The sequence below is a fragment of the Amblyomma americanum genome, chromosome 3, assembly GCF_052857255.1.
Source record: "Amblyomma americanum isolate KBUSLIRL-KWMA chromosome 3, ASM5285725v1, whole genome shotgun sequence".
In the NCBI taxonomy this organism is placed as follows: Eukaryota; Metazoa; Arthropoda; class Arachnida; order Ixodida; family Ixodidae; genus Amblyomma; species Amblyomma americanum.
The window spans coordinates 170939074-171082632 of NC_135499.1; the positions used below are offsets into that span (position 1 = coordinate 170939074).

Genomic DNA, 143559 nt, shown 5'->3' on the forward strand with positions numbered 1-143559 from the left:
GGCTGGTGCACCACTTGTCGGACTGACCTAGAGGCCATCGGTCTACCGCTTAACGTTGACGGTATTATGACGCTCGACAACGTTGACGGAGGTACGTTGCGGAGTAGGCTGTCAAGCGTGCAAGCCAGGCGTCACGCTGGCCCCTATGAACGGAACGATAGCGGAGCGAACTGACAGAATGCGTGTCGTGGGCATTACCTGACGGTTCAAGTGTGGTTTCTAGGGTATGCAGTACTCTGTATAAGGTTTTGTTTGTCAAGGCGCTGTCTGCACGGAAATGCAACCAAATCTGAGCGGCCAGCGCATCCATCTTCGTGGCCCGCGAAGGAAGCAGTCCCCGGTTGTGGGGGATAATGGATGTTCTCTCAGTAGTGTCAAGCACTCTCTTGGATATTTTGCTAAATATTTAATAACAATGTAAGTTTGCATTTCAGATAAACATTGCATTATATTGCCGGTGCGATATACACCGACGGATGCCGACACGTAAAATATTTAGAGAGTGAAAGCTGTGATTTGTTAAGTCGTATTAAAGACTCGTGTTGTCTGAAAAGTATTAGTGACAGTCCTTATACTTGCTTCTCTGTCGGATGATTGAAAAGTCGTGCATGCGCTGAAAAAATAAACTTGGTATAATTTACCGGCATTGTCTATATACAATTACCTGGACTGCTTTCGAACGCTTCTCGGATTTGATCATGGTACACTTCAAATCAGCGTTAAGCTGTGCTCAAAAAACTCACGTTCGACAGGTGATATTCATACCTAATGCATGCAATGAAGCCTGTTCCCAACATACGTCATTATTATTTCATGCAAGCACCGCACTTTGCACATACGGGGCTTAGCTAAGGATGCACTTGTGCATGAGCGAGCATTACCCACGCATGGCAGCGTATGTTGTTCTATAGCTGTGTCGCTTATACAGGTTGTTTGTTCTGATTTGCCCAAGGCAAATAGGCAGCTATATCTCTACATAGTGCTCCTTCATCTGTTCACTTGTACCCGACATGTTCTCGTTCCAACTCACGCCGTAAGTTGATCAACATATATATATATATATATATATATATATATATATATATATATATATATATATATATATATATATATATATATATATATATATATATATATATATATATATATATATATATATATATATATATATATATATATATATATATATATATATATATATTTACTTTGCACAGCGCACTGGCCTTTTTTGTGGCTCTGTCATGCGCAACGTTCCTCGTTTTACCTATGTAAAGAGGAGGGGGGGGATTGAACTTCAATTAATGGCCGTGATATGCTTCACAAACAAATACTATGTTTCAACAACCTCTGTGTCGCCGCAGTTATCGACATCCCTCACTCTCTTCCCAAAGAGGCTTGCCGGCACCAGTTCACGTTTTATAACAGCCGGAACTGCATGCATGATGCATGATTAAAAAGCAAGCGAGGCATAATAGACGTTTGCGACCAGTCCAAGCAAATAGAATGGCTGTGAACGTGATGACGTGATCTTCCGAGCGAGGTTGTTTGTCGGCGCGTCGGTGCCCGAGTTGCTTTTGTGCCAGAGTGCTAGAGGTGTAAAATTTCACTAAATATTGAAAGTTCGTATAAATACCGTTTTTTTCCTACTTTAGTTCAAAAAAATATGAAACTGGGGAAAACCTGAGAACGCACACTTTCATTAATAACGTTTATTTTGTATTTCAAAAATAAGCAAAAAAATCCTTTTCGCACCAAAATGAAAACGCCGCAAAGCCTTTATTTAGGAAAAGATGGTATCGTATTGCACACAATACAATCGATGAAAGGGTTGCATCTGTCTGACTCGCCACTGCTTGCTTGTGCGTCTTTTCGCAAAGTCAAGGTTCTAATGAACGTACACCAGTTTTGCACGCTCTCTGCCACAAGGCGGTTGCGCGGCTTCGTGCACACATAGCCAAACTGCGGTAAGTTTCTTTCACATGACACAGATGGTAGGGGAATTCGGAATGGCCGACATAAGACTGACGTCAACGGCAGGTTGCTATGAAGAATTGTCCATCATGTGGGCGGTTCCTTTTGCTTAGCAGATTCCCAAACAGCTCATTTAAACAAAAATTGTAGAATGCATAGTGAGCTGACACTGTGCAGCCAGACTGCACTCGGAAATTTTGGCGTTCTTCTTTGTTCTTTGATAAATAACATTCATCGCAATGTCACGGCAATCATTATTAATATGTCTAGTTTTTTTTGTAGTTCCCGCTCGTACAATCTTCCTTTATAATCCACCTGTCTCTAACCACCTACTCTCTCTCCCTCTCTCTCTGAGCAAGACGAGACTGCTTCTCGGGTTAAGATGAACACCAAAAGTGTCCAGAGTTCGCTCAAGGGAGTAACATGAACAGGAACACCTTCTGAGCCGAAAGGATCGAGTGAGCGGTTTATGCCATTGCTACAATAGTCCTGCCAATCATCTTGCAGATGGCAACGCTGTGAGGTGTTGCACGGAAGTTACCAAACGTCTCGTTTTTTCGCACCCACGTTTCTGTAACTCATAGTGCGCCCGCGCGGCTAAGCTCCCGAAACAGACTCTGGCACGTGTCGCTGTCTAAGCCGCTAGGATGACAAGCGAGATGACAGATGGGGCCACTCATCAGGGCTCCGAGCCGAGATGAACGGAGGGGGAAGAGGAACGAGTGAATTAATGCCTGCTGTGGGGAGGGAAAGCACGGAAGGCAGAGGGCACGGCGCCTTACTGCGGATGTGGCGGAAGCTCGGCATCGCGCCAGCATGAGGGAGCCGAGCAAATTGGCGAGTTGCAGAGTCGGCATTCCTGCCTATAGCTTAATCCATTGAGCGCCAAGAAATCCACCGGTATATAATGTTGCTTAATTTCCGCTCGCTCCTGCACCACTCCTTCTGCACACGCTGATTTGTTGCCTGCCTTCCCTAGGTTCTACCTGGCTTCGCCTTGAATTGCGTGAAAAAAACAAGAAAAAACAGGAGAGATCCACCTCGTTAAATCGAGCAAAAATAATCACCCTGCATAAGGGCTCCTTTGTACTGAATTTAGCTCGGAATCAAAGGGTTTGAAACGAAGACATAGACAGAGGCTATAATCACTGTCCCGCTTATCAATTTGGGTATACTTTTGCCGCTACATTTACCATATGAGGCTTTTTCTACCTTGCAGCGCCGTCTTGGGAGATAGGTACGTACTGGAATGCGTGGCAAGTGTTTCACTTCGGGTGGATGCCTGAACTACGCAGTATGGAAGAGTAGTAAGGCGGGAAAACAGGGAGAAACTTGGGTACACACTTTTCATGTACCACGAACCTGACATACTTGCAACGTGCTAAAGAATACAGTGTGAGAAGTGACGCTTCGTTTCCTGACCACGGTGTAAATGTCTTCAGCAGAGAATTATCTACGTTCTCAAAAATGATTTTCTGCTGCGCTTCAATCACTGCATGTTACAAACCGCTGTTATGAAATGATAAAGTTAATGGCACCACCTGCCTGGTATTTTCCTGTTCAAGGTACAAGGACATACTGCCAGTTGCTCGCATTCTCAAATAACATCTCGTGAGTAATAAAATAAAACGCATTTAACTTCTTTCTGTGCACACTGTTATGAGAAATAAATACTTCTCCTCTCATCATTCTCATCTTATAATACTATAGCACTTGGCGCCCCCCCCCCCCCCCCCCCTTAGTGCAGGGTAGCCAACCGAAACATTCTTCAAGTTAACCTCCCTGCCTTTCCTCTACCACTTTTCTCTCTACAGCACCTGCTAAGAAAATATAGAAAACGACAGGGTTAGCACGGAACGTGAGAAAATTTTCTTGCCTATACGGAAGGCATCGTAACATTTTGTGCCATTTTATTCCCCACTAGTTATGTATTTGACCGTTGTTTTTCTTTTTCCTTCGTGCAGTTTACGTATGTCTTAAGTTTTATGCGACCAACACTAGCGCATCATTGGAGCCTATTGAATACATCGTAACAATCGTACCATCCGTTTTATTTCTACTTTACAAGATTATTAATCATTTTGTATGCATCCTTGTCCCACTATATTAGGTCTGCATGGGCACAGTAAACTTGATTACTAAATCACCTGATCTTGACTGGGGTTTCACTCATCACATGTCCAGGTTTCTCGGACAAATATTTTGAAAATTGGAAAATTGTAAGACACTCTTATGGAAATGTTGAAGGTAATGGTCTATTCTTCTGATATGTAGCAAAATATTTCTTTTAAAGTGTTTCTATCGATCGCATCGAACAGTTAAGACTGCCATAGAACACCAATGGGGAACGCTTTTGACGGTAGTAAAAACGTGAATGGAAAAAGAAATACAAGAGTGCCGTCGGGTGATCTGCGGATATATTGATTGTTATAGTGAAATCTTATATTATATGGAAAAATTGCGTTCATAAACGGTTTCCCGCTTAAAAATGTTTTTGTACAGAATAGCTGGGTATGCGGGACTTGATTACTGATTTCAGAGACACACAAAAACATCCTTTTTGTCTCGAAAGTAACTCATCATGAGCCTTTGTTTTTCATCCCCTATCCTAGCCTCTTCGAAGACAGTAAGATACGAGCGAAGCATGCTTAAATCCAAACTCTCCGCCTTTTCCTTTATAAAGTTTTCATTGTTTTGTTTTCTCGCTTCCAAATGCAGATGTTTGTTAAAGCAAGTTCACTTATATTTCGTATAAAAGGGTTAAATTTAGTCCAGAACCACATAACTGCCTCTTGAGTTGCAGTTGGAACAATACTGGGTTGCTTCATATTTTATGACCAGGGAGGTCACACGCGCACTGAAACTGCACCCTCCGAATAAAGTTCAAGAGCGTGAAAACTACGTATATGGCTCCCGTCACACTACATCAATATTACCATGGACAATTTTTTTAGGCCTCAAAGCGGGAGAAAAGAGGTCTTCTGTAGACATGGGACTGTTTTTACTGCAAATATTTTCTCACTGAAGCGAGCAATCTTTTTGATTCAATTATTCAGCAGCTTCCTCATATATGAAGCCCGTACGGAATAGGAACACCTCACTGTCGACTTTGCACAGAACTCTTCCGCATCTGTGCCTGCGCTGTAAATTGGCATGCAGGAAAACACTGTCTTAATGCTTCCGGCATCGTGTCTCGCACGTCCGCGCGGGCCGGCCCGCCCAGTCAAAACACAAGTAGGGCCGGCGCACCATAGCGTGACAGACAACCGCTAAAGCGACACACAGCGAGACCTTGAGAAACGTGCGCGAGGCGTTTGCACAACTGGTTATACTCTGTATCAGCAGTCCCTGCTCGCTGCTCTTGACAGCTGCCGGTCGCGCCCGCTGGTCAAACATGGGAGGAAAACATGCCAAATGTTTCTGCCGGTCTGCGGCCTCTGTACTCAAGCTTGGTATCCGCGTGTCCTACTGCATACGGGCGCTCTTTTTTCTTATTAGAGTGCGGCAGATTTTAAGATTCTGCGGCTGGCATTGTGCGAACACAACTACACGACCGACGTACCACTTAAGAGTCCTCTTGCATGCGGCACAACTTCATTACGTCCCGCTGCTTCATTTGAAACGCTTTTAACTCTACGTCGTACATAATATCGGCGAGGCAGGCTCTGCCGTAAGAACGAAGCTGCAGTGCCGAAGTTTATTTCTACATTCTCACTCAGCGCAAGGACGCGCGCTTTGTGCTACCACGCTGTCGATGTTCGTGTGTAGTCATCCGTAAAGAAGTTTTATTGTGAAGTCTGTCGTTTTCTTTCTTGCTTGCATAAATCTTCGACGTTCTGTCGAAAGAGGGCGAGTATTCGCGGAGACATTGCCTCAGCCGAGGACCATTCCAGTTTGGAGTCTGATCTGAGCCACAGCCGAGTCAGCTGAACAAGGTAAGGAGAAGAATATGATTTTATAAGAGCGAGGAATCGTGTCTACAGAGAGCTTCATACACTTATAATATTGCACGACCGAGGAGACCGTGCATCAGTGCTCTTGCAAGCCACAAAGTGAACTACGAATTGCCTGACTATAGGGCCCTTATGGAGCGCCTGCGTCCTAAACTTGCGCCAAGTGTAGCCCGTAAGTGCATGAGCGGCCATTGTACCAACACAACGACATTGACTGTATAATCGTGCCTTCTCAAGAACATGGCTAGACTCAAACGATGAGAATATGTCCAAGTGGGTTTTATCTCTTGCATGTCTGAGGCTTAAAAGCACGCTCCGTCCCGTCTTTCTACCTTGTGTTGTGTCTGTTTTCGCGCCTGTAACCAAAAAGATGTCTGAGGCATACGTGCCGAGTCTGCATGTCTGGCGCGCTGAAAACTGACTAGCAAGATGAAGTGCAGGAGCACGTAAGAATGTATGGTCAAACGAATCTTCGAATTACGCAGGTACGCACGGCTCAAGAGCGAATGACTGAAGAGACGGCGATGAAGAAATTCCTGGCGATCGCAGCCCTTCTGGTTGTCAGTTTGGCCGGCGGTAAGCGACGCAGCTCTTCAGCGTTTAGTGCAGTGTAGTGGCGCTTTCTGCAGTGGCTTAGAACAGTCACGTTCGCGGATGTAAAGAGGGGAGCTGTGTTCACAATAACTATGTTCAACATTTTGGGACAAAAATTTTGAAAGATAAAAGATCATAAGACACTATTATGAAACATTGAAAGTAGTCGTCCGTTATTGTGATATGAAGCAAAATCTTTCTTTTGAAGTGTTTCCATCGATCACATCGAATAGTTAATACTGCCATAGAAAACCAATGGGGAACGCTTTTGACGATAGCAAAAACGTTAATAGAAAAAATAACTGGCCGCTGTCGGGTGATCTGTGGATTCATTGATTTTTATAGTGATATCTTCCATTATATGAAAAAACTGCGTTCATGAATGGTCTCCCACTCAGAAATGTTTTTGCCAAGAAATGTGGGTATGGGCCAGTTTCTTGTGCTTGTACTTCCTGGAATACATCCTTATAAGTTAGTTTGCATCTATGATCTGGCGGATATAAACATTATTTATTTTATTTCAACCACAGTTCGAGCAAGCTCACTCTGCACTCACTACTGAGAAACGTTGGTGACAAAAGGAGTTGATATTTTGCTGAAGTTTAAAATCCGCAAGAAATAAGCAGAAGAAGGTACTTTACAAAGTATGTTTTTCTCCGTATTTATCAGCATAGGAGTGATCACCTCGTCTCCTTAGATGAAATAGGAGGCGTAACTTAAGTATTTTAAGATGCAAGTAAAGGAGACAGACTTCTTATATACTGCGCAATGGCAACATGAATTTATGAATGCAATCTCACACGCCGCATAGGCTTTACTCGTTAGACTTAATGTCAATACAGAACTGCGTCACGCGCTTTCGTACAACAACTAGTCTACATATAATCAGAAAAATGAAAGCCTGTGGGAGCTGAGAACATGACAAGAAGAAAACAAATCGTCTAGATGACAGAGTCACTCGTGTACTTTGGGTAGGCTGGATTGTATGCTTCCCTGCTATCTGTTTGTCATATTTGATCAGCATGCTGAAATAAGTATACAGCCTGCCCGTAAGTGGTGCTTCAGTATGCCGAATTAGCTCTTCTCGCTGGAGTTGTTACTGGAGTTTTCACTGGATGGAGTTTTCAAACAGCCAGGTCCAGCAACATCACACGTATCTCTCTTTTCGTAGTAAAACAGAACTCAGTTGATTTGCTGTAAGCGAAGTGTGAGACGCTAACAAACCTGTGTTTCACACATTGTATCTCAGCATCCTTTTATGAATCCTCACGTGCAACCTTTGTGCAACCCACATCAGGCTTTTACCACGTTGAATTAAAAGTAAACGGCAAAAATCTATACACCGCGGCACAGTGCCCTCTTTTCTGCCTTCTGTCCAGTACGCAACTATTCCTGGTTGTCGTCATTTGTTCTCCGTGCAACGCTTAGATTGATATGAAACTAGCCGTATGTTCCGCGCAGTAGCCAACGCCATCGACTGCGAAGACCCGCAGCCGTTCAAGGGCGACTGGGTTACCAATGCCGAGAACCAGAAACAGTGCGTGGCCCTGGTCAAGGAGAAGTGCACGGGCTTGCGCGAGCTGTCCACCGACCGTTGGCGTCGTGGAAAGCAGGTGCGCACCAATTGCGACAGCATCCCCCGCTGGACGGCCATCGGCACTTTCCTGGACGGCGACAAGTTCAAAGGGCACTCGGCCATCTTCGAGTCCTGTGCGCCCGACGGCATCTGGGTGAGCGGAACGCTCACTGCTCTGTAGCGCCGCCTTCAAGAAGGCCAAGGGCAGAAAGCCGACGATGCGAAGGCTAGTCCTTGGCTGAGCGAGAACGTGACAGTAACATGGTACAACAGTGCCTACCCTGATGGTGTCATCTTCGAGGTCTAGCCGCCGCGGTGGCTCAGTGGTTAGGGCGCTCGGCTGCTGGCCCGAAAGACGCGGGATCGATCCCGGCCGCGGCGGTCGAATTTCGGTGAAGGCGAAATTCTAGAGGCCCGTGTATACTCTGCGATGTCAGCGCACGTTAAAGAACCCCAGGTGGTATAAAATTCCGGAGCCCTTCACTACGGCGTCTCTCATAGCCTGAGTCGCTTTGGGACGTTGAACCCCCTTAAACCATAAACCAATCTTCCAGGTCTGCATGACTTAGCGCCATCTGAATAGCCTTATAGTCACTGGCTAGAAAATGACCACGGCATGTTTAAAGCACGAAGTACTACGACATCAACAGTACATATATCCCAGAATAACGTGCCCCATTTAACTATTGCTGTAAAAAGAAGTAAGATTTTTCTGTTCTGCACATCCTCAGGGGCCGGAATCACTAAATTGCTGAAACCAGTACTGATACAGAGAACGCACAGATCTAGAAGTTCGTGTAGTGGGAAGAATCACGCAGTACTTCTATGAATTCTGTCTCTAGTTTTTACGCATCTGAGAATCTTGGTGATCATGGAGTGTTTAGCAGTATTCACTCGTGTATTCATCGGTTATCGCGCTGTCTTGTTGCTCACAACGCTAGCTATTTGCAAGAACGGGCTACGAGGAGATTGTCTCTCAGTGCGTAAAAAAAACGCACTGTGTTACAGAGAAATTAACATCGTCGAGTGTTTACTCGCCCGAATGTGGTCGACCAGGATATCTGAGAATGCGTAGGCTAACGGTGAATGAAAGTACATTTTCTCAGAAACCGTTCTTTCTTTATGGCAACAAAACACAGGTCAGCACGCATACATTCCTGCATTAGGGTAGTCTAGGAATCCATCCATATTCCGGATCGGGAAGACCGTTCTCGCACGGCGATCGGCATTTGCAGTGTGCGATAACTGGCGCGTTGCTGCACCGCATAGTAGCTCTGCACTTGTGGTTGAAGTCTCTATGGTATATCTTTCTGCTTTAATTTTTAAACACCTTCGGTCGTGGCGTGTTTGGGGCGTGTACTGCCAGTATTGCAGTTAGATAATAAGTTTATTCAGACAAGTACGAGTGCCTGGGAGATTGATAAAAAGGCAGTGAAATATTTGACAAAGCGCCATCTTCTTCCTCACCCCTCAAAATGTGAGAATTGCTCAAAATAGATGACAAAGCATGAACAGCATCAGTACAGCACAAAAAGCCCAGTTCATCCAACACATTGAACATGTCATTTAAAAGAGCACATACAGCAAGCATGATTCAATATGAACAGAAGTCAAAGAAATATGCAGAAGCGAATCTGAATCAGTATTAAAACACTACGAAAATCTTTGCAGCGACACTAAATAATAAAAAAAATTTTGGTCTTAAAATCTTTGCTAGATATATTTTTTTTCTACTAATTATCTGAAGCAAGGATGTTTGTTTAAAAACTCGGGTATTTGATAAGATAGTCTTTTGGCGCCGTAATTTGTTCTCAGTTTTTCTTTCCTACATGTATTATTTCGCAAGCCATGAGTGTGGTTTTTATCAAGCTATTTCTTCGAGAAGGCTTCAAGGCTCATTTTCATTTTATTATCGATTGTAAAGGCTATTTCTCATTCAATATATTTCGAATAGCTAGGAGCTGACCTTTCCTAAACAAGTGGTGCTCTATGATAAAGCCAGGATGTTTTTTGTTTTTTTTTATAAGCCTCAATGTCTTTTTCTGTAGCCTTTGGATACTATGTTAGTTTGGTCGTAGTTCCACATATAAGCAAGCAGTATTATGTGATTGTACTAAAGAGTAGTAAAGCTTATTTTTTAACCAAATCAGAATTAATTGCCTTAATTGACAAATTATGCCAATAGAACGCCATATTTTACTCCGTACATGGTTAGTATGAATATACCGATCAATGCTTTCGTGGGGGTTAACTCCAAGAAATTTATCATACATAACTCGATCAATGACTTGACCCTCAAAGTGAGTAGGTTATATATAGTCAGCTCGTTACGAGGCCGAAAAATAATAAACTTTGCTTTTTTTTGCAATTAATTCTATTTTTTTGTGATCAGCCATTTAGACATATTTTCCAACCATGTTTTCACGCGATGCTGAAGATGATGTAGTTCAGTTCCGTCGAAAAAAAAAGATTTGTGTCTTAGCGTAAAATATTATATCTGGCGTGAGCGGTATGCTTGTGATGTCGTTAATGTAAATTAAAAAAAGAAGCGCACCAAGTATGGAGTCTTGCGGGACGCCGTGCATAATTTCAGATGTATTCGAGCTGCTGTTGCTAACGTTAGTGTAATGAAGGCGGTTCTGCAGTTAATTCTTTATTAGATTCCATGGTACTCCCTTAATACCATATGAGTAAATTTTTTTTTTAAGTGGAAACACAAGCATTTTTGAAGTCGATAAAATACCTATAGTACTCAGTTTTGCGTTAGAAGTTTTAATTATTTTGTCTTTAATATTGATCAATGCAGTTCCGTGGACTTATTCTTTTGAAAGCCATACTGTTTTTTTTTATTACAACATCGTGTTTTCGGAAAAAGTTTGAGAACTGCCCATTTGTAACTTCTTCGACAACTTTAGGAAATATTTGAAGAACAGAAATTGGCCTTTAATTATTAAGGTCTTCTGGGTTATCAGCTCTAAATACAGCCAATACCTTCGCGATTTTTAGTTTTTTGCTTTCCATCATTTCTTCCAAACCTCCATATTCCGGACATGTCGCCCACTCCAACTGTAGTGTACATAGTGTTGCGCACGTGTGTTTTATCCGCTCTTCATGAACATATCCCACGTGCAACCTATATGTATTTATTATTGTGTAAATAGTTTTTGTGTATATTACCTCTCCCCCCTATCCTCTTTTCCTGTCCCCTCATCTCTTTCATTTCATTTCTCCATTCTGCCTGCTATTCTTTACTTCCGCTGTCCCAGCTGAGGTGCTTCAGTATCGATGCCAGATGCTGAGGCTAGCAAAAATCTTTTCCTTCCTTGTTTATTATTATTTTCAATAAAACCACTTACTACTACATATGTCGCGACAGGGCCCATGAAGGCCCCCGCAAAACAGCCTTAGGGCTAAACTTTCAGGCCACTGAGAGAAATTAATTAGAACTATATAGACTCAAGCATACAAGTCGTTCATGTGAAGCACGTATAAAGAGAATAGATATTCTCACAACAATGAAAAAGTTTTTGGTGTGCTCCACTGTAATGCCGTTCCCTTGATTTTTTTGAGTGTGGTTTGAGGGAACTACGTGAATACTGTCCTAAAGCATATCTTGTCAAAAACTTTTGTATATATGTTAAGTACAGAGAAGAAAGTGGGTGTTTCGTTCACTGCTTGAAATTACCAACAGGAGCTGTAATATGAAAAGGAGACTCAGTTTCAGAGCAGGAACGAATTTTGCTGGTGCTTCTGCTTTGAAAATTAAAAAAAAAATGTTTCATGGATAGTATTCGTCTAAAGGAAAACCATTCATAAAAATTATAAACTTGTGCTTGTCTCTCGAATTTAGTGAGATATTTTATTGTGTGAGTATTGTTCATAACATGTTCCTTTTTGTATTGCCGCTATCTGTTCGTCATTACTATCGTGCCGGAAATCCAGTATTTGTTAATGCTACCCACGCTGTTTCAGGTTTATGACCAGTGGGATGCTGCTCCTGTCGACCGCCGCAAAGTCCCTTACGGCGACTCCAGGCCCTACTACAACGGCGACAACTACTACATGATTGAGCTTTGAGCGATCCTTTGCAACACAATATATTCTTTGCGCAAGTGATGCAGTTTTTCTGATAAATGAAAGAAGTGAACCCATGTTTCGCAAGTGCTGGTCCACTTCTGTGGTTATCAGCGATTCAACGACTCACTGCCTATCGAACTTCAGATACTGCTTTATAGATATTATCTGAAATGGCACTTAAGTCACCGGCCTTACATGCTCCGGTTGCTCTCACTGAAACGCTAGATCAAGACTCAGAGGAACGCTGAAAGCTAACTGGCGTGTACCAGTCATGTCCAACATTGTTGGAGAAAAATTTTGAATATTGAAAATTTTTAAGCCACTGTTGTCCAAATATTGAAAGTAATGGTTCATTAATCTCATTTGTAGCAAAATCTTTCTTTTAAAGTTTTCCCATTGCTCGCATCGAGCAGTTAAGACAGCCATAGCAAAACCAATTATGAACGCTTTTGAAGATAGCAAAAACGTTAATGGCAGCACAATGCAAGCCTGCCGAGGGGAGATCTGCGGATATATTGATTGTTATAAGGAAATTTTACAATATATGAAAAATTGTGGTCTTAAACTCGTTCCAGTTCAAAATGCATTCTTCCACAATTTTTGGGTATTTAACGGGTGAAATAGTTTTCATCCCATATATAAATAAGTCGCAGTTCAGTACTGTTTGCATAACAACCCAAGCCGCACAGGTAATTGACCCAACATTGGAACCGTATTGGCAAAGGCCGGCCCTAGAAAGGACCAGGATGGAGCCATCCTGTTGCAATATTGGGCCGATTACTTGTGCTGCTCGGGAAGAGATAAATAGTTAAGAAAATGGTGGGAACCCTTAAGCTCCGCTTACAGGGTGAGCTCCAAGTTTGCGAAAAAGAGAACGATGCGAGGAGGCGGCGCCGTGACGACCGCCGTCGTTCGCTCCCTCGCGAAGTGGGTAACCTCCAAAGCAAGCGAAGACAGCTGTTTGCTCACTATAGTCACCCGCTTAGGGTCGTCACTTGGTCGAGTGTAGCTTTTCCATTGCATGTAATGCACTCACGTGATACCCTGCATAAGTTTCATGCAAAAGTATCATTCCCTGCCTGCCGCGAAGGTTCAGTGGTAGTTTATGGCTGCCGTCAACACGCAGACCACGTGATGCGTCGCCCACTTGCTCATTCAATGTTTTTTTTTTCAAACTGCATTCGAATGCTGATATATCGAACCAAAGGGGATTGCGAATTAGTTCAATACATCGGTAATTCCGTATATAAAAATGATGATAGATAATCTTATCTGTAACTTTCAAGCAAGAATACTTTGCACCCACGCTAGTGACACGCCTTTTGCCGTGACGTGCCGTCCGCCGGCATGCTTGCAGAGAACCGCCTGCTCGGCGTTGGTAGGCCTAACCTGCCTCCTATTGAAGCCGCTTCGGGCGGTTCTTTGGAATTAGTCAGTGCGTATTATAAGATGTATAATCGTGTTAGCAGTACGCTATAGACAGAATAATCACTCATTAAAATTAAGTTACAGTTGGTATCCGAAACACGCCAGACTATCGAGGGCCGCCGCTAGGCTTTGGTTAGGTTGTCATCACCGCATAACAGCGATGGGGCATGGAAAGGAGTACAAGAGATCGAAGACCAGCCTATAGAGTTACCCACATCCACCTCGTCACACAATTTCACAGCGCTGGAGCTACCAGCAGGTGCCCAAGGCCACACGGTCGACCTGTTTCTGCCCGTAGAAAGTAATGCAAGAGTGTCGTTAGGGCATTAAGGCCTCATTTTGGCTAGTTTGTTCATACTCGAATTAGAGAAAAACTAGCGCCAAACCGTGCAAACCACAAGACAAGAACGAAGACGAGACACAAGCGCTATTGCGGATGCAGAAAGCGTGCCGTCTTGCCCGGCATGTTGCGTCCACGATGTGCGTCAATAAAAGGTCGATTAGGCGAGAAGGAGGAGGAACAAAAAAGAAAGGGCCCACCGGTAAAAATGGGTACAAGCCACCCCCGGCCCGGCGCCCGGCTACTTCAGGGGTGTGTGCTTGGAGGAGGCTCCGCAAACCCCGCTGCGCCCTTTCGGGGGCAAACTCAATTTCGAGCACTCAGCCTGCAAACGTTGTTCGTGTTTCACTCCCAAGTGAAGAGTTCGACTCAAAGCTCGTACGCTCTAACCAGCGTCTCAAGTTCAACACTAAGCGATCCTTCGTCAGAAGAGATTCAGAGTATCACTGCGGTCCTGGGCAAGACCGGTTTTTCCGGCTGTCCGACTTTTTGAGAAAAAAACTTGTCTCGTCTTCGCTCTTGTCTTGTGGTTTGCATGGATTGGCGCTAGTTTTTCTCTAATTCGAGTGTCGTTAGGACGAGCGCCACTGGCAGAGATTCGGCGCGCAGTTAGATACATCGAATTAACGGCGAAATTATAGTGGAATGTACTGCGCGACTTCCTGTATTTTTAGACATGATTTTCAAGGGTCAGTGCATGTGATCAGTGTGGTCGATATAGCGAATAGTTAAAAATATCCAGGTTCCATATATCCGGGCTCGATTGTGATCTCCAACTCACGTTTTTCTGTGATGGTTCAATCATTTCACTCCCAGATCTTTACTTTTCCTAATTCGACTTCCTTAATTCTGAATGCGCAGCTCTAAATACGAGCATTGATTTGTTAAGTGCGGGTAAATTGACCGCTCGTGCTAACAAGATGCTAACATACACTTTCGTGTCTTCTGACTGCACAGCGATATGACATTATATCACCGAAAAAAAAAATAAGTCATCCGTAGGGAGTAATAGAGAGTTAGAGCGTAGCGCGATCCGCTACCGTGATCCGCTTCCGCGAGGCGACACTGCGCGGGCGCAGAACGCCATGAGGGCGCCAGATGGCGCCACGTTGCCGTCAGCTGCGTGCGCGCCTGCCGCGTCGGGACCAATCAGCGCGTACGTAGTGATGCCCCGCGGAAGCGGATCCCTCATCACGCTATGCTATAACTCTCTAATATTCGCCGAAAGAAACCGAGAATTACATTCTAAAATAGGCGCTGTAAAAATTCCACCGAATTAAAAAAATAGAAAACTAAAACCCGACGTTGCCCTACGACCCTATAGACGCTTTACAGCGCGGAAGCATGGGCGCCGCCATATTTGGTCACGTGACCACTCTTCCATTGCTGGCCTTCTGACTCCGCTGCCTGCCTGTGCGGACGCCTCATCTGCAAGCGCGTTTTACTGCGATAGTACTTATTTTTGCTCGCAAAATGGATGCAGGATGGGTGGATGACACCAAGCTTTGGCCGAAGCTTCAGCGGCCGTGTAAGTGCGCTGTTTTTTTTTTGTATTTTAGGACTCTTTGCTCTTGTTTTTGTGTGAGCCTTCACGCCACATCGCTTTGCTTGGTGACGATGGTATGCTCGCTGTCTGTCTTTTCCCGCTTTTCTAAAGCCAAAAACACTGCTTGGATTTCTGTCCTGGTGTGCTTATGACTGTTTTCGTGCGTGAGTTTAAAGCGAGAACTTCCCAGATTTGATTGCAGCACAAGTTAGTTGCGCAAAGTTGTACTTTTTGTGCAGCTGGCTCGTAACGGCCTCATTCTGCAAAAAATACCCAACACCTGCGTACCAGTTGCTGACATATAATGAAAACTAATTATTTGTGTCTGATCGGCCGCGTCAGTCATGCTGCGACCCGCCGCATATGTTTACGATGGCTGAACGGCTGGTATTAGCTCCTGATGTTCGACTTTGCATGAAATCGAACTTTTACTCGCTTGCGGCAAGGGTTTCCGAATTTATGTTTTTTGTAGCCTGCCGCAAGGAGCGCGAGATTCAACGTGCACTCGTTTGCAAACAAGTTAGCACTTGAGAAAAGCTCTTTTGCGTTCAACCTATACAGCTGCTGCATGGCATCGCGCGATCTACTGCGGTAGCCTTGCGTACGATAAGCGAAGTTTCCAGCGTGGACAGTAAGCCAAAACTGGCAGCCGCTAGTAAAATGCGACGTAAAACTATCAGCACAAGTGACAATATTCTTCACTGCATGCTTCTGCGCCAGTCATGTTAGATCAAAAAAGGTTGGAACTGTGGAGACATTTAATAAGCAGTTCTTTTATTTTGGTTTTGCAAAGTCGAACATCAGGAGCTAATACCAGCCGTTCAACCATCGTAAACATATGCGGCGGGTCGCAGCATGACTGACGCGGCCGATCAGGCACAAATAATTAGTTTTCATTATTTGTCAGCAACTGAAAGCATAAGTGTATTATGCAGAACCTTACTAGATTTCTTGGCATCCAACTTTCAGCATGGGGACAAAGTTTTATTACCACAAAACTAGCTACATAAATAGCACACATGATGACATACTGTACTGATATCATTCTTTATTTCAGTTGTCTACAACTACATGATTGAAATGCCTGACCGTCAGACCATGCACAGAAATTCATTTGAACAGCGGCTCGAGCGCGCAGGTGACTGCCGGCGTTACAGGTATACCGTCAGCAAACAACCCGAGCAACCGGTGTTTTCACTTTTACCATGTGTACTCACCCTAGCCGATGAGCCGGGGTTGAAGTCTTTCCTCTGTAGATTCGCAATCCAATGCTGTCGTACCAACTTGTTCTTCTCTCCTTGCGGAAATCTATGCATTGCAAAAGGCCTAGTGCACGGACAATCTTCGTGAAGTTGAGGCCCGTGCGTTTCGCAAACAGATACATTCCAAACCTTCAAATCTGCGCCGCAGTTCTTACAATCGAACACGGAACACGTTTAGCCTCTGCTTTTCCACATTTTGGCCGCAGAGCATAGCGGATACAGCAGCGAAGTCAGCAGCCCGTAGGCACCACCTGCAGTCGCCTGCTATCCAGAAGGCCACTGATGTCGCGACGGCGGTGGCGCCGCGAGTGTCGACTAGGCGAACTGCTCTCTGTAAACGGTCTATAGAAAGGTGCATAACTCTTCATCAATTAGGTGGCAAAAGAAGAAATTTTCTTTTTCTAGATGCTGTGCCCACAAGGAATGCAGCCGCCGCTTTAAAAGTGTTGGTGTCTGTGCCGAACTGGATGCCGTCTGGCTTGCTGGTACTGCGCCACAAAAGTGTAAATGAAAAAGTCCAACGCAATTAACGTCAATTAGAATGACTTCAAAAAGCAAGGAAGTTTTGCCGCCATCAGGTGAAACGCACCGCTGATCAGACAGCAGCATTCGGTGCAAAGCTCAGGCTAGATCGTGCAAATCCGATGGGATTATTCATTCAGACTTGTATATATCCCGCTAGGCGAAAAATTCCTGGTAAAATTAAGCTTGCGGCCGTTGTGGGGACGAAGTCGATAGCCCTGGGAAAGCCTGCAGCAAAGACTTTTCACACCTGCGCCCACAATTAAGCCGTCTTAATAATCTTACGACCAGGTGATAAGAAGTGCGTGGATAGTTTTGCGAACATAGTAAACAGGATTATTGCAGCTCATCCTCCGACGCTCAAGGAGTGCACATTCCGTCTAGCATGCGTAGCATGAGCTCTCTGTCCCACGTAGGTGCCAGCGTTATAGTTTCCTGTCTCGGGTTACTACTCGAGGGCCGCAATCGATGATGCCAACTGAACCCCCAGTGAAACACCATATCCCAGGGATATCCGAATCTGGGCCGAATATCCTAGTCCATGGTCGTACCTCCTTGGGATATACGCCGTATATCCTCACTTTAGATGTCCCGCAGCTCATGTCCGCTGGATATAGCATTTGGACTTTCTAGCGCATATTTGAAAAAAAAACATTTATTTCACAGGCTGCTTCATATACACACTAACGGCCTTCAAATATGCACGGTTTTAAATAGCCCATATCATAACCTGCAAGAATCACTGCGATTAAATAGTTTGTGCAATACAAAGTACTGCATCACACTGCAATTCATTCGGCATGATTATGCGCTAGCTTCTAATTTCGCAGGTAGTTCCACAAAGAAAACTGCATGGCTCCGCATGCACGAGCCCTCAGCTACCTATGTATCACGGCGGACACGCGTCGACCCATATCTTATTCAGCGCCTCGTGCTTCGTCACCTGGATAACATTTCATAAATCGAGGCTGCGCCGGACATTTGAAAGTGCTAGCATTGATACCGTAAATTTTCAGCATTGAATAGCGACACATCGTGAGCTAGTTGGTCGTTCATCACAATGAGAACAGCGTCTTGAAAGATTGTTTTTTATAGGTAGTGGCAAACCTTGTATATTGTAATCATGTGCAAAGAAAGGCACACTTATTCTTTGGGAAGTGCGCTCACTGTTACGCACATGTCGCTTCATCTTCACGAAATCGTAATGTGTGCAGGCTAACGTGTTTTTGTATTTACTGCTCCAGAGTACGCCCCGAGTCCGCCATCACCTTTGCATTTATTGCTCCTGAGTAGGCCCCTGGTCCGCCATCACTTTGGAGCTGGAATATTGCTTCGCCCAGGCATTGTCACTAGTTTCTTAGGTTACTTTTTGTCCCTGAATTCTTTGTGTTGTTGTTTAATTAAGGCTACTAATTCTTACTTTAGTGGAATGACCATGCGTACAGCTGATAATCATTTTGCTATTGAGTGTAACTTGTTTCCTTGGACACTTTTTTTTTTTGGCTTGGTTTTGATCACTGAATTCTGTATGTTTATTATTTAGTTAAGGCCACTAATTCCTAGCGTTTTTGCCTTTTTATGGCCAGCCATTTTGGTTCATTGAAGCTTTCATTTATTTAGGCAGGCATTTATATCTTACGTTAATTCATGTGCTCGAATTTTCCACTCTTTGTTACGATTGGATACCTTGCTGTTTTCGGATATTACATTCTTTTGAAAACACCAACCAATCTCTTCAACAATGCCTAAATACCTACTAGATTGAGGGTAGCTGTCAGATATAATTACACGTGCACGTCAGGAGGATAGTGACGCGTATTATTGATGCAATTGTCGACGCACTACCCACATGAAATTCAGTATCAGCGCCTACGATAACCGCGCAGACACTCTAAGCACACAGCTCACCAAATGTTGCGCAAAACTATAGTACACAGGTACTCTCAGCCTGCACTCCGCAGAGGAACTCGCCTACGTCCACATTACGCCTCACTCTCGCATTGGGCTTCGTCTGAGCTTTTCGTGCAAACATGTCGCAACTTCCATGCAAGGTACGTGCGCGAACAAGGTGTCCTACTTTCATCTATCTGCGTGGCCCGGCCAAGCGGTATTAGTTCGAAGCGAAAACCTCTTGGGCGCAAAACCATCGCTTTGAAATCCCTTCTCAACCCCAGATTTGTCGTGGACAGCAGGGCTGAAACAAGAGAGTGATTGTCGTGTGACTAGCAACGGAGTTAAAGAGGTGTTCTGATAGGCAAGGTAAAAGTGCAAAGTGTGTAAAACGAGACATTCTTGAACGAAGACGTCAGTGTAACGGGGATTTACATTTTTATCTTGCGCATGACGATATAGTGGGGAAGCGAGCGCTTTGTGCATCCGGCTTTCTCACAATACCGCTCATCAGCAAGGCCAGTATGGGCTTGCAGTATTTATCACCTGTAAGTACACCTGCCGAGGTTTTTTTGTACGAGTAACAGGGTGCAGAGATATGAGTCGCATTGTGTTCCTGACATTTATCGAGGCCAACCGTCAATGATAGAGGGTGAGAGATGTCTGGGTTGCGAAAAATATCCGCGCTGTTGAGAAATGCGCCTTGGCGTGCGCACGTCAGTCTTGATGGAAAACCCCGCATAGATAAGCCGGCCCTATAAACGCCTGCCCGGCCACAGACAGCTTCATCTTCCAGACGAGCTCAGGTGCGGAGCACGCCAGACATCAAAGATGAAGGGTTTCGTGATCTGCGCCGCTCTCCTGGTACTCGGCATGGCCGTGGGTAAGTTGAGCTAACCGTTTGCTGTTCTTTAGCAAATCACTTTATCGCGCTGGATTGACAGAACCAGGCGTAGTTTTCGTAACTTTTTGCAATCACAGGACGCTTAATTGAATGGTGACGGACAGATGGTGCGGTACAAAGGAAAACGAATAACTTGCCGAGAAAGCATATCAATGGGTATTGATGTTCCGTCGATAAGCGTGTTGACTAGCACGAAGTCAATTATTCATTTTGTGCCACTCTGTCTGTCGAAAAACATGTTATTACTCTTGTCTGCTTCCCTTTTGCTTCTTTTACGTATACTTGAGACAATACGACGTTTTTCAAAAGAACAGACCGAAGCGAAGAAGATGAGTTCATTGTTTAAAACAGGTTTTAAAGCTTCCAGCCATAAACTCATGTGCGCTACTCCTGGTATTACCTAATCTTATGATTGAATCGTTTCTCAGTGTATTTTTCCTGTGCAAAAACGTAGATGTTGCTGTTTAAGAGAATTGAGGTGCTCGTGAGAAGTACCCTTACGCGATGCAGAAAATCCAAATTATTTTGATATCGTCATAACAGTAGCTTTGTTTCTGCATAAGCGCTCTGAATATAATGCTGCATTTGAGACAGAAGGCGATAAAAGGTCTGAAAAACGCCATACAACTATAGCTTTTTACTGCGCTGTTAATAAATAATTTCAGCTTCCTACTCATTAGAATCTAATATAACTTTGCAAGCTTGGAGCGCTCAGTTCGGAAGCGAACACTCGCATCTTTTTTTCGTAGAGCACACAAAAGGGAAGTGCGTGTGCCAAGGCCCCAGCGCGTTATAATGATCCTAAACGCGCACCAACATAGCTAACGCATTATTCGTCATCCCGAATTTTCATTTCAAGCATACGCTCATCTTAGCAACTACGAGTCATGTTGCAATGAACGAATTCGGTCGTTGTGTTCTGCAATCTACTGATCCTACGAGGTGAGCAGCTAGGCGTTTTGGGCCAAAAATGTGGAGCGTTGCCTGGGTTTGTACCGTTACAAAAAATATTTCTTAGAGGAGACTTCCTTTAAGCGTAAGCAAGGCAGCAATGTGGGCTAGCTGGTTGTATATTCGGTTTGAATAACGCGCTACACACTAACAAAACGACAACTCAAACCTGTGTCCTGTGCCCTCCGTTTCAGTTGTCGTTTTGCTAGTGTGTAGCGCGTTATTCAAACCAAACTTCCTTTATCTGTACTGGTATAGTAACGCTTTCTGTTACAGCTCATTTCCTCATTTGCGGCTGCTTTTGTGGGGCGTATAACAAACCGCGAAAATAACGTGCTTCTCAAAACAAGCAGCGTAAACGACGACTTCAGCATTTCTTTTTTCTTTTTCGCCGCTTATTGCAAGCGTCACAGCATTCTCCAGTTAGCTTTGCACGTTCGTAAAATCTGGCAAACTATTTTCCTGCCCTCGGCACGCAGAGCAAGAAAGAATTTCTCCGTAACACGAGAGAAAGCAGCTTGCTGGACGGAGCTGACTGTGACAGATTTTTGGAAAGGTGTTTTCTCACGGCGACTGTATCTTTCTTGAACGATCGGGTGGTCTAAAATTCCGCAGGATGTCAGTAGTAGGATTACGCCAAGCCGAATTGTATTATATCTGCAAACTTAACTGCCCCATCGATTAGCTTCAGGACGATAGCTAAACCTCACATTCCATGCCCAACCATACACCGCATCTCGACATACACTCTGGGCCACAAGGGCTAAAAAGTGGCAGACAGGTAATCCGGGGAGAGTAACTGTATTTCAACAACGGATAGTTGTGGAACTACAAGCTTTTTTAAAAGCCCAAGCATATGCTGTCTCGGAAACTGAATGAAAAGCGATCAACAGCACAGTTAGACTTCGTGCTTGCTGACTGCTCGCCACATGGTATGAACACTGCAGTTAGTCCCATACTACGCGCTTTTGGCTTAGAGTGTGCCATCGTTGATCGCAGGCAGCCAGGCAATCAGCTGCTCAAACCCGGAGTCCCTGAAGGGCAACTGGGTGATCGGCGTTGACGGCAAGGAGTGCGTGGCCCTGGTCAAAGAGAAGTGCTCCGGAATGCGCCAGTACAGCACGCACAGCTGGCGTCGCGGTAAGCACGTGCGAAGCAACTGCGGCAGCATCCCGCGCTGGACGGCCATTGCCACCTTCCTGGACGGCGCCAAGTACCGGGGACACGCGGCCATCTTCGAGTCCTGTGCTTCTGACGGCATCTGGGTAAGTGCGAAGCTTGTCGCCGTAAGAACGCATAGATGGCAGCGCTGAGATCATGCTGGTTGACCGCAGCGGTAGCCAAGTGGTAGAGCATCCGCCTCGCATGCGGGAGGTGCCGGGTTCGATCCCCAGTGCCGCCGGGTACCCACCGGTGATACAATGGGTACAAGCTTTCCCCTGGCCTGGTGCTCTGCTAAAAAGGGCTGAAATGCTTGGAAAATGGGTATTGGACCCCACCTTGAGTAATCGAAAAATACCTTGTGCCAAGGCGCTCTTTGGCCATAGACGCCCTTGCGCCATAAAAATTCATCATCATCATGCTGGTTGACTGCGGACGAGTAAATGCTTGTTCGGCCAACTTACTCAATTATCACTAACTTGTTACGATGTGCAGTGGGTGTGCAAGCTAGGCTTGGTCGACAATCTTGACGCTAGTGCAATCACGTTCAAGTCATTTATAGGTGTGTTTCAAAGCAGTCGTAATAAACATCAGAAAACATTGCCCAAATTATGAGGAAAAATTTTGTCGTAACAACAGTTTTTTTCGGCTCTCTTGTATTTTTCTCTTGTAGTGCAGTATTTTAAAACCAGAGCTGTAAGGGTCCCGTTCTGCATAGAATCCGGCGTGGGCATTGCAGTGAGCGAAAAATCCGCATTGGTCGAAAAGATGGCTACGTCGCACGTGAAGCGGCGGACTTGAAAAGTGGATAAAACATTAGAAAGCTGGCTATTCCACGGTCGCGGCATTGCTCAAACGTCATTAGAACATGTAAGCATACAGACTAAATGAACTGCGATGGAAAGAAAATTGGAGCAGTTGGGGGAGTCAGACACGCTATCCCAAGGCCATCTAGGCACGATCGTTGGTCTTCGTTGAAAGGGTGCATTCTGTGCCTTGTGTGCAATGAAAAAATTAGTTAAGAATAGAATAAAGAATGTTAATAATAAATAAAAATAAAATCAAAAGCAATAAATTAAAATTAGGCAAGAAAAATGAACACATAAAAATAAAAACAGAAAAATAAAGACAATTCTCCTTGCATGTCTGCGAACTGATATACAAAGAGAACTCCAGGACACCGAAAGGGCCTAGTAACCTCATCGCGTCATACTCTTACGGCGGAGCCTAAGTGTCTCCAGAATTTTCACTGAAGTGTTTTTCTGCTATGTCGCTACAAGAAACAGCACAATACTACAAAAAATTCTATAGTTACCACGAGTTCATGGCCAAAAGTGCTGCAAAAATGTTTTCGGACGAATGAAATTTTTTATTGTGTTTTTGACAGGGAAGTGACATCAGAAGTGACCACTTGGCGGTCGACGCCTAACTTCCACACTGTCCGGCGTAGAAGGTCGCATTAAGACGATTAGCTAAGAGCGCAGGTTTGAACCGCGTTCGTGGTCTCCAGTATTTCGGCTTTTGTGGCGTCAGTGCAACTCATCCGCGCTGTGGAGGAGTTCTGTTTTCTTTGCCCCTCTATTTTAACTATAGCCACGGACACAAGGCAGGATGCGTTATCTGATAAATGCTGCGCGACTGGCCTGCTGTTTGTTCGCGAAAGATTACGACCCGGTTCGCGTAACTTCCCAATGAACGCGGTTATACACTTTTTCTATTTACAGTGTTCGATGCCATTGTTTAGCGAACAATGGCAGGCTGGGGGGAGTAGTAATTCCTCACCGACGGCAGCCGTTTGCGCGTATCACTAATTTCCTTCTCTGGCGGACCCCATGGAGGGCGCCCCATGAGCAGTCTGCTTTCGGTGCCTTGGTCACTCGCCTTCCTGCCTTTCTACATTCCGATCTGGCTCCGACTGGCGTATCTTTAGCTGAAAACTTATTCAGAGCGAATTCCAAAAAAAAAAAATCATGCAATTTTAGCTGGGCATTGAAGCAAGGCACCAATCTACTTATGAGCTCAGTTAGGGTTCGCGACAAAACCAGCTTACAATGAAGATAAAGCATCAATGCCCAGGTTGCCCCTTAAATAATAAAAAAGAAGCAATAGCATCATAGCGTTGTTGGTTTACAGGGTGCTAACTTCTGTATCTCTTGATACTTTCAGTCGAACGTTCCGTGCTTGTTTTTTGAGTTATCGAATTTAAAGCTAATGTTCATATCTGTTACTCCTCGTTCTTTTTTTTCTCTGTTTTCTTTTCTCGCACAATTATGAGGTGAAACACAGCGCATCCCCTCAACCAGATCTCGGACAGCCTTGGCATTGAATAACCACTGCACATCAAAATAAAAATGAAAGTGGCAAAAGGACATATGCTCCGTATTTAAATCGCCAATTAAGAGGATTGAGCATTCATCAAGTTTTATTTTCCCTTTCCCAGAACCACTGTTCTTTGTGTAATACTGGCCCAAGGCAACCTTAATGACACACCGGTTTCTTCACGTACACCTCAGTGCCACAAGAAACTCTTGTGATAAATGTATGCTATATGTTACGACCGCGAATATGTTGTTTATGCGGAATTATAAAAAAAAAATAGCGAAGTTATACATGACAGGTGGGACACAAACTATGTACTGTTAAGTTTGAGCAAGCAGCGCTGTCCTTGATTTCGCATGCTGCGAATCAGAGTCTCTAATGCGCATCCTATTATAACTTCCTCAGCTACAGGACCTGTGTTGTGTTACTAAGATATCTGCTGCAGTCAAAATCTCATTCTGGCTGCATATGGCTTCTCTTACTCAACTACTCTCTCATATCCAGGTGTACGACCAGTGGAACGCTGCTAAGGTCGATCGCCGGAAGATCCGCTACGGCAACTCCAAGCCGAACTACAACGGTGACAACTTCTACGTGATTGAGCTGTGATGAAAATACAAGGAATACAAATCTTCCTGCAGCAACGAAAACTTAAGCTGATGGGCCACAGAAGAAGTGATGAAATAAATAACTGAGCAGAGCAGCCACTTTTGTACACAAACGTAAAATGTGTAACGTCAATTGTCGTTTTATAGCCAGTTTGTGCTTGCTGATTTTTTATAAAGAGGAGGTCGTAAAGGAGAGGCAAAGCCCGCTGCGCTAAAAAGAAAATATTTTCAGTGTTACTGCCAAATTATTGTCTAATTGGTCTCGCAGGCCGTGTTCTGCCGCCTCAGGCTACCCATTTTGTGCATAGCAGACGACAAAACGTTACGAGGCACGAGGTATACTCCAATCATCCTGGTCTCTCGCAATGCGGAGATGGGCGCTAGATACAAGCTCAGTCTTGTACTCCCAAAGACAACCAAATATAACCGTGTTGAGAGTACGAACCACTGAAGAGGGCGGCAGAACAATAAGGGTCACGAACCATAGCTTCCGGTGAAGCTCAATTTTAATTAACAAAGTAAGCCCGCTCACGCAATGGAAAGGGCCGTACTCTGACTGCGGCTACCTGCTGTCCTATAGTGGCTACAATGTGTTGCCAGATGCGTGGCGAAACACCAACTGCTAAGAACGTGACGCCTAGTGTACATGATCGACGCAGGCAAGTTCGTCCGGCACCGAGCTTGGAAGTTCACCTACGCGTAACACTACTTTTTGCCGGCGTTGAGGTGGCCCCTCGGACTGTCCGGTGTACTCGGCACATATCTGCCCAAACTCACCAAGCTATCTGCGTCGCCTAGTAGAAGCGTGACGTCATCCGCGTAAGCTATCAGCTTGGCCTGCGCGGAGTCCGGCATCGGAATTCCGCGCACCGGACTGGCGTCTTCCATGCGTCGCAACAACCGATCAAAGGACAGCACGAAGTGTACTCGAGATAGCGGGCAGCCTTGCCTGACGCTTCGCATCACCGTGAAGCGAGGCGTTGCTACCCAGTTGAGGAAGACATCGGCTGTTGTGCGTCAGTAGATACGATTGAGAACTTCAGTGATGCTGTGTGGAAAGTTGGAACATTTCAGAACCGCCATCAGGTATTGGTGCGACAACCGGTCGAAGGCTTTCTCCTGGTCGAGGCTAACTATGAAGCCTGTTGCGGCGCAAGCGTCTGTGTGTATGCTACCAGGTCACGAACAAGTGTCAGAGGGGTGAAAATTTTGCGGCCATGAATGGACGATGATTGGAATGGGCTCATAAGCTGCTGGAGAAAGGGGTTAATACGTTTTACGAGTAACGCTGTCAGGATCTTATATTCTGCACTGAAAACGGTGATTGAACGCCAATTCGAAGGGCATCGCCCATCTGCGCATGGTTTGGGCAGCAACGTAATACGGCCCTAACCAAAAGACAGCGGGGCAAATTTTCTGTCGAGTACAGAGTTTATCAAGTCTAGGATGGGCTTGAACCGATTAGCATTGTGCATGCGTCCGATGCTGCCGTGTCCAGTGACTGCGAAGCCGGCGCGAGGCCCATTTATAGCTTGATTGCACTGTCACCACCTGGAATCTCGGCTCACATGCAGTATTCTGTGCATGATGGCGTAAAATAATGATGCAGGCATTTCAAGGGTCGGACGCTGGCAGACGAAAACGTTCATCCACATGTCCAATCAATGCATGGCGGTCGTGCGCAGGTGCGTTTCATTTTGGTGCCACGGCACCGAAATGAAATTCAGTCACCAACTGCAACATCAACTGGAATCCGGGCTGCAAGAAAGGAGAAGTATGGATAGCGCGATGTACCACCCACAATGAAGAAAGTAGGCTGGCATGGTCACCTGTTTATGTGCCGGTAAGCGTTGGTGCGATATGTGCCCCTCATGGTAGAAGCATGTTCCAGGCTTCTGATGGCAAGCGAATTGCAGGGCGTTGACTCAGGTGGCAAAATCTACGAGTACGATCGGTTGTGCATAAGCCACATACTCCACAGTGTCGCAGTGAGATAAGCAAAGCAAAAAAGCATGTGAGGTCGCTTTATTCTTGGAAGAGTAAAACCGTCCGCGCTGCGAAAACAACGAAACAAGCGACAAGTGCACATAGTGACAAGAGATTAGGCGACAATGGACGCGAAAACCCCTAACAAAATGAATGATAGCAGGCGCAATACGGAAAACGCAGTAATGCATGCAATGCACTGAAGACTATGTACAAGAAAACACAGATTATGATTACGGCGATGGGTGACAACAGAACTTAAGAAAAACAGACGCATTTTGCAACTCTATGTGCGCTGTGAAGATTTAGACAGCGCAGAGAGTCTTGTCGCTTCGTGGTATAAAAGACATACCATGTCACCTCCCATCTAGAATTTAACCAGATAGCAACACGATCTTGAAAAATTTCGGCACCCATTGGTGAGGAGCCGAAGAGGCCATTTGGCATGCATAGCTGCATATCTGTGGGCGCTTCCAAGTACGTAACTGCGTGTCAAAAAGAGCGCCTCGATGCTCAAAAAGGCGGCACACCAGGGCCTGCCGAGTGTCCTGCATCCACAGTGCATTCGTCAATCCCGCATACGTAACACGAACGAAAGCTAACAAACAGCAGCAAGTTAAACGTAGTCGCTGAACATGGCATTCCAGTACTACATGGATTTTTTTTGCTGTTTAAAAAGAGTGTTCGTACAGAGATTATGAAACTACCACCGCCAGTAAACCATCCACAGCACCACGCACCCACACTGCAGGCTGTAAGCGTCGTTCCGAAGAATGAAGGTAAGTCCATCGATGATTCCTTAATGCATTGCTTCTGTTAAGGCGGGACGTCGGGAAGGCAAACACTTTGCTGTCATGACTTCAACAGTTGTCATAAATCCTGAACGCCAAAAGGGACAGGGGTCTTACCCCTGGGGGCGTATTGCAGGCCTAGTGTCCACAGCGAGAACCAAGTCGTCGCAACCTTCCTGCGCAATGTAGCTAGTGGGTATACGGGCCGTCTCCTGTCCTGAACGCTTCCCCAGGGCATGATGAAAACGTGAGCGGAACCAGTGAGGAGCTGAATGTATGGATGAAGGTACCGCGGTCTATCGGTCGATGTACTCCCTGTGCACTATGCCTGCTACAATGCTCTCCAGGAAGACAATCTTCTGTCCTAGCTGATCCAGCGCAAGCTCCTGATTGGCCTGCAACACGTCCAGAGCCATCTGAATATCCTGTAGCGCCCGGAGCACGATGAGCAGACGGTACTCGTGGCTCGCGTCGTTGACACCACTGACGTCACTGGGAGGCTGGTAGCCTCGTAGGTCCCGAAGCACTTCCGCGAGGAAGTCCGGCGGGGCCGGAAGATTGAACGCCTCTCTAGACGGAGTTGGCGCCATGTTGCGTTGGAACGAACGGACTTAGCTTCCTGGCGCGAGTCGGCCGAGTGTTTCACGATTACGTGTGCGGGGTGTCCTTATACAGGCAATGTCAGCGCCTGCGCACCTAGACACGATGTCCTGCGACATCATGGAACGTTTAATCTCAATTAGGTATGCAAGTGAGTTGATATGATAGTGCTCCTATAATGCGACAGTTCCACGCGTGGTGCGAAAGCCTGTTTGTTCAGTAGCCGTATTCGCTCGTTATCATTGGTGGGGACCATAAATTGGCCTTGGTTCTCTATTATGTGCGCAAATGAACTGCTCCGCGGCTGCAAACCCTCGATCTAATGTTGCCACTGGCTTATCTGCATGTAAGGGATCGAAGAAGCACAGCGCTGGCAAAGAACAAAATTAATGTCGCTTGTTTCTCTGCTTGATTCCAGGGATCACAGGCTTTGGCTTTTTTTTTGCATGTGAAGCTTAGATATATGACAAGGCGGCCTGTCTGTGCATGTTTACACTAGCCTATTTACGTGAGTTCACTAAGGTGTAGTGTTCTTTTTTTTTTTTGGTAACGTGATTTCTTGTCTCAGGGCATAAATGGTGTTGTGAAGGGGAGAAGAAAGAAAAAGGCGGGGGTGATAAATGGAAGAGAAAAGAAAGACCTTCTTGCAGCAGTATAATGCACACATACAGTTCAAGAAATGTACATGCAAAAATTAGGTTGCACTCTGTGCACCGCTGAAAAAGTGTCATTTTGAAACGCTCACGACGACAGTTGAGTTTGTTATTGTTTATCGTTTATAACTGTTCCTCGGAATAAGTGGGCAAGGAAGCAACCAAGGGATGCGGACGCGGCTAACCCGGCTAGTCTTTTTTGCGCAGGCTTTCACTGCTTGCCATGAATAGATCACCTTCGAAGAATTCAACAACGGAAAGTTATCGTCCATCTGCAAGAGTCGTTCAAAAGTTCAAGTTGCTTCACTGGGTGAAAGTGATATCGCGTGGACTGAAAGAAATGCCTCGAATTTTGAACATTTTCCTGTCCTGCAGAGCCACATCGGAGCAACACCGTAATTACCCGAGCCGACCGGCACCGCCCTTCATGCTTTTTCTTCAGTGAGCAACTAAAGGATGCGGACGCGGCTAACCTGGCTCGGCTTTTCTGCTCAGGTTAGTAGAAAATTAAATTTAGTAGTCTCGACTTGAGAGTGATTTTATGGGTGCGGTTGCGATCCTTTGGCAGGGTGCTGTGTGAATGGGTCGCAAGCTGTTTTGACTCATTTTGCTTTATGGTTATTTTGTTAATTTGTGAAATAGAAATGAACCACAGCATTGGCCTCTAGATTTTTGAGCAACTGGCAGCTATTCTTAATAATAAAAATCTTTCCACAGCACTGGCATCCAAATTTTTTTATCAACTGGCAGCTATTATTAATAATCAAAATGTGTCGTCAAATGAGCTTAAGTCTCTGCGGGAAAACGAATGCTCGTTGCTGAAACTAACAGAAGGTTGGCGTCAGCTGAGGAGAAACTTATTCCTTTCTCAGATAGCGTACAAAGTGAACAATTGTGTGAGGGTTTCTATGCTGAATGACCAGACTGAATTCCTCCTATAAAAAAATGAATAACCTTAAATGTAGAAGTCGACGGAATAATTTGTTTATCTATGGAACCAATTAGTGTGAAAATAAAACGGTGGGTCCCCTCAGGGATGCTATTTTGACCTAACTATCCAATAAGAAACTGGGAATGAAAGTAAACAGTCTTGAGTGCATACACCGCTCGGGCAGAAAGGGAACAAACATCGTCCAGTGATAATACGTTTTTTTTTATTTGAATGAAAAGGTGCGGCTTCTGAGAAATGCAAAGAAACTAAAGAACACTGATTATACGTTGCCAGCGGTCTATTCATTCAGAATTCAGAAAACAAGAAAGCAGCTATGGTCGACTTTTTAAGGCAGTCGTGGGCCTCAAGACAAAGTGTTCAGGTATTTGAACTACGATAAGCTAGTTACCCACCATGTGACGTGCAGTGGTGAGCAGCCCTGTCTAGAGCGCACCGACGGTGCTCTGCGGAGCAAGTCAGCCCCATCTAACGTTAGGCTTTGGGTTTGAGTAATGCGTCCCGTGCGCATGCGCAGCAAAAACAGACGGATGCCTGCTCATCGCTTCCTTGTCCAGCCCCCGCCTTGCGACTGAGTTTTGGGTCGCCTGGGCCGCGCTTCCTGCATTTGTGACGCTCTGACGATGGCCAGGGTGTCGCTGTGCCGCCGCGTTTCACGAGTGTAACGAGACGGCCAGCAAGCAAGCACGAGTGATAGCGGATGATCGCGCGTTTCTGGATCCAAGTTCCTAGATTTGTACGCATGCGAGATGCCATGCCATTTGTAGCTGATAGCGCAGCGCAAAGACACGCCATCAAACAATACGCCTGCAACGCATCGTGCGTGCTGGTGAAGTGGTAACCTTATAGGGATACGACGGAACCAGACATAAAACAACCAACTAATCGCAATTCTCGCGCACTCAGCCTGGTGGGTGTTTGAAACTCGTGATCACCCGATATCACTTGCACTTGCTTGCCTAGCCGCCTCGTGATTCGTGCGAAACGCGTTGGTTTTCCGTTCGCTGTTACATACCATTGAGCGCGGCCCTGGCGGTGTGAAGCGCAAGCACCGAGCGGAAATGTGGCCGAGAGCCCGCGAGCAGGCAGCGCTTTATTTTCGCTGCGCATGCGCACGGGAAACTCAAACCAGGAGCCTAACGTTAGGTGGCGCTGTCTTTCTCCGCAGAGCACCGTCGGCGAGCTCTAGACAAGGCTGCTCACCACTGTACACAGGGCAAAGAGCTCGTCTAGACCGCCTGGACTGCGTGCTCTGAATCACTCTTCGCTACGCGAACGACATAGCGCCTGGTTCGAGGCAGCTCGGGTGTGAGCATGGGCGGCCAAACTGATAGTTTTCGACATTGTTATTGCGCTACTCAAGGTTTACACAGACAAGAACGACACATACAGGAAGGACGCAAACTATCAACTTCCTGTATGTGTCGTTCTTGTCTGTGTAAACCTTGAGTAGCGCAATAACAATGTCGAAGATTACAAACCAACTAGGCCCATTTGAAGCTCTTCAAACTGCGATAGCGCTGTCCGTATATTCGCTGCTTGATGCGGGTTTTCCACCTGTTTCCTTCGTAGGAAGCGTTGTCTGCGCGTCTCTATACTTCCCATGCTGCATGCCTTGGACAATAGACACGATTATTTCGGTACTCGCCGAAGGCTGAAAAGCACGTGCGAAAACTTGATGCGCGGGCTCGCGATAATCATGCATATGGGCGGAACCATGGCGCGATAAAATGTTGCGCGCTAAAGCTTCCGCACACGAAAAAAGAAGCCAAGCATTGCGGCCTTAGAGTCTCTTAGTTTTAGTCTCGCAGTCAGCACCGCACACCGCGCTTCTGACGGCGAAAGGAGGTGGCGAAGCCACGGCAGCCAGGAAGCAGAAAACATATCCGTTTGATTGTGCACGCCCATACAACTCGTCTTGAACCAAGCGTTATCGCTAGATGTCGCACGCGTAGCCCAGAGCTGCCCGAAGCACGCAGTTCGTGCGTTCTAGACTATCATTTTGCCCTATAGTACGTACGTACGTGTGGGAAGAGGACAAGAACGAAAGACGCAAGCTTGAGTGACCCGGTGCGGTGGTGGTGTAAATGTACAGGCGAAATCAGCCGTACAATGGCCTGTCGGCAAATACTCCGAAGCAGAAGACTATGAAAACCAGTCCACGACATCGAATGATCGAATGACCAGCCGGCATCCAGTGAATAGAAGCAAACGGGGCGTCGAAGTGACAGGGGAATAAAACTAGTCGTTTGCGGTTGCTTTCTTTAAATGTGCAATGTGTATAGTAGATGAATTGCCGAATAGCAAGAAGGTGTGTTTTTACTCGCTGTTTAACCTTGATGCTAAAAAAGCGGATGGTCCCAATTCTTAGTTTTCTTGGTCCGGTACACAGAGTGGATTTCACATTACTTGTTTGTAATTTATACAACGTCTAGCTAGCGCAGTGTTTTTTTCTTTTTTGTCAGATATTGGATGGGTGCTCGTATAATTCTCATATTCAAGACAATTGATACCCTGTGTGTCTACAACTGCCGCCAAATTTCCTTGGCCCCAACAACCAGCAAAATATTAAAAAAATATTATCTGCCGGCAGTTTACTGTATTTCTCAAAGAAAGCAAGCTGCTATCAGACGCCAAGCATGACTTTCGGCGTGGTTTGCCGACTGTGACGCAGCTGCCTAGTGCATGTCATGACTCTTCTCTGGCGATTTTGATAAAGCGCCACAATATAAATCACTGCAGAAACTTTACGCCATCGAAATAAACAGCAGATCTAGAGTTATCAAATTAATAAGGGCTTATCTTGAAAGCAGGTATTAACGTGTCCAAGTTGACAAGTACTGCTCCCAGACCCTACAGATAACGTAAGGGTACTACAATGTTCTGTTCTCAGACTAATTTTATTCCTTATTTGCGTTAATGATATCATGAAAGCCATGCACAGTAATGTTAATAAAGCTTATCACAAATGACTGCATTATTTACATCTCGTTTAAATCTGTAACTGACCAAATTAGACGTGACAAATCCGTCACTGAAGTTTGCTTAGTCCTCCATTAAAGCAAGAACAGAACAGTTTTGCAACATTGTTATTCTGTACATGGCATTGTGCTCAAGAGATCACCGGCTGTTGAATATCTATATAAATATAATAAATATCTATATAAACATCAATGCCAAATTGACATTGACGATGAAAAAGTTGAAGACGCGCTTAACTGGCTTCCTGGGTCAGCAGGCAGCTCAATCGCGCTTTCAAGTACGTGGCGGTGGTGTCCACCAGAAAAAAACTGCTTTCACGCAATATTTCGTGCTTACCAATGCTAAACCGCCAGCTATTTTTTTTTATTCGAATAAAAGCGAAGAACTGAACACACATGACCTGAGCATGTCTATCGAGGCAAGAATATTAGAAAAGATTTATTCAGCCGAACAAAGAATTTGCAGGAGGTGGGGGTATCGGTGCCCCTAGTCCGGGGCTCCGTTTGCGGCTGCTCATTGCGGACTAACTGGACGATCCAGGCTGGTTCATGCAGGTTGCCGCTGGTCAAGGCCGCTTCCCACTGCTCGTGTGTCGGGTATATGGCACTGTTAACGTTGTAGTCTGGTTTTTTATTTAAAAAATTGGAGGTGGTTTAGCTCTGGTTAAACCTGGAGTGACGCGATAGCTACAGCTGGCCGCGTAGAACTTGGTCACGTGACCAACCACGCGACGAACGACGTGATCAACCACGGCGCCGCGCCGCCGGCAGTTGCTCCGCACTACGTGACCAATCACGTGACAGCGTGGCGCCGCCGCCACGCTGAAGGCTCTAAATGCTACCGTAATGTAGCTTTCGCTACAAAAAGGTATGACAGAGCGTGGTGCGTGCTCCGAACTAAGGACATTAGCCTGTGTGTTTTGTGGGACTAATCTTGTTTGAAATCTGAAGATATAGAAATGAGCTAGATTGTATTCTGCTCAAGTCTATGGCATCCGAGGATAGTTTTTTGTATGATAATGAGAAATGTCTTCTTTCTAGCCTAAGGTGTTCTAGCTTGTCTTCCAGGCAAGAATCACAGTTGAAAATACAAACCTAAAACAGACAAAAAAGCAGTCCAAAGAGGGGCGCATTGTGGAAAACTGGCTGCCTGTGCAAATGCACTGATACGGGGAAAATACCAAACTCTCTACGTCCATGATAAATTTGCGCGGTAATTAGCTAACTCTTAGGGTGAAGAACTGACAGGTGGAAACTTAATTATTCATTTCACTATATGGAAAAGAAAAGGTACAATAAATGAGTAAAGACAAACAGTGGGAGATGACGGAACAAGCTCTGGTACTTGAAATCTCTTGCGCAAAGGTTTCAGACAGTTACAAAAGTGCATCACAAGAATGCCAACCTGTGGCCTTTATTGTAAGAACAGGCATGTGGAAGCATATCACAACGCGACGGTGTTAATAAAATAGTTGGAACAGTACTGTTCATACGTTTTAGAAAAGTTAATTTACTCTAGCGATAGCATCAATACAGAGAGCCAGCAATAAAGCGTCAGTCACTCAATGTGTACAGCGGATGCATTCCAATCGATTCATATTTTTTTTTTACTAAATGCAGCACAGTTTTCTGAATTCGAAAATGTCATAAAAACAACAGCCCATTAGTTAAGTGCTACTACTCGCCCACCAGCACTGAAGTCTCATCTCTGCGACGAGCAAGTAGTCTCCAAATCACAAAATTTCCTAGTTTTTTCGTTTGAAACCGTTCGCTCTAATAGCAGATGTTCTTAATGGGTATGTCAGCAGAGTGCACTTGTGCGACTTCAAGATTGCTTGTTGTAGTAACATCTCACGTAAAAAAAACACACAAGCAAACGACACATATAAAGCAGCGAATGAAAGCGTATGTTATAATGCTGATCACTTTACGGTAAGTAATACAAGTAGAAACGGTGAAAAACACGCCATATTGTCTTCAAACAAGAGGCGGAAAATTTGGTTGTGAGGAAGGGAAAAGCGCAGTAACTGTCTCACTCTCGGTGGGTTCCTCAACCGTGCCTTGAGAAAAGTTATGAAGAAGAAAATTTACTCAGAGGTAAGGCATGTAGAAGGGAGTAAAACAACGAAGAAAAAGGCACCGTAGTGGAAAGATCCGGATTAATTGAGACCCCTGGAATCATTGAATGAACCTGGAGTTCTTTAATGGGCGCCGAGATCTCACAACCCATAGTGGTCTTTTGCAAAAAAAAAAAAACAAAAAAAAAACGCTCACTATGAAATTTAGCGGCAGGAGGTAAGGCGAGGGGGTGGGGGGGTCGTAGTCTTGAAAGTAAGCGCAGCACGGGCCCGCGTCTTTTGACTTCCGCCTTACTGCTACTTCACCAAATGACAAGTTTTAGTATTGCTTGTTTTGCTGTTTTTGTCAGATATGTTCGCTTGTAGTCAAAGCAACATCCAAGTGCCATATTTCAGTTGAAATATCTCCCTGAGAATTAGGTGTGCGTTGAGAGATGCCGAAAAATAATTTTATTAAAGGAAAATGACCGGCATGAAAACTGCATACATTCAGCTGCAATGTATTGCTGCAACCTTCTTTAGTTGTCTTGTGTCGTTCTGTGTTACAAGAATACTTTGAATGGTCCCCCATCTTCGTATACTCATCAAACACGCATCACTGGTTCGGAATAGTTGGCGTGAGCCGCAACAATGTCGACATATGGCCGAGATTTAGCAAAACCCTTCTCGCTCCGACAAGCCCGAAAAAAAATGGCTCTGGTTTAGCTCTGGTTAAACCTGGAGTGACGCAATAGCTACATCTGGCCGAGTGGAACTCGCTCAGTTGAATTGCAAAGTCGGTCTTTCGCCGCTCCGTTTCGCTGGGCGCTCCTTCATCATCTTCGTCCCTGGACGTGGATTCACTCTCTCCCCCTCCCCCTCTCGGTTTCGCCAGCGCGCCGCGCCGCCGGCAGCTTCTCCGCACCACGTGACCAGCCACGGCGCCGCGCCGCCGGCAGCTTCTCCACACCACGTGGCCAGGCACGGAGCCGCCACGGAGCTCAAGAGAGGCCACGCAGCTCAAGGGGTGCCACGCTTAAGGCTCGAAGTGCTAGGGTAATGTAGCTATTGCTACAAAAAAAAAACTTCAAGTACTCCAAGGCAAAGATAGGGACCCATCGTACACAGTGTGGCGAACGCTTCCTGTACAGATTGCCAAAAGTGCAATCAGTTGCAAACAATAAGTGGCTGCCAGGATATGGCGTCCGTCCGGTTTCGCCTGCTGCCAGATGAAGCTACAATGTTCTTCCAAAAACCTTCACATCAAAAACGTCACGGCTCGCGGCAGCACAACCGTTTGCCGGACAAGGATTGAATAGTAATAGAAACATCCGGTGACTGAAAGAAAAAGGTTGTTCTCCTATACCCTTCCCAAAATAAAACTGCACATAATGACTCGAAGGTATCTTTGTTATTTTAGTTTAGCTGACCTAACTATAGTCTAGCGTGAGCCATGTATTAAAAAAAATGGATGCTTCTGTAAAATTGCTTGTTTAGCATCAAATGCGCAGACTAATGCATTGCACTCAGATGTATTGCAACAAAGCTTCACCCGTTGCGTTAATGCCTTTGTCGTCACTTCCTTTTGGAAACAGAATAGCGGCGTACAATATAAGGTTTCTTCTAAACTTCCAATGCTCATGCGTCATTAATTTCTCATCAATCGGGCAGTTAAGATGCTTTAAATCGTTAGCCGAAGGCAACAGTGCGCCCGCTCAAGCGCACGAGCAGATAGAGCGAGTGCATTTCACAAGCTCTGAAATATTAGTGGTGCTGACCCGTTCACTGGACAAGCCGTATTTTGACCCGATAAAAGGAACTTCACGTTCGACGTTGGCGGAGCCGCTCTGGGTATGGAGTGGTTACGAGAAAGAAAATAGACTTTTGCCGCAGCAGTAGCGGAATGAACCATTTCACAGTTTCAACACTTAGCTGCAGACATTCTACTCCTGATCCATTGATTTCTACGTCAGCCTGATCAGCATGCTTTATGTGCGAATCTTCCTCTCATACGGTACAAGACGACCTGTCAGCCAGTAGTGTGCATTATTGTGGCCCATTCTGGCTATCTCGCAGGCTGTCTAATCGATAAGGCGGATTGTATCAGTGCAGCAGAACCGATTGTAACAAACAATCACTATAAAATGTCAGTCCTACCTTCAGGTCACCTAGGCAGAACAGACGCAGAGCGACAGTGATCGCGATGTGCCTGCTTTACGGTCGCTTTCTTCTTCCCTAAATATATGTAAATCTGTGATGCGACATACATTAAGAACACAAGCAAGAACAGCAATTTGTACATTAGGCGTACAGACTCAAGCTTTAAGGCACAGAACGTATAACTGTTCCGTTCGTGTCTTAAGTTGTGCTGTGCTGCATTCCTAGCTGTAAACTATTTGAAAGCAGGCTAGTTTTGGCACCCGAAATAACAATTTTCTTAACATGCACGACGTGTTATTGCGGATACATACTCAGCACTGGAATAACAGATACAATGAAGTGCCTTGGGGCGATCATCATCACAGATTTCCTAACCAAGCTCATAAAGCAAAGTTATGCACTGTGGCCTGCAGTTATTTTTTAGCCACTAGCACACAGGATGATGTACAGAGTGCATGACAACGCGCCAGGGCATGGTGTCTCTAAGCAGTAGCATGTCCTCATGGTAGACTGGCACTGTTGACGCTACGTCAAGATGATTGGACCGGAATAGTCCTCTGCAGTTCACCAAGCGAAGTCAACACCTGCTGCCGCTAGAGCACAGTCCAGCTCAATCGTATTGTTTGTTCGCCTCAGTATGAAAGCAGCGCCAAAAGTCACTGCACAATCGCGAATCATCAAGAAGGCCAATCGCATGCGGCCATCAGGCCCCAACGCCAGCGTTGTGGCCAGCCGAGCAAATGGATTCCAGCACTTTTTGTTGATGTCCAGAAATAAACAGGCACACGCTCAAGAAAAACGGTAGATGAGCGATCTGGTAGCACAGTGTGTGCTTGACCATGACACATTCGTGCGTCTCGAGTCACTGTCCATCCTTTTGACGCCAGTGTAAGCACAAAGACGCTCGCAACTGCTCAAACTTACAAGCGAAGACAGCACCCGCAATGTTAGCACGTCGGCGTTCACGTTGCTAGCATATCGACGTTTGGTCTTTAGAATCCCGGGCACAGCACCCGCACGTGGCATGATGGTCTTCGCCATTGAGCAGGTCTTCGTCTTCCTGTCCTCCTCCATCTTCTGTTTTCTCGCATCCCGCGGGCCTCTCAGTCGCGCTGCCATCAACTAGGCAAACGGCCTCCGAGTCACCCGCTGCTGCTTCGGCAGTGATTAGCTTGTCCTTCTGCGAAGCCTTCGTTGTCGTGTCGGAGTAGAAGTCGGCCAAGCGGCCGCTGTGGTAGACGAGCCCCACCTCAAAGAGTATTGCGGAGAGCAAAATGGCGACAGACAAGCCGTGGTAGGTGTAGCGCAGCCGGTCCGCGTCGTAAATCCAGCATACGCCCGGCCGGCCACATTTATCCTCCCAGACGAGGCATGATGAGTCGAAGATAGCGCCATAGAGTATCGGGTACGGAATGTACGCTGCGGGCAAGAGGACAAAAAGAAAGGGACGCTGTAAAGTGAAGGCCAACAGAACCGTGTATTAAGTAGTAAATATGAACCTAGTAAGTTACTAGGAGTGGTACACTTTTTTAGTTAATCAAAGCTGAGGTTCGCGCGGAAGTTTCCAGATCTCTGACAGTGGCAACAGCTCTCGGGCCAGTATGATTACTCTTTCAGTGTTTTATCGAAAGACAAAAATAAGGATGACGGCAGACACGGCTGTCTGCCTACTTCGTGCTTAACCAGCATTCTGCGTAGCACCGTAACGGCGCGTCTATGCACACGCCGCTAGCCGGTACGAAAACACTGTCAGCAGCGAATTTCTTATTTCCTTAGCATTTTCAGTACCTCATCTTATGTTTGGGAAGAATTACTGATTCTCTTTTCTTCCAAACTCCCCTTATGTCCAGGGGCAGTAAATAACGCTATATAAAAATTACTGATTACACTGGCAGGAACTGCAGCATAAATGACTTTTTGCTTCCACCTGATAAATTTCAACAGATGCTTTGAATACGGCGTAATTTACATGCATCGTCAGAGGAATCTTGAGTTCTACAAGAACTACTACGCAGGCATCACAAAACTTGGTTCGTAAGCCAACGACCACCGCACGTCAGTGAAGGATGAAGAGGGGCAGGGAATGAAATGGGGGGGGGGGGGGGGGCGCACCCAGAAAACACGTTGCGGTTTGCTTATCGCGGATAAGCCACATGGCGTGCGACATCTCGCGTGCCTTTCGAGTGTGGCTTAAATAAATACAGATTAGGAAAAGCGGAGCAAAACGCGGGTTGTGACATTTGCGATGGTTGGAAAACAACAAAAAAAAAAGCAAATCTGGCGGCATAGTTGTTCAGGTTCTTCTTGATCTCCTTAATTCTTTGACAGCGCGCATTGGAGTGTTCTCGCAGGTTAGTGTCCGGCTTCCTACTTGGTCCATGCTGCTCTGCGGATCCAGTGTGGGGGCATAAAAGCTACGCGTGTCCTGAGCAAGAAAAACGCGTGTATGTGATTCCGACTAAGTTTTAAATGCCTAGTTATTTAGCGAAATGCGTTCAGTGGCATCCTGTCTGATAAGAAACTGGCTTTTTAGGCAAACTTGATTTGGTTTAATGATATTTGACGTTCCAAAGCGACTCAGGCTATGAGAGATGCCGCTGTGAAGGGCTCCTGATAATTTTGACCGCCTGAGGTTCTTAACGTGCAGTGACATCGCACAGAACACGGGCTTCTAGCATCTTGTCTCCATTGAAATGCGACCGCCGCGGCCGGTATCGCACCCATGTCTCCCTGGCCAGCACCCGAGTATACATAACCAAGAAATGCAACGAGTCCAACGGTACAAGCCAATTGAAAACACCGGTTTCTCTATAATAGCTGCTATTGCACTCTGGGATATTCTGCGAACCTTTATTTCTTCCAAGCGGCATCCTTGAGTCCGAACTCGAAAGGCGCGCCAACTGTCGCACGCAGTGTCGCTTCGCAGAGATAGGCAAACCGCAACGTGGAATCTGAACCCCACGTGGACCCAACGTGGACCTCAGCCACGAGCCAAACCGTGGCGAAACAGGCCTGCCAACTGAGCGCACTCTCCCCGCCGGTCAGACACAAGCGAAAGACAAGTCAAATCGAACTGCACTCCAGCTATCGTCATCCGCCGCAAAGATACCCGCACGTTATCTGAACTGCAGCGTCCAACGCTTAGCAGCGCTGGCGTCAGTTCAAGCCACGCTGTCGAGCGTTCGTGTTAAGTGTGCTGACGGCGATACTTGAACGAGCCATAGCGTCTATCCCTTTCGGTTCTCGTGGTCGTTGTCGTGGAAGAATAACTGACGAAATAGCTGCTTAGGGATGCAACAAGTTCAGGCAGAAACCACGGCACGGACATGGAACAACCACGAGTTCACATGAGGAAGCGCAACAGAAATCTAAGCGAGCTGCTACTTTTTCTCACCTCCGGGTCGCCACTGTGGAAAGCCGTAATTAGACGACACGCTGGGCGAGATAGCGCATTTCTCGTCCTCGCTCCTTCTAAGAGCTATAAAGTATCAGACCCTAACGGCGCCACCGGCAAGACGCTCTTTCCCTTGCTTGCATAACTGCTGAACAACGTTTCTCTAAGTGTAAGGGTGACCTGTGGTCGTCTCACATGCCACATTAATTTTGCAGCAGAGATTGCGTACAAGTCCTTGATTTAAATGATAAAAGCTTCCTTTCGCTCCCACAAGCTTTATTAATAACTTAACTAAAGTTTCATTTTCTTTACCAGGAACAACAGCAATGTTAGGGCCCTGTGTTTTATATAAGTCGTAAACTTGGTTCCATGCAGCCAATTACTCCATTCTAAACACCAGAGCATGTGGTGGACGCTTCAGACTGCCTAAGATAACTCCTCAGCCGTTTTTCGGGGCATTGCAAACGTATAGCGATCGGAGGTATGAAGCAGAGCAATGTAATTTCACCGGTGTTGACTCACTGAATATGCTGCTCAATCCTTCCTGGACGCCAAGTGCCATGGCCTTCTCCTCGTGGGACACGCACCTACGGAGAAAACAGACATCATTCAGTGCTGCAGTTCTTGTCAACAGGATCCAGCTCCCTGAAGCAGCAGGTACGAAAGACCAGTTTTCAATCGATGGTCCATATGATAGATTTGACTAAAGGAAGTTCTGCACTCTCTTTCTTTGATACTCCATCGGTGACCAGAGATCGAAATCCTCAGACCCTTTTGTGAAGGCGCTGTGCTTGTGAGGCATGTTGAACAGTGATACAAGGTTCTTGCTCCCATCTTTACATTAGCCATTCTTTTCTTTGCCCTTGCACCTCGATAGCACTTCCATCCTTTATCTGAGTACAGATTAGTCGCACAAAACCTTGTTCTAGTTAACACCCCCACACTTTCTACATCTCCTCTCTTTTACCTCATAAAAGAGGACAAATGTGCAGATATCGAGCCCAAAACTAGCGCATAGGAAGGGGTGCTCAATGTTCAGATAAGCGTGAGCCCTTGTTAAATTGACCCCGCAGTTCGACTCATGGAGAGCAACAGTTTCCCATAGTGGCGCATCAGTCGTTCAGCAGCAGCCCGATTACTGCCGACTTGAAGTGTTACACAGTGCTCCAGTCATGCGAGTACCTGCGTATGGCTGAGTCCAAAACCAGTCATCGACAACATTTTCCTACAAAGCCGTATTTGAATCATCAGCAACTCTGTATGCCTCCGAAACGAGCCATTCCTTTCTTCCCTAATTATGAAACATCATTAGCAACTAAAAAGAAAGAAAACACAGTTCCACTTGGTCGCGTTCGAATGAAAGCCAACTGCAAGCTAATACGTGATGCTTTCCATTGTGCATAGAATGCACAAAAGTTCTCGCGACGCAGAGAATGCTTTCTGACTGAAGGAAAAAAATACAAATACCTGCATATCTATATGAACTACAAAACAAAAGAAAAATCAAGAAGCAATTCTCGAACGATACGCCTTCAATACGCCTCCTCTACAATGCCTTCACACTATGGGTTCACGCAGCAGAGAAACGAAAAAAACTGGAGGAGACAGTTAAGCTCCGCCTTAAGGGTATAACGCGATAGCGTTAACGGGTTAAATCCCATAGATATGATATATTTTATTCTCGACTTGACATTCAAAGACCGTTTGGAGTTATGCTACTCGTGGCTGAGTGGCACACCGGTTAAGCGAAGCGCCACTGCCTTGCGATGGCAATTTCTGACAACAGTGGGTCTTATGCGACCGAGGTTCCTGTTCCCCAGCAACCTCTCGCGATCAATCATTAATTTAACTGCCACCTGCACGGTGGTCACTTCGCTCACAATCCAGTGGGCAGGTTGTGATGACGCCGCAGGGTCACGTGACCTAGGCTGCTTCTCCGTGGATTTTTCGCTCACAAAGCTGACGACGACGAGGCCGAATTTCCTGCAGAACGGCAGCCTTAACTATGTCGCGTTAAAAGCGACGGCGAAATCCAATTCAAGGACGTAGTGGCAATGCAAGCTTCCCACCAGAAGCACCGCCCGCCACATGAAACACAACCCACCAGCTACCTTCCCATCCACCCTACCAAGCTAAGGGGCTGCCAAACCATATTCTGCGCCACCCTGAAACCAGATCCTCATCCCATCTCTACCGGCTTTCACCCTAGTAAAATTATTTCGCGTGTCTGAAGAATTGGATTGTGATGTAAAAAAAAAATTGCCTAAATTATACAAATGTCCAAAAGAAGAATTGCATGAACGTTAGCTTGTCTCGTTACCTTACCGTTGGGTTTCTAATGTTGGCTTGTCATGCTGTTTTTCATTTCATAATTGGTGGTGTTTAAACGTAGTTAAACCCAGTAGGGCGAGCGAAAGCAATTGAGGCAACACCGCCACAAAGCCAACCGCATGAAAAGCCACGGCAGGAGCCGCGCGCGTCCATCGCTACAGGGCGGTTGCTCGCGTGATTCCGACGCCGATGGCTCCCGCGTCGGGAGCGGAAACGGCGGAGCGCGCCGGCAACGCGGTGTGGGCGGCAGTATCGGCCAAGCGAGGGAGCTAGGAGTGTAAACGATGTTTAGGGAGGGCGACATCGTCGGCAGTGATGGCACAAACCAACAACCGTCGCAACACCTTGATGGCACTAGCTCATAAACATCGCAAGATCGCGAGATCTTGCTCGAGGTTTACTCATCGGAACAGTGCTTTGGTACTAATATACACCTTTAGCATACCGTGCACCATGTTACTGCTACTGTTACCGGACTACCGGGAGCCCGCCATGCGCCCGCGCGCCTGCACCACCGGCATCAATCAGCGCGTGTTCAGCGTGGGTGAGTGGGATCCCGGTGCTCCGGTAACAGTAACACGGTGCACGGTATGCTAATTCATTTCATCAAAAGTATCGAATTAATCGAGAGTAAACCCAACTGATATCACAACTTTCTCGCATTAGGTTTCATGATTGCCCTGTCAATTACTTTCTCCTCAGATTTTAATCGACAGGGCAATCATGAAACCTAATGCGAGAAAGTTGTGATATCAGTTGGGTTTACTCTTGATTACTTCGATGCTTTTGATAAAATGAATTAGCATACCGTGCACCGTGCTACTGTTACCGGAGCACCGAGATCCCGCTCACCCACGCCGAACACGCGCTGATTGGTACCGGTGGTGCAGGCGAGCGGGCGCAGGCGGGCTCCCGGTACTCTGGTAACAGTAACAATAACACGGTGCACGGTATGCTAAAGGTGTATATTAGTGCCAAAACACTGTTCCGATGTCAAGTTTTATTACTTTCTCCTCAGATTTTACAGGCCGCGGTGGCTCAGTGGTTAGGGCGCATGGCTACTGATACGGAGTTCCCGGGTTCGAACCCGACCGCGGCGGCTGCGTTTTTATGGAGGCAAAACGCTAAGGCGCTTGTGTGCTGTGCGATGCCAGTGCACGTTAAAGATCCCCAGGTGGTCGAAATTATTCCGGAGCCCTCCACTACGGCACCTCTCTCTTCTTTCACTCCCGCCTTTATCCCTTCCCTTACGGCGCGGTTCAGGTGTCCAACGATACATGAGACAGATACTGCGCCATTTCCTTTCCACAAAAACCAATCATTATTATCCTCAGATTTTGAGTATTTTTGGGGCATAACGAAGCACTAAAGCCCTCAGGTGGCTTTAAAGTTTTCACCTGAGCCCGACGATAGTGTGTCCCACAGTTGTGGTTCGCGCGATGAAGCCGACCAGCGACGACAGCGCGATGAATGCCACCACGTTGCTGCACGTGTCCCCGCTGCAAAGCCCTAAGTACGGAGCCCCTTGGTCGGCTTGCACAAGCTGCTCCTTTTGCTGGCCCCGCTGTAGTTGGCTGGGCAGGTTGGGCAAGCACGAGCACTCGTCGAAGGACACTTCCCCAGAATCCTGCGGGGTAAACAAAGAGTACGGTATTTTTCAGAAACAATGTTGCAAGCATTTAGGTGACTGCTTTCCGTGTAACACATGTCGCATGTAACGGTTTTAAAGGGGTCACAGTTGTGGAAAGGCGTATGCGGCCATAACACACTAAGCTCGGTAGCCCTTATTATCTCTGCTGCTGCAGGTGATCAAGGTTCGAGCCACGTTAGCCGTGACACCACCTTTAGCAGGCTGCGAGGTTGTCCGAGACTGGGGCTTGGCCCGCGAGGGGCGCAGCGGGGTTTACGGAGCTTCTCCCAAGCGAACACCCCTGAAGAAAGCCGGGCGCCAGGCCGGGGGCCGCTTGTACCCATTTTTACCGGTGGGTGTCCGGCGGTGGGTTTCGAACCAAACACCTCCCGCAGCCGAGACGGGCGCCCAACCCAAACTTTCAACCAAAACTTTCAAAGTTCTGTGCGCCAAGATCCTATCAGTTATAAGTAACCTTTAGCAACGTAACCTTTATAATAACCTTCAGAGAGGTGGATGGTAACAAATGTAGTTTTTTTTTCAAGGTCTTTGCAGCCTTATTAAAAATTTTATAAAGATGAAGATAATGGGCACGCGCATGCTGCCTTTACTGGCTGATTCATTGCCCGTGCCGCAGACAATTCCGCCAGCGTCACAGCAATACGTTGCAAGGACTCGGGAGACAGGAAGACACAGCGCGAATTTTTATCTGACATTATACCTAAAATGTGCTAATTTTTTTTATTGAGGTCGTTTTCCATGCAAACGTCGCAATCTTGTAGCTGTATTGATGGAAGGCTTATGCAGGGGGTCTACAGAACGCGCCAAAGACCTGCACTTTGGAATGCCTTGTAAAGGACGTAGGATCGCATCCGTGCCCCGGAGGCTGCGTTGCGATGGAGGTGAGACGTAGAAAGGTCCTTGCGCTGTGCCATGTGAGTGCACGTTAAGGAACCAATCCTGAGCCCTTCACTGTGGCATCTCCCGTGGCACCCCGTCCACCCAAATGTGTAGCTTTGGGACGCTAAACCTCACATACCACACCGCGACTGGTCTCTGCAGAAAGATGCAGACGCGAGCGGACGGATTCGGTACACAGATAATGAGCTTGCATAGAAACCATGAATGTTAAAGCACACATACAATAAATGTCTGGCAGCGCCACTCGCATTTCCGCACGGTTGGGATTCACTGTACTATGAAGCATTTTCTCTTGGCCAGGTCTCGGAATAATCTGAAGAGATAATGTCTCTGACGTTGTAGTCACACTTTGTTTTAGTCGGCAGGTAGTGATCTAATCAGATATGACTGGCGAAGCCAAAATCTGAACAACTCAGTATGCAGTTATTTTAGTCGGCAGGTAGTGATCTAATCAGATATGACTGGCGAAGCCAAAATCTGAACAACTCAGTATGCAGTTCTTAAAAGATAGCAGTCTGCGCGAAAGACATTGTGCGGTCAGAACAGCAGCACTCAGTTCGTGTGCACAAAGGAAGTGCTTACTGTAGCGGAAAACTTGGTGCAGCCCGCATGGCACGGAGAGAAGAAAACAGTACGGTTGACTGGGTCGCAAAGCGGCTGGAAGTGCTTGGTGGTGCAGTTGCAGCTATCACTGCAAGGCAGCTGTATTGACGACCTGAAAGCGGAATAAGAACAAAGTGAGGGAGGTAGTGAGAGAGCGTGTGATCCAGACGGCGAGCCTTCCAGTGAGTGAGTGTTGCATTAAGTCGCGCAGATTATCCTACATCCTCTTTTACATAAAGCAGGTAGGAACCGTTTGCGTCGAACGCCATGCTGAGAAAGGTCCCCTCAACCCGACGACCGCGCGTTTACATCAATACAATCTGAGCGACTGAAGGCCAGCAGCGACGCCTAGCCCTCAGCAGAGCAGGGCGAAAGCACGAAGGCAGCATCACGTTGCCTCTCTCTAGGAAGTGCGGTGGTGCCGATACAAAACGGGTTTCTATATATCTACCTGCCCCTTAAAACTGACCTGGCTCCTTGACTCGGCATGCTTTACATGCACTTGACCCGTCTAGACAAGAGGGTCAGCGTATACCTCCTGTTGGGCGGGCTGACTAGATTCGACCACTCTACTCACCGATCGGATTCAACGACTTTTACATGAGCGAATCGAACTCGTCAGGCTGACTGAACCCGATACTGTTCGATCCATGCAGCCGCCGGCTACATATATGCACTCCTAGCCTTTAGAGTGTGGATGCCCGCAAGACGCTTCTCATACGCGAAATTGATGCAATTTATAAGGCTACTTACTTCCTATGGTTAATTATGTGGAATCGGTGATCGGGAGCACGTTTTCTTTCTCCGCGACTAAAAAAAAAATCCGAATCGGCATTCAGGTGGAACACGCTCTATCGCGCATCGCCCCACCTTTTGCAGTCTGAACCACATCTCGTGTTACAGTGGTCTATTTGAATTTCACCGCTTCTTCGCGGATTCAGAGCGATCCTCCAGACTGCCGCCAGGCATTTATTAGGCTACCTCTCCGAGACAAGTCGATCTAGTGCCACCCCCTAACGCTGCGTCGATCGCGTGCTGCGGAGTTCAGAACAACGGGAGATTACGCATTTAAGCGGTTTACTTTGTGAAATCAGAACTCCGTATTCGCACCGCGCCGCCGAGTACAGAGGCGCTCGATGAATGTATAACAGCTTACTGATTACCATATGTAATCCGGTTATGTTTCATCAATATCCGCGGTCAACATCACTGATTCATGTTGCGCACTGAAGAAGGTAGCCACGTAATGATACGGAAGGAATGAATTTCTGGCTCACAGCGGGCCGCGAAAACATTACGCGGCATGAAGGACAGACAGCCTCAAGTAAATGGAACTGAACGTCCTCTTGCTTCTCGTTCATGATCTCTTCATCCAATACTTCATGTTGATTCCTACCTGATTCTGACTCGACCTAAACAAATTATCTGTAAAGCCATATTTAGTTCCGGCGGTTCATCTTTGCCTTCAACATCAGTAACATCAACCCAACTGCTTCCATTGAGGGATGAATGTATCTCACATTGACCTCCGGTTAAATGTGTGCTGCATCAACTACGGCCACCTCACCGCCACAAACTACTAAAGTTGGTCTGGCCATCTAACTCACTGACGCCCCATGCTACATTTGCCTTCACTCTCTCGGAATCCACTCTCGCTCCCCGAAAGACCACCGGTTACTTTCGCATTACACTGTACATGTGCACACTTACTCCCGCCAAACAGAGCATGAAAATAAACTGAATCACTATAAGCGATGCAGGTCCGGACCACATCGTCACAGTGCACTGAAAGGTTCACGCCATAGATTTAGCCGACGCTGGCATAGCAGCCAGTATGAGTCATGCCGACGCATTTCGACAACGCATGGCATGAAAAACGTCGGCGCGGCGTTTAGCGCGACGGAGCTCAGTTTACTGTTTGCATTTACCCGTGGCCAGCGACGGTGGTGACGGTGCCCGCGAGTCGTACGGCTTCGCAACCGATAAAGGCGCACGCCACGAGGCAAGCCAGCCTGAGCACGTCACACAGCGTCGTGTACAAGGTGACCAGCCGGGGCCGGGGCCTGAAAGCGTGCAGCGCCAGGCCGCCCACACCCAGGCCAAGCACGTTGGTGATCATAAGCACAGGACCTGCGAGAAAAAGAGATTGATTACACACACTGCGTTAAGTTTATACCAATTACCTTATGGATGGGATTCACCAGAGAAAGGCATCACAGCATGAGCTCCTTTTAGCGACACGTGCCCCTAGCATCAGTTTCTGTACCTAACTACTAATTACATCCGATGAAAAACTTTTCTCACCATTACACGGAGTCGCCTATGGCAATGTGGTGCGGACCATCTGCCTCCAGATTTTTCAACGAAACCTTATGCTCTCTTAAAAGGTAATCGCAGATATCATGGATAATGTAGTACGCTATGTCAAATCGAAACAGCGGTGACGCGGTCACGGTGCGCTTGTACAGCCACATAGCTCCGATTAATATATAAGAAAACTAGCAGATAAGCTCTCACTAAATCTTGTTTTCAGTACAGTGCAGCCTCGTATAGGCATGCATGAAGCAATCTACGCGATGCCAAATGAATAAATAAAGCAGTTTCGAAAACTATCAGTTGTACGCAGTGTTGAAAGGTGCCAGTGCTTCACAGGTTCACGGGCAAGTAAACCGCGTGGCACCCACTAACGCACCGATAAGGAAGCTGGCCTGAGATGCGGACGTCCTGAACTGGACCTCGACGTACTTGGAGCTCATCATGGCGTGCCCAAGGTTAGCATTGCTCGCCAGCAGCCAGTACACGAGTCGGAACACGTACGCCGGGTTCCGGAACAGAGAGCGCACGGAGCACCAGAAGCCAACCTTTGTTCCAGCCTCTGGAAAGGAGAAAAAGATAACTGATTCCTCGGGACCTTCTCACAAAATATGAACCTCAGCAAAGCATGCAAGGTATTTTAAAATTTACTGCGAAAAAAAATGAGAGAGGATGGATTGGCGTTTATGGTTAGGATACACAAGCAAACCCACATGACCACAAATTTAGTACAAACGCATTTTTTTTTCAACAGGAACTTGTTTTTGAACGCAAATTTTTCGCATATCGTAAGACTGCACCATAACAATCAATATGTCTGCAGATCCTTACTAGGGACGCCTGTAGTTTTCCGCTATTTATTGTCAAAAACACTCGCCGTTGGTTTTCTATGACAGTCTTACTCGGTGCGAATACATGATAAACTTTGCAAGCAAGAGTTGGTTACGCGCCCAAGATTATACTATTGCCGTCAATATGCTCACAACAGTATCTTACAATATTGCACAGTTGCCTCGCAATTAAAAGCGATATCCAAGAAAGCTGGACTTGAACAGCAATGCCAAACTTGTGGCAACACGCTAGCGGTGATGATCAACGAGAACTAACTATGGCCCCGCTGTATATGCAGTCGCGCGCTCAACAAATTTTTCATGTCCCAGGACTGCCGCTCTATTATCGGGGACCAGCAGCGCTGGTGGTCGCTTCCGATGCTAGGTTGCACAAAGAAATCCCAAGGAAAGCGAACGACAGTGGTTACCATATTAACATGAACTTTACGGCACCGCACGAATCATGCAGAGGTCGTGGAAGCGTACCTCTGGTGGGGTCTTCTCTTCCGCACGTAATCTCTTCATGCAACATTTCAAGATATAACATTTCCTCTCTTCCTCAGTTTATGTGCGAAACTGCGGTTTTTTTTAACCTGTTTGAGTTGCTCATTCAACGGTGGCTTAATTTTCGAGACTCCCAGTTGGTGTCACAGACCAGTCTGACACCAACATACATCCTTGGTGTCAGGCAGCAATAACCCAGCTTTCGCCACAAGTAGTCTCTTTTGCAGGACAGCTAGACTGCTTGTGTAAACCTTGCATGGTTCTGCTACTGACCATCGCCCTTCTTGGTGGGCACCTTAGTGGAGCTGTCCGTGCCAGAGCGCTGAGCAGCAGGTTGCGGCGACAGGTGGCGCGGAAAGAAGAGTATGGGCAGGGCCGTGACCGCCAGACACGCTCCCAGTACCACGTAGCCCAGCCACCAGGCGCCCACCCAGCGGGGGTCTGTCCGCTCCAGCACAGGGGCCACTGTCAGCGTGCGCGGTGCGGGAGAAAAGTGCAGCTGTGGACAAATCGTCGATGACAACAAACGCCCACAAATGCAAAAAAAAAGATGACAATGGGCATTGCCTGCAGGAGATTGTTTTAGAGGAATCACGTAGCAATGAGACCTTCTACTTTTTGTGACCATGAGTTAAGCCGTCTAGCAGCATTACGACGAAACTTTTTTTCACTTTTTCACTTATAAACAATATTACAATGAACATAGAAACAACAAATGTAAATTGCACAAATTCGCTAGATAAGCGCAGCTGAGTTCGGCGAGAAAGAACAGTATTGCTCTTTTGCGTGTGTACTTGAGCAATACCCTAAAAATAGCTGCGCCTACAGATTACTTGCCCCGCCGCGGTGGCTCAGTGGTTAGGGCGCTCGACTACTGATCCGGAGTTCCCGGGTTCGAACCCGACCGCGGCGGCCACGTTTTTATGGAGGAAAAACGCTAAGGCGCCCGTGTGCTGTGCGATGTCAGTGCACGTTAAAGATCCCCAGGTGGTCGAAATTATTCCGAAGCCCTCCACTACGGGACCTCATTCTTCCTTTCTTCTTTCACTCCCTCCTTTATCCCTTTCCTTACGGCGCAGTTCAGGTGTCCAACGATATATCAGACAGATACTGCGCCATTTCCTTTCCCCCAAAATCAATTATTATTATTATTATTATTATTATTATTATTATTATTATTATTATTATTATTATTATTATTATTATTATTATTATTATTATTATTATTATTATTATTATTATTAGTAGTAGTATTATTATTACAGATTACAGGCGCTTACAGGTCACTTCAAAAGGCGTGTCAAGAACACAAGCTTCAAACTCGTGCTTGCTAACGGCGGCATTAAAACGCTCAAGCATGGCGTTTTCCATGATGCTTTCAACAGGCACTGACGACAGCTTCACCCAATGTTTCAGTAAAAAAAGATTTATTTGGGCTCCTTGTGGTTATGTTCATGTTTGTTCAGCAGGGAAATACGCATTTATTAATGACAACATTGTATTTAGAAATTGAACAATTTTTTTCTTTACATTCGATTCAAACACGCGGTATCGTATCAAAACGAACGCAAACGAAGCCCACAATGGGTATGTGGCCTGGCCTCAAAGATCCGCATTAAAAAATTAATAAAACATCGACATCATATCAGCTTTTTCGAGAAAACGGCCGATGGAGTCGACGGCATACCTGCATTTAATTTCTTGGCCTTTTCTATTTTATAATGTTCCCATTTAAGTAGAAGAAGCCTCTTAGTCATTAAAGCCAGGTAACTTGTCGACACAGGTCAACTTCAATTTGTCTTGAATGTTTCTTTGATAAAGTATGCCTACATAGCCTGCCTATTGTGGTCACGCACACTTCCGCTGTACATCGGACTTCGCGTTGCGCGAATGCAGAGGCGGAAGCGAGCGCTTTGAGGAGCGTCGGTACTCTATTCGCGAATCGTGCGCCACACCTCAGGCTCGCAAGAACGCTGTTTTTAAAGGTTGAGCCGTTAATTAGGCTACGTCGGAATACGAGCATAATCCTGTTCGCCATACATGCATGTTTGACGTCCCACCGGAATTTTAACGGTTTACAGCGACCGTCCCCTGCGAAGGAACGGTTTACTTTGCTCTCCTGAAATCGATGGCCCTTGCTCAGAGCAAGGTTAATTAACACAGCGCAGACAAACATTACACGTCTCAAACCGAGCAGCAGGCAGAGAGCATTGCGAAAAACCATCATCATCTATTTCCCTCGTTATATACCCCGTCCAAATCCATCTCTTCGTTTGCCTTTCCTGTTAGATATCATTTACCCGGTTCTGTTTAGCAGTGTACGCTGTTCACATTCAGTTTCTTTGCCTATACCTCATTTTGGTAACACACATTTTTAAAGGATCACTAGCTTTTTCTTTGCAGCATCACAATCATCACCGTTCGCTGAAACAAAAACATATAACCCTGAACCAAAACTGTTCCTACCAATCTCCCCCTTTCTCGTCTCCTATACTTGGCAACCGAAACTTCCTCATCAGCGCAGCTTGTAAACACATCGGAGCGAAAGCCGCTCTGAATGCCGCTACTTATTCTGACAGATGACCAGCCCGTGTTTCAGGAAGTGGTGAAAGCGAAACAGGAGCACGTGGAGATGATATGGTGCCGCCAGCAATTCCGGCCACGCGAGGCGGCAACGCGCGCGCCTGACGGCATCCTATGCGTCGCGCAACCGCTATTACTCATGGTCACGGTGGTTCAGCGTCCTCTGTGTCACGAAACGAGAGCCGAAGGAGAACACAACGTCGAGATTGCCCGAGCATTGCATGCCGCCGCGCCACAGTGGCGCAATTCCCGACGTGCACTCTAAACAGCTTATATGGGACTAAAGAGATATTAAGCGGTCCTCTAACGCACTTCCTTTTTATAAATGATTGAACTCTCTTAAAGGGGGACTTAGGAGAAATTTAATTTGGCCTGTGGCGATAGATTAGCGCTTTCGAATGACAAGGAGACAACTTTAAAAGACCGCGCTTGTAAAAGATAGAAAAAGATTAAAAATTGAATGTTGGCATCGCCTGCAGCGGCCGTTTCCACAAGCAAACCGCGATTACATAAAGATTAAATGCGGATCTCTGAGGCTAGGCTACATCCCCAATCCCATTCAAACGGTGATCACGGAGTCGTTTTCGGCAATGCCGCCGCGAGTTTGGATAGACTGGCGGGAACAGAAACTGCAAATTTAAAACCCAATGTTCTTAGTAAAAAATGCGTCTTTAGGTGCCGTCCAAACAAGAATGTAGGCATGAAGAGTCAAGCAGTTGGTTTTTACTAACGACAAAAAATTGGGTGGAACCGCCCTGAAAGTCTCTTTAAATACTTCCGAAACAGGAAGAGAGCCTGCGACGCCAACGAAAAGTTTAGCTCAGTTTCTAGGAACTTCGAGAAAGCTATATAAATGAAATAGCCGTGACTTCTGTAAAACGCTCATCGAGTTATCGCGCTGAATTTTAACAATCTTTTGAATGCACACATTTAATTGCAAGCGACAATTCGAAGTAAAACATGTCAGGCTCAGTAGATCTTAGCGAGCATCTTCTGAAGCAGCAATTCGCGTACTGTCTCTGAGGCACTCAACAAGAACAGCATTGTTAGGAACGCGCAAAGCGTAATTTTTTACTTCCATTCAAACTATCCTGATCAAGCCGCATGATCTGTCACCTCACAGTAATGTCAGCACATGCCATGCCATCTGAATGCTACAGACTTCAGTCGACATCAACTTGACAGGTAATGTTTTTTAAAACTATGTGTAAGCATGCTGATTGTTTGCTTGCTGATTGCTGATTGAGATTGCTTATTGAGATTCTGATTGAGACCACTTATTTTACCAACAGATTCCGTATTTACCCGATTCTAAAGCGTGCTGTTTGCACTAAAAGCGAACCTCGGAATGGCATGAGCGTTACAATCGGACACAAGTACGAAATCATGCTAAAAACAGCCACAGCGTCATTGTCATATAAAATGGCTGTTAAGATTTTTGCGTTGGCACATGAGTGTTTCTGCAAACCGAGCCGAATGCCAAAACCGAAACTAAGTGAAATAAAGTTGTAAGGCTAAGGTATCGCGAGGTCTTTCCTTTGGAGACACCCTCAAAAACAAATGGGCCAAGTCGCTATCACATTTAAGCAAAACCTGAGAGAGCTTGCAGAGCGCTACAGTTTCTCCAGATAACAAACTGTCGCGTTCAAGGTGTGTTCGGCTCATTTTGAAAAAAAAAAAAAAAAACTCCTGACGTAGTTGGCATGGTTGGCATCACCGTAGTTCACATCTTGGAGATGTGAGGCCCTTTCTAGAAAGCACATAGCGCTGCGTAAAACTGGAGATTTTTTTTTTCTTTCAAAAACGACCATGCGAAATTACAGGGCCTAGATAGGGCGGCTATAGAAAGGCCAAGCCGCAGGTAGTACACGATCCGTGCCGGTGCCCATTCGCGCCAGAATGCAGGCAGCTCCATGGGCCATAAAATATCACATAAATTCTTATGAAAATCGGTTGCACTAACAAAAATTTCAACTGTGCGCTTCTTACCCTGAACGCTCGCACTGGCGGATGCTTTAATATATGAGTGGTAAAGCCAGAGAGCGAAACTTTCGGTCAGTGAGTTCACGTAACCTCTGCAGCGTGTGCTGCGGCGGAATCCGAAACTACAGGATCAGAAGTCTCGTTCGGGCTAGTTGGTGAGCTTCCATGTTGACTGCGCGGCGCGAAAGAGCCCAAAAAGCGCCCGTCCCTGCCATTCCATGTCTCTCGACTGTGTGTGTTTCGCGCCGCGCCACCAACAGAAACTAGATGAACGCTGGCAGTTTGGTTTGCCTCTTACCAGGCTAGTCAGCCACACCGCAAGCGAATGTGAAATGCATGGAAGGTGCGCTGTGCTATCACCTTTGATCTCCGTTATGCCTCCGAATGCTGGTCTTGCTGTAGTGATGTTAGGCTTATTTTACTTTAAGGAGCGCACACCACGATGACAGCGAAGGAGAGCCGTTGAAAAGCGAGGAGGAGTAACGCTAATGTTCACATCGGCTTCTGCACAAATTGTGGTTTTTCCATTTTCGCGAACAAGGAAATCGGGTGCGTGTTACGATATGGTCGAGTAACAACATAGACACTCGGCTTACTTCTGCTTAACATAACTGTCATTTTTAACAGACACACGCGGCTTCTTTCCACATAATATAACCGTGATCCGAAACAGATACACTCTGCTTCCTTTCATGTAATGTAACCGTGATTCGTAGAAAGACACTCGGCTCCCTTCCACGTAATATAAACGCCATCCGTTAATAGAGACACTCGGTTTCCTCTCGCGTAATGTAACCGTCATTCGTAACACTTGGGCTGCGTGGAGAAGACAACCTGTTGCGCATAATGAGCGAAGTCCACGTACATGAACTCACTTCGAGGGTCCTCGTAGTATCGCAGGCATAGCGAACCCAGCGCGTAGCCAAGTGTCGGTCCAGCCAGCTTCAATATGGCGAAGATGGCTGGAGAAAGAAAGAAAAAAAGAAAGATGAAAGCACAGTGATGTTAGGCACCGCATCTATGTTTCTACGTTGCAAATAAACCGCTTTCAACGTGCATTCTTCATAAGTACAACGCGAGCGGACACTGCTTTGATGGAAACCAGCCATCAGACAACTATTTAAGAAACCTACATAATGAGCATCATATTCGTTTTTGCAGGTTGTTTACTAAACGCAGCACCGAATCGTCAGTGTAGCCGAGGGGAATAAGGAACCACCCCTAATCCGGCAATTTTTTGGGAAACGGGAATATAGTACTTCAAGTCGGCACATAATTTCCAGCCAAGTACGTCGAATTGCACGTGTACTGGCAATGTATCTGTCTTCACAGGTCGTGAATATATCCTACACCCGTAATTTTCTAGGAATAGATCAAAATGCTATCTGAGTCCAATTAAAATAGGTGCTCATGTTCAAAGAACAGGCGCACAAGAAGAGCATGTATAGTTTCGATATCACAACCCTCTGACTGCAAAGCAAAAACTAGAGGAACTAAAACACATAGAAAATTAGGGGTTTGAGTAATGCTTGTCTGAAACGTCGTAACAGAAGCCTTTTGCAAAGACTCTTGTGATGATTGCACAACAGACGCCAATAGAAAGAGCGCATGCGAAACAGCAGCCGCTTGCGTTGTGCAGCTCAATGAAGCGGTTTCTCGAATGCCTCTGCCAAGAGCAGCCACGAGTGAATGAGTCAGCTTGTTGTTAAGAAGCAAGATTGGTCTGGCTAGCAAGCCCAGGCTAGCTGCGCTCTACGACGGCCGCTTGAGCCTCTATGGGGTGCTTCGAGGCTGTCCACAAAGGAAAAAAAAAGCTTGGGTCGAATAGGAGAGACAGATGGAGAGAAGCGAATTTGCGCGTCCGTGTCCTACAGCTAGGGGAAAAGGAACGTGGTCTGTTTATAAGTGGTGATAAGGAGGTGCCAAATTTTTTTGAGTGCGTTCATGAAAACAAATGCATTGATTCCAGTTCTCTTGTGTTGCATACGTGTCAATAAAAGATTTAGCGAGCAGCCGTTTTTCTTATACCTGGAACAAGGTCATTGAAACCAAGTTATTCTTTTGATATAATCTTAGTGCGGCAGCCCTACTAGGAGCATTTTCCGATTCCGGCGGCCCACCTGCCCACAGGGTTGTGGGCAACCTGCCTGGCACATGTGTACACCTGGCAAGCTCGAGTAAAAAGCCTGGGTAAAGGGTACACCCGGGTGAACGCCTTTAAGGTAACTGCCTTCAGGGTAAAGACCTTTCGGTCAACTGCCTTTAGGTCAATGGCCTTCAGGGTAGAGACCTTATTGTAAAGCCTTAGAGTGAAGGCCTTTGCGTTAAATGCCTTCCATGTAAAGGCCTTTATGGTAAAGGTTTTTATATCAAAGGCCGTTATGGTTGAGACCTTTAGTGCAAAGGCCTTAAGGACAATAGGTGCATCCGCATTCACAGCACGTAACGACCTTAAGTGCCCACCGTAACTAATGCGACTGCAGGATATTCCGCGCTTAGACTTGCTAAACCGTCTGCTAATTTTTTCGTGTCGTTCTCCCACTTCCAACATTATCTCTTACTTCCCACCAAGTTGACTGCGCCATAGGGCGCCACTCACTCTCGGCACGGCTATCACAAAGTGAACAAAGGAGGGGAAAGCCTCAGGGTGGCTTGCCGACGTTTCGACAAGAGGACTTGTATTCGTCTGGTCAGTTTGCTAGTAACATGGTCAGATTGCACCAACTGGACTGCTTGATAGGTCAGACTAAAAGGTGCTGTTATTTAAAGTACAGGATTCATGGACATGAAGTTGAATTATGAGGAAACTGCGGAATACTGTAAGACACTGTTATGAAAATATTGAACGTAATGGTCCATTATTCCGTTGCGCACCCAAGACCTTTCTTTTAAAGTCTGTCCATCACTCAGAACAAGTCATTACGACTGCCATAGAAAAGTAATGGGGACGTTTTTGACGATAGCAATAACTTGAATAGAAAAAAATGCAAGCCTATTGACAGGAGATTTGCGAATATATTGATTCCAGAGGCCCGTGTGCTGTGCGATGTCAGTGCACGTTAAAGAACCCCAGGTGGTCGAAATTATTCGGAGCCCTCCACTACGGCACCTCTTTCTTCTTTCACTCCCTCCTTTATCCCTTCCCTTACGGCGCGGTTCAGGTGTCCAACGATATATGAGACAGATACTGCGCCATTTCCTTTCCCCCAAAACCAATTATTATTATTATTAATAAATTTATTGTTAAAGTGGAATCTTGTGTTCATAAGAAATTCCCGTTAAAAATGCGCTTGTGAAGAATTTCTGGGTATGATTTGAAAAATAAAGACAATGTAATATTTAATGATGATCAGGGCCATCTTACATGTCTGCAAATGTCGTCCTGTGTTCCTTGTTCCTGTGTCTGGGTGCCGCACTATTTACCCTGATCATTCCGCCCGCTACGGCCGATTCAAGAAATATTCTTTCTACACAGCATTTTGCAGTCTTGCCTTTTACTGCTGCTTCCGTATGTGCAGTTGCGCGTCGACGACCGGACTTTGGTTAAGCCCTGTGCCAAGAACGCAAGAAATGCGCCCTCTACTCTCTCGATGAGTACTGTGCGATGTCAGTGCACGTTAAAGATCCCCAGGTGGTCGAAATTATTCCGGAGCCCTCCACTACGGACCTATTTCTTCCTTTCTTCTTTCACTCCCTCCTTTATTCCTTCCCTTACGGCGCGATTCAGGTGTCCAAAGATACACGAGACAGATACTGCGCCATTTCCTTTCCCCCCCAAAAAAACCAATTATTATTATTATTACTCACTCGATGTAATGGCTAGGTACTGATCTGCCAGACATTCTTGCCCTCTTGCCTGTACCTTTCTTCCAGTGCCCTTAAAAGGGCTACACGGCACTCAGAACTATTTTCCTTATTTATGTACGAAATGTAACCTAATTTTGTATACACGAGTAACTTTTTATTTAGATTTCTGAACAGCACTCAAATCTAACTAGCTGCTATGGTTCCTGAGCAGTGACAGTTAGCACCCTCGCTAAGTCATCTCCACGTAATTAAAGAACGAAGGAAATTTCAGAAGTTGATGACGTCAGCATGTTACAAAATGAATCTATTTGTCCCTTTTTTAGACGCACAATGCTCATAAAAATAAAAGTTCAACTTTAACACGCACATTCACATGAAAAGGTCCATTCAACCGCTGCGGTGGCTCAGCGGCTTTGGCGTTCGGCTGCTGATCCTAAAGTTGCCCGTTGGATTCCGGCCGCGGCAGCAGTATTTCGATGGAGGCGAAATATAAAAACGTGCGTGGGGTTGTGTGATGCCAGCTCAGATAAAATAATCCTAGGTGGTCTAAACTATTCCAGAGGCCTCCAGTATGGCGTCCCTCAATATCCAATGCGTCGCTTTTGGAATTTAAATCTCACTATTACAATTTGAAAAACAAGAATAAAGTCAACACTATTCCACGTGCGTTCAGAAATATCTAGAGCGTCAGTCTTCAACGTCACAGAGCTCATGCGCAAGAAACAATCGTTAAACTTTAGTTTGCTATGAAATGCGACTGCAGAAAGAAAAATGAAAGTTGTGATAATAACCCAGAAGTTTGTTTTACCACATTTGCGACAAAAATAGTCGCAAATACTCAAAACCCTCCAGGGAACCACGCCTCAGTAAAGAATGGCGCGATAGTGAGGTTGTAACGGTAAGCTCGTTCACTATTACGAAGAAACTAGCAAGCGTCACAGAAACAACGAAGGAAAAAAAAAAGCCTTTTGAGATGCAATATTGCCGTCTGTGCCAATCGCCCATGCTAAAGATGTCAAGCACGTCGCCGAAGCAGACGTATATGTCTAGAGACTATAGCGACTACTCACGCACATGCTTGATGCATGATTGATGCGAAGACTTCAGTTCGACGCGACGCTTTTACGCGAAGGTACCTACATTCAATTAGACTAGCATACTCACTGGACTGTTCAGCCTGTGGCATAACTAAGACTGTGGAGCATGTACTAGTGGTGTGTCCAGTATATGCGCGCGAAATACAAACGCTGGCAGCTTCCTTGAAGCGTCTAAACAGCAGGCCACTCTCAGGACTTACTGCTAGGCGCTTGGTCGCAGAGTTTGAAAGCTATCCAGGAAATGGGCAGCTTGCGGGCAGTTTGACAAGCTCGCGCCACCAATACATAAGGTCAAGGGCAGACTCAGTACAAGCGATACGTGAAACACAAAGAAACAACGCAATTTGTAAACATAACTGCCAAAAGAAATCAGCTGATATTGAGAGGCATGCCACGATTCTATAAATACAACAATAATATACAAATTTTACGGAGCGAAAAAGTCGCTACGTCCGTCACTGAGATGTTAGAAAAAAATTTATTAAAAGTACAAAACACCTAAATAGAGAGCATATTAAAGGAGGATCGAAGTCCTGAATGCGAGCGAAGAATAAGCAGAGGCCCCACAGAAAAAGGCAGGAATCTAGGAGGCACAGATAAGGAAGGTGCAGCAAGCGGTGTCCACGGTCCACAATTACGGTCATCACTTATTTCATCGCACCCATCAGAGCAGCGATTGCAACCTAACCTAACGTCATCATTAATTGTCTGGACGAATTCCTAACGTATTTGCGCTCAGTGAACTCTACCGCAAGCTTCTGCACGTTGCCGTCAGGGACGAGAGTATGCGTTGCGAGTACAGGTTCAAAGGACTGAAGATGGGGAGAAAAAAAATCTACACGTTCTCCTGGCACTTCAAGACCTTTGCTTTTGCTTATCTATAGGCGACGACTGGCGAAACAGCGTCGCCGACCTCGTCCTCTGACGTCCTCCGACGTCCTCCTTGAGAGATAAACAAGCAGCACACGGGACAAGGACGCTCATGCACGCAGGTTAGAGATATCGAGATGTGGCTGGCGCGATATGAAAGTACGCAGGTCGGAAGGAGCAACCGGTCACTGGTGATGCGACGCCGCAATGGGAGAGCCACGGTCACGGTAAAATACTTGGCTGAATTAATGCTCACAGCCTGAATGGTCGGCGCAGTACGTCTTCGAAACGAGCAGGCAAACTAGAGGACTCGACGGCACGCAACTCGATATATGAAATATCTCCTGCTTCACAGTCTAAAGGGTTAAGTTCATAGGTCAACGCATATTTCCCAATTGCGAAAATCCAATAATGGGCCGTTCCCGAGGAGACAAACAGCAGATCTGCGACATAAGCAGTCAGGGAGAGCCTGGTATATTATTCAGAGATATCATAACCCCCTTACACACAGACATTCCTAAAACAGTTAATATGGATCAGCCAGGAATTTTTCAACGTTCTTTAAGCAGATATTTTAGTTTGACTGTCCACCTCTCTGAAAGTGATCGCCAGGTGTTGGTGGCCATAATGCCTACAGGATATTTAACACACGCGTGCAGCAAGCACCGTTGTTGTCCAATTTTACTCCATGTACTTACAACACACAGAAACATAAAACGGTACCCTAAACGCAAAGAAGAGGCCTTGAATACTCCAAAAAGGAGAATGAAGCCGAAAATCCGGACATCAAGGCTAAAATATTGTTAATAGAAATATATCATGTTTTTATAATACCCCCATATCCCTGATAGCAAAAACAAAAACGGTCAAGCTTTAAAATAATCGCCGCATCCATCATATTATGAGGAATCGGCATGTGCCGACCTGAACCATTCGAAGGGTCGCGCCCAGTGCCTTCTAATGGAATCGATTTCACGGGTGTACTCAAGATAATCTGGGAAAGTTATGCCATTCTGTTCTTCACGTACATGTATGGTGTGCTCTTTGTTTTGAGCCATACACTAGGACAACAAAAATGCTGGCAGCGTGAAACGAAACGCGAACAAAATAAATGTACGATGAAAACAAATACTGAAAAATAATAGCTGCTGGAGACGAAATTTTACACTTCTGTCGTACACAGTAGGTCTCTATGAAAGCGGAAGATGGCTCCACTCGCTGCCACCGCCAATTTAAATGCATGTCTGCAGTTTATTTGGCTATCAGTAGATTGCCAGTGAGTGCATCATTTTTCCGAATATTAATTTGACTGCCTACGGTACAAAGGTGGTTTGGGCGACAGTTTCTGTTGCGGGAGGTGGATGGTTCGAAACCCAGCGCCGGGCACCCATCGGTAAAAAATCGACGCAAGCCTCCCCCGGCCCGGCGCCCGGCTTCCTCACGGGTGTGCTCTTGGAAGAGACTCCGCAAACAAATCTTTACCCTTTCGGTGGCGAACCTAGTTTCGAACACCTCAGCCTGCAAAGGCGGTTCGTGTTACCGTTTTTACACGGAGGTTATCACTGCGACTTCAAGTTTATATGCTCTAATCAGCTTATCACCAGTCTAACCAGTATCACTGCGGTCTTGGGCAAGTCCCGAATTCTCCGGCTGTCTGACTGTGCGAGAAAGGGCATAAGTTACAGTATTCGTTAAGAATAAATTTTTGAAGGCCATTACCAATTTTAGAAACACAGAATGAATTTCTTTCACAGAGCTGACACTAAAAAATCGAAATTGAAGTAAGTATAGAGCCAGTTTTGACCTGCTGTAACTCTCCTAAAACTCAGCCATGGACATGAAAGAGCAAGTTTGTCTGAACAGCCATTTATTTTCAGCGCCTACGACTGGCCAAAACTCCAAACCTGTGCCACAGTATGTGACCTAGCTTAAGTCGACATGTCGTCAACGTAAAGAAAAAGCATACTGTTAAGACTGAACAGCACTATCGGTTGGGTGCCATTACCGTTAGAGTTGATGATATTGAGTGACAAAGTAAATAACTCTGTGTAGTGAGCCAGCCTTTGTTACGGAGGTGAAAGAGAAAGCCTGCCGCGGTTCTGCTGGGTGTAGTTTGCGATTCATTGTACCGCTGAAGCCGCCGTTAACTGCCATCGAAGGAACTCTTTGCGTCAATCATCGTATTTCAAGAGCGCAGGGCACGTCATCCCGTTGGCAACACGGGGCCGTGTAGGTTTCGACACACCGATCGCTTGCTTCCTTCTTCTTTCTTTTTTCGTTTTTATCGCACGGCTTCGTCGGCACCTACAGGAACAGAGATAACAAGCGTGCCTGCGTCAAGAGCCAGAGTGCCCGAAGACTGACCTTTGTCTGGGAGCCGCGGCACCTCTCAATGCAGTGATGCGTTCTAGGGATTGCACGCTACATTCTCGTGAACCAACCTTCGGGTCCCCACTTCCAAGCACGCGAATAATGCCTGCTCCATGATGAAGTTAACTTTGATAAAAAATAGAGAGAACTAACGACATCATCATGATGAGGATAATGGATTTCGTGGTGTAAGGAGATCTTCGGGAGAAGAGAGCCAACCAGATGATTACTGGTCAACATCTGCCCTTGACATGGGCTGTGGGTCAAGATTCCTAATTTTGTAATGAAAACAATAGTTACGAGTATGAGTACGATTCACGGCGTAAATGATAATGACAAGCTTTATGGAATTATTAAAAGACGAGGTGTATGGTTTAGTTAATGGGTGTTTAACGTCCCAAGGCGACTCAAGCTAGGAGGGACGCCGTAGTGGACGGCTCAGGAAATTTCGAACACCTGGGATTCCTTGACCTGCACTGATATCGCACAGTACATGGGCCTCTAGCAATTCGCCTCCATAGAAATGCGACTACCGCGGTCGGAATCGAACCCGCATCTTTCGTGTCAGCCGAAGAGCACCATGACTACTGAGCCACCACGGCGGCTCAGACAAGGTGTATAGACCTTAAGAAATGGTCACTGGGCGTCACCATTGCCATGAGAAGCTTACGCTTTTGTATGGCCACACGTGACGTGCTACACTGCAGACATGGCGGCTTGGGTAGGAGGTTGAGTGATGCACGTTATCCGAATGGGGTTGAGATGAAGACGAAGATGAAGAGGTAGCATGCGAAGAACCTATAGCCTCTCTGCAACGCACCCTGACCAATCCTCCACTGTGGGCATGTGCCACTGCACCAGAGGCCAACGACAAGAACGGCAACCCAGCTTCACTTCCGTGAGAAGATCTCAGTAGAGGTGCAGAAAAACATTGCGCCCACGGTTTTTCGGTCGAACTCGCTGGAAGAGGAAGATAAAATGCTATCCAGGAGGGCTGAAATGAAAACGAGGAAAAAGCAGCAGCAGATGATAAACGAGTGCGATCGGCGCAGTGAGTGGGAATGCATTTGGGCCTCAGTTGCAGCCAGAGTTGACCGGGTGTATCAGCAATCCTTTGTTCATCTCTGCTCATTTAAAACATCATTTACAGCATTATTTGCAGTTTTGTGCTCCGTTGCGGTCTGAACTTGATACCATGGTGAGTTGTATTCTAGAATCTTCAGCCACTCATCCTTCCCTTCGTTATTCCTTTTCTTCCTATCGCTCTTCCTGCTGAACCCTTTAGGCGTCCATTCGAGCGCCCACATTACCGTACCTACAGTCTGCATCACTGAACCGCTACAGCTCCGTGGAAAATCACCGCAATGCTGTTTGTTTATTGGGCGCCGAACCCTAAATGTTGTTTTCAAAGTGAAAATAATAAGCGTCTAACGGGTTCCTTTCATCTCCTGTACTGATCGACGAGTCGATGCAGACCGGCCAGTGGTAACTTGGGCTTCGAATTCGTTGATGACACTATCCTCATGGCTTCCACCCCGCTCCGAAGTTTTATCAAGAGAAAAGGCAAATATGCCGGTGGCTGAGTGGTTATGGCGCTCGGCTACCGGCCCGAAAGACGCGGGTTCGATTCCGGCCGCGGCGGTCGAATTTCGATGGAGGCGAAATTCTAGAGGCCCGTGAGCTGTGCGATGTCAGTGCACGTTAAAGAACCCCAGCTGGTCGAAATTAGCCGGAGCCCTACACTACAGCGTCCTTCATAGCTGAGTAGCTTTGGGACGTTAAACCCCATTAAACCAAACCAAACCAAAAGGCACATATGCAATTAAGAAATGATTACTTTGAGGGAAATACACAATCGCAATACCAACTGACCTAAATAGCAGCTGTCGTCGTTCGGTGTGAAAATTACGTTGTAGTCATCTTCGGAAACAATTAATTATCGTGCGCGTTATTTTTGTATGCGAAAGCATTACTAGTCCCATTACGAGAAAAACCGCGTGTGTGTGTGTGTGTGTGTGTGTGTGTGTGTGTGTGTGTGTGTGTGTGTGTGTGTGTGTGTGTGTGTGTGTGTGTGTGTGTGTGTGTGTGTGTGTGTGTGTGTGTGTGTGTGTGTGTGTGTGTGTGTGTGTGTGTGTGTGTGTGTGTGTGTGTGTGTGTGCGTGTCTACTCGGAGATGGTACACACATGCCCACTGATTGCAAGAAAAATATGATGACGTCATCAGGCGGCCGTATGACGCACACAGCAAGCCGAGCACCGCCACTTCAAACAATCCTATATATGTCGTTCTTCCATATATACTCTCCACTGGCCGACCTCCATATGGCGCCAGTTTTCCCGACATTTGTACCAAATTTTTTACGCAACCGTTTGTCGTACAGCGTTCCGGGTGGTGTCATACGTGCATGTGTGTGGACGTCTTGCGTCCACGACATGCAAACTCGGCCAACCTCCTCGCCGTGCAGCGAGAGGGTGCGAACGTTTGCGGTCTGGTGCGCAACGAACACGCACACATAAACTCGTACAAAAGACCTTTAGAGCATGTACAGACGTTTCGCGCAAACAATGCACCCAGGTACAGTGATGATTTCGTATTCCCACACGTAAGCAGTCTTAAGTGACTCTGCCCATTTTTTTCTGAAATGCGAGACTGCGTTCTCTTTATTTATTCCGCAGGTGTTCAACGATCAAACATGAGGCTCTCTTGCTTTCACTGCAACGTAAGGAAGCTTGAGAAAAGGAACCCCGAGAAAAAAAAAATAAGGAAGGCGGTCCTTGAAGAATTACCGATCTGCAAAAATTGCGCGTTGGACAACTACATGGCAAGAATTTTTTAATTACCATGAACAGCATAATGAAACAGACAAATAACCGAAGCAAAGTGCATACAGAAATATGACCACTGTAAAGTCACTTCTCTTCATCTGTAATGGAATATCTTCACGAGCCCCGGATGCACGATAGGCCATAACTTTGCCATACGTAAAGTCGTTGCTTGCTTTCTGAACTAAAAAAAAAGAAACTTGTAATCTCAGAGAAAAAAAAAAAAGAAAACGGAGATTGTCGACTTGTTTAAAACGCCACGCAAGCTTCCGGTTCCGCGCCCGGGATCGAGGCAGAGAAGCTAAAATTCTTTCTTTTGCATTTTATTTTCCTAAATTTGCAATGGTGTAGACAGCCGGGCGGACAAAAATTCGCGGTCACGGCGAGGCGAAGATGTAAGCGTTGAATGTATTCCTGCATTACAATTTTGTAGCTGTAAGTGCCACGTTTCTTCCCCCTTGGCCTTACTCATGCGATACGCTGCTAGCATTTGTGCCTTCAGAAACATGTGACGACGTCTTATAACGTAATTTCCGTTAAATATACATACCCGTCAAGATAAATATTTGAACCAAAATGACGGCTTGGGAGTTATTTGGACATTGGGAGCAGAAAGCTTATTTAGACGAATCAACCAAGTTGCAATGTGTGTAGCGCCCTTAGTGTTACGCAATTATTTAAAAGCAACTTACGTGTGAGCCCACTAAGTACTTATGACTTTCACTGGCACTTAAGCTGCAGAACAGATGCGATCTTAAAATCGCCGTAAAAGGCAGGTGTGCGCTATGCTTAGAGCCCTTTGTTTTCGGGTAAAATTTTTCTTTCAATATAAGAAATTTCTTTAGGAACTAGGTTTAACCAGGTTTCTACCCGAATAGGCACGCTAAAGAAGATGTAGCGAGCGAGAGCCCCAAGCTGAACGCATTACACAAAAGCTTGCCCACGTCTTGCACTATTCTAGGACATTCGTTCATTTGCTCGGTGATGATTTTCAGCCTCTCTTAACGTGTTCTATCCATGGCGTGAGCTAATATATGAGGTTCAAAAATTGCGACTTGTAAGCTAGAGACCTGAACACAGTTCCTGATCGGACGTCACAGTGGCATCATTGTGTCAAGAATACCCACGCTATTGATGTTGGCTGTGCTTTAGGTATTGCGCGTTTATAATGGCCACTGTGTTGCTGGGTACACTTTTCTCAGTATACAAAGACAGGTAAGCCTATCACCAACGAAATGGTGTGCTGTAGAGACAACAATGGACACGCTACGAAATATTTGTGGCAAGTCGAAAAAAAAATACCTCATTTTGCACATACTTTGTCGTACATTCTGCTGCCTATAAGAAAATGATGAGCTATAAGTTGCGGATCTAATCTCTCGCCCCCAAAAAAACGAGCACTAATAGTCAATTATCTTTGCCGGAATGAATCATCAAAAACCAACCGAATTATGAATTTTTTTGCGGAAAAACCCAATGTGTGCTCGAATCTGAAGCAAATAGCACCTTATTTTTACCCCACGAATTCAGAAAAATTAAAACTCCAAAACTGAAGGTTTTATTATGCACGTGGGGTGCGACGAGGATATCGAGGGTATATGGAGCGTAAGGTTTTTTTTTTTAACGCGCGTATAAAGAAAACGATAGTATGTCGTTTAGGCGAAGTAATCAAGGTTGCATTTGGTTAGCTGGAAGGAAGGGGAGAAAGTGGTAGCTAATAAGCTGTTAATACACTGCGCTGGAGATGTGAATTCATTTTATTTATGGGTTTAAATATTAAAGCAGGCTCCGCGTATACGCCCAAAATTCGAAACGAACAAGACAGCAAACGAAACATGATGTGCTGTGCAGGGACAGGAAGAAACAGCTCCAGCGACACACACTGCCACTCCTTGTCACTTAGCAAAAACTAATGACGTTCCAACCAGCCATTAGTCGAGCTCCCAGAAAGCGAACTGCAGCGCCACCTGCGCAGCTCCAACTCAATTAAGGTGGGACCATACGACAGAGCCTCTTCCGTCTTTTGCATCTTCCACGACTCGCACTGCACGTGGCTCACACCACGTGGCTCATTCCACGTGGCTCAGAGTCAGTCAGACACGTATGGAAAGACGAACCTGGCGACGCCGGCGGGTCTCCATCTGTCTCCGAGGCGAGTGTCGTCATTCTGAGAGCACAGACGGCGTCACGCTGCGAATGTGACAGAACGTGTCTGGCGAAAGGCGAACGCACCGTTGGCAGCCTGTGCTTCCTATTATAAGCTCGCTTGTCTAATGAATGAGTGGAGCCGGTTTGGCTCACCGCGAAGCAGCAGTAAGTACGTGTGGCATATACTGGATGCTTATCTCGGCGGCCAACGAAAAGGCTGCCCACGCTGAAAAAATGGTGACGACTCTTATACTTAGCCTTTATCCAAAGCACCACCACCACGGCGGTGCAATGGCCAACAGTAAAACCCGGAGGGTGCTCTCGCCGGTAGCTATCAGCAACCTGAACCTCGAGGCGCTCTGTTTCTGCAAATGGGGCATCAAAGATAAAGAATGTACAACAGTTGTTCCACATGGACAAGCTAAGAGGATAACAAAAACGAGGTAGGCGCACAGCATCGCATTTCTATCGTCGCGGTGTTGTTGTGCTACTCCAGTTTTAAAGAAGGACGTATTTTTGTGAGCTATTTGGCGTGTAGCTACTAGCAGCTGAGTCCAGTGCGTCTGTGTCGGCGAAGGTATTTGAAGCGGTTCATCAGCGAGGCCTAACCAAGCAATCCACTAGTGACAAATGAGGTGGGAAAAATATTAACTACGTGCTAGAGCAATTAATTACCCGCACAGGATTCCTAAAATAAAATGGAGTTAGGTATATATAACCAACGTCGCTTATTTTTCTATTTGTAGCCTTCACGAAAGCAACCATTTTAATCAGTGCTTCAGCTGATCTTGGCAGGATCATAAAATATGCAAGCCTTTAATGCCCGGCAGCACAATTTCTCTTCATCCAGCACAGTTTACTCTCCACTCCACTCCACTCCAGTTTACTCAGCACGGCAGTTGCTGTCCCAAAATACCGCGAAGAAAAAAGAAAAGATGGCAGTGACTTCGCAAGACATTGCGGCCTGTGCACGTCGCCCCATGCAGGCTTAATCTCCTACCTGCGACGGTGGCACCTCAACAATCGCTTTGATTGCAATGGCATAAAGATTACAAAGAAAGTCTGCCTGCAAACGTTACTATAAAAAGGAGTCGGCGCGGCGACGCCGTCCTCATAGGTTTTGCTGGGACGAATTGCTAGCGTTGTACGTCGAGAGCTTTATAGGCATCCTGCGCATCTAACTCCCGCGCGACGCGCGCGCCGCTGGCGCGCGTCCCTGTCAGGAAGGCGGGGGCAGTCTGACAGCTCACGCTGTGTTGCGCGCGCCGTCGCGAAGCAGTTGTGCGCCTCCTTTCCGAGCACAAAATGGCTAATAACAACAGCAGGACACATTGCTGTGTAGTAGGATGCAGTAATACGTATCTGAATTCGCCTGGGACAAGGTTTTATGGATTCCCGACGCGACACTGGGAGACGGAACGGCGTGAGCGCTGGATTCGGCTTATTCGTCGCCAAAAGTAAGTTTGAGCTCCTTTTCTTGTTCTCATACCATGCTGTAGACATAGCTACTCGTTGCAGTTTTACAGTGCAGGAAAAATCAAGTTTTTTGGCACTGTCTTGATGCACTTTCGTGAACTTATATGACGATAGATAAAAAGCGCCGCAGCATCGTTCCTTGCAAACGTGTAGCGGAGTATCATGTATATTTGTTGTTATTTTGAACTATGTAGCGAAGATGGTACGGATTGGATGCCTTCAAGGAAATCAAAAATATGCAGCAGGCATTTTGTAAGCAATGCTAAATCGAATGAAGAAGGGCACCCATCCTACGACCCAAGCATCTTTCCATCAGCGTACAAAAAAGCAAGCACAAGTGGTTCGTCCGGGTGTCATGACAGGTATGCTGACAAATGTATCAACTTCGGGTTCATTAATGTGTACTTGTTGTTGTGTTTTCGGGGCTAAATGTTTTCTCCAAGAACGCGTAATTGGCCTGAAAAACGACAGCAGGCACATGGGTGCATGCAGGTGCGCTTGTAAAACTATCATATGTGTTCGCCACAATCTCGAACGTCTCCATTCCTGTCGTCTTGCTGCACATCTCTTAGACCATTTTAAATGTACTACGCTGCTGTATTTATTCCCCGTTCAGAGCGGCGTGTCACAATACTTTTTTTTTTTGCTCCGCCTGGCTGGCGGCGGTGAGCGAAACGTCTGTTCGTTTGACGACTGACCTTGATTTCTTTTCTTTTTGCACTTCCGCTTAGTTTTGTTGCATAATATTTGCAGGCGAAAGGAAAGAGAGAGCAGAAAGCATGATCAGCAGATCGACGATGATCCTCGCCCACTGAATGCAGTTTCACCTGACGCCAACTCTCCACCGAGTGGCGGTGACGAAACTGCGTCACAAAAGAAGTTTGCCGATGTACGTAGGTTTTCCTTCAAAGCAGCATTGAGCGTTTGCAAAACTGTGAGAGGTAGCTTATTTGCGCAGCGAAAACCACTTCACCATGGCAGCCAAGCCGGTTCCGGGGACAGAAAATAGGGTGCAGTGCTGTAGACACATAATTCCTGCACATTTCTGCAATTTGTTGCTTTCGCGATAAAGGTAGTTAAGTGCAGCTCTACCAAGCCATTCCTTAGCAGGTACAACTCACTCTCCCCGCGCTGCAATCGCGAAGGAAGGGTGCGCCAAGGCAATTCATGTCAATGCATACACAGCGTACGGCTTGGACAGATGTCTTAGCGCTGCACCCAACTTCTCTTCCTAGGATAGGCAGCGTCTTCATGGTAGAGTTTATGCTACGCAGGGAAGTTGACTCACGGAATCTTGAAAAGGATCAGTATGCAAGCAATCCGGAAAATGTTAACAGCAGCCGCTGACCTGCTACTTTTTTTTGTATTTCGTGCATTGCAGGCATGAACGATGACCGACATGGAGCCCGAATGCCTTTCCGGGGAATTTACGTTCATCTCGACAACATCAAATTGCAACGCAAGTTGCTATGTGCACCACAGGACTTCCACCACCGCTGAACGCGGAACCTCATGTGATTCAGCTCAATTGTGCGACAAAAACGTGGGCCCTGTGCGGAAACAGCCGTACTTTGGAGGTTTTAGGGCACTCCATGGTAATGAGGCTGCGCTGCAATCCTTCACTGCGGTGTCATTTCAGCTTTTTTCGTTGCTCCTAAGTGTTCTTCCGCCAGGAACGCAAAGGTTAAGGGAGCTTTCCGTTGAGGACAAGCTTATTTTGTTTTTGATGAAGCTGAAACATGGCTTGCCGTTTTCGTTTCTCGCTTCACTGTTTTGCGTGCCCAGCACAACGGCGTCCAGGGTATTCAAGTCTGTTCTTGTGAACATAAAAGTAGCAACGAAAGACTGGATCTATTGGCCGTCACGACTAGCAGTGCAGCGCACAATGCCGCCGAGCTTCAAAAGGCACTACGATACGTGCAGGGCTATTATAGATTGTACTGAAATAGAAATCGAAATGCCGTCAGATATGGAGACACGCAACCTGTGGTTTTCCCACTACAAGGGCAGGTACACCCTGAAGTATTTAATCTGCATCGCACCGAATGGTGCAATAACTTTCGTATCAGAAGGGTACGGCGGAAGGACTTCGGACGCGACCATCACAGTGGACGGCAAGCTGTTATCCCTTCTAGAGCCTGGCGATGTCATTCTAGCGGACAAAGGCTTTCCGGGAATTCGCACTGACGTTGGGGTGCAACAGGCGACACTTGTGATGCCACCATTTGCGACGAGTGCCCAGTTTACGGAGTCAGAAGTCGATGCGACGTATGAGACAGCGTCTGTCCGCATTCATGTGGAAAGAGTTATCCAAAGGCTGAAAACGTTCAATATACTTTCCCAAAGAATTCCTCATGAACTGACTGGGTATGTCGATGATATTGTTCATGTGGTCGCTGTGATAACAAACCTAAAGCCAGGAATTTTTGCAAGGAACGAATGCAATGTCTCATAAGACAGTCTGTTTATTACACTTCTCGGTATGTACATATTGCACAGCTCTGTTTTTGACTCTTTGGTAAATAAACAAATCATGAAAAAACTGAGTATATTTCATGAAAGGATTACTGCACCATTACGTGTTGTAGTATTCTTTCAAGCATGTCAGGTACTTTGCGGAGTAAAACTCCCGGAGCACCGGAATCGCTTCGGCGAGGTATTCTTCATCCCGGGAAATTTTAATCGTCAGGGAATCAGCTTCCGTGTAGACGTAAAACCGGCACTGTTGAAGCTCCAGGGCGTACAGGGAGATCTGTATTTGAGCGTAGTAAGTGTGCTTTTTTCGCAGCTCCAGAGCATCGTTCTTTTGCAAATATGGCAAAAGTGGATCTGTTGTCAGCGTCTGACCTCTGCGACTGAAGGGGCACTTTATCTCCAAAGCACAGCCTCGTTCTCGTGCGTCCTGCATTTCAGAACAGAATAATCAAATGCAGCAATGGAAGTTATTGAATTCTGGCAAAATAGCAAAAAGGTGATATCTTGTACAAAAGTTATTATATACTTACAGAAAGATTCCGTCCGGAGAGCACGCTAACCACGACTCCTTGCGTGAAACAACCAGGCCGAACAATGAAACTTCAACGCCGTGTTCATTCTCAAATGCTCGGCGGGCTTTGGGCTCCATCGCGATGCCGTATCGCACGGTTGGCCCTCCGAAGTCTTGCTCGAAAATGAGGGACCTCGCTCTTCTGTCAATATTTTCTGGCCGACAGCAAAGTACTCTGTAGGCCTGAAAAGAAAGCAAATAGCGCACTTCATAAATTTTGCAGTGTTCATTAAATGTAGACGTTTTTACACGGAGTTGTATGATACGCTCGGTAAAGAGGAATAATTCGTTCCAATTGTCTGGCTTGAAACAGCAAAAGAAAATTAAGAGCTTAGAATAAATATTTTGCAGCCAAAACGATATTTCTGCGCCAAGGGCAAGTTTACTCACATTATCACAATTTTGTTTGCTCACAGCGAACTGCTCTTTCCAACCTTTTACTCTGGTATGCGAAAGTTCTTTTATTTCGTAGTGAGTCCTCCGAATCCCCTTTTTTTTGGCGGTTTTTTTCCACCATTGGAGGCCGGCGGGTTTTACTTGGAATTTAAGGCCCTCGGCGGAGCTCGTTCGGCTCCGCAGCTGCCATTCCAAGGACTGTGCCACTGCGGGGCCCACCCTTCGCGACGGCCAACACGCGCGCGCGGTTTCTGGTCTAACAATGGTCAAACCCGTGCGGAAGGCGTTTGCTTGACTCTTGCATTACCTCCTAGACAGGTTTTTAACTCATGGCACATTCAACAGACGCCGAGGAATGCTAATGGATCTCTGGGAACCCTTCCCTCTTCTTGCACCTGCGATTTACGGTCATTGACTTCGCAACTCGTCCGAGCTCACACCTGAGGAAGCCCAAATTTTGCGCAGCAAAGAATCGCTTACCTTTGTTCCAGTTATGCGCGGAATCCTAGCTCGCTTCCACTGCGCCTTGTCGTCCAGCGTCTTTTTGGACAGTGAAGGCACGTTTTCAGGGGCAACAGCAACATGTTCCTCATAAATCTTTGCCTCCACATCTGAAAGACTGGGTGATAATTTAGTACAGTAATCACATATCCTAATGTCGAAGAAACAGGGCACTTGTCCTAACTGTGTAGAAATTAAACAAACCTTGCAGTGAAATTCCGCTTTTTTAGCACAAGCTTTCCGCAAGAATCCTGCCTGAAGTAGCTGGGGTACTCCTTTTCTGAACAATCCCAGTCAAAAAGTTTTACGTTGCCGGCAGGAGTTTCAGTGCGCACAGGCGCTTCACCACAGCTTTCATCCTCTTCTGCTTGTAAAAGCTCGTTTATTGGACATTTGATATCCCCAAAATATTGACGCACGTGTTGCAGCGATAACGACCTAGCAGTTGCTGAAAAAATGAAAAAAATATGAGCGGCAGATTACACAGCGGGTACATCATTTCAAGGGATAGTTTCAACAGGGAATTTCATATCGAAAACCGAAGGTGCTGCAAACGAGAATGTTATCAAGTCAGGTTTGCGCCGTTCGCTCAAAAACTGGAGTTTTCTAGTTACCTTCAATGTTATGCCGCTTGGCCGTCTTCGAAAGTTTATGGTAAACCTTCTTAAATGTAGGAACACCCCAGGCTTGCGGTTGGCTCGTTTTAGAGAGCGTTTCACACTGCTCCAAATACACGGCAACGGCAGCAGCGTGTTTGTATTTGCCTGCGACGCCTGCCTTGCAACTGCAGCTCGCGGCAACAAGCTGTCTACTGGAAGATAGCTACATAAAATAAAATAAAGTAAGATCGCAGCGCTAACAGACATTAGATAGAAATGTTTCTTACCGTTAATTTGATGGTTTTCGGTGGCGCAGTGATGCTCGTCTGCGCAATGCACCGGGCTGCTACTTCGCTCCCGTCGCACGACACCACCTCTTTCACGTTGTGTACGTGTCCTGCTTCAAAAAGCTTCGTGCCTTTCTTGATGTTTGCTCCTCTAAAGAATTTTTCCGCATCGTGAATAGCGCGAAATCCCGCCTCTACAATAAGCGGCACGCCGCTGGCAGACGCCATCCCTTCGAAGTCGCGAGGCGAGCCTTCCTGACAGGGACGAGGAACTGGCCGCGAGGGGCGCTGAACGCAGCGTCGACGGTGGCGGTGCCTGGCGGGTGCAGGGTGCCTATAGAAGGCCAGGTTAAGGCGACATTGCTAATAACCGTAGGAGGAGGAGGAAAGGCAGGGAGGTTAACCGGAAGAATAACCGGTTTGCTACCCTGCACGGGGGAAAAGGGATGAGGGGATAAAAATGTGAAGGTGAAAAGAGAGTAGCAGGAAATTAAAATCACTAGGCAAAGTCACAGCCTATCGTGCAGGCCAGAAGTCCTCAAGAAGCGGAGCAGTGTCTTGGAGGCCTTCATCGCCGACGACCGCCGCGGCCAGTGGCCGAGAATCTTCATTTCCGCCAGGATAATAACCGTAAATAACTCACAAATAAATTAACAAAGGTACTATATTTCGAGACTGAAGCATGAGGTCGATAGAAGAAGACTTCGCCCGTAAGGCTAGACTTCTTACAGATAGAAAATCCATTGCACTCCCTCAAAGCACTCAGTCGCACGTCCACAGAGTTGCTCAGAAACAGCAATCCACGTTATCGCTGTCACTCGGATCACTGACTGAATGTCATTTCAGTTAGTCTCGCACACATTCGCACCGAAAAAGACACACACATGAAACGCACGCGCTTGTACATGGTGGTTCCCTCAAACGCGCCTCGAATGGTGGTTAGTCCCGGACCTGCTGAGGCCCTTTCCGTTGGCATTGGGAAATGAATGCGCACCCTACCGAAAGATTCGCCTTCCCGGCATCCAAGGAAGAAGCACCCGCGTCTCGTGTCATAAAAATGTGGGACTCATAACAAAAAAACAGCACATCAAAAAACGGAAAAGAACTCTCTCTTACACAACCAAGGTCGAGCAAACGGAAAAGAACTCTCTCTTACACAACCAAGGTCGAGCAACGACGCACGGGGGCCCATAAAGTGTCATTTTACTGTCGGTACAGGCAAAGGTAAAAGTTACAGCTGAAGGCAGAGTTCATGAGAACGTAGCCACCCATGGCGAGTCTCGCTTGTCTCTGCCTGTGACGCTTTCCTCTCGGTTTTGGCGCGAAAGGACTCTTCGGTCAGCACGGAGCACTGAGCTCTCCTAAACGGCCTCGAAAAAGAAATACTGGCTGTAGTCGAAGACATCCGGAGTCTCACGCCAAAATGTCCACGACGTGCAATGGCACTGCTTGGGAGCGTGACACGCAGCTCAATTTAATCATATCAACCCATTAATTACGACCTCCAGATCAAACTCTTCAACATGTAGGATGCGTCGCTCTGAACACTCAGTTATCGAACAGCGTCAAGTTCAGTGACAGCTTGTACACTTGCGTGCACTGTCAGGTATTAGGATTGCGCGTTCAGCGTATGGGCGTTATCGGCAAGTAAATATGGCGTCTAGAGCGCCCCTGGATAAAGAAGCAGACGCAACTCGCCGACTTCCCGCTTATTCGCTACAGACACAGGTAATGGAAGAATCCCAGAGGAGCTAGGCGAGACATTAAAGCATACGGGAGCGTCAGTCTCAGAATACTCCGCCAAATATAGCTAAACATATTACACACCTCCGTTCGGCCCTACCTACATCGTCTCCTAGCTTCCCCAGCTGCCCTGGACGTTACGCAAACCTGGAGCATTGCCTCTGCACATGTCGAGTCACCATGCAATCCCCCTACTTTCCTTGCCAGCCCCCCCCCCCCCCCCCTCCTGGAGTGTGTGATTGGCCTTGAATCAGTTTGAGGATCGAATGGCCCTGGTGGAGCATGCTAGTTCTATCCTCGGTGACTAAAAGGAAGTTGCCAAATAAAGTACTGTCTCTTTTCCCCAGACGCTTTCAAAGTATCAAAGCATGACATGGTCATCATGATTACAGAAGTGTGCCGCAGGACAAAGGCCTTTTCTATTTGCCTTCAATTATGCCTATCTAGCGTCCACCGCTTCTATCCCATCCCAACAAATTTAGTTAACATATTACTACACCCAATTTTCTGAGGTCAAAAATTATATATTTTTCCTTGGCGTTGACTCTGTGTTAGTAATGAGCCACCGTTTGCCTGTTGTGTGCATTACATGTTTTGGTCAATTTACTATTCTCCATCCTAATATCGGGAAGCCGATAAGCTCGACTGTTCGCTAAACAGTATATTTCCAAAATTGCAGTCCCATCCCTTCATCTGATCTTCAGCTGGTTGCCGCCGGCTGCGCTTAGCACTGCTTGCTCTTCACTCCGTAACTGGCCTCCGTATATCCTAACAAGCTGTTTTGTCCCAGCTGGACCTGTGGATAACGACGAAATATGTAGTTGTATTTTGCTCTATAAATGATAACTGTAGGATGATTTCTGTCTTCAGTGAATATAGAGGACGATATCTTTGAAGAGTAAATAAAAAGTGACAGGCATCTTTCGATAAAAGTTGGATAGGGTTGGGTCTTAATGCTAGCGGAAAAGAATGAAATGAATGAAGGGACGCAATATTGTTTACCAACGGGCATTTTTCTGCAATGAACTGAATTCAATGACCATGACAGATGCCATACACACCCGACAGGTGTGTGCGTGCGTGCGTGCGTGCGTGCGTGCGTGCGTGCGTGTGACAGATACAAATTGTTAAAAGCTGAGTTGCCACGATATCTATAACAAACTGTGAGCAGTACAGAGAATATATTTTGACAGTGAGGAGATAGTAGTTGACATCGGTATCCTAATCATCAACTAAAATCAAATAATGTACTCTTCGTTACCGCGTTTATGTCCATATTACTAATGCAAAATTAGAAGACGTCACGTCCCACACGCTGTTCCATTCAGTGGAGTTGTCTTAGCGCACCCATGTTCCGAGATATCGGGCTCCACATTTCCAGCACAGCCCGGCCAAAACTCAATTTCGAGAATCCCAATTTCCAACTAAATCCAAGACAGCGGGTGTCAGGGCAAAGTTACTTCTGACGAGATGTAGCTGTGACGCAGCTAAGCCGCAAAGCATGAGGCGGAATTGATAATTCTTTTGTTTTCACTTTCGGTAGGTCACATAAAAAAAACGCAATGTGCAACGAATGCGCCACATCGGGGTGGTGTTTCGCGTCGATCGTCGCCATCTTGTATGCGCAACAATGCTGGTGGTGTAAGAAACTTGGAGGCAGATGTCGCGGAATAAAGTAGTGGTTTCATAATTTTATCAAACTAATAGCGCCAGAACGCCTCTAAACTTCCAATATAAACGTGCACACGAACTGCAGTAACTAATGAGTCAATTGAATGACTTTGGCTAATGAGGATAGTGAAGGCGACAGTTACTCTCTCAATTTGTGTCTGCCTGGTTGGAGGCGGCATTTGCAAACACTGCTTTCGTTACTACTCGACATTTGTCTTTCAAAAATTGTTAATAGACAATTTCCAACAACCTCTATAGGGCTTCTGTAACGTGTCCCTGTTTTAGTAAGACAGTGCGCAAAGGCGTTGTTTCGGATTGGCGAGACAACTGCAGCCGAAAGCTTCGTGGAGGATGCTATAGGAGACAGTCCACATCGCTATGGTCCTTCATCGTGCCATGATTACACGAGCACGACACCTTTCATCGATAGACTGCAGCTTGGCCTCTAATGAAATCACTTTTTTCGCAGAATGCGCACACTGTCCCACAAGAACTCACAATTGATGACGTTGCATATTCAGGTTCCACCTTAGCTGAAAAATTCAATACCCATTTTCTAACGTCGGGCATTTCCCATAGTTGTGAGAGCGTCCACTCTAAATTGTACTTTGATGGTCGATTGACAGACTCAATATTTTTCTCCCCGAATACACCCTACGAAGTTGAAACCGTCGTAAAAGGTCTCAAGGCAAACTGTGCAAGCGGATACGATGAAATAGCCGTTCAGCCAGTGAAAGCCGTAGCTAACCTTCTAAGCGTAGCTCTTTCACACACTTGCAACTGCATCCTGCGCGATGGTGTGTTTCCGGAAAAATTAAAATCGCCTGCGTCTGCGCGGTGCACAATGGAGGTGACAAGAATATTCTGGGAAACTACCGTCCTATATCTATACTTCCTGTATATTCAAAGGTAGCGGAATCAACAATAAATTGAGTAGCTTTTTATTCAGCAAGGACGTTATCGAACCCCAGCAGTACGGATTGCAGAAAGGTAAATCGGTTGAATCTGCTTTGTTAAACATAAAAGAAAAAAATAATTTCTAACATCGAACATAGACTTTACACTGTAGGCATATTCTTAGACTTCAAAAAGGCTTTCGACTCCATAAAACATGACATTCTTTTCCATAAACTTGAAAGATACGGTATTCGTGGCAGTGCGCTTCGTTTAATCAAGGGTTATTTGCAGAATCGTCTCCAGTACGTAGGATTTGGGACCATCAAATCAAGTCTGCAAATTATAAAATACGGCGTGCCACAGGGTTCAATTTTAGGACCTTTACTGTTCCTTGTGTACATAAATGATATTGTGATGATACCCCAGATGCCAAATATTATCTTGTACGCAGATGATACAAATGTATTTTTTAGTGGAGGCGATCTTTTGAATGTAATGAATATGGCAAATCAGTGGCTTCGAGTTCTTGAAACCTCGTTATCATGAAACAAATTAACCCTTAACGTAGAAAAAACCAGTTACGTAATATTTAGAGCGATGAATAACGCAATAGACAGTAGTGTAAAGTTAACTTTTCGGGACCTTCATATAACTAGAGTGGATGTGCAAAAATTCTTGGGAGTGTATTTCCATGAACACATGAGCTGGGCACAACATGTATCAAAACTGCGCATAAATGCTTCAAGAACCATTGGCCTCCTCAGCAAGTTAAGGCTTATTCTTCCGGCGTGGTTTAAACAGAAACTCTATACGCGATGATCTTCTCCAGTTTATACTACTGCATTTTAGTGTGGGGCAGCACAGGTAAGAGCAATCTTGAAAAACTGCATGTTCTGCAAAAGAAATACATTCGGTTTATAGAAAACAAATCGCGATATGAACATGCGTCCCCACTGTTTCCTAAATATAAAATTTTGCCTATTACGAACGTTTGCCCGCAAAGCATAGCGAATTACCTGTATCATAAAATAAAATCCCATGGCACAAGCTTTGTTAACCGATACAAACGACCAGACTGTGGTTATGCTTTGAGAAATGAAAAATACGTGAAACAAGGGGCTAGAACTAGGTATGGAGAACAATCAGTAGATTATCAGCTACCATTATTACTAAACACATTTCCAGAAATAGTTACCATCGCATCTGAGAGCAAAACACGCTACTCCTTTAAAAGGCGAGTGAAAGAAGTACTATTGCGAAATGCCGCACAGTAACACCAAGTATGGCCACCAAACTATGCCACGAGGGCGTTGTTTCACAGTTCCGAAGTGCAAAAGGCACACTTGTAAGAAAGAAGCAAAAAAGGCAACCAAAACGATTTGGCTGATATCGCAAATTAACACGGAACCACGTCTCGCTTTCACTTGCAGTCTTGTTACTAATCCATACCCTTATCACCTGTGCAAACCAAACCCTCTTTATTTATGCTTCCTGTCGGTGTTGTCAAAGAAAATGTGCAGTTGTATTGTTGGTTGTCCGTTTTTTCGTGCAGATATACTGCATTGCCTGTATTACTTATATATATGTTGTTGTTTTTTCAAAACTTGTCGCGTTTGGCTGTCCATTATATTTTCCTTTTCGAAACTTGTCGCGTTTGATCTTCTGTAAAACTGATGTCAGACAGTTCTGTTTATCGCTATCTAGAATCTACTGCCACTGTACGCTGCCGCGCTGCGCACGTGAAGGTCACGAGGCCATGTCAGGCGCCATATGACGCCTTTTGCCTCGGGAACCTCAGCAGATGTATTCACGAAATGAATCCTATATGTGCTGCAATTCTGCTGAAATAAACTCACCTAAACTCACCTAAAAGGTGAACTTTGTAAGCTGCGTGTGGGACGAGTTGTGCCCCGCCCGCCCACTTCCCTGTTGACCTCCTTCTGTGTACGCCTATGTTTGTGAAAGCACGAAACTGTAGTACCATGCGAAGCTGCGTTCATTCTGTCGCTGTCAAGTGACAGGTCTAGGTGTGGTAGTAAAGAAGTGACATGATAGCAAAGCCTCGATTTTAAATTAAGAATAAGACTTTCACTCACTCGGGTGTCACTGTGCATTCCAACAAATGCAGTGACAGAACTACGTGCTTCTTTTTGTGTAAAAAAGCAGCTCTTCGCCGATTTATTCTTGCTCTTAACTTCTTTGCCCAAACACCACGGTCAGACCGCCAGGTAGGTGCATTAAGTATTCTTGATGATGCCAAATCCGGCCCTCCTTTACCGTTCGAGGCATATGGGGCAGATAGACGAGGACGTCCTCATGACTTCTATCGAAACTAAAATGGATGTTTCTGTGCCCAAAGGTGCCTGGTAAAACCACGTACGAACGTGCATTTTCAAAATCAAGAATGGCACCTCCGCGGCAGTGCAAAGCTGGCTATAAGGCAGATGTGACAACCAAGCGCGAGGTTTATTTCCCATCTTGTAGTTATGTAAAAGAACAGGCAGCGAAAATTCCGCAGCCCGCCGAGAGCACGCAGAGCTCCTTTTCGGAAGGTGCTTATATACCAGTTGGTGTTATTCCTTGTCCTTGTTTTGTTGACGCGTGTAAGGCACGTCCACTTACTCATGTCGTCACGTGTGCAATACAGAGATTTATCATGCGATATAGATTCCATACCCGTTATTTCATTTCCTTCCTCGCTGAATGAACATTCGCGTTGTGCCCTCGACGACGTCGAAAAGCACATCTCTCTGCTTGGACACTCACCAAAATGCAGCGGCGAATTCTTCTTCTTGACGCTGTCATCCACGTACGTGCTCCCGGCTATGAACAGCACGCTGTACGCGGAACCGTAGAAGCAGTTGGCCGCGAACAGCACTGCGGTCACCACCACCGACTCCGGCAAACCGCGGCCGTTGCAACCGTGGTCGGGCAGCAGCCGCCCGGCGTCCCGCTGGCAGCTCTCCAGCGCATCGCGCGCGGGCGCCGAGTCGTCGACGGCCAGGGCGAGCCCGGGTCCATACAGGAAGAAAGGCAACGCGCTCATTCCGCAGCTCACCACTAGAGCCAAGATGGCGGCGAAGATGAGCACCGGCTTGGACACCGAGCGCGAGTAGTGGCCCACCAGGAAGCTCACGAAGAAGGGGCTCGCGCTGTCGGCGAACAGCACCACGGTGATGGACCAGCTGGACAGCCCGTAGCGGCGTTGCAGCGTCGACATGATGGCGAAGAAGTAGTAGAAATGCGCGTTCTGCAGAATTCCGACGGCGCTGTAGAGGAGCGTGAACAACTGCGGCCGCGCGAACACTTGAAGCGCGCGCGGCCTGAACCGACCGACGCCGCACATCCAGTTTGCGCCGTCGTCGTTGCTGTCGTTGGCCGCACCGTTGTCGGCCGGTCGCGCGGAACACATGGTGCCTACAGCGCAGCGACCGCTGATCACAACAAAGCGATGTCGTATTTCCCGCTGCTGACGGCTCGGCGTTGTGTTCGTTCCTCGCGGAGACGGAAGCGCGGCGGACTTCTCTAACGTCCGGTCGCAGCCGTCGCCGCCGCTAAGAACCGCCGAGCAACTCCGGCAAACGTCGGAACTCTACCGCCGCTGCAGCAACCGCTGCCGCCGAACAAGCGAAGCCCCGCGCCCGATGCGAATACTTCCAAGGCGGCGGAGTTGGCCGAGTGCCCGCGCGGGGGTCTGTCTTGCGCGCTGCTCTCCCTTTCTGTTCCTCTCTTCCAAGGCGATAGCTAAGCGGCGATCGAGACGGCAGCCCTTCGCTGAGCTGCCCTCCTCGCGCTGTTATCCCGTTATCACAGGGCCACCGGGCTGCGTCCAATCTACGCTAAGTGTTACTGTCGTTCAGAGCGCGAGCGCTGCAACGCGCGGGCGTGTGCGCGATGTCGTCGGCGGTTTCAGCGACCGTCTGCCTAGTCTCGTGATCGCATGCGAGAGACGGTGCGGAAGGCGGGGAAGTTGCAGGGGCGCAACAGCTGTTTCCCAACTAGCTCCCCAGCTTTCTCTATTGCTCTCTCTCTCTCTCCCTCGTTATGTGTTGTGTATTTTATTTGTCTTCGCGGCGGCGCGCCGCGTTTGTTTTTATTTTGATGATTCATGGGCGCCGGTTGGCGAGTCGCGTACGACGGCCCCTCCCTCGCTGTCGCACGCGCTTCCCCCGTGTTGTGACGCAATGAGCGCGGCCTTCGCCCCCGCTGCGCCGTGCCGCGCGCGAAGGGCTTCGCGGCACACGTGCAGTTCAGTATTTCAGTTATTTGGTCCCACGACAACAATGTCGCGGTGTTGTAGGTCATACGGCATTTGTCATCTTGTTTTCGCCTGCAGTCGTGCGAAGCGGTCAGCTGCACGTGCGATTGGCCGGAAAGCGGACGCTCTCGGAATAGTTGGCGCGCTTCTGCTGCTGACCGTGGAGCCGAGAGGCTACCGAGTGCGAACTCGGAGGTGGCAGGAACGCATTATGCATGAACACCCCGCGACAGTCCGGTGCGAGTCGTTCGCTTTGATACGGCAAAATTGTTGGTTGCATGGGTTTCGAGTGGAATCAGCTGTTACGCTAAAGTTGCGGCTTTTCAAGTCAACTCGATACCGACCTGCCAAAAAAACAACGCGCTGAACGTCTTTTTAAAGGCGATAGCATTAAGGGCCTCGTTAAGCGGAAAACAGTGCCGTGTCGTTGTCGTCGGCGGCGGCGCCGTCAGCGATAAATCCTCAGAGAAACGCAACGGCGCAGTTGCGCATCGCATATCCCGTGCACCATTGTGCGATGAGTGGTATGAGGAATACCAGTGATCTATGAATGTGAAGCAGAGAATGACCAATTACGCATATGTGGACGTTAACCCATTAACGCTATCACTTCATACCATTAGAAGCGAAGGGGGAGCTACAAGTGTCCCTTCCAGTTTTAGTACGCTAGAACTAAGGCCTCCACTCACTCAGGGATTTCGTCGATCTTCGTCTGAAGCCTGCTTGACCTTGAAAACCGAGCCTAGACCCGAAACCGAAATTGAAGTGAAAACCGGTTAACGCACTAATTCGCGTATGGCCTAACCACGCAGAATCGTCCGTCATTTCTTTCACTTACGGCGCGTTTGAGGTGTCCATCGGCAAAGTAAGCCTTGCAGTTATGCGTGTTTCCTGAAATCCAGCAGAGGGTCTAGACCACTTCACTTCTAGCACCGTGGTCTAAACTGCGAATAAGGCTGGACTGGGAACTAGTCTATCTGATTTGCTTCGGGCGAGCGGGCGCTGTAATATGCCAGGGAGGAAGGATTGGAATGGGCAGTCCACAATGCAGAGCAACGCTATCGATCAGGCGTGCGTCTATTGTCTTGCACAGCGCTTTCTGGTCACGTCCTGCGCTCCAATCGCAAGCCATGGCGCCGCATAAGCACTACTCCCCCTTGCCGGAAACAGTCCAAGTTGACGCGGCACAATACCCGACAAGAAAGAATTTGCAGTCGCGGTCGTAGACAACCGCTGTCAACCTCTGGTGACAGCCACGTCCCTCAATACCGGACTATCGATAAAGGTTGGCTGAGTAGGCGTTCATAGCCGGCCCCAGGGCAGGATACATCCTCAGTGATTCGAAGGCAGTAGTCAGGAACTTCGCTAAGAGACGGCTTCATGCCCCAGCTCCCTAGATCCTGGCAAGAGCCAAATTATCCACAGAACGGTTCCAGCTCATATAGTGCCAGTACAAACCTCCCGCCCAGGGAACACAGCCGCTCATAAATGTGTGCGGCGATTCGTCAACCGGGCACAGAAAGACCGGTGTCCTTGCAGTTCATGAGGGAGAGCCCGGTAACCTACCATGACATATCGCTCCACTATCGAAACGATCGGCTAAAATACCCAGCCGAGCACAAATCCCCCACCAAAGCAAGGCAGGTTGCCTGGCGGCATCTTGAAACGGGTACGTTCCCAAATCCTTATATTTACTCCCTCATGTATCCGGCGGAATACAAATCCCGCTGCAATCTCTGCACTCACTCTAAAGCAGACCTCAATCACATCCTATTCGTGGGCCCAGAGGGCCGACCCCATCTGAGCCTCCAAATCTCAAGCCAAAGTCAGTGCGAGATTGAGTTGATCAGCCCTGACCCATAGGCACACCTCCGGATAGTCGCTTGGGCCCTGGAAGTCGCCAAGAAGCATGGATTTCAAGCCATTCAGCGCCGAGGGCCCGTGCGCCTGTCTAAACATCATCCTTAACCCCCTATCCCTACCCGCTTTGCCATATGACAATGTTTGTTCCTCCTCCTCCTCCGCACGCAACGCTATGTGGCCAAACTGCAGGTAGTGCACGCAGCTGCAACAGTGCGCAGTGTGCACGGTGCAGTGTGCCACCTGCACAGGGCACATTGCCACAAGGCCACAGTGCAGCTGGCGTTGCTGCGATAGCGGGGACGGTCATTCGACGAACACAACCAGAACAGAACGAGAGCAGCTGCCTTTGCGGTGCGGTTCAACCAATGAACTGCTGAAATTGTCCATCACGAGCGCAGGAATCTCATATCCTGGAGATTATTGACAGGAAGCGCTGTTCGCATAGAGAAGCTATCGCAGAAGTTGGAGAGCATTTAGACCCGCGGGTTTGAAAGGTCGAGGAGCTGCGTTAGATTCGACGCTTTCCTAAGCGACAGCGGCGTAGCACGCGTTGGCTTAGTACGAGTTAGACCCGCCAATTTCCTGACATCTTCAGATTATCTCTATTTTCCGTATTCCTCAAGCAGGAAATTTTGTCGAAAACGTCAGAGTTTCACGTATAGGAGATTTCGCTCTCGTGTTCCGGACCAGAATTTTTGCAAATACAGGTCTGGCTTAGCCATCTTTCCCCTATGCGCGTTATGCCTTGAACAGGAATCAAGAGGACATTTTTTTCTGTTTTTCCACCGCTTCTTCTTCTTATCATTAAGAAGAAGGATGTTGGAGAGAGTAGAATTTTGTATCCTGTCTACTCTTCTTGATAACTGCTGTCGGTAGCCGCTGTTTCTTCTTTCTTCTTGAACGGTACTGTTCCCCTGTTTCGCCAAGTACATCTTTCAATTGGGTCGGATTAAGCCTAAAAACTGGTTTAATTTAGTGACTTGATTACAGGCAGGAAAAGGTGCAGTGCATTTAAAAGGATAGCATCAGCATGTGACAGAAAAACTTAGCTGGGCCGTCCTTAGAGTAAGGACAGCCTGCTCTAATCAAGCATGCCGGTCTCCTTTTCTTGCTCCAACTTCAACTGCCCTCCCAACCACAGCTCGCAGAAGTCACACAATTTCTCCACAAGAAAAAATTATTAGGGCAGTGCTCCCACATTCTCAATGGCCACGTTCGCACGGTTACAGAGCATACATACTGCAGACAGGGCTCGGATGCCGAATGTCTGGGTCCTGACCCGCAACATTAATAAACCAATCTCGCGGAGATGCGCAAAATTTACGAGAACTGGCTCTGAGGTCGGTTGAAGAAAACAGAAACAAAAGCAGACGCCTACTGGATGCGCGGGGTGATTCACTGAAGGCGTCTAGATCAAAATACCCTCTACGGAGACGCACGCTACCCACCAGTGCTAATGCAAGAACAAAACCAAAACAAGCAGTGGGGTCATGCACACTTTACGCAAACTAGGAGTTCACCAGAAGAAACAGACATATAGTAAACGGGTGACGAACGCACGGGCCCTCTTGCCGAAGGCGCCCGGCCCCGCGCCGAAACGCCAAACAAGTAATCGCCCCCTCACCCTCTCCCTCATGGGGACGCACAGCACCTCGGCGACGCGGTTCGGATGGAAACTCTATGACACACACACAACCTTAAAAAGGGAACGTTGCAGCAGCTTGGCTTTATATCTTCGGTACTGTCATTTTGTTACATTCGTCACTACCATGATTCAAAACAGCCTGTTAGTTCCGCTGTTCAAAATTTCTTATTCGAATCACACCCCATGCTAAATTTTGGCTTTTCTGGCCCTGCTGATTTAAAGTCACCCACCATCTTTAATAGTCCCGTCTGGTGGTCAACCACCACGATTATCCTCTTCCTTTCTGTTTTTATTCTTTCTGTATTTTTTCCCCACCAACGAAGATGTCCGGCTGATTAGTCTATCTATCCTTCCAAATTCTTGTTCCATCTCCCAGTGTGGGTACGCGTCATTAGTTGCTTCGATCTACAGCAGCAAATGTATCACGATCAACAAGGTAATTGATGTTTGACCTCGTTTGTATCATGTAATCCGGCCACTTTGTTAATGTGACTAAGCAACAGATATCGTTGCCTACAGTAAAGTTGCTTGAAGGTGATTGTAATAGTTTTGCTATAACCCCCCCCCCCAAAAAAAAAAAGAAAAACGTGCCATTCCATCTTGTATTTTGTTTGCCTCGCGTCTTTTCTCTTGAAAGGGAGCACGTCACGTAGAATGCAGCTAAACAATCTTGGCCGACGATTACAGTACCTCCAAATGAGAAATTTAAGCGTAGCTAGCTTGATTTTGCTATATTTTAAGGCAGAAAACGTGGACGACACTTATGCTACCCTTAAGAGTACGATGAGAAGCATTGCAGCTTTGTCGTACAAAGCCTCTAAAGTGGCACCGAACGAACGCTCCTGAGTGGCGTAGAGCGCCGTGGTGCAACGCTTGCCCGGTTGCTGAATTCTTGCCCGCGTTTGTTGCTCCCTGCGAGAAAGCATTGGAAGGTGTTTGTCTCGTTGGTTCGAGGAAGACTGGGCAAGAGACCAGTGGCCTGCACATTCGGAGGAGCACGTGCCCGTTTTCATAGTGTACTGCGTGGACTCGACAAACAGCCTCCATGGACACCTATGCTGGTTGAAGGATCGACGGCGATTCATGTCTGATTCAAGTTGCCACTAGGAATTTTTGTGATCTTAGGCTGATTCAAAACATAATCAGCCACGCTCCTTGGCCACAGTTAAGGGACCCACAATCTTTGCGCAAAGGAATCTCCTCACTTGGACAAGGCAGTAGATCGTTTTTCAGAAAGCCTCCATTGTGTGTCGCTTTAAGCGGAGGGGTCAGGTGGTTGTGGTGAACGTTATAAGCATGACGTCTGTCTGAAAACGAGGTTAGAAATTGAGTACACAATTGCAGGCGCAAACCGAGTCAATCCCTATCGCCTGGCCCCGCCGTACCCTCCTCCTTCATTTTTCACCCTACCCTTTCACCTTTCTCTCTTCCACCGCTATCCCTTCTTTCGCCTTTTCAGTCTCTCCCTTCCTTTGTTATCCTTCGTCGTGCTCTTCGATTTGCTACAGTTCTTGCCCGAAAGTTCTCCATGAATTCTCGTTCTTGACCATTCGGCGTGCTCCTCGCTTTGCTATAGCGCCAGCAATTGTTGCACTGCAGTGACCGAGCAGTCCACACAAAAGGCTACAGGTCATGTCTTGATATCCGACGGATAAGTTTCGCAAAAGTGGCACTTGTACACTCGGTTGGCATATGCACATTGTTAACTTCCAGGCTCCTGCAATGCGCACCATTAACACTTGTTGGCGACAAGAGTCCAAGGTTTTCAGATGAAGTTAAAGAGGAATCAATGCCTCGGACAAGTCCTTCCACGCTGGCGAGATGGGAAGGGGTAGAGAGTCAAATAGGATGTCCTAGTCAAATAGGATGTCCTCCCCCGTGGGGAGGACAGAATATTCCTCTCAACTAAAGTACATTGGAGGGGACAGAATATATATTAAGGTTAGAAGGACAACCTCTCCGGCTCCACTAATGTACCGCGGCTGAATGGGAAGGGACAAACGAACTTCAGTAATCGACGCAAAGGAATTGCAGCCACGGATATTTTCACACAGGCGAGATCTGCTGATATGTACAGAATCCCCCAGTGTTCAACTTACGCACCGCCTAGATGAACAGGTTGAGATAAGTGGCTGCCTGTGGCGCGCACAGCCCGGACAGCTCCAGCGTTGTTCAACGTCACCGCGCCATCATTCTTGGGTGCCAGCCATAGTTTGTACCAGCGGAACACGAATGCCGCTGACGCGACTGCTCCAAAAAAATTGGCGGTGGTTTAATTCTGGTTAAACCTGGAGTGACGCGATAGCTACAGCTGGCCGAGTGGACCCTGGGCACGTGACCAACCACGTGACGAAGCACGTGATCAGCCACGGCGCCGCGCCGCCGGCGGCTGCTCCGCACCACGTGACCAACCACGTGGCGGCGCAGCCACAGGGTGGCGGCGTCGCCACTCTGGAGGCTCGAAATGCTACCGTAATGTAGCTATCGCTACAAAAGCCTCCAAAGGCATTTATTTGGTCGTAGGAGAGGGAAGCAGGCCAACAGCAGCTAACGTGGGCGGGCGAATGCGTAGACATCAATCAGCCCGGACTTACAGCCTCACCAAGTGAGTTTGCACTTTATCGTAGACTGCAAGCTGGTAAGAAAAACACCGCTGCTGAAAACCATCTAAGTGAGTGTTGACAATCTGGCACAGTTCTTGTGAAGAGGTCGAAGGTGTGTGGTATTTTCCTTTTTTATTGTGTAAGGCTCATAACAATATTTTGAAGCATGATTTTGTCTTCACACAAACAACAGTTGCACAATTGCATAGTCTGTTCAGCGGTATCAAGAGCCAATTACACTATCGACGATTCTCTCAAACATCTCTTTTCCCTGCTACAACAGATGTTGAGCCTCTCATTGTTAGGAGGACATCTTGAAATATTACGTACAAATATTTTTCGGCAGTGAGCTTCAAAAAATGTTTTTAATGTAGGCTTCATTTTCTTCCTTAATGGAACAGTTGCTGTATTTGCACAGCCGGTTCGAATTCGGCGCAGCACTGCAGGCAACCTAAGCACACGTGCGCCCCATTGCTTCATCAGACATCCGTCATCTCCAAACATAAGGATCAGAGAGTAAGGGAACTAGTAGAGGGATATCAGATTGACAAGGGGGGGGTGCAGCATGCATTAGCAAGCCCTCATTATCACTGGCTAACCGCGAAATCACCTTTTTGGAGCATGCATTTGTAGAAATGTAGATTTAAGATGTTCAGTGATGACGCAGTGCTTCTTCAATATTTTTGTTCTGTTTAGTGTTTGGCGGGAATAGTAAAGTACACATGTTCGTAATAAATCACCAGTTTAAAGTCAGCACTCATGTCGTCGTGTTTGTTCCGTCCTCGTTGTTTTTCCGCGCTGTATTACCATGGATAGCTATTCATGTTTCATAGAAAACACCCAAATGAACACCCTCCACCCCCGGAATGATCCCATGTCTCTCAACTGTTCGCCATCTTCACGCCAACCTTGAGCATTATCTGCGCTCTTTACTGTGCAGCAGTCTGGTCCAGTGGCGTACGCAGAAATTTTGTTCGGGGAGGGGGGATCATGTTGCAGCGCGGCCTCCTCCTCATAGAATTTGTAGAGGGATCAAATACATTAATCATAATTGCATTGCAATTGCCAACGCTATTGCGTATTAGCTGCTGCAAACGAACACCTTAACGCTACGCGCTGTCAACACAAGTAAAATATGTATTTTTCATAAAAGAATATATTCGTATATCCCAAAAACTGCGGCAGAAATAACTGATGTCAATACTTCCATCTTTTTGTCTATTTTGCAAGTAAATAAAATGTCTCATGATTTTTAGAACTATATCAGTTGGAAACCAACAAAGTAGTGCATGTCCCTGATAGGAATAATCAAGTTGATTACAAATATTTTAACGAATATTTGTCATTCAAGAACCTTGTTTACAATTTTGTACATAAGCAACGGCCAGGAAAATACCTCAGTGACGCTGTCCTTAGTTCCAATGTATTGCGCGGGCGCCTCTGATCGGTCGAGTATTGTAAGTAATTGCACCTAAATTATAGTCGCAACAGAGAGCACATATAGAAAGCAGGAGTTCTGCAAAATATGCATTACAAATGCGAAGATAGAATGAAATATCACAAATACGAAGGTACAGCTTGAGAAAGGGAGAAAAAGCGTCGCTGGAAACAAAGCCCACTTCATGTATACACAAAACATGGCAAAAAGATATTTAAATATACGTATATTATCTAATAAATCTACATACCTAAGTTAAAGTTGCTGTACATACTATGTCAAACAAGCCAAATAAACATGTTGCGCAATCACAGATAGTAACCTTTACGCATAGAAAGACAGACTATCCTGCAAGAATAAAACTATGATCGCAGAAATCGTGATATGTATTTGGGCCATGCTGCGGTCGCGACAGCACCATATGGGTAGAATAATAGAGGAAGAATGCAGACATCAATACTAAAATGTGTATTTTAGCAACGCTAAGCGCCCGTGAGCTGTGCGATGTCAGTGCACGTTAAAGATCCCCAGGTGGTCGAAATTATTCCGGAGCCCTCCACTACGGCACCTATTTATTCCTTTCTTCTTTCACTATCTCCTTCATCCCTTCCCTTACGGCGCGGTTCAGGTGTCCAACGATATATGAGAAAGATACTGCGCCATTTCCTTTCCCCAAAAAAAACCAATTATTATTATTATTATTTCATTTCTCCTTTATGCGGACGATATAAAAATGTTCAAGGCAATACATACTATTCACGATTGCTTGTCATTGCAATCTGACATATCCGCCTTCTCTGATTGGTGCTTGAAGAATGGGCTCACTCTCAATTCATCTAAAACCAAGGTTGTCTCATTTACGCGTAAAACGCACAGTCTTCTCTACTCTTATTCTGTGAATGGTAGGCCGCTGCCCAGGGTTGATGAAATTAATGACCTCGGCGTACTTTTCGACCGTAGCCTCAGCTTCTCCTCTCATACAAAACGCATTGCTCTACGGGCTATGCGTACACTCGGCTTCATCTGCAGGCTTTCGAGAGAGTTTCGATCCCCACTTCCTTTCTTAAAGCTCTACCTCTCCATATGCTTGCCGCTTTTGGAATATGCGTCTGTTGTTTGGAACGGCACTTGCCAGTCGAACTGTGAAAAAATCGATAGAGTTCAGCTAAAGTTTTTACGCATATTTCAACATCGGTTTTCTTGCAAAACTTCCAGCTCTCGTCCCAGACGGAGTAACTCACTGCAGCTTCCTTCTCTTAGCTGCCGTCGCGTGAGGGCAGATATAATTTTCTTGTATAAACTTCTTCATGGTCACATTCTATGCCCTCAGCTCCTAGCGCGTATCCTTATGCGTGTACCGCGAAAGAGCATAAGGGAATTCAGACCATTCCAAGTTTCTGCGCTCCTGCACTCCCTCTCCCCTCTGGACAGAATGCAAAAGTTGTTTAATTCTCTTTGTCCTCACCTAGATATATTCGAAAATTCTCTCCCTTCCTTTATATTGGATGTCCGTGACGTTCCACTTTGAGCACTCTCTTTCTCATACATAACTTCCCCTTTCATGCATTTTGTCTTTACTACACTTGTGCGTTTGCACCGGTATTATATTGTTTTTTTCTCTCCTTAATTGTTCATCACGTGTACTTGTTGTCATTAATATTATTTCTTTAATACTGTGTACTCACGCCTGATTGTCTGTAACGCGTTCACTAATTACGTTTCTTATTGTGTATGATTGTATTTCTAGTTTGTATTTCAGAGGTTTCATATTCGTTCATATTAGTATTGGCTTTATTCTTGTTTGTATTTTGCTATATGCTGTACTTGGCTGTTATCGGTCGTTCATTCTCTTTGTTTATTGTTTCATTAGTTATTTATATGTCTGTTGCCTGTTCTAGCTGTTTTCATTTACCGCTGTTTTCGCTTTTTTGCTTCATGCTTGCTGTCACGCCTAGTTTATATGTCTTTTTTTTTTTCTATCGCCTTGACTGCTGCATTACCTCCCCTGAGTGTCTTCCTTTGTAGTGAAATAAATTGACATTTTGTGCGTGTGAATGGTGTACCAGCACCAAGACCTTTGGGTTGTTCCTGGGCACCGAAAAATAAAGATTGATTGATTGATTATTATTATTATTATTATTATTATTATTATTATTATTATTATTATTATTATTATTATTATTATTATTATTATTATTATTATTATTATTATTATTATTATTATTATGACTGCAAAGAGGCAACAATCATTCTACATCGAAAATTAAAGGAGGGTATTAGTCTGGTTCAAAAAAGAACTAAAAGCAGGTAGCTATAAAAGGAAAGAAAAGGACAAACGAAAGGCACAGGTGATACGACAAGTTGAACTACCCAATATCCGAGAGTGTTTGTTGTGAAACGCCGTGTGGGCCGCGCTTTCATTGAGCAAGGTCGGTCAAATTGGTTATTGATGTCCTCGTAATTTTCGCATTCGCATGATAACTTTGATCATGAGGCTAACTGTTACAATAAACGCCTAAAATTTCTGTGGTTTTAAAGGCTAATGAATACTCAAACGTTTTCCTAATTGCGCGTTTATAGACCTGAAGGGACAGATCTTTTTACTTGCACTTGTTTTGCTGCTTCGCGATGTAAAGGACAAAGTTCATGAGAAATTTATATCCATAAAGTTTCGGAATTGAATTCCACGCGCTCCGTAGATTCCGCGGCAGCCGCGAGATGCCGCGACGAGCCTGCTCGTCATTGAAACGCCATTTAAAATTTATGCTCAGATGAGGCTCCTTGAATTATGTGACTCCAGGTGCATGGCCCGTAATTACCACGAAATACAGCCCGAGTTCGCAATGTTCGCGCCGAAATGTCTTTTCGAGAGTGAAAAAGACATCGTAGACAAAATTCAGCATGATTTCCAGCGCCGGTGGTTGTTTTGGTCGGCGGTGCATAACAGTGCGAAAAAATTTCGAGAGGGGCTGAAGCCCCATAAGCCACCCCGCCTGGCTACGCCCCTGGCCTGGTCTCTTTTTTCTGTACCTTTCTCCATCTGTCTGGCCGGCCTGGATCATGCCCGACCTTTCGTCAGACCAAAGGGCCCTCGTGCTCGATGCCGAGAGTCTTTTAGGCGCTGCATCTGCTGGCATAATCAATGTCTTTCACAGACACGAGCTGTGCATGCTGATACAAATGTAACATGGTTGGTTTTTCTGAGGCCGTCGAACCTAAGGGGGGAAGGATAGGCGAACACACAAGATTACATGGATTCGCAAAGGAAATGTTGAAGACTATTCGAAAAAAAAAAATGCAGAGAAGGACACACAGCATGGTAATATGAGAGTCCGTTTTCTTGATTACTCTTAGTAAATACCACTTGTTTAACGCGTCGCCACTGGTCTCATTTTGATGCCACGTTTTGTACAGCCGCTACTTTGAACAGTGTTTCCGACGTCCGCTATATCTATATCGCTAATTCTTGGCAAAAACAGTTTTCTGAGAAAATAAACATGAAAATGCCCACAGTCACTTGGACTGTTTCAAACCAACTGAAACACGCATTTCACGTCAACGATACGTTTCGACGAATGGTAATCTTGAAAGATGGCCGCCGAGCTTCCATTAGTTCTGTAAGGAAAAAAAAAAGAGAAGTCGAATCAAACCAGAAGCCTGACAATTACCATGGGTGCCCGTGAGACCACTGTGCACCCAAGCACCAGTTCCCCATTGGGATTATTTACACTCAAAATGTAGCTGAAGTATGATTTACAGGATGCATCTTTTCTGTAATGTGAAGGCTTATTTGTTCGTTAGCTCCACGAGCACTGTTCTGCAATGTATACTAGTTTACACAGCTGTCAGTGCCTCAAGACAGTTCCAACAAGCGGAGTCACCTTATAACTTTTTTATTCTTATTTTGTTTTCAAGAGGGACAGAGCCCAATTACAGTCATTTTTTTGTTTTAGTAAAAATTGATTTCATGAATCTTTCTTGCTACGTTTATGCTTGTCCGGGATCAAAAAACTCATTAATTTACTATAATTGGATTTAAAAAGGCAAAGTTTTTCCCGCCACTCAAGAAAACTCGTGACATGAAGATAAGGCCTCCGTGATTGCAATTTGGAAGTGTATGACGGTGTAGCTTAACCTCAGGGATCCGCTCACGAAAGAAAACTCTCTTGACGTCACTCTAGTTTCCTTGCAAAAACCGCACGCAAGTGGCGATACGTCTATTGCGTTCTTTACCTGTTCTAGCTTATAAAAGCTCCGTTTTTTGGTTAAAGTAGCAGAATGCGATGACGCATCTTTACAAACGAGTTGAATTCGTCCTCAATGTTCGTTTAAATTTGAACGGAGCGATTGGCAATAGATTGTGTAGTAACATAATCAAGGTCTAAACCTGAACCTATGTTGATAGAAGTAGTTTTAGTGCATAATAAGGCGAGAAAGAAAGTTCCCATATTTTCCTACCGCTGCCGGGATGAAAGAGTGAGAGCTGTACTTGAGCCCTCTTCCCAATATGAGCCGCTCGCCTGGAATTATGGGAATATGGGGTCCATAATAAATATATGGAAAGTCACATTTTCTCTGTACGGAGTCAATCAACATTCCGCATAATTTCTATAGGATTTTCATACAGCGTACATGACATCATATGGCGTCCGTAAGCTTCTATACCTGCTTCCATGTGGTCCATACCGACTCCATGTGCTGCAGACTTACTCCATAAAATTTGTTATGGAGGCGTATGGAATTATGGAACTCGTCATATGGAAACTTTCAGTAGGGATAAGCCCGCATAAACACCTTGACCACGGATGGTCCTTCATCGAGAGGCTTTTATGTTGGTTATAGCTAAGCATATAGCTAAGGCCAACGCTGGCTATGTTTTCCTTGTCCAGCAGTTCAGCGTGGCAGATATAGGTTTAGACGTTCTGTGTCAATGGCAACGGTGGCGCCGCTAACCTCTGATCAAGTTACTCATGTAGCTATCGCTGTTACACTGGCCCAAGAGTGTCACTTAAGAGCATTGCTTTTGCTTGAGCCAGAACATAATGCTCAGCAACTACTGAGACTAAGCAGAGTTAGGCGAAACCGAATGTCAGAGACCTGCACGTTCCAAACCATTGATGTTTTTTTTTTGACGCGTCAGGTGGTTCACGTTGAAGAATATATGCTACAAGCAACAGTTCACACATAGGACACGCTTGTGCATGCATTGCTCGCAGGTACCCTTACATTGAGTATGGCTTTCATTGGGCTTTGGAGCGTCTCTTTGAGCTTGAGGGCCGGTTTCTTCGTCGGGTTGTTGCTGGGCGTATGAAGAGCGAAGCAGCGGATGACAAACAGCGTCATCCACGACGAACCCAAGATCACGAAGCCAGCAGTGAAGGGGTTGTTCTGCGAGCGCGAGCGCACATACAAATGTCTATTAACGAACGTGGTATTCTGTAAACAATAGGGAAATTGATTCAGTGTCAGACTGCTACACCTCTAACGGTGCAGTGGGCTTCACCTTGCTCATGGTGCACTGCGAAGTGTGTAGTTTGCAGAATTTGTAACTCTATTTCCTTCAAGAATTCGGAATGCTTTGTCGGAATAGTCAAATGTTCCTAATTTCACAGTTTTATCAAGTTTAAGCAAAAAGTTTCGACATACAACAATAATTCCACCTTAAATGTCAGGACCGGCTGTCTATTATTAAGGGAGCTATACATTCATGGTTCTACCGGACATGACTTCGATTAGCGACATTGTGTCACCCTTTCGCACTAATTTCGACAGATTAACTGGACTGCTCAGAACTTTCGCTTTGTTCCCCGCTGTTAACTACCCTGAAGGACGGTTAGGTTACGTTGGCAACGACATGTAGGTGCTTCGTAAAATGCAATCTATACCGCAACGATGTCGGCCATAATGTAAACCTTTTTGCTGAAAATAAAAGTTTCTGTTTTCCTGAGACACTGGGGGAAGCATACAGTGTGTGTTCTCGAGGCGAGGTCAGACAACGTGTTTTCTGAAGCACCACTCAGTAATACTTTGCCGCGAAATGAGACGAACAGAGAAGACGGAAGAGCATGAAAACTATCGAATATTTTGCTCCATTCTTTATAAGGAAGTATGTACAACGCTACAAATACCATCTAGCTCAGCCGCCGGTTCTTACCGCGATGAACTCATAGAGGATGGTGAACGGCTCTCCGCCAATGAAAAAGCCGCTCGGGCTGGTTAGGAAAGGGCGCGGGTTGACGTCACGGCATATGCTGAACACGTCACAGTATCCGCGCACGGCGCGGTTCAGGTGTCCAACGATATATGAGAAAGATACTGCGCCATTTCCTTTCCCCAAAAAAAAAAACCAATTATTATTATTATTATTTCATTTCTCCTTTATGCGGACGATATAAAAATGTTCAAGGCAATACATACTCTTCACGATTGCTTGTCATTGCAATCTGACATATCCGCCTTCTCTGATTGGTGCTTGAAGAATGGGCTCACTCTCAATTCATCTAAAACCAAGGTTGTCTCATTTACGCGTAAAACGCACAGTCTTCTCTACTCTTATTCTGTGAATGGTAGGCCGCTGCCCAGGGTTGATGAAATTAATGACCTCGGCGTACTTTTCGACCGTAGCCTCAGCTTCTCCTCTCATACAAAACGCATTGCTCTACGGGCTATGCGTACACTCGGCTTCATCTGCAGGCTTTCGAGAGAGTTTCGATCCCCACTTCCTTTCTTAAAGCTCTACCTCTCCATATGCTTGCCGCTTTTGGAATATGCGTCTGTTGTTTGGAACGGCACTTGCCAGTCGAACTGTGAAAAAATCGATAGAGTTCAGCTAAAGTTTTTACGCATATTTCAACATCGGTTTTCTTGCAAAACTTCCAGCTCTCGTCCCAGACGGAGTAACTCACTGCAGCTTCCTTCTCTTAGCTGCCGTCGCGTGAGGGCAGATATAATTTTCTTGTATAAACTTCTTCATGGTCACATTCTATGCCCTCAGCTCCTAGCGCGTATCCTTATGCGTGTACCGCGAAAGAGCATAAGGGAATTCAGACCATTCCAAGTTTCTGCGCTCCTGCACTCCCTCTCCCCTCTGGACAGAATGCAAAAGTTGTTTAATTCTCTTTGTCCTCACCTAGATATATTCGAAAATTCTCTCCCTTCCTTTATATTGGATGTCCGTGACGTTCCACTTTGAGCACTCTCTTTCTCATACATAACTTCCCCTTTCATGCATTTTGTCTTTACTACACTTGTGCGTTTGCACCGGTATTATATTGTTTTTTTCTCTCCTTAATTGTTCATCACGTGTACTTGTTGTCATTAATATTATTTCTTTAATACTGTGTACTCACGCCTGATTGTCTGTAACGCGTTCACTAATTACGTTTCTTATTGTGTATGATTGTATTTCTAGTTTGTATTTCAGAGGTTTCATATTCGTTCATATTAGTATTGGCTTTATTCTTGTTTGTATTTTGCTATATGCTGTACTTGGCTGTTATCGGTCGTTCATTCTCTTTGTTTATTGTTTCATTAGTTATTTATATGTCTGTTGCCTGTTCTAGCTGTTTTCATTTACCGCTGTTTTCGCTTTTTTGCTTCATGCTTGCTGTCACGCCTAGTTTATATGTCTTTTTTTTTTTTCTATCGCCTTGACTGCTGCATTACCTCCCCTGAGTGTCTTCCTTTGTAGTGAAATAAATTGACATTTTGTGCGTGTGAATGGTGTACCAGCACCAAGACCTTTGGGTTGTTCCTGGGCACCGAAAAATAAAGATTGATTGATTGATTATTATTATTATTATTATTATTATTATTATTATTATTATTATTATTATTATTATTATTATTATTATTATTATTATTATTATTATTATTATTATTATTATTATTATTATTATTATTATTATGACTGCAAAGAGGCAACAATCATTCTACATCGAAAATTAAAGGAGGGTATTAGTCTGGTTCAAAAAAGAACTAAAAGCAGGTAGCTATAAAAGGAAAGAAAAGGACAAACGAAAGGCACAGGTGATACGACAAGTTGAACTACCCAATATCCGAGAGTGTTTGTTGTGAAACGCCGTGTGGGCCGCGCTTTCATTGAGCAAGGTCGGTCAAATTGGTTATTGATGTCCTCGTAATTTTCGCATTCGCATGATAACTTTGATCATGAGGCTAACTGTTACAATAAACGCCTAAAATTTCTGTGGTTTTAAAGGCTAATGAATACTCAAACGTTTTCCTAATTGCGCGTTTATAGACCTGAAGGGACAGATCTTTTTACTTGCACTTGTTTTGCTGCTTCGCGATGTAAAGGACAAAGTTCATGAGAAATTTATATCCATAAAGTTTCGGAATTGAATTCCACGCGCTCCGTAGATTCCGCGGCAGCCGCGAGATGCCGCGACGAGCCTGCTCGTCATTGAAACGCCATTTAAAATTTATGCTCAGATGAGGCTCCTTGAATTATGTGACTCCAGGTGCATGGCCCGTAATTACCACGAAATACAGCCCGAGTTCGCAATGTTCGCGCCGAAATGTCTTTTCGAGAGTGAAAAAGACATCGTAGACAAAATTCAGCATGATTTCCAGCGCCGGTGGTTGTTTTGGTCGGCGGTGCATAACAGTGCGAAAAAATTTCGAGAGGGGCTGAAGCCCCATAAGCCACCCCGCCTGGCTACGCCCCTGGCCTGGTCTCTTTTTTCTGTACCTTTCTCCATCTGTCTGGCCGGCCTGGATCATGCCCGACCTTTCGTCAGACCAAAGGGCCCTCGTGCTCGATGCCGAGAGTCTTTTAGGCGCTGCATCTGCTGGCATAATCAATGTCTTTCACAGACACGAGCTGTGCATGCTGATACAAATGTAACATGGTTGGTTTTTCTGAGGCCGTCGAACCTAAGGGGGGAAGGATAGGCGAACACACAAGATTACATGGATTCGCAAAGGAAATGTTGAAGACTATTCGAAAAAAAAAAATGCAGAGAAGGACACACAGCATGGTAATATGAGAGTCCGTTTTCTTGATTACTCTTAGTAAATACCACTTGTTTAACGCGTCGCCACTGGTCTCATTTTGATGCCACGTTTTGTACAGCCGCTACTTTGAACAGTGTTTCCGACGTCCGCTATATCTATATCGCTAATTCTTGGCAAAAACAGTTTTCTGAGAAAATAAACATGAAAATGCCCACAGTCACTTGGACTGTTTCAAACCAACTGAAACACGCATTTCACGTCAACGATACGTTTCGACGAATGGTAATCTTGAAAGATGGCCGCCGAGCTTCCATTAGTTCTGTAAGGAAAAAAAAAAGAGAAGTCGAATCAAACCAGAAGCCTGACAATTACCATGGGTGCCCGTGAGACCACTGTGCACCCAAGCACCAGTTCCCCATTGGGATTATTTACACTCAAAATGTAGCTGAAGTATGATTTACAGGATGCATCTTTTCTGTAATGTGAAGGCTTATTTGTTCGTTAGCTCCACGAGCACTGTTCTGCAATGTATACTAGTTTACACAGCTGTCAGTGCCTCAAGACAGTTCCAACAAGCGGAGTCACCTTATAACTTTTTTATTCTTATTTTGTTTTCAAGAGGGACAGAGCCCAATTACAGTCATTTTTTTGTTTTAGTAAAAATTGATTTCATGAATCTTTCTTGCTACGTTTATGCTTGTCCGGGATCAAAAAACTCATTAATTTACTATAATTGGATTTAAAAAGGCAAAGTTTTTCCCGCCACTCAAGAAAACTCGTGACATGAAGATAAGGCCTCCGTGATTGCAATTTGGAAGTGTATGACGGTGTAGCTTAACCTCAGGGATCCGCTCACGAAAGAAAACTCTCTTGACGTCACTCTAGTTTCCTTGCAAAAACCGCACGCAAGTGGCGATACGTCTATTGCGTTCTTTACCTGTTCTAGCTTATAAAAGCTCCGTTTTTTGGTTAAAGTAGCAGAATGCGATGACGCATCTTTACAAACGAGTTGAATTCGTCCTCAATGTTCGTTTAAATTTGAACGGAGCGATTGGCAATAGATTGTGTAGTAACATAATCAAGGTCTAAACCTGAACCTATGTTGATAGAAGTAGTTTTAGTGCATAATAAGGCGAGAAAGAAAGTTCCCATATTTTCCTACCGCTGCCGGGATGAAAGAGTGAGAGCTGTACTTGAGCCCTCTTCCCAATATGAGCCGCTCGCCTGGAATTATGGGAATATGGGGTCCATAATAAATATATGGAAAGTCACATTTTCTCTGTACGGAGTCAATCAACATTCCGCATAATTTCTATAGGATTTTCATACAGCGTACATGACATCATATGGCGTCCGTAAGCTTCTATACCTGCTTCCATGTGGTCCATACCGACTCCATGTGCTGCAGACTTACTCCATAAAATTTGTTATGGAGGCGTATGGAATTATGAAACTCGTCATATGGAAACTTTCAGTAGGGATAAGCCCGCATAAACACCTTGACCACGGATGGTCCTTCATCGAGAGGCTTTTATGTTGGTTATAGCTAAGCATATAGCTAAGGCCAACGCTGGCTATGTTTTCCTTGTCCAGCAGTTCAGCGTGGCAGATATAGGTTTAGACGTTCTGTGTCAATGGCAACGGTGGCGCCGCTAACCTCTGATCAAGTTACTCATGTAGCTATCGCTGTTACACTGGCCCAAGAGTGTCACTTAAGAGCATTGCTTTTGCTTGAGCCAGAACATAATGCTCAGCAACTACTGAGACTAAGCAGAGTTAGGCGAAACCGAATGTCAGAGACCTGCACGTTCCAAACCATTGATGTTTTTTTTTTGACGCGTCAGGTGGTTCACGTTGAAGAATATATGCTACAAGCAACAGTTCACACATAGGACACGCTTGTGCATGCATTGCTCGCAGGTACCCTTACATTGAGTATGGCTTTCATTGGGCTTTGGAGCGTCTCTTTGAGCTTGAGGGCCGGTTTCTTCGTCGGGTTGTTGCTGGGCGTATGAAGAGCGAAGCAGCGGATGACAAACAGCGTCATCCACGACGAACCCAAGATCACGAAGCCAGCAGTGAAGGGGTTGTTCTGCGAGCGCGAGCGCACATACAAATGTCTATTAACGAACGTGGTATTCTGTAAACAATAGGGAAATTGATTCAGTGTCAGACTGCTACACCTCTAACGGTGCAGTGGGCTTCACCTTGCTCATGGTGCACTGCGAAGTGTGTAGTTTGCAGAATTTGTAACTCTATTTCCTTCAAGAATTCGGAATGCTTTGTCGGAATAGTCAAATGTTCCTAATTTCACAGTTTTATCAAGTTTAAGCAAAAAGTTTCGACATACAACAATAATTCCACCTTAAATGTCAGGACCGGCTGTCTATTATTAAGGGAGCTATACATTCATGGTTCTACCGGACATGACTTCGATTAGCGACATTGTGTCACCCTTTCGCACTAATTTCGACAGATTAACTGGACTGCTCAGAACTTTCGCTTTGTTCCCCGCTGTTAACTACCCTGAAGGACGGTTAGGTTACGTTGGCAACGACATGTAGGTGCTTCGTAAAATGCAATCTATACCGCAACGATGTCGGCCATAATGTAAACCTTTTTGCTGAAAATAAAAGTTTCTGTTTTCCTGAGACACTGGGGGAAGCATACAGTGTGTGTTCTCGAGGCGAGGTCAGACAACGTGTTTTCTGAAGCACCACTCAGTAATACTTTGCCGCGAAATGAGACGAACAGAGAAGACGGAAGAGCATGAAAACTATCGAATATTTTGCTCCATTCTTTATAAGGAAGTATGTACAACGCTACAAATACCATCTAGCTCAGCCGCCGGTTCTTACCGCGATGAACTCATAGAGGATGGTGAACGGCTCTCCGCCAATGAAAAAGCCGCTCGGGCTGGTTAGGAAAGGGCGCGGGTTGACGTCACGGCATATGCTGAACACGTCACAGTATCCGCGCACGGCGCGGTTCAGGTGTCCAACGATATATGAGAAAGATACTGCGCCATTTCCTTTCCCCAAAAAAAAAACCAATTATTATTATTATTATTTCATTTCTCCTTTATGCGGACGATATAAAAATGTTCAAGGCAATACATACTCTTCACGATTGCTTGTCATTGCAATCTGACATATCCGCCTTCTCTGATTGGTGCTTGAAGAATGGGCTCACTCTCAATTCATCTAAAACCAAGGTTGTCTCATTTACGCGTAAAACGCACAGTCTTCTCTACTCTTATTCTGTGAATGGTAGGCCGCTGCCCAGGGTTGATGAAATTAATGACCTCGGCGTACTTTTCGACCGTAGCCTCAGCTTCTCCTCTCATACAAAACGCATTGCTCTACGGGCTATGCGTACACTCGGCTTCATCTGCAGGCTTTCGAGAGAGTTTCGATCCCCACTTCCTTTCTTAAAGCTCTACCTCTCCATATGCTTGCCGCTTTTGGAATATGCGTCTGTTGTTTGGAACGGCACTTGCCAGTCGAACTGTGAAAAAATCGATAGAGTTCAGCTAAAGTTTTTACGCATATTTCAACATCGGTTTTCTTGCAAAACTTCCAGCTCTCGTCCCAGACGGAGTAACTCACTGCAGCTTCCTTCTCTTAGCTGCCGTCGCGTGAGGGCAGATATAATTTTCTTGTATAAACTTCTTCATGGTCACATTCTATGCCCTCAGCTCCTAGCGCGTATCCTTATGCGTGTACCGCGAAAGAGCATAAGGGAATTCAGACCATTCCAAGTTTCTGCGCTCCTGCACTCCCTCTCCCCTCTGGACAGAATGCAAAAGTTGTTTAATTCTCTTTGTCCTCACCTAGATATATTCGAAAATTCTCTCCCTTCCTTTATATTGGATGTCCGTGACGTTCCACTTTGAGCACTCTCTTTCTCATACATAACTTCCCCTTTCATGCATTTTGTCTTTACTACACTTGTGCGTTTGCACCGGTATTATATTGTTTTTTTCTCTCCTTAATTGTTCATCACGTGTACTTGTTGTCATTAATATTATTTCTTTAATACTGTGTACTCACGCCTGATTGTCTGTAACGCGTTCACTAATTACGTTTCTTATTGTGTATGATTGTATTTCTAGTTTGTATTTCAGAGGTTTCATATTCGTTCATATTAGTATTGGCTTTATTCTTGTTTGTATTTTGCTATATGCTGTACTTGGCTGTTATCGGTCGTTCATTCTCTTTGTTTATTGTTTCATTAGTTATTTATATGTCTGTTGCCTGTTCTAGCTGTTTTCATTTACCGCTGTTTTCGCTTTTTTGCTTCATGCTTGCTGTCACGCCTAGTTTATATGTCTTTTTTTTTTTCTATCGCCTTGACTGCTGCATTACCTCCCCTGAGTGTCTTCCTTTGTAGTGAAATAAATTGACATTTTGTGCGTGTGAATGGTGTACCAGCACCAAGACCTTTGGGTTGTTCCTGGGCACCGAAAAATAAAGATTGATTGATTGATTGATTATTATTATTATTATTATTATTATTATTATTATTATTATTATTATTATTATTATTATTATTATTATTATTATTATTATTATTATTATTATTATTATTATTATTATTATTATTATTATTATTATTATTATTATTATTATTATTATTATGACTGCAAAGAGGCAACAATCATTCTACATCGAAAATTAAAGGAGGGTATTAGTCTGGTTCAAAAAAGAACTAAAAGCAGGTAGCTATAAAAGGAAAGAAAAGGACAAACGAAAGGCACAGGTGATACGACAAGTTGAACTACCCAATATCCGAGAGTGTTTGTTGTGAAACGCCGTGTGGGCCGCGCTTTCATTGAGCAAGGTCGGTCAAATTGGTTATTGATGTCCTCGTAATTTTCGCATTCGCATGATAACTTTGATCATGAGGCTAACTGTTACAATAAACGCCTAAAATTTCTGTGGTTTTAAAGGCTAATGAATACTCAAACGTTTTCCTAATTGCGCGTTTATAGACCTGAAGGGACAGATCTTTTTACTTGCACTTGTTTTGCTGCTTCGCGATGTAAAGGACAAAGTTCATGAGAAATTTATATCCATAAAGTTTCGGAATTGAATTCCACGCGCTCCGTAGATTCCGCGGCAGCCGCGAGATGCCGCGACGAGCCTGCTCGTCATTGAAACGCCATTTAAAATTTATGCTCAGATGAGGCTCCTTGAATTATGTGACTCCAGGTGCATGGCCCGTAATTACCACGAAATACAGCCCGAGTTCGCAATGTTCGCGCCGAAATGTCTTTTCGAGAGTGAAAAAGACATCGTAGACAAAATTCAGCATGATTTCCAGCGCCGGTGGTTGTTTTGGTCGGCGGTGCATAACAGTGCGAAAAAATTTCGAGAGGGGCTGAAGCCCCATAAGCCACCCCGCCTGGCTACGCCCCTGGCCTGGTCTCTTTTTTCTGTACCTTTCTCCATCTGTCTGGCCGGCCTGGATCATGCCCGACCTTTCGTCAGACCAAAGGGCCCTCGTGCTCGATGCCGAGAGTCTTTTAGGCGCTGCATCTGCTGGCATAATCAATGTCTTTCACAGACACGAGCTGTGCATGCTGATACAAATGTAACATGGTTGGTTTTTCTGAGGCCGTCGAACCTAAGGGGGGAAGGATAGGCGAACACACAAGATTACATGGATTCGCAAAGGAAATGTTGAAGACTATTCGAAAAAAAAAAATGCAGAGAAGGACACACAGCATGGTAATATGAGAGTCCGTTTTCTTGATTACTCTTAGTAAATACCACTTGTTTAACGCGTCGCCACTGGTCTCATTTTGATGCCACGTTTTGTACAGCCGCTACTTTGAACAGTGTTTCCGACGTCCGCTATATCTATATCGCTAATTCTTGGCAAAAACAGTTTTCTGAGAAAATAAACATGAAAATGCCCACAGTCACTTGGACTGTTTCAAACCAACTGAAACACGCATTTCACGTCAACGATACGTTTCGACGAATGGTAATCTTGAAAGATGGCCGCCGAGCTTCCATTAGTTCTGTAAGGAAAAAAAAAAGAGAAGTCGAATCAAACCAGAAGCCTGACAATTACCATGGGTGCCCGTGAGACCACTGTGCACCCAAGCACCAGTTCCCCATTGGGATTATTTACACTCAAAATGTAGCTGAAGTATGATTTACAGGATGCATCTTTTCTGTAATGTGAAGGCTTATTTGTTCGTTAGCTCCACGAGCACTGTTCTGCAATGTATACTAGTTTACACAGCTGTCAGTGCCTCAAGACAGTTCCAACAAGCGGAGTCACCTTATAACTTTTTTATTCTTATTTTGTTTTCAAGAGGGACAGAGCCCAATTACAGTCATTTTTTTGTTTTAGTAAAAATTGATTTCATGAATCTTTCTTGCTACGTTTATGCTTGTCCGGGATCAAAAAACTCATTAATTTACTATAATTGGATTTAAAAAGGCAAAGTTTTTCCCGCCACTCAAGAAAACTCGTGACATGAAGATAAGGCCTCCGTGATTGCAATTTGGAAGTGTATGACGGTGTAGCTTAACCTCAGGGATCCGCTCACGAAAGAAAACTCTCTTGACGTCACTCTAGTTTCCTTGCAAAAACCGCACGCAAGTGGCGATACGTCTATTGCGTTCTTTACCTGTTCTAGCTTATAAAAGCTCCGTTTTTTGGTTAAAGTAGCAGAATGCGATGACGCATCTTTACAAACGAGTTGAATTCGTCCTCAATGTTCGTTTAAATTTGAACGGAGCGATTGGCAATAGATTGTGTAGTAACATAATCAAGGTCTAAACCTGAACCTATGTTGATAGAAGTAGTTTTAGTGCATAATAAGGCGAGAAAGAAAGTTCCCATATTTTCCTACCGCTGCCGGGATGAAAGAGTGAGAGCTGTACTTGAGCCCTCTTCCCAATATGAGCCGCTCGCCTGGAATTATGGGAATATGGGGTCCATAATAAATATATGGAAAGTCACATTTTCTCTGTACGGAGTCAATCAACATTCCGCATAATTTCTATAGGATTTTCATACAGCGTACATGACATCATATGGCGTCCGTAAGCTTCTATACCTGCTTCCATGTGGTCCATACCGACTCCATGTGCTGCAGACTTACTCCATAAAATTTCTTATGGAGGCGTATGGAATTATGGAACTCGTCATATGGAAACTTTCAGTAGGGATAAGCCCGCATAAACACCTTGACCACGGATGGTCCTTCATCGAGAGGCTTTTATGTTGGTTATAGCTAAGCATATAGCTAAGGCCAACGCTGGCTATGTTTTTCTTGTCCAGCAGTTCAGCGTGGCAGATATAGGTTTAGACGTTCTGTGTCAATGGCAACGGTGGCGCCGCTAACCTCTGATCAAGTTACTCATGTAGCTATCGCTGTTACACTGGCCCAAGAGTGTCACTTAAGAGCATTGCTTTTGCTTGAGCCAGAACATAATGCTCAGCAACTACTGAGACTAAGCAGAGTTAGGCGAAACCGAATGTCAGAGACCTGCACGTTCCAAACCATTGATGTTTTTTTTTTGACGCGTCAGGTGGTTCACGTTGAAGAATATATGCTACAAGCAACAGTTCACACATAGGACACGCTTGTGCATGCATTGCTCGCAGGTACCCTTACATTGAGTATGGCTTTCATTGGGCTTTGGAGCGTCTCTTTGAGCTTGAGGGCCGGTTTCTTCGTCGGGTTGTTGCTGGGCGTATGAAGAGCGAAGCAGCGGATGACAAACAGCGTCATCCACGACGAACCCAAGATCACGAAGCCAGCAGTGAAGGGGTTGTTCTGCGAGCGCGAGCGCACATACAAATGTCTATTAACGAACGTGGTATTCTGTAAACAATAGGGAAATTGATTCAGTGTCAGACTGCTACACCTCTAACGGTGCAGTGGGCTTCACCTTGCTCATGGTGCACTGCGAAGTGTGTAGTTTGCAGAATTTGTAACTCTATTTCCTTCAAGAATTCGGAATGCTTTGTCGGAATAGTCAAATGTTCCTAATTTCACAGTTTTATCAAGTTTAAGCAAAAAGTTTCGACATACAACAATAATTCCACCTTAAATGTCAGGACCGGCTGTCTATTATTAAGGGAGCTATACATTCATGGTTCTACCGGACATGACTTCGATTAGCGACATTGTGTCACCCTTTCGCACTAATTTCGACAGATTAACTGGACTGCTCAGAACTTTCGCTTTGTTCCCCGCTGTTAACTACCCTGAAGGACGGTTAGGTTACGTTGGCAACGACATGTAGGTGCTTCGTAAAATGCAATCTATACCGCAACGATGTCGGCCATAATGTAAACCTTTTTGCTGAAAATAAAAGTTTCTGTTTTCCTGAGACACTGGGGGAAGCATACAGTGTGTGTTCTCGAGGCGAGGTCAGACAACGTGTTTTCTGAAGCACCACTCAGTAATACTTTGCCGCGAAATGAGACGAACAGAGAAGACGGAAGAGCATGAAAACTATCGAATATTTTGCTCCATTCTTTATAAGGAAGTATGTACAACGCTACAAATACCATCTAGCTCAGCCGCCGGTTCTTACCGCGATGAACTCATAGAGGATGGTGAACGGCTCTCCGCCAATGAAAAAGCCGCTCGGGCTGGTTAGGAAAGGGCGCGGGTTGACGTCACGGCATATGCTGAACACGTCACAGTATCCGCGCATGGCGTTGCACGGGGAGCCCGGCGGCAGTTTGGCGCCGCAGTGATCCTTCATTTCCGGGAAATCGCACGCCACCTTGCACTGCGACGAACCTGCGAACAGGATAGCCAAGTAGGATAGCATTCTCAAAAGTTTAATTGTAATCAATTATTGCCTTAGAACGAACACTTCCACAATACTGATATAAGGGCTGGATAAACTCCGATATATTCTGCCGCCCTTCTTAGTGAACCTACGAATATCACGTGATCTAGACGGCAGCACCTTCTCGGGAAGGTGTACACTTCCTGGCAGTACTTTTATGAGTCAGGCCCGTGTGTAGAATATTCTATTAATCAGTAGATGAACGTAGGAGGTTCTGATTACGACGTCATACGACAGCGATGGCAAGGACGTTTAGTTCCGGCAATATTATAAACACGGCTATGACCGCCAAACTCTCAATGACGCCTTTTCCGAGTAAGTTACATCCGCATGCATTAACCTCCTGTTCGTCTCATCGCACAACAAGTTATCGAGGTTTACGGTGGCTAATGGGTGGTTCGGGAGAGGTGAACCCCAAATCAATGACACAGCCAATTTATCGTGTCTTTTTTGGTCTGTAATTTAAGCATGGACTTCTGGATCGGTCAGCAATCCGGTTCCTGGATGCTGAAATCGCGACAAGTGTTCTGCACACTCGTTGGCTGTGTAATACCAAAGTGGAAAAGGTCACAATACACATTGAATATCGTAAATAGATCGGTCAGATATTCCTGATGAGCGGTGTGGTGTGTGTCCTCCTTTTCTTGTCCTGCGTCTGTGTTCCGCTGGTTCCACCCTGACAACATTATGAACCAACTAGCCCAGCAATTTACGCTCCTGAACTATTGAAGGCACATGGCGGAAATGAGCCTCGACGCCCAAGCTGCCAAGCTCAACGGATGCAGTTATCCGGATTTCGTACTGGCTTCAGTTGCTGAAAACACGCTAAGAACAGCAATCGGAAAGAAGAACCCGGAAAAGAAATAATCTTCCGCGAAAAAGGCGCGGTCTATTGTGCTTCCATACATTTGCAGTTTACTAGAATATTGCGCGTAGGCACGGCATCTCAGTCTCCTTTTTTTTTTGTTCTGAAGAAAGTGCCGCGTTTTTGCGCCAAAGTCAACAAGAGAGCAGAGGAACGCATCCCATGCTGCGGAATCACCCACGAAATAAATTTGTCGAGTAAAATAATTTTCCCATGTGATGATCCAATGGAAGGTACTCAAACAGTCTAGTCCTCAAATTTTCAAGTTTGGCGTCGCCGATGGTGTCATAACCCTCCCGACCAATCACGGAATGTCGTTACAGAGAAACCCTGCGGTTTTCAAGATGATATCCTAAGTGCTGTCGATTTAGATATGCCGCTATGGCTGAGGAAATCGGATTTGAAAAATTTTCCCGCCAATCGTTTGATACAGGTGACGTTTAGATGGAGGAGGACTGGTTGCTGCCGCCCTGAAGTGAGTGGCGATGTAGCTAGCATAGACTCAGGGATCGGGGCAAAAAATTTGGTGTCGACGCAAGCGTTTTATTTGCGAAATGGACCGGTGGTGGCGGCACCTGTATTCCCCCTTTTTTATCTTATAAAACCACCTATTTGGCGAGAGTAAATTTATCGTTAGAATCTCGTAGTCTATCGATACACGGCAAAATTAGTTTGTCGTCAGTATTCCTTTAAAAGTCAGACTCAGACTATGGCGAGAGACTATAGACCAAATGCGGGTGTTTCTTGTTTTAATCAGCTAATACCGGGCCCATGGCTATCGTCTCGTTCCATCGACACGGCGGAATAAAGTGTTTTCACTCCCTCTTCTCTCCCTCTCTTTTCCCCTTTCCCCGTGTGTGTATCAGCCAACTTAGCAATCTGCTTTGTCAACCTCCCCGCTTTCCCTCCTACTGCCTCTCCTTTTTCTCATGGCGCGAAAGAAAAAAATTACGGCAATGAGGAGCGCCGGCTGACAGTTTCGGACCAATCGAACCATCGTGTCGCAAATACGAGTGACTTTATATTAGGCCAGTGGCTTTTGGTTTGTACCATGCAATTTTACGACGCAATAATGTCGAGCTGGGAAATATCGAAGCCAGATATATTGAAGTTATTGATTTATTTTTGAACACAGATATTCTCCGCTTGAGTATCTAGTTCCGTCGGACGTTCAATAAACAAACTTTTTGCGCATGGAGGCGGATTGGCTCAAGGGCCTTGGACGCTTTGCGGTAGCGTTGGCGCTGTGAAACCTCGCGACGATGTGCACGTGAGGTGCGCTGGAGGGTGGCCATCAGTCCCCCGCAGTCCTTTTCCACGCCGCACAGCTGTCAGGCGGTGAAGGCAACCCAACTAACTAAAGTCTAGCGGCGGCCCTTGTGTAGCCAATTTCCCGGCTGAAGGCATTGCGGAAACCAACTGTACTTTAATTTTAATAAGATTATTCTATTTAAAGTGTATCGGCAGAAGGATTAGACGTCTTATGATTTGCAGTGGCTAATTCTTAACCACCATCCGCTGCGGCTTCGATGCAAAGAAGGTAAGGCCTACCATCGCCTCACGCGCGGTGCACGCCGCCGGAAGGCACGTCGCTGCAAGAAGCACGTGGATACAATGAATTCTTGCTTCTTGGTTAAAGCTTAACTATTACCATTTTCTACATCTCGAATTATTGATATATTGAAGCTGTTTTTGCGATCCCCTACGGGTTCGATATGTCCAGGTTCGTCAATATGACTTACTCTACGACTACCGACTCCAGACGGCCCGCAGTAATTACTGTGGGCGTTTGGGGCATTACGGCTTTACGGACCTGACCTAGCGCGAGTTCGACCAACCCCGAACCGCCTTGGTCGTGCACCATTTGCGCATGACTCATGTCCCCATATCATAACTATCTTGGGCTGGGTCGAGTCCAGCCTCTCACAATGATCTTCACTTAATTAGCTCAGCCCTAATCACACATCTAACGCCACAGCCCCCACTTCCCTTAATCTCGAGTCAGTTTTTTAACCACAGCTGTTTACTTTCAGTCATTTGGCATTGTTGTCATCCTCCGCACGTTAAGCTACAGAAGACCGACATCACTCAGCGGCAAGGGTGGCAAGGCGAATTTCTCGGTGAGCCCAGCCTCCTTGCTCTTAGGAAATGAAGCTACACAACTCTCACCGAGCGTGTGATTTAGTATGGTTCTACATGAGCTGTGTGTGCGCACCATGTCGATTGCGAAGATAAGCGCTTTGCACACATCGTGGCAGGGCTCATCCGAGCAAAAACTATGCTGGAATTTGTCTTCAAAGCGCCCATTTACCTGCCCAGATCAACCAGTTGCAGTGCCTCCAAACCGAAACACCCGAAATATATTCTTAACGTGCAGGGTTACAAATACTGCCGTGAAATTGTTGGCTAGTCAGTTGGGGCAATATACCGGAATAAACTTTTCAAATCACATGAACATAAATTGCGTTTAAAGTATTTAATCTTAAAAAATCCCAACAGGTGCGTAAAGCAATAATATGCTGTTGCATTGCGCTGATCAATTGCGATGTAACTCGAACCAGATGTTCTATCTCCTCCCTTTCTGCTCTCTCCTTCACAGCAGGTAGCAGACGTCCGCCCTGAATGTTGTTCGATAAATAACATTATGAGCTTCAAAACATTCAAGTCGTTGTCCCTCATGTGCCCCCTTTAGTAGCAGTCATATCGCAAACATGGTCGCAAGGACTTGAGGGGGTGGGGGGATGTCTCAATAAATGCTTTCCCGTTGAAAAAAGAGGCCTTATAATGATCAATAAATCAATCAATGGGGGACCAGCGATCGATAAGAGAACCCTTTGTCCTGCAGTTGATTAAGTTAGGGTGGTGCTGATAATGATGATGATAGATAGTCACAAAGCAGAGCAAATAAAGTGTATGTTCCAATACCTCCACCTTCCACTTTCGCTTGTCTCGTGCGTACACTAGAGTATTCGTTGCAGACCAGCCTGCTCCTGCCAGACCACAAGTGCCTACCTGCAGTGCTGGTAGAGGGGCATATGCAAGCGCCGTCATTTCATATGCATACCTCGTTCCTGGCAGGTGAGCAAGCATTGCTCTTCTTCGGTTAGCCGTCCAGCGCCGCGGAAGCACTCGACCAGGCCGTACTTGTAGCATACGGAGCCCACGCACTCACCCGAGACGCACACCTGCTTATCCTTGTTGCAAGCCGTCATGTTGGGCTTGGGCGCCGCCTTGGGACACTTCACGCTCTGGCCGGTGCACGGACGACTACGAGTCAAGGCTTCGTGCCTTCAGTACTCATCGCAAAATGTGTGTTGGCCTTCACCGCCAATGTTCTTTTTGGCCCTGTGTTCCTTTCGGCCCTAAGATTCACATAGTAATAATAAAAAATGCAAGTAGTAGAGCAGAGGCAAAAGATGGAATGGAAGAGTCACTATAGGCCACCAGCAATTATGGCTGCTAACGACCACACTGTCTACTATTCCCAATATTTCCACCCAGTGCCGGTTTCGTGCACGCAGTCACCGCCGACCATCCAAACCGACTCATACATGGCGTTGCAGTGTGGCAGGGAATTTGTTACGACCGACGAATATGTGTACGGAAACAAACGGATCGGTTGCGCCAAATATCGAAGGATATTCGCAGTACGAGTTCTCGACGCAGTCTGTCTTGCCGCTACAGAGGGTTCCCGAAGCGACGATCTCGCAGTCGTCTGTGCAGCATCCTCCGGCTGTAGGACTGCAGAAGGAAGACGTAGGAAGGTTTATGTTTCAATCTTTTGTGTAATCGGAGCAGTTGCTCAAATATAACTATGCGTGTACTGAGGGAGTAGTTACTTATTAGTCCTTCATTACTCATTAGTGTGTGTGTGTGTGTGTGTGTGTGTGTGTGTGTGTGTGTGTGTGTGTGTGTGTGTGTGTGTGTGTGTGTGTGTGTGTGTGTGTGTGTGTGTGTGTGTGTGTGTGTGTGTGTGTGTGTGTGTGTGTGTGTGTGTGTGTGTGTGTGTGTGTGTGTGTGTGTGTGTGTGTGTGTGTGTGTGTGTGTGTGTGTGTGTGTGTGTGTGTGTGTGTGTGTGTGTGTGTGTGTGTGTGTGTGTGTGTGTGTGTGTGTGTGTGTGTGTGTGTGTGTGTGTGTGTGTGTGTGTGTGTGTGTGTGTGTGTGTGTGTGTGTGTGTGTGTGTGTGTGTGTGTGTGTGTGTGTGTGTGTGTACATGCGCGCGCGCGTGTGTGCGCGTGTGTGCACACTAAGGAATGTTGGAATATGTTATGTTATGTTGGAATATGTTATGTTGGAATATGTCTTCAAAGCTTCTAGTTCTCTTCCAAGATGTACTTTGACGCGCGTGATCATACCTTATGCGTTTGTGGGCACCCTAAATACAGCAGCCGGCACAAAATCGTTCTTACTATAGAACAATTCATGTTAACATACTCTTATTATTTATGAGCGTTGCATTCGGCACAAAATCGTTCTTACTATAGAACAATTCATGTTAACATACTCTTATTATTTATGATCTTTGCATTGTGCAAAGTGAAACATCGTTAATACTTTGTAAATTTGCAATAGAATTGATGTTATATTCAATGTTAGCCCTGTAAACGAATCGCGCAGCGCCAGACACGTGCGCCGGTTGCTCTACGTTTTCCCCATCTTGCAGAACGAGTACAGGAATTTTTTTTATTGGGGTTTCATGTTTACTTTAATATTTTTGGTAGCTTTATATCGTCGTTTATTAGGTAGTCTACTTCTGTATTGTTTCAGGTTATATTAGGTGGATTTGGATGATCCAAAGAGATCGGTCCTATTAGGTACTCTCGGATAATCCAAAGAGAGCACTTCGGTTTCGTCTCGAAGCTTCGTTCTCAAGATCAAGCACGCTTCAAAGATCGCCGAATTGGTTAGATTGGGCATTACTGCTGGCGCACTAAACCGGTGGGAACACTTAAGCTCCTCCTAAAGGATGCGACGCGATAGCGTTAATGGGTTAATGTCCATATATACGGAATTATCCATTCACTACTTAAGATTCACAGATCGCTGAGAGTCCTCATACCAGTCCTGGCGCAGTAGCCCAGCTGTTAAGCCATGCTCCACTGCCCTCCGATAGCAGGTGCTGCCACTGGTTGGGCTTCCGAGACTGAGGTTGCTCTTCTTGAACAATCTCTCGCGACCAATCATTAATTGAATTTCCACTTCCTATGGAGGGCACTTTACTCAAGGTCCTGGCGGCAAGTTGTGAAGACGCCAGGTCACGCGACCTAGGTGGCCACCTAAGTGGCCCACCTAGGAAAACGTGTTACCCGCCGGCCAGACAGACAGTGACGAAATCGGTGAGTGGGTGTCTTAGAGCTATAGTGCATTAAAAATCTTTGCGTGAGATTTGCGTACTCAAATCAATCCAGCCACAGATTCACTTGCTTCGTGTTCCCAGCACGCCTCAGATAAAGAAGATAAACCTTATGTTAAGAACGCCCGTTTATATTGTGATATAAGTTCTGTTTGTAAACACAAAATCTCGCTGAGATACAATACCACTTTCGGAAAATGGATGGAAGATGAAGTTGTGCGCCAGCGTTTGGGCAGTATACCAAGAGATGTTTTCAAGTGTATTGACGGAAGTGCTATGAATTAATGTAGGAGTATACAACATGTGTTACTGATGGCTGGTTGGGGCAATGATAATACCATGGATTTAAAATAAGGATAGGGAGTCCGGACAAGAAAGAAAATCTTCTCAAAAACAAACCGTCATCCGCAGCGAAGTCAGTTATTCAGAGAAGATTGGTTTCGTTACACCGAGGTTTAGCGTCCCAAAACGACTCAGGCTCTGAAAGACGCCGTAGTGAAGGGCTGCAGACACTTCGACTACCTGGGGTTCTTTAACGTGCAATGACATCGCACAGTAAATGGGCCTCTAGAATTTCGTCCTCATCGATTTCGACCGCCGTGGAACATACCGAACCCGCGTCTTTCGGGTCAGCAGCCGAGCGCATTAACCACTGAGCCACCGCAGCGGCTATTCAGGATATGATTGGAGTCGTACAGCTGATTAACTGAAGCTTACTAATGAACTTGTTAATTGGCATAGCCTAGTGGTTATTGTCGATGTCGAGATCGAAGCCATGGACAGCACGAGGCTATATCAGTTCTGAGGCGTAGAAAAAGTCATTCCCTAAAGCTCTGCCCCGAGAGAAAAATCATTAGCTTTTTGTAGCGATAGCTACATTACGGTAGCATTTCGAGCCTTCAGCGTGGCGGCGCGCAGCTACATTACGGTAGCATTTCGAGCCTTCAGCGTGGCGGCGCCGCTACCCTGTGGCTGCGCGCCACCCTGTGGCCGCGGCGCCACGCTGTCACGTGGTTGGTCACGTGGTGCTGAGCAGTTGCCGGCGGCACGGCGCCGTGGCTGATCACGTGGTTCTTAATGTGGTTGGTCACATGACCAAGTACCACGCAGCCAGCTGCAGCTATCGCGTCATTCCAGGTTTAACCAGAGCTAAACCACCACCAATTTTTTCCGCTCAACATCGAAACTGAGCCCATGACGAGGGCGAAACCTGGTGCAAACGCGAAGTCCTCTGATGACATGCGATAGTGCCTACGGCACCAAATTTGATCTGCTGGCGCTGTTGTACCTCGTCATGCACATCTTCGATTCGCCGCTTCGAGTAAGGAAAAGTACACTCATCGCCAACTGCGTGGGCTTTTTATTTGAGAGCAGCGAAGAGAAAAAAGAGCGTGCTATGGTATATTGCAGCAGGCAGATCTAATTTGGCGCCGTAGTTATTTTAAAACCACATCAACGCACGTTGGGTTCGCATAGAGCTTCCGGTGCGTCTCGTGCGCTCAATTCCGGTTTCGTGCGTAAAAAAGCTTCGGAATTGTCTGCACAGGTTTAGACAACGACTTTTTTCTAATTTCAGAAAATGATATGGCATTTGTTTGTCCATGGCTTCGATCTCTCCGTAGGCACTGACCATCATAATCTGGTAATAAAAAAGGTCATTAGAGAACTTAGATTTTTGCTTACCTAGTTAGGATAATTTTTTTTTATTGGTGTCCTCCACAGCTGACAGCTAGTTCCAGAAATGGTTTTTTGTTCTACTTCAGAGTCCCTATTTTTATAAATTTTTGAAAGCGTTGGCTGGAACACACCAGTGCATGCCGACTCCCTAGTAGGTGGCCACATGAAGTATCAAATTATGCTGATATAGGTCAATAGAACTTGAACAGGCTCAAACTATCGTTATTGCATACATTTCGAGGAACATAAAAGAAAGAGCCAGAAGCCACAGGTAGCACCCTGTTTAAGTATTGAAGTCGTATTGGTCGTCGCAGACTTTGGGCAGACCTTTGTCAATCCGAATGACAGCATCATCCTTGACGCGCAGTGCGTCAGATATACAGCAAATATTTTCACCTTCCTATGAGCGTAGTAAGATGACGTTCTCTTCAAGGAAACCGTTAAGGAAGTTAGCATTGATCTAACCCTTAGAGGGTTCGCGGGCTGAGATAAGTTAGTACAACGAGGCACGTTTGCACCCACTTCGACGTTCTTATTCATAGCAATTTCGAGCCTATCTTCGTTTTTCACGCTTACAGTTAGGCCTTCTTATCATGAGAGCAATATATCTGGACGGCAAACGACTGACTTAATTATGAGTAAATCCGTAACGCGAAGGTGCTTGCCTGCATTTTGCAGGCTCTTTCAGCTGGCAGGCCAGCGAACTGTCCGTGACGCGTCGCGGATGGCAGCACTTGTCCGAACACTCATCCTCGTCAACGCCGCAGTCGCACTGCTCATCGCCCTCCACGATCTGGTTGCCGCAGATAGGGCCGGTGTGCTCTGCGTCATTGAAAAAGAATGCTGCTGACCAATCGCGTGCTCATCACTGTGCCCTGCGCGCAGGTGTCTATCGGCGCTGCATATATAGCCTGTAGCAACTCTGTTTTCTGCAGCACAATATGGTTACGGATATCTGCGATAAATATAACCAGAGTTATTTTATCGATAACTAAGTTTTAAGAAAACCTATGCAATTGGTTAATGTCACATTCACATCTCCTAAGCGGCGGGTAGTTATCATTGTCGCGTCTATAATTTTAGGGTTTTGGGACGATACCTACACAATGGAAAGGGGACAAGAGGCGTTGTCGTGCAAAAAAAAAAAGGGGGCTAAACGTTAATTTGACCAAACTACTTTAGAATAAAACGTGTTCGATAAAATTCATTAAACTGCCCTTTCATCGTTCTGCAGCTTTGTTCTAAGCTTGTCCCAAGACATTGAAAAGCACAGGGACTCCGAATAGAGACCGTGGAGAAGTCATGTTCTTGTTCTTGGCGTCGGGTTGTCACAATGGAGCAACTGGCCTTGTAGGCCAGCTGTTGTTTTTAGACTGTTGCTTTTAGAGTGAAGGAACGAGTTAATGCAAGGTTGGTAAAGAGTTAGAGCTAGTAAACATGTACAGTTACATAGTTTTTGTTGTAACCTTTCTTTTTAGATGTCTAAAACCGTTGCTGTCGCAAGCCGAGCTCACCATCTAACTGTTTAGAAATTAACGGCGGCGGCGCGGTTCAGGTGTCCAACGATATACGAGACAGATACTGCGCCATTTTCTTTCCCCAAAAAACCAATTATTATTATTATTATTATTATTATTATTATTATTATTATTATTATTATTATTATTATTATTATTATTATTATTATTATTATTATTATTATTATTATTATTATTATTATGCACTCACGCAAGAAGCAGTTCTCGCGATCCGTCTTTCCCGCCAGAAAAGGCACTAGGATGCTGCTGATGTTGCGGATACTGCACGGCGAGAATCGGTCGTTGTTCGGTGCGGTTCCCACGGTCGCCGACTCGTACATCAGGTATTTGCCTTCGGGACCATATGGATCGCAAGTGGCCCCACTGTCGTGCTGCAAGCAAGCGCAAGAAAGAGGCCTTCAGTAAAGGAACAGCGAAATCATTGAGTTGATGAATGTACGACGGCAGCTTCTCAGAGAACTCTAGCTAACTCTCAAGGTTAGACGCAAAGAGAGGGAGGAGGAAGGGCGGAAAAGATATAGGAGACCAAACGTGAAACTATGGTGCATTAAATATTTCCACATCTCGAAGTTATCGGGCGGCATACGCGCAACAAGCGTGGGGACAAGTAGTCGCCATTACTTCTTCCGTTTCTGGCTAAGAACAACGAAAGGGGTTAACTCTTTCATTCATTGACGGTTCTTGTTTGAGCGTGAAGCACAGTAGTTTCACAAATGGTCCCGAATAAGGGGCTTGCAACGGTTGCGCGTGATTTTTCAACCTATTTGATGTTCCGAATCAGCAGCAAAGAATTGAGGAAAGCTGCTTATGACACAGGACCGCGGTGATTTTCATTTTAGTACGATTCCTTTTTTCACGCAATTCAAGTGGAAAATATTGGCGAAAAGGGAATTTCTGCATCGTTTCAGGGAATTTATAGGACCAGGACCGTCTCACGTATTTTCAGATTGACTGAGTTTTCAAACTGCTGCAAGGAAAAATGACAGAAAAGGATGTTTGTATCTAAATGAGGAATTTATTGGTTACCGCATGGAACATCTCTTTAATCAGTTTGAGTAAGCCTAGGTAAGTTCTGTAGAGACTATGCGTGTTTTTTTGCAGTCAAGGTGGCTGATATGGCTAATGCAGGTAGGTGTACAATGTTCCTGCAACTTCTGGTCAAGGAAAGGTAGTTCTCGAGAACGTGCCATAGAAAACTGTGTGCCGACTGCTCATTGTAGAAGAAACCCAAGACTGTAACGCTTTAACAACACAAACAAGTAAATTTGCGCGCAGATTTCCTATGCGTTACCGGACCCCTTTCGTATTCATAGTTTCTTCAAACGAAAAATGTGTGGAGCTGCTTGCCATTTCAGTATAATTTCACTTATTTGCGGTTTCTGGATGGTCGAAAACACTCAACATATTCTTACTTGCATTGTGTACGAGCACAGATGGAACGTCAATGGATAGCAAAGGGAACGTTTTTTTGGAGCTTTATTTTGCGCGTCCAAAGAGCTGCTCATGCGTTGCCGAGGGCAATGTGCGAATCGCTAAGCACACCGGATCGAGTAAATGAAAGTCATTCCTCCAGTAGACCTAAATTCCGTGCTTTGAACACAAGCAACGGAAGCTCTTATGCCATGGTTCGATTTCTTGTGGCAGCCCATGCATCAACAGAGCTTTTTCCACTGCCTGGTCGTTCCGATGCTCGGCATATAGACGACACCGGAGGGCAAGCTAAGGACACAGAATGTCATACCCCAGTTAAATCTTTCGTGTGCAAGTATGGCTGCAGATATTTACCCCTGCCTTACCCTGTCTTCTCTTGTTAGTGATCTTCACACATTTCGGTTGATAACCACACATTTGTTTCTTCGACGCCTTCTCGGTATATGCTGCTCGAACAACACAGGGTTTGATGCGAGCGGGAAATTGTACTTCCAGAGTTATTTGCATTCTTCATATAGTTGCAACGCCTCCTTACATATGCAGGTCAAGCGCAAAAGCCACATACGCTGAGAGTAATTTCATTTTGATTCATCAGGCGGGAATAAGGAACCAAGCACCGAGTGCGTGCTTATCGTCATCATCATCATCAGCCTGACTACGCCCACTGCAGGACAAAGGCCTCTCCCATGCCTCTCTAATTAACCATGTCATTTGCCAGCTGCGCCCACCCTATTCCTGCAAACTTCCTATTCATATCCGCCCACCTAAACTTCTGGCGCGCCCTGCTACGCTTCCTTCTCTCGGAACCCACTCCGACACCCTTAAGGACTGGCAGTTATCTTGCCTTCGCATTACATGCCCTGCCCAAGCCCATTTCTTTATCTTGATTTCGACTAGGATGTCAGTAACACGCGTTTTTTCCCCCAACCACTCTGCCGGCTTCCGGTCTCTTAGCGTTACACCTATCATTTCAAAGCGAAAGCTTTATTGGCCGCAAACTCGCGATTTCGCCGTGGCGGTACTCCATCGAGGCACGTGACGTCACAACGCGCGCCTCGCCGTGGAAGGTTACTGTGCTTCGCTCGCTCGCCGCGCCATCTGGCATGACGCCACACCGCGCCTCTCGCCGCCGTTTGGTAGGACGTGACACCGCGTTCTTCGTCGTTGAGCTCGCCTCCGCTCGCTTCGACAGCTGCGTCGCATGCGTAATAAGATGTCACAGGATTGAAAAGGAGAGCTGGCGTGCGTCGCAACCACAGTTAAGGCGACAGTATGGACGGCGACAATTCTGACAAGCTGGAGGAGGCCTGGAATCGACAGCGGAACGAGATGAAGAGGAAACGAATCGCCCATGAAACAGACGAACAGCGCGCCGAACGACTGGCTAAACGCCGCCGTGAATATGCCGCCGCGAGACAGGCACGTTTAACGTCCGGTGTCTCGACCGCTAGCAGCAGCGACAGCAGCCGGAGGAGAGACCCGAGTCCTGCTTCACTGAAGGCGGCCCGTGATGAACGATGGAATGTGACCAAGAGACTTCAGCGGCGGGCTCAAGAAACTGAAGAACAACGTGCCGTTAGCCCAGAGAATAGGTGTAAAAGTGACGCGACCCCTTCAATCCTTGGATAGCCTCTGTGCTGAAATCAAACATGGACCTACAGGTCATGCTGGACGCTTATGCCTGTGCTTCATACGTTGTGGAATATGTGAACAAGGCCCATCGGGGAGTTTAACACTTGCTTTCGCTACATATATCCCGGCATAGCCGAGCTAAGCCACTGCCATTTTTTCTTCTTTCCATAGCTCCCTGCATTGTCCTTAACTTAAGCTGAACTCTTTTCATTAGCCTCCGCGTTTCTGCTCCGTAGGTGAGTAGCAGTAGGATACAGCTGTTGTACACTTTTCTCCCGAGGGATATTGGTAACATGCTATTCATGGTCTGAGAGAACCTGCCATACGCGCTTCACCCCATTCTTATCCGTCTAATTATTTCTCTCTGATGACACGGAGCAGCTGCGACGACCTGTTCCTAAGTAATCGTACTACTTTGCCACTTCCTGCACATCGATGCCAATTGTGAACTGCTGTTCTTTTTCGAGACTGTTGAATATTACTTCGGTTGTCTGCGTGTTAATTTTTGACTTACCGTTATGCTCTGCCTGTCTAACTCATTTATCATGACCGCAGTGGTGGCCTAGTGGTTCGAGCCTCCACCTCGCATGCGGGAGGTGCGGGGTCCGGTCCCCAGCGCCGCCGGATACCCATCGGTGATACAATGGGTACAAGCTTTCCCCTGGTCTGGTGCTCGGCCTCTTTAGGGTGAAATGCTTGGGAAATGGGTCTATGACCCCACCTTGTGTAATCGAAGAATACGTTTAGCCATGGCGCTCTTTGGCCATAGATGCTCTTCAGCCATAAAAATTCATTATCATCATCATTTATTATGCTATGCAGCTCATCCCCTGAGTAACTTAGCAAGGCAATGTCATCAGCGTATCGCAAATTACTTAGGTATACCTCATTAAATCTTATCCCCAACTGTTTCCAATCCAGGCCTCGGAACACCTTCTGTAAACAGGCGGTGAATAGCATTGGCGAGATGGTGGCTCCCTGCCTGACTCAAATTCCCTCTCCCTCCCTGCCTTCTTGAAATTTTAGTGCTGTCTTTATGAAGAACTATGGTAGCTGTGCAGTCGTGATAGATATCTTTCAGTATTTTCTCATCAGACTCTTCTACAACCTGATTACGCAGTGCCTGCATGACTGCTGAGGTTTCCACTGAGTCAAATGCCTTCTCCTAATCAACCAATCACTAAGGCTGCGCCTTGATAGGTTTTTCACATCGTGCTGAGTGCCGAAAATTGCCTCTACATTTCGCGTCACCCCGAAACGAGGATTTCTTATGGAGGTTAAGGGATTAAATATTACACACTGTACGGTTGTCACTTAATGTGGAGGCATTGCCATGTCTCTCGCAATGTGATAAATAAACTGAGCTTGTAACGTCTTACCTATTTGTTTAACTTGATCGGGCAGAGAACCATGTTCAGAGTGATAATTTGTTGCACCAGCAGCCTCTGTCACGTCGCGTTCTTACAAAGTTCATAAAAGCGCCGGCGAACAGCATCAGAGGTAGCATGGCGACCGCCGATCACTGTCGTTTTGGAAAATGTTTTTTCGTCTGCCCGCAAGCATTTATGGGATGCCCACCGAGGTTTCTTGTCGTCACGTTTGGAACGAAAAACTTTCAAGAACTGTTTCCAATTTCAACCCTTTTACTAGAAATAAAAAAAAATGCACGTGGGAAGACGTAATCGATATGGTCGTAAACATTTTTGTCCCTTATTACACTCGGATGACTTGTACGGACATTAAAAAGTGATAGTTATAGGGAAATTATAAGGAGCACTTTTCAGGCGGTGGCGAAAAGGCGCGGAAAGATCGGCCGCCAAGCGCCCCGGCGCTCCGATGGTGGCGACATCTATCTCGCACCATTTCCTTCAGTGGGAAGAGACGGAAGAAATTAGGCGGCGATGAGAGCGAGGAGAGAAGGAATGCCAATGGCGGCATTCTTCAAAGGTTGCTGCTACATGAGTTATTCTTTTATGCCAAGGCGTAAAGGCGCCGTGTCGCCTAAAATCCGGTGTCGGCGTTGCTGTCGGCGTGACGGAAAAAATCCGGACTGGTCGAAAAGGAAGCTATTAACATGTGGCTACCATAAATGGCGCCAGCCACACCAGGAGCGCGTCGGAAACCCTTGTTCCTCGAGGTGCGAGTCAGAGACGCTACCGCTAAGCCACGCAGGCACGTTCTTACGGCTTTGATGAAGCGGGCCTTTGTATGTATAACGAGTCCTCTTTCACGTAATGATTGTGACTGTGAAAGTGGAAACAGTGTCCGTGCGTGAGTGGACAAGAAAAACCGCTGTCGCGTCATATCCTTACAGGCGGAACTTAAGCGTCCCCCCAGCCATATTTTTCATGGGATTTGCAAAGTACGTTAGGTTAATTATGCCATTGTGACTCCGCGCTCACAAAACTTAATTTAAAAAATCGCAATGACGACGATTCCAATGCAGTTACATCACCAGTGTTGATGACACTGAAACCGACCATGGAACCAATTATATCTTGAGATGTCATGTCGGTAGAGTGTCCTCAAATATGTTACGCAGTGGACGAATTCAACAAAAACGAATCGGACTACAAGTTTTTTGAAGGCCCAGAAAGGCGTCTGCGGTTTCCTGCTTCGTTTCTGGCATGTTGAGAACAGGCACATCTACGCAACGTTTCCTCAACTCACAGGGGATCCAAAGCTGTGTCCGATCTCGTGGGCGAATGTGAGCGCGGCCACGTGCATTCCCACGTATTGATTGTAGTTGAAGACGGTGGTGACGCCCGTGTTGAGGCTGAGCTTGGCCTGCTTGTAACTATCAGAGGCGGGGTCCTTCTCTACGGAGGCACGGTACCGCTCGCACAGCCCGCCGGAACCTGCACAGCAAGAAAAAGACAGCTGCTTTGTCAACCCTCATCAACCGCGCTATTTAACAAGCAACGCGCCCAGCATCGTTTCACAAAAGTTGCGACGGCTCAGCCGTGTGTTACGGCATTCGACATAGTATGTGAGTGTAATGGCAACACTGCAGACTGGTCTTGGACTCCACCTTCAGTAGTCGAACGCACTTTGTGCCAAGGCACTCTTTGGACACATATGCTCTTGCACCATAAAAACGCATAATCATAATCATGCATAATCATCACACTGCAAACCACGGACGAAACTAAGCCATGTTGGTAGTGAAATCCATTGAATTCTGTCTACGTATTCTGGCGCTAGTTAACCATTTGCACCTCGCCCTCAGTAACTGCCGTGCATGCGCTCTGATTAAACAACAGTTACAATGGTGAGTAGCACGACGCCAGATTGTCGCTGCCCTGTCACTCATCAAGATGACATATAGTTTTTATTCTCTATCTCGGTAATTTACCTTCTTGACAGCTCAATGAGCTTATTGCTCTTATGCTGGACGGCCCGACCCGGGAGGGAGGGTTTTACTCCCGATTTTCCGTGTAGACCAATGCCTTACTGCCTATCTCTCGCCGCACTTTACCGCCCTCGCCTCTTTTGTTACGTTGCTTTCGTGCGGTACCTTTAAAAGTCTCATTTTTAGGTTTGGGGCATACGTACGGGTTGTGGGCAACCTACCAGGTGTGCACACCTAACAGGCCTTTTCCTGGGTGAAGGCCTTCAAGATAAACGCCTTCAGGGTAAAAGCCTTAGCAGTCAAGGCCTTTGGTAAGAGGCCTCTAGAGTAAAGGCCTTATTCTATATAGGCCCTCGGGGTGAAGGCCTATAGGCAAAATGCCTTTATGGTAAAAGCCTGTAGGTCAAAGGCAAATATGGTTAAGGTCTTTAATGTAAAGGCCTTTAGGTCAAAGGATGCTTTCACATTCACAGTTGGTAAGCACCTTGAGTGCCCACCGTAGATAGAGCTATATTCGCGGACAGCTTTTTGTGGCTATGCTGCGGGAGCTACGGGCGCGCGCCGCCACCTGAAACGCCTATCTCTCTCCCTCGTGAGAGCGTCATAAGAGCCTCGCCCTCTTGCGCCTTGCGCCTCGCCCTCGTAGCTTTCACTCTATAACCACAAAAAGCTGTCCGCGAGTATACTGCCCGATATCCCGCGCTTAGCTCTGCTAAACCGTCAGCTATTTTTTCCCTACTGTTTGGGCTGATTTAACATTTTTACAACTCAACCTGTCTTCTCATTTTCTTTGTAAGTTCAAGGCGTTTTATCTTGACACCATTTTATTTTTCTTGCGCAGCTGCAATCTGCCGCCTGTCTTTCATTTTTCGCGCCGGCCAACATTCTGCGGGCATCTTCCGCACGTCGCTTTTAATTTCCGTTGAAGGCATACCGTGGCTCATTTATTTTCCCGATTGGCGTCTGTTTTCAAATTCGATAACTTTTTTTTTACCCCTGCTCATTTGATTTAATAGGTTTTAACTGGCACTGCACTTTAAAGATCTCCAGGCTGCCGAAATTGTCCCGAAGCCTTGCCCAACGGCGCTGTTTTCTTTATTCTTTCACTCCCTCCTTCATCCCTTCCCTCGCGACGCGCTTCGAGTTTCCTCCGATAAGTGACACAATTAAACTTCGGCCTCTGCTTCCTTGAAAACAAGTTTTTAGCACGCATCCAGCGATTATGAGGACTTGTGCCTTAACCGCTGCTAAAATGGTCAAGGAGGACCCTCACCATCATTTGATGCAATCCAGGCCAGTCCGAGGGTGCCGTCCATGAAGTCCCTGTAGTTGATCCGGTAGGAGAGGCAGTACTCGTCACGTGACACCAGCGACACGAGGTAAAGAGCATACGCAGCGTCCAGCGCCTGGCTGCAGAAAGGGTTCTTGCTGCGCTTGGAGCCCACGCAGTCGCTCGGTTCATTTATCTGCGTGGCAGCCGTGGAACGCTTCAGGGAGAAACTCCTATGTATGGGCCTCACATTGAAAACTATGATAGATTCGAGCTCATAGCCCCATCCTCACACTGAGACACGGCGTCTCACAGCAATATAAGAGAGTTGGCCAACATTTAAGACGCGAGCTACGCTTACTTGTACAGCTAACCGAATTAGACAATCGCATTTCTCAGGGTGTCGGCTGGATGCCCCATTGAGATCTCCTTGGTTCGAAGCAGGTAAGCGCAGCACGCTCCTGAAAGATTGGCCAACTAAACTATGCTAGCGGTTCACATAAATATGGCGGAAAAACACGTCTTAACAATGTCTGCTGCAGTTGCCGCAACGTAGCAGCTGTCGAAACGAATCACAAACACAAGAGGAGACAAATCTTCATTGATGGAATTTAAAATAAAGGCACAGCTGCTTTACGTATAACGAGACGCGGACGCTGTCTGTTGGTGAGACGAAATGCTGGTATCGGGATCACTCCCGTCCAGTTCACGCTTTATTCGAAGTGCCGCTAGGACCGCAAGAATAAGGAAGCAGACTGTCGCGGATGCGCGTTTTTTTTTCTTTCATCTAATACATGGTATTTTAAATATTTTGTTGACAATTCTACATCTCCACATACTATTCAAAACAGGGCGAATGATGAAGGAGCAATCACGATCAAGAGAGTCATTTTGGTATGTAAGGTACATTATTGTTACTTTAGCTAAACCATAATTTTGTTGCTCGCATGGAAGCAGGACGAAGCTACCATGCACTTAAGCGAATCAATGGAAGAGGTCCTCAGATTCCCTGCTACACGTTTATTTGTACACGCCATATCGCCAGCAAACACAAATTGTAGCACAGAATAATCGTCCTGTCTCTAAGGCTGTTCGTACTATTTAATCGAGCGACGTGCGCGATGCCGGAATGGCAGTCACGAAAAACACTGTTTCTTTGTCGCAGTCATCGTTTGTGGAACAGCACCTGATGCCGGCTAGTTGATTACGCCGAATATCCTAATGCGCTGTCTGCAAACAAGAATGTAGCGATTCCTTTTCCCATGTGAGCCCAAATAAACTGGATCATACAATCATGACAGACCTTGCGCCTACACAACAAACCTACTTTTTGGAAGTCGAAATCAAAAAGGCATTCTGCGAGACGAGGGCTGTCCAATGTGCTCTGTTTCCGCAGTGCTAGAGCCGCTTCATTAAGTAATGATAAAGATGTTTCATTCGAATAACATATTTTAGTGTTGTTTTTCCCAGGACCCTACCTTGTTTAAATACAGTCCCCTGAGCGGCATTGTAATTCTGCCATCCGTGCTGTCGAAGACTGAGAGCGGCTGTTGGCGACGCGACCGGCGCACAGTACTGGTGACTTCTTGTGCCTCTCTCCTAAAACCTAGAGACTCGTTACTGACAGGAAAGAAACTGCAATATATTGGCCCAGTCTACTAAACTTGTGACGTATACTCACAACGATGTGCTGAATGACGAAGTGGATGTCCTCGATGCCACCGAAGCTCGTGGTGCCGTAGATTGCGTTGACCTTGTTCACAATGGTAGCAATGAAGTCTACGACCTTCTGACGCGCAATGGGCAAGGATTTCTCCCAGTCAAATATTTTCTGGAAGAACGTGTAGTCCACGGCGACCTCGAGGCTGCACACCCGGCGTGAGATCGATGGCCCGCGACGCTGTGTTTTTTGTTTCTTCGGCTCTTCGCCCTCGTAGGCGAACCCGTACTCACCGTGCTCCGGCTTGCCGCGTTCGGTGTCTTTGTATTCGGGCTCAGGAAAGTTGTTCTCGGCGCCTCGCGTCAAGTCATCGCCGCCCTTCTCAAGATCCTTGTTGCCCTCTGCTTCCGGTGACGCTTCGGCTTCGTCGTCATCGGCACTCTCCTCTGGCACGGCCTGCAGCCTCCGTCCGACACGGCTCTGCGGGACAGGACGCTTCTGCGAGGTCTGAATGTCAAAAGAATGGTGGGTAATCTAGCTGTGCATTGTCTGAATTTCGGCTGCTCCTCATCCATTTGGAATGGAAAATGTCACGAAGGTGCATGGCTCGCCGTAGGTTGAAGAGTGAGGGAAAAAATAGGAGAAGCAGCAAGCATGTCAAGGGTCGCGAAGTCGGAACCTACTAATCAGTCGAATTATTGCACCTTTCGTTCTCCTTTCGTATGAATATACATTGAATACGCGGCATTTTCCCTCTGTTCTTAACTGCCAGCCATGCCGTTTCATGCGAAGCTTGGAAAAGGCCTCTGAAGGCATCGCCACTCAAGCAATCATATCTCTTACGGGTTTCTTTGAAAGCCGAAGGTTTCCAAGTTAACTCTTATTCTTATCATTATTAACAGATACTTTCTCATTTCTCACTGAAACATTCTGGTACTCGCGGGATAGAATTGACCGCGCCAGACCAGTCTAATGCTGTAGCGTCAAAAGCCTGGTCGGCGAAATTCGTGATGTTGGCCCTAAAATAAGAGAATTCGCAGAAGTGACACCACCGGACAGAATAATTTCCATTGGCTGAAGGAAATTGACGTCATCAGGCAGGAAATGACAGTTTTACGTTTCAATTAATCTCGATCGCGTCCGCGTTGCCCCCTCTAGACACCTTCGGGGAAACCTCTAACCACCAGGTAGATGACCCGAAGTGACGTCTCGTTGTGTGCAGACCGATGTAGTGGTCCGCAAGCACAACCACGATATGATGTCATAAAACTCGGTGTAAATGCATCAACATCTTGTAATGCTATCACATTGCTACACATAACGTAATTAAGTGCCCCTGCAGTGTGAATTTTTATACTTAAAGTATTGCTCCCTTTACGCGTGAAGTTTTACTGCTTGTAATGCACGTTGTGTAGAACACAAGGCTGCTCAAATGCACGTCACTGCTTCATATTAGGGCGGAAATCTGACGTGCTTCAAAGCATCGCACTTATACACGAACTCCAATTGAGGCCATCAATGCCTATCATGGAGATTGAACACACTCTGCGCATTACTGCAGTGCAAACAAAAACGAAAACAGAATTGCGTGCAATGGTAACAAAACAATAAAAAGCCGTACGGAATACAAATAGTTCTTCATTGCTAGGTTGCTGAACTGCTAAGCTATAAGAACACCACGAAAACTTACATCCTACTCGGGAAGAGCACACCAGTGCTCAACATAACATTTTCTTTTCCTTTGCCAAGCAGTCCTTTATTATCGGCGGCCAGTTGCAGTAACGTTCACACAGTATAACTGAGCTACTGATGCCCCCGTATGCAATTCGCGTGGTTAACTTGAAGCTTTACAATCCTCCAGAAAAGTACAATTGTGTTAAATGAAGAATGATGAAGAGTACACAGCGCCTACGCTGTAAAACGCGACAGCTATGCGTTAGGTCGCACTGTTATCTTGGCCTTTGCATGGAAGTGCATGTTGTGCTGAGATAATTTTAAATCAAAATGTTCTCTTTTAAAGGTTTAACATATCTATAGCTTTCAATATGCTTTTTTTAATTATTCCTACACAAGAAAACTTCCAGCTTCAGCACCGGACTGCCTACGATAACGTATTGGGTACGCTTCGTACCAAGTACGAGCTCTTGTTTTTTGTTTTGTTAATATTTGGAGCGGTGTGCGTGGTTTGACGGGACTGCAGACTCATAAATAACGAAAAAAGGGGAAAAATGAAGATACATAGAGAAGAAGCATGGGACCAGCGCGAACCCATTGCTTATCTGTTTCTGTCTTTTTTTTTTCAGGTTGTTCATTTATCGTCAGTTATTATTTGGTCTCATTTATGGCGCCCAGTATTCGCAGCTAGATAGATAGGAACAGTATTCGCAGGGTCTTCGAGAGCTTCCGCCAATTACTGATGATTAACAAGTGTGCTTCTGATGCTTCTCAGACATTAAAGGGCTCAATTCCAAAACAGTTTATAAACCCGTGGACGGTCCACAGCGTCGCGCCCTACTTGCAACTTGTTGTCGCCTTCAGTTTCGTTTTTTTTTTCTTGCGTAACATCGTACGGCGACCCAGCTAACGTCTGCATGTCATAACGCATCTTAACGCGGAAGAGCGAACAAATTATAAAAAGAATTTTGGCATTCCCTGCACCTTTGAGTGGGGCTTGCGGCGAAACCTCCGGAGCACGTCGTTCATCCACAGCTCAGTGTCACCGTGCAGGCCGCACCTTCCAATGCCGGCGCCTTCGGCGGGAAGCTCGAAGTCGGAGCTTGAGTAGAGCACCGAGTGGAATGGCCGACTTCCGCTGAAGAACCTCTCCGCACGCTCCACGTAGAGGCTGTCGCCCGAGCCGGTCTCGATGCTGCCTTCGAAGACACCGTCGCGCAGTGAGCCGAACACGCGGCTTCCGGGCTCCCCTGAAATTTGAGCAGGTTCCAAACGTGACAGTATTTTACTTTTACGAGCATGTTTTTAGAACGCTATTTCTTGCGAGACGCGATACTTAATTTGTACGGCATGCTGAGAACGCGTCTTGGGAATTGCCCATTCTGAGAGGAGCTACCGGCCACTACGGCCACTACCGAGCAAACTGTTGCCATGCTGCCAGCCTATGGGGCTTATTACCACAAAATAGAGGCACCATGGTGAATCACGCTGCTCAACTGTAGAAGCTAGATCGGCAGCCCATACTTTCAGGGGCTTCGTGCCAGTCCGCGTCAAGGGAGGCCAACTTATTTGCAGTTCTCTCAACTCTTCACGTAACGCTGACAAATTGCCAGTGCTCAGACTAACTACTCAATGTAAATTATAACACCGGACAAGACTTCACGCTCCGGACACTACTTGTCGTCAGTAACATACCGAGCGGAGCGAATTATTGCTTATCAATTTAGCGTGCAGGTTTCACTTGTACTATTTTGAGCCCTTTACCCACCTTCAGTTCGCACCATTCTTCAGGTTTGGCCGTATTTTGAACGCCTCATAATTTTCAGTGATACCACCAGTGCACGGCTCAGCTCCAGTGTTAGCGCCACTGCCCTGCTCTCCGTTCCCTTCCCATCAACCTTTCTGGAGTGCTAGTTTGCCATTTGCATCTCGCAGAAAAATAGACGACCGTCTCACTAACTGAATTCGCGTTCTGTGTATAATATAACCTTAACTTCACCACATGTAATTCGAAACATTGTTTTGTAGTCGTTCGAAGGCTTCAGTTTCTCAGCCACAATTTTTTCTGGCATTTTGCGCTTACTTAGGCAACACATACTAGCTGCAAGGAGGCGTGCCCCATGCCTGCCTCTTTGTGTCAAGGCTTTGGCGCCTAATATCTTCAAAGGGGGCCCTTACCCAAGGAAATTGTTGCTAAAAAAGCGAGCATAGATTAAGCGAAATGTATCACAAAAAGTGACACAGGCTAAACTTATTCATGACTGAAGAGATCAACGAGTCGTATAAGCGGACGTTATGTAAATTCTCGGCCAGTATTTGACTGAAAAAAATACAGATGAAGCGAGCGGTCAGCTTTTTATCATTAGGGAGATAAACAGTTATCATCATAGGCGTACGCGCAGGGCTTTCCCGAAAGGGGAGAGTGAACCATCCTGCTGCACCTCTCCTTGCCGTTTTCCCCAGACTTACGAGTGAAGAAATCGGGAGAGGAGGGCGCCCAATGCGGTTGTAGCAGAGCTCTCAGGTTCTTTTCCCCTTTTACGTATCTTGTGAGGACTTATGGCTGCGCAAAATCGCCACTATGATAACAGGTGAGAACAAGTAGCGTTGTTGGTCCCACGTACCGACGAGAGATCCACGGTAAATTTGACTTGTGTTGACGCGGATAATTCCTTCGGCTGAGGACTCCACGACTAAGTCCTTGTGGAAGACAGATGCGTCCGCAGAAAGGCGGAGGTTCAGCAACCTGCACCCATAAGAAATACACACAGGCAGACAGACAAACCTTAGTAGTTGAATTGGAGGGGGGTAGCCCCTCATAACGCAGCAGGGCCATGAGCGCATGTGCCTCGGCGACACAGCCAGTCCGTCGTACAAGACGCGCCTGAAGGCCCGACTCTGAGCTGCGCAGCGCGGTCTCCCACTGCTCTTCGGTATTGATTAGGGAAGGCGGTGATAGGGCAGATCCACATGACTTTGTATACGGGAGCGGACTTGCACCATAATCTGCAGCTTGGAGATTAGAGGGTGGTGTAGATATGGGAGACAACTGTCGGATTTGGGTAGGCGTGCGTTTGGGGCTGGCGCCGGGAGATTTCGTGCGTGCGGGATAGGGACCTCTCGGCCGGTGGGTAGAGTCGGCACTGAAATCGATAATATTGGGTGATCTCGTGATAGGTGTTCAACTGGTCCCTTGCTGACTACGCTCCGTGATAGTGATTTTGGCTGGGCCCCCACACTGATAGTAAAGTCTCGGGCGTGTGAGGAGGGCCGCTTCGTTCCCTTGCAGGGAGGCGTGTGCGTTGCGTATGTGTGTGCGTGTGTGCGTGTGTGCCGGAGGGGGGGGGGGGTTCTGATAAGCTCGATTGTATGGCTGGGGGTGAGGCGGAGGAGGCTGACAGGAGATATATGGCCCTTAGAGTTTTCGGGTGGCTGGTAATGTTTTTATGAGCTCAGTTGGGGGAGGTGAAGGCTAGCACTATGGCGTCCTCCTCGGCGATGTCGAGGGAGGCGGTCACGACGGAGAAAGTGGGGTGGCCAGTATGGTCCATAACCGCGAGCGCAACGGCCTCTCGGTGGCGATACTCGGCGGCATCCACATAGGCCACCCCCTTGTTATTGCCCTAGTGTTTGTGTAATGCGTCCGCCCGTTTTCGCACATAAAACGTAAGGAAAACAGGATGAATATTACGGGGAAGGAGGCGAATGTCCAAGTATTGGCGGATTGAAGGCAGGAGGGAGTTTCGGGGCGAAAGTGGGACTTGTAGCGGATGCCTACAAGGCCGAGGGCGTGGCGACCCGCCGTCGAGCGCGAGAGGCGCTCTTGTTGTCCCACTCAGTGGACTTCTATCAGTACCGCCACCTGTTGTAGAGGCGTAGTGCCTGAAGCCAGGCAGTGGAAGTGCAGGTGGCAGGAAAGAATGACCACTGAGGGCGTCCGCCGCATTCGTTGTTATTCCATCGGCCTTTGCTGCCACTCGCATAAACGCATTCTCATTATATTATCGCAACATAAGCTATATGCAAGCCATCTTCTCAGTGGTTCAGGTCTTGTAATTTCACCGCTTGTGCGACTCTCCTGACTCCCTGGCCGCGGCATCCTTATTTAGATGATGGTGGCAGGCAGCAACGTCCGCGCGTGGATAGTTGGGCACTTATGTAGACATTAAAGGCTCCTGTTTTCGTGTCCTTTAAATTTAGCTAAAAACAAGCAGCAGTAAGAAAGCCGTAGGTTTCATGAAATAACGGAGCGCTAACTCAAGGAGCTGTGCTCGAGCCAGCGTGATTCATAAGTTAGTCGGGAGCTGCATGCACTGAACCATCATTGTAGCCAGCAGCGAGGCCGGCAAACAAACCACGGAATTACCAACACTTCTTCATTGTTAGCGTCTTTGTGAATGTCTCGCTTATATTTTAAAGGCAGGGTCTTGTTTGCACAACGCGACATAGGTTTATTGAGGTGGTACATAATACGACTGGGCAACAGCGCGACGGTTCCTGAAGCCACACCTAATGTTCAAGCAAGAGGCAAACTCTTACTTGATGCTATATGCAAACAAAGGCGACTAGATGCTTGGGTGTGGCGATCCCAAGTGAAACCGTTTCGTGCACTCACCGCTTGCTACTTCGAAGCAGCACATTGACGTCGCCTCTTTCTGCATCCTCGATGGAACGCCTTAGCCGGGCATGGCGCCGGTTTACGGCCTCGGCGCGGTGGTACAGCGGTTCGTATCGGCGAATGTACATGTTCAGCCGCTCGGCTGAGCATAAGGAATTTAGGTCAGTATAGCACCGTTCCTTTAAAACATTAAATATTCTAGTACGCGCTTCAGCTCTATTTTCCAATCATTAATGGAATACATGGCACAACTTTGATTAAATTTGTGCTTATACACTTTCCAAATATCCGGAGTAGAGCTCAACAAAGGGTTAACTGAGCTCATACGAAGAAAGTTTTGATAGAATCCAACAAGAGGTGCTTTACAATACTCGGTATAACTCAAGAACAAGAACATTAATTTGGGCGTTTCTAACAGCCTAATTAGTCAGTGTTGTGTTAAGTTATGTTCCATTCCTTATGACTTTTGCACATGCTCTGCTGGCCATTTATGAGTCAGTAAAGCCTCCTATTTGTCGTTTATTATGCTCTCGGAAATTTATATGTAACTTACTGCAATCAAGTTCTCCATGCAGGAACTACACAGCAAATCGCGCTTGAATTGACAGTACGTCGTGGTATGGTCCGCTTTTGTTACAACAGTACAGTTCCTTTGTTCCAGGAAAATTGATTGCTAAATTGTAGAATAGCGCTGCATTATCATAGCGAACATTGAATGCCAACTTTAATGTTGCTCCTCTCGTCGCGACGGCTCTTTACTTTTAAGCTATCCGCGGCAGCCACACACTTATGGAGGAGTAGAACCCCATCCCTCCCTGCGCTGATAATTCAATACACGTTAACGAAACCTACGTGGTAAAAATTATTCTAGAGCTTTGCGCTATGGTGTGCTTGAAAGCTAATACCATTGTAATGAAGTGCGAAACAACAGCTCAACTTGCCCTCATTAAGATCGCCTAAAGCTAATCAGAGATAGTGGGCTTTTATAAAAGCAAAAGTTTAGCAGGCTGCGTCCAGAATAGATTTGACTTGTACTTGTCGTTACCAAAACTCACCCACACAGGTCGAAATATATTGCGCAAAGATGTTGTCCACCACGGAAATCAATGGCTACCTGAGCGCAACGCGCTGATGATTTTTCGGCGCATGTATTCACGCGAGTATTAGCCAACCTAAGAAGAAGCTTTCTGTGAAGCTTTTCGCGTACCGTTGCAACGCTTACCCTCGTCCTCTGCCGCGGCACTAGCCAGGAATAACGAGAGAGCCCAAATCCACATGCTCAGGTCCCTTCCCATTGACGACTTTGTTCTTCTTCTTCTTCTTTCGTCACCTCCAGTGGGGCTCTTCTTCTTTGTTCATTGTGACCATATTTTCTCTGACTGTTCTTTCACAGCGTTAGATGGGCACACTAGATTATTTACATCGAACGGCATAAACGCCACCGTGGTAGCAAGTCAAGCTTGATAACTTTCACGTTCACTTAATGGCCTATGAGAACATCTTGCAAGTTTGGCATGAGTATTCAGGGTCACATGTAGTGGATTAAAAGGCTGATCGTGGCAACGTGCCATCTGGCCAGACAGTACAATCCAATCAGATCAATGTCATTCACGTCAACTTGGAATTGGGTGCTCACGTAGGTGGTGCGTCATAGACATAGCTTTTCAGTCCAGGATGCGACAGTCTGGGAGCGCTTTTTTCTTTCTTTGATTATTTGCTTTTTCAAGAAGACTTTGCCGGCATATCCACGGCGCGTTGTTGCAATTTCTAGTATTATCTCTGGCTGCACAACAAGGAGGAAACAGCTGCGATGAGTCAGGTAGACCTTTCTTCCAACAATGGGCTATCCAACACCTGAGGAACTGAATGAAGGCAGGCCATGCCAGCATCCGACTAATATGCGCCAAGTACAGAGTGGAAATTCATATACCACCAAAAACCAACCCTTTTTGAAATAGGCATTAGCGCCTTCCTGTGTGGCCATATGCTAAGCTTTCTCAGTGTGTGAGAGCTCAGATAAGGTGTCGCCGGTCCTCAAACGCCACAACCGCTGCTCTCATTATTCCAAATGATAATAAAAGTAACAGATACTTTGGAAAGAACTTTCTTGGCAGTTGCTTTAGTGTAGAGTGCAGTTGATGGGGGAGGGTAGCGTTGGAGACGGAAGTGAGTGCTCTGAGCGGAAGTTTTGCGCAGCTGCTTAACACTGGCTTTTCTGGGTGACGAGCTAGGCAGTTTCCTAGTGTGCGGTACGTGTAGGATGAGTCCGAAAGCGAAAAAGCCGCACAGCTTCGTAATTGCAAAATAACCACTGCAAAGCTAAACACACAACAAACATACCTGCCAGCAAGAAATCGGAATACGTTTATGGATTACAACACTACGTATGGCTTACTGCACTGAGTATTCCACGTTTCAGCAATTGTGCACCTGCATAGAAAACTACTACAAGAAGTATAAAAGAGAATAAAAAAAAACAAGAACAAAAACCAACAAAGCAAACTACAAATCATCAAGGACAGAGAATTCATGCGGCAATACTAGCCAAACGGCACACAAGTCATTAGCAAGAAAAGCAGGCACCTAGCTTCAACCGTGGACGACGATCCTAACGTTCAAGCAATGAAAGATAATCTCACAGCTATCACTACGGAGTGCGCAGTAGAAGCAGGCGGTATAGGATGGTTGGACAGCATGCCGGCAAACTCACTCATGAGACAAGAGGTCTGATCAAGAAACGTGAAAGCATAACAGCCATTAATCCCACGTGCAGGATAGAACTGTTAGGGCTACCACACCGAATCAGTAAGCGCAAGGTAACTGTATGTAATACGGAGAGAATCTAGCAGGCTCTAAAAAACAACGGAAGCCTAAAAGTGGCCAAGTGGAAACTAGGCATAGACAAAAATCAGACTTATGTGCCAAGAGACAAAGAGGGCCATGCCATTAAAAATGTAGGTAAGATAGCTGAAGCAGCCGAAAAGGTATAAAGATAGCTGAAAGCCACTCCTCAGTTAAAACGCATGCCGTATCAGCTAAGCCGTGGAATTGTTCGAGCTGAAATTTCGCCCAGAAATGGCATTTTGTTGGCAGAATTCTTTCATACGATATTTTTGGGGTCTACTTGCCTGAAACGATAAGAAGTCGGATATTCGCATCTTATGCGTCGACGACCAAACAAGCCGCTCTTCAGTGATTGCACCGGTGGCAGTATCACGTTTGTCGGGCGCGGAGGTTAGGCAGAGGAGGGGGGTGTTTTGCGGGAGGTTAGAAAACGCTTGTTCAACTGTTTTAGCAATGATTTAAAAAAATCTTGATTTGGCGAAAACTGCACTAAAGGTGAGCCTGCGCGAAAAAGTGTCTTCAAAGCTGCCGCAAAACCGCAAAAGCTGCGAATCTCCACGGCCCACAACGAGATGGCGCCACCGGTGCAATCGCTAATAGAGCGGCTTGTTTTGTTTCGTCTTCGCCGCTATAGCGATGCAATCCCGACATTTCGTGATCGATTTAGGCAAGTCGGCACGATTCCGCCTACCAAATTTCATCTCTATGCGAAATTTGGCCTGAAACAATTCACCAATTTAGCTGAAAGAAGCATTGTACGGCGGGCGCGTTTAATAGGAGTACACGGTGTACAGAGTAGTTAATATAATCAGGAAGTTAATGACAGACTGAGAGCAGCGCACAGCAATGGACTACCCGCCATTAAATAATAAGAAGTTTACCAATATCCCTGAAGAAAAAATGCATGTAACAACCGTATCCTACCGGTACTCACCTATGGGACAGACACGGGGAGGCTAACAAAAAGGATTCAACTTGAATTAGCAAACCTCAGCACGCTATGGAAAGGTAGATGATTGGTGTAACTCAAGAGAGAGGAAGATGGCAGAGTGGATCAGGCCACAAAGACGGGTTAATGGCGTCCTAGTAGAAATAAAGAAAAAGAAATTTGGGCAGGCCAAGTAATGCGAAGGCAAGATAACCGATGGTCGTTAAGGGTAGACGAATGCATTCTAAGAGAAGGCAAGGGTAGTAGCGGGCGGCAGAAAGCTGTGTGCACGGAGGAGATTAATAAAATTGCGGGGGATAAGGCAGGGTGCTCTGGCTGAGGACAAGTTTAATGGAGAGATATGGGAGAAGCCTTTGTTTTGCAGTGGGCGTAGTCAGACTGATGGTGACGATGATGACAGTACCCTCAAAAGCGGACACGCGTTCGAATTTGGGGGGGGGGGGGGGGGCTGTTGGTTTAGGCGACCACGTGCTCTTAGTTTTGGAGTGACTTGCGCAGGGATGTTAATTGATGAAGACGACAACGAAAGCACAGCGCGGGAGACTGGCAGTTAAACACGCAGGATAATGGTGTAGTGGACTCGTGAAGTGGATAGTGAAGGTGATCTGTTCGCGACGCCACGGGCTCGAATCCCACTCGTGGTCGTTAAGTGTTTTATCTATTTACAACTATTACGTCATTCATACCCTGACAATATGACGCCTCTTGCTATGCCTGCCTTCTCCGGTACCGATGTCGATAGTGTCGCAGCCTCCCAGCTCCTCTGGTGGTGGTGGATTTTTAAATTTGATGACGCGCTGTGATCGACCCTTGGTGGTCAAGTGACACCTGTTACGTCATCACAGGTGTTCGTCGTCACAGGTGTCACAGGTGTTACGCCATCTAAGGTGTTCTGATTGATCGCGACAGTAATAAATCATGAAATTCCCTCTCCGACATCGATGGAGTTTGTGCGATGGCAACTCTAATGTTATCGCATTATTTTAATGTATAGAAATGCCGAAATAATTATCGATCAACAGCGCAGTGGAAAGGAGAAAAGAAGAATGAAAGTGGAGACAGGAACATTGCATGGCGAAAGATATAGGTGCCAAAAGTAAGATTAGCCATTCTTACTTTGGCCGGGTTGTTGTCAAGATCATAAATTAAGGAAGCATTGAATAATGGCCGACGATCAGCAGAAGATTCCCTACAAAAACCGTTTACGAAACACTACAATTTTAGAGACATTAAGAAATATTTCAGTTGTAATATTTTTAAAACCAAATGGTCGACACCGCCGTGAAAAATTAAAAAATAAAAGCTAAGCGACATGTCAGGCTACTGCCCAGTACATAATGACCGTAAACGCTATACTGTAGTCATTTCCAGCATATAGAACTTTACCGTCACCGAATGGACCAGCAACGTCCACGACTGGCCAATGTGAAAGCGCCGCAACACTTGGAAGTTCCTAATCATACATGACGTAAACTAAATGGGCTTTAAGAAATTAGGGCCCACGGGCAGTGAATCTTTGTTCATGGGTGTCATGAATCGACAGGAAATCGGTAATTCACGGAAATGTTCACCTGGAACACGGACATACAAAGTTATCGCCCCATATGCAGCAAATAACACACGGAAATGTACTGCTAAAAAAAATGCGAAGTATCAACTCGAATTGGTCACTGCTTCCTTCGCGAGACACGAAGTTGGAACAGCAGAATGATTATATGCAGTGCCACTTCTGGAACGAAGCCGATCGAAAATCAATCGTCGCGTGCAGTCCACACTTTAGAAAACGTACTTTCACCGTTAGACGATGCTCACGACATACAAATGGTTTAGTTTGCCGTGCTCTCTTCCTTTCATTGCGTCAAATGTCGGCTGCTGTGCTTTGTTTGTGCGCTGGTTTCCATAATGTGTGCAGCATCTTCGTCAGCGCTTCTAAGCGTAATGACGTCATCGCTTTCACTCGGTAGCTCGACGGTCTCTACATCAACCCGACACTCGGTACACCCGCCGACAGACCTTGGCGGCACGTGGTTGCTCACTACGTTGCGCGCCCGTTCGGGATGGAAAACAGTGGTCGAGCGCTCAGCCACCAATTTTCTCTCGAGGAAGCTATCCGTGACGTCAGCGGTGTTGATTCTTTCACTCAAAACGACAGTGGGCATATTGAAGGGATCTGTTTTCACCGAATAGACGCGGCTGGTTTCGATGGGATATTCGCCGATCGTGTAGAAAACGGCCAGACACAGCAACACTACAGAGATTGTAATGAACACGAGGCAGGCGGACTCTAAACACCGTAGGAAGGCTACAATAGCAGTGCGCAGCGGGCCACGGGACGAGGCGCCGCTCTTCTTTCCCAGGTAGTGGTCGATCAGCACTCGTGGTGGAGCGTCCGATAGTCTCCGAGCCGCGTCGGCATCCACCGCATGTGGAGGTATAAGGTCGGTGTCTGCCCACGCATCCATCGGTCCTGCAGAGTGCATATGACGGTGCATGTAGTCTCGCTGATCTTCGCCATGCCTAGCCGTGGCCAACGGGGCAGGAAGGTGGTGCTGGGGCTGGAGACCTTCTGCGGTGGCATGGTGACGACCTGAAGACGCCGTTGGATGCAGCTGCGGTGGTGGGTGCGCGTGAGATGCCTGATGACCTTGATGTGCCACCCATTCATGGCCGCCGTGTGCATTACCTTCTGCGGTCAGGTGACCGTGGTGGAAATGCCTGTGCGGTTCCTTCGGCTCTTCCAGATGGGGATGCCCCAGCGCATGATGAATAGGATGGTGCTCCAGTGGTCGCATCTCCAAGACATCATTGTCTCTTGGCAGGGGGTGGGGTTTTGTTGCTGTCCCGTGCTGCCTTTGATGAGCTTCTGGGATCACGTTAGCTGTTGGCACTGCTGGCAGGAAGCTCGGCAGTGGCTTAGGTTTCGGCAAGGCTGCGGTCTCTGGAGGCGATGTGACGACGGGTGCTTGTAACCCCAAGTTTTGAGAGATGACGTTGATTGGCTGCCACCAGGAGGATGTCGCCTTGGTTCCTCCCTTTGTACCAGCGTGCACTGCAGGCAAGAACTCATCGTGGCCATGGGGGGCGTGTGGCTGTATCTCTGCTGGATCTAGAGCGCCATGGTGCTTGTGAACCATGGGCTTGTGTTGCGGTGGTTGTTCTTGCGCTCGGTGGTGCAGGGGCTCATGCCTCGTTGGCCCTCGTTTAGCATCGCTTTGCTGCGCCAGGTGGATATCCCTGGGACCTCTGTGACTCTCGCCATGCAGGGTCTTCGTTTGTTGCGGCGCTGCAGCTTCGTCGAGGGGCAAAAGGTTTTCCGAGTAGTCGTTGTGCCTGCGTTCTTCCTCCATACTTGCTTCGTCTTCTCTTTCTGCATCTCGTGCATGCCTGTCCCAAGCGGCGCATTCACAAACTGCAGACTCTACAGCCACGATTCCTGAGGTTTGTTAACTGACAATGCAGGCACGTATATCGGGAGCTGACCTATAGAGAATTCCGCCCCGAGGACATAAAGAAAATTTATTTCATAGCAGTAATTTTGAGCTCAAAGCCAAAAATTAATGACAAAATGTTTGACCAATTTCTATGTAAAACCTTTAGAGTAGTTTCCTAGCAGACTTTGTAGGCTCTTAAACATATCTATATCTGACCCGAAAGGTAAAAATTCTCAGGAGAGATTATAAGAAAAATAAAAATGAGAAAAAGTTCATGGCAGAAAGAGCACTTTTTTATTAATAAAAAAAATGCAATGTAGTGCATAAGAAGAAAGGAATGAGTGAAGACCAATTTTGCTCAGATAATCGCAAAGGTTGCCCGTGTAGCGAACGTCGATTGTCCACTTTTTGCAGTCACATTCGCGGTTACACCGCGAGCCCACCTACCTAAGGAAGCGTTTTCACGCAGAAGCCGGGGCGGGCACCTCCACAACAAGTGTAGCCCATCACGCATGTGCGGAGAGGAGCCAGGGTGAGGACACTTGACAGAGAAAAACGATTCAAGCTCATTGTCTCGTTGTAGCTGCGGCCCGCCGCACGGTGGCGATCACACTGCTGATTGTTACCACCAGGGTATGGCCGCAGCATCACCATCGTTATGCGGCCATCATATCATCATCATTATCATCATGCCGGTTGTATTTTGCAGGCAGGCGTCCAGTGCGTACAAGCTGAGCTCCCTGTGAATTAAATTTCATCGTAGCAGTATGCACGATGCTCTCGATACACTGTAATACAGGAGTTAAAAAGTTGAAGAACCAAAATCAACCTTCCGCAAAGAGCGCACTTCGGCGGCTTAAAGACGGAATGAATAGCGTTGAAAAAATGCTATGTTAGCATAGTACACAAATTTCTCAGGATTTCCGGGGGATGCAACGTGAAGGTTTTCAGTATAGGTGTAGCTTAAATTATCTTCAGACTCCTCACCTCAATCAAGATGTACTCGACGAGTATTTCTTTAGTTATTCAATCAATATCTGAATCTAACAATAGTTCGACATGTAGACAGTTTCAACCGGAAATCAGACATACTGTGCTGAACTGTGCGACTGTGCTGAAGACGTCTCACTTCGCTGGCTTCACTCGTTCCATACTGTCAAAGCGAACGTTTAGAGATAAACCTTGGTTTAACCAAGAGTGTATCGTCAGGTGGCACCTGCATGCACTGCGGGTCCTTAATGATATCGCGTTAAAATATCGCAACCGTTGTCGCTGAAACTTAAGTTACACAGTGGTGACCGTTTTGTGACTTTTTTTTTTTAACGCCTAACCAATGAGCATCTGACACCGCGCATGTCTCGACACCACATTCAAGAAGTTATCGTACTTTCTGGTAACTTTAGGCATTTGGAATTGTATAGGAACACGGAGACTGAATTTCACCGAACGCCGTTCAATGTTCTTTGTTCTGTCGATGCTCAGTATCCCAATGATGGAAGATATGTCACTTCAGCTAAGCTATATCGCCATTTATTCCTCAGTTTCGCGTAACAGTAACAGTGAATTATATAGAGAATAATATGTGAAATATATCATCTAAATCAGATCCCAGTGGAAAGGTATTCCTTGCTGTGAAAGCACATTTGTGAAAGCGATGCTTACCCTTATGAGAAAAATAATAACGTTCTTTTCCTAATGATTCAGCCGAACACACTGCATATTGCTTTTGTTATAGGCAGCAGAACGCTACGGTGAGTTTACTTCGGTTCGGCAAATTGAATGGTATCAATCTGCTATCAACGATAATACAGTCTCGAGGCGTCTGTGTTGGGTACTTAGGGAGTGAACAGGTGAGGTTGGGGGTTTCAGTATTCGATATGACACGCAAAATGCGTGCTGATCTGTGCAAAGAATGAAACAACTTCCTCCTCTTAAACTTGCATCTCTGAAGGCTGGCATGTGTATAAAAAGCTGATGGCAGCTTCTTTTTCACCAGCAGATATTTTTATCTGGGTGTTTGTGTGTGGATGTTCGAGATAGAAAGAAAGCTACATTAAAGCAACCTTAAACAGACACTGAGCAAAATAGATGTTCGCCTGTATAAATACGTCAATTTCCTCTGACCACAAAGGCTCCAACCTCACCAGAAAGTGTGCTTTCATACGGTAGAAAAGAGTTAAACAAATGCTCCGCAATGAACACTTAATTTCGCGAGTAAAATGCGCGCGTCGAGGACAATTTTTTATGCACGGATCTCAGAGGCTCCGCTACATCGCCATTAACTTCAAAACGGATTGCGACCCGTCCTTTTTGATACAGGTGTCGTGGATTTGTTCCGACTGGCAGGAAGTTTTTCAAAGCCAATTTTTTCTTCAATAAATGCGCCTTTTTATGCCGGACGGACGCCAACTTACCCAGGAATTACGAGTCCTAAGAATACAATTATCCCGAAATAAATTTTTCGACGAAGTTTTTCTCAGTGTCCTTCTAAATGTGCTGCTTTTTTGTCGCCAGCCTGCTCGAAGACTTCCAAAAGGCATTTGCTCGTTTTATCAAATAACACTGCTATCGCATCAGGCAGATGAAAATTCAGAGCGTTGTTTGATGAGACCTCATATTCATTGTATATGTGTGCCTCCACTTCACCTTATATGTTATAATGCGCCACTGCCCTGTGATGGCAGGTGCTCCCAGTGGTGGGCCTTGTGCGGCCTAGCTCGCTTTTCCCGAGCAGTCAATCATTAATTTAACTTCCACCTGCCACGATGGGCAATTTGCTCACAATCCGGTGGGCAGGTTGGGATGATGCCGCGAGGACACGTGACCTAGGTGGCCAACCTGAGTCCTAGTTCGCTCTCTGGGCACCACCTGACAGAGTCATGCTCCTGATTTTTCGCTCACAACGTCATCAACGCCAACGCTGGATTTTCTGGGTGACAGTGCCTTTTACGCTATCGCGTTAAGAAGTTTCCTTAGACAACCTCTCTCTGCTGCGTGGTTCTGAGTGCGGAGGCCAGTATTAACAGCAATGAAGCAACCCACAGCTATATGGTGTCCACTAGTCTGCCCTTAAGAAAAACTTTCTTTTTAAGGCCTACAACCTCCCATGTAGATCTCTGTCAAGGTGATTACCACACAAGAGGCGCTGTCTTGACGTGGTACGTAACTTCCCTGCGTGTTTCTGCCTAGTCTTGGCACTGTCGATGTCATTTCCGCTCCTAGGTCGCATAGCATGGGGTCCGAATTTCTTTGTGCTTTAGAGACTTCAAAGAGGACTGTCTTTCATACACTGGCAAGTCATTGAAATGCGAGGAGTGCACCACTCTTCTACACGCAAAGCCAAGTTAAGAACGTTTAAAAGTAGCCTTCTTTTGTTAACAAGTACTAATACGATAATTTTTGAGTGCTTCCTAATTTTAGCAGCCATGAATGAAGTAGCTTAACGTTAAGCGGAGGATGCAACTTTTCGGCTAGGATGGCTAGCCGCGCTGCCTTCCTTGTGTTGACTTTATGTCCATCTTGTTTTCACGGCTCATAATTAAATCTTCC

General features: G+C 46.2%; 6 protein-coding genes across 7 annotated transcripts; 3 read left to right on the forward strand and 3 right to left on the reverse strand.

Moving 5' to 3' along the window:
* The first annotated feature begins 5424 nt into the window (after positions 1-5424).
* Positions 5425-12281, forward strand: LOC144123467 (domesticated amidase effector 2-like). 2 transcript variants are annotated; one of them, XM_077656290.1, is made up of 4 exons: positions 5425-5906; positions 6410-6500; positions 7983-8248; positions 12067-12281. In XM_077656290.1, the coding sequence occupies exons 2-4, from the start codon at positions 6431-6433 to the stop codon at positions 12169-12171; spliced, it is 441 nt and encodes a 146-aa protein (XP_077512416.1). In that variant the 5' UTR covers positions 5425-5906; positions 6410-6430; the 3' UTR covers positions 12172-12281. The 2 variants fall into 2 exon arrangements, with proteins under 2 accessions (XP_077512416.1, XP_077512415.1); XM_077656289.1 differs by having other exon boundaries at positions 5432-5906; positions 7980-8248; positions 12067-12276.
* A 7604-nt stretch (positions 12282-19885) lies between these two features.
* Positions 19886-25222, forward strand: LOC144125410 (domesticated amidase effector 2-like). The gene is made up of 3 exons (XM_077658778.1): positions 19886-20042; positions 22014-22279; positions 24999-25222. Exons 1-3 carry the CDS (start codon positions 19991-19993, stop codon positions 25101-25103), a joined length of 423 nt encoding a protein of 140 aa, XP_077514904.1. The 5' UTR covers positions 19886-19990; the 3' UTR covers positions 25104-25222.
* Positions 25223-34451: 9229 nt separating this feature from the next.
* On the reverse strand, positions 34452-82039 carry LOC144125411 (solute carrier organic anion transporter family member 2A1-like). The gene is made up of 9 exons (XM_077658779.1): positions 80869-82039; positions 55247-55333; positions 50079-50270; positions 48851-49033; positions 48087-48288; positions 46138-46270; positions 44402-44631; positions 41196-41260; positions 34452-38698 (listed from the first exon to the last, which is right to left on the reverse strand). Exons 1-9 carry the CDS (start codon positions 81512-81514, stop codon positions 38250-38252), a joined length of 2187 nt encoding a protein of 728 aa, XP_077514905.1. The 5' UTR covers positions 81515-82039; the 3' UTR covers positions 34452-38249.
* LOC144125413 (uncharacterized) lies at positions 70356-71437 on the forward strand. The gene has a single exon (XM_077658781.1). It carries the CDS (start codon positions 70362-70364, stop codon positions 71415-71417), a length of 1056 nt encoding a protein of 351 aa, XP_077514907.1. The 5' UTR covers positions 70356-70361; the 3' UTR covers positions 71418-71437.
* Positions 71689-74124, reverse strand: LOC144125412 (uncharacterized). The gene is made up of 6 exons (XM_077658780.1): positions 73792-74124; positions 73520-73727; positions 73110-73353; positions 72885-73023; positions 71968-72191; positions 71689-71864 (listed from the first exon to the last, which is right to left on the reverse strand). Exons 1-6 carry the CDS (start codon positions 74017-74019, stop codon positions 71831-71833), a joined length of 1077 nt encoding a protein of 358 aa, XP_077514906.1. The 5' UTR covers positions 74020-74124; the 3' UTR covers positions 71689-71830.
* Positions 82040-104907: 22868 nt separating the features above from the next.
* On the reverse strand, positions 104908-111793 carry LOC144124257 (disintegrin and metalloproteinase domain-containing protein 10 homolog). Its single transcript, XM_077656898.1, has 4 exons — positions 111646-111793; positions 107453-107664; positions 106525-106686; positions 104908-104913 (listed from the first exon to the last, which is right to left on the reverse strand). Exons 1-4 carry the CDS (start codon positions 111791-111793, stop codon positions 104908-104910), a joined length of 528 nt encoding a protein of 175 aa, XP_077513024.1.
* Positions 111794-143559: the final 31766 nt, after the last annotated feature.

Bases quoted from the DNA above. Each gene is read 5' to 3' on its own strand.
- LOC144123467 (XM_077656289.1), top strand. From the start codon at position 6,431: ATGACTGAAGAGACGGCGATGAAGAAATTCCTGGCGATCGCAGCCCTT. The intron at 6,501-7,979 runs GTAAGCGACGCA...TGTTCCGCGCAG, and splicing joins GGTTGTCAGTTTGGCCGGCG to TAGCCAACGCCATCGACTGC. The intron at 8,249-12,066 runs GTGAGCGGAACG...ACGCTGTTTCAG, and splicing joins GTGCGCCCGACGGCATCTGG to GTTTATGACCAGTGGGATGC.
- LOC144125410 (XM_077658778.1), top strand. From the start codon at position 19,991: ATGAAGGGTTTCGTGATCTGCGCCGCTCTCCTGGTACTCGGCATGGCC. The intron at 20,043-22,013 runs GTAAGTTGAGCT...CGTTGATCGCAG, and splicing joins GGTACTCGGCATGGCCGTGG to GCAGCCAGGCAATCAGCTGC. The intron at 22,280-24,998 runs GTAAGTGCGAAG...TCTCATATCCAG, and splicing joins GTGCTTCTGACGGCATCTGG to GTGTACGACCAGTGGAACGC.
- LOC144125413 (XM_077658781.1), top strand. From the start codon at position 70,362: ATGGAGCCCGAATGCCTTTCCGGGGAATTTACGTTCATCTCGACAACA.
- LOC144125412 (XM_077658780.1), bottom strand. From the start codon at position 74,019: ATGGCGTCTGCCAGCGGCGTGCCGCTTATTGTAGAGGCGGGATTTCGC. The intron at 73,728-73,791 runs GTAAGAAACATT...TATTTTATGTAG, and splicing joins CGAAAACCATCAAATTAACG to CTATCTTCCAGTAGACAGCT. The intron at 73,354-73,519 runs GTAACTAGAAAA...TCATTTTTTCAG, and splicing joins CAAGCGGCATAACATTGAAG to CAACTGCTAGGTCGTTATCG.
- LOC144125411 (XM_077658779.1), bottom strand. From the start codon at position 81,514: ATGTGTTCCGCGCGACCGGCCGACAACGGTGCGGCCAACGACAGCAAC. The intron at 55,334-80,868 runs GTGAGTGTCCAA...TTCTTTCTCCAG, and splicing joins GAATTCGCCGCTGCATTTTG to CCATCTTCGCCATATTGAAG. The intron at 50,271-55,246 runs GTGAGTTCATGT...GCACGCTGACAG, and splicing joins ATACTACGAGGACCCTCGAA to TGGCCCCTGTGCTGGAGCGG.
- LOC144124257 (XM_077656898.1), bottom strand. From the start codon at position 111,793: ATGACGGCTTGCAACAAGGATAAGCAGGTGTGCGTCTCGGGTGAGTGC. The intron at 107,665-111,645 runs GTATGCATATGA...TCCTGTTCGCAG, and splicing joins GCTCACCTGCCAGGAACGAG to GTTCGTCGCAGTGCAAGGTG. The intron at 106,687-107,452 runs GTAAGAACCGGC...TCGCGCTCGCAG, and splicing joins TCCTCTATGAGTTCATCGCG to AACAACCCCTTCACTGCTGG.